This window comes from Heteronotia binoei, chromosome 12 (genome assembly GCF_032191835.1).
Source record: "Heteronotia binoei isolate CCM8104 ecotype False Entrance Well chromosome 12, APGP_CSIRO_Hbin_v1, whole genome shotgun sequence".
Taxonomy (NCBI): domain Eukaryota; kingdom Metazoa; phylum Chordata; class Lepidosauria; order Squamata; family Gekkonidae; genus Heteronotia; species Heteronotia binoei.
In genome coordinates this window covers 78,469,692-78,592,792 of record NC_083234.1, presented here as the reverse complement: position 1 = coordinate 78,592,792, position 123,101 = coordinate 78,469,692, and the positions used below count along the sequence as shown (strand labels likewise).

The following is a 123,101-nucleotide window of genomic DNA, read 5'->3' as shown; positions in this document are numbered from 1 at the left end:
GATCGTTATGCAGCTGCACCTACTATCCAATGGACAAGGAGGTGGAACTCTCAGGAGGAGGAGGAGGAACTCTCAGAAAGGTTCAGGAGCTGTGCTCCTGTGAGCTCCCACTGAATCTGAGGCCTGACTGTGGGTATTCCAGCCTGGCTCATTGGAGTCATACAGACCAAACTTGGGGAACTGGAAACAATGGGCAGCAGAATCCAAATACCTGCTGCCCGGGATCAATCACAGGGATCTGGTTTGAATGACCCAATATCGTGTCTGCGTGGGAACTCAGAGTTGTATATAGTTCAGGCCCCGTTGGCCACCAGCCAGTCTTATGCTTGTCCTTACTATGTTAAGAATAAAAGAGTTGACGTTTCGCTACCACCTTGCCTCATCGATGCATTGAACCCACTATATTATATCTTAATCAGGATAAAACTGACTGTTCAAAAGATGTCATGTGCTTGTTGTGGACGGGCTTTTGCCTCTTTGGGGAAGGGGGGCTGTCCTGCAGAGGGCAGGCTGATCCCCTCCCTCCCCATTCTAGGCTGAAGGCAGGAGGCCAACCTTGAAAAGCTAAGCCCTGCCTGAATGTTGTGAAGGAGGCGGAGCCTGTATATAGAAACTGCCCTTTCATCGCTTCTTCGGCACTAGCTTCAAACCCAGCTTGCCATCAGTCCTTCTCAGGTGTTCAATTTCAGTGTTCCAACCATACATAAGATGTGCCATCTCGCTAATACACACAGTCACTGTTTTGTGTGAATGGGGCAAAAGGAGGGTCCTTCCCATGTGCACGCTGCTTCAGTGTGCACAAGTGCATTCCATCAGAAAATGAGGGTTCCTTCACAGATGGAAAATATGCACATTTGCTCCACCCACACAAAATGATTGCCTTGCACATCCTGTTACACACTTCTGGAATGCCTAAAAATCAAGCATCTAAAAAGGATAATCTTGGCATGAAGGCTACAGAAACTTGAGTGTGTGTGTGTGTGTGTGTGTGGGGGGGGTGTACTTGCTTCATGAAGGTAAATCCTGTTGTCCCATTTTGGGGAACTGGTTTAGACTTTTTCTGAAATGCTACAAATACTTGCAAAAGCGGTTTGACTGGACACACACAACAAATTAAGTTCAGAAAAGCTGTAAAATCCTGCCTCTCAAAAGTGTCACAGATTAAAGTTTCAGTCTTTAACGTTCGCAAAGCTATGCTTGAAACTGTATGGGCCACGTCTGGAAAAATCTGAGCTACCTCCATGAAAATCTCCAGGTTTGCTTTCAGCCTGGCGTCCACAGAGGCTCCCCACAGGTATTGCCTGTACACAGCCCAAGCAGCATCTGATCTTGATCCATCACCGGAACTGTTCTGTTAACACCAATCTTGGTGATACCTCCCTTGAGCCAGCACTGATACTTCCTCCATCCCCAGCTGCCCCTCGCACATTCCTCGTGGGTGTCTGTCTGCAGTTCCAGGCAGGGTCACTGCCAGCTCGAGCATCCCTCCTCAGGCAAGCTTTGCAGAATGGCCTCCAGGTTGTATCGGTCACTTTGGATCTCCTCCAGGTCCTTCTCAAAGGCCTCGATCCGCTGCTGCTGCTGCTCGGCCTCCTGCTGCAAGGCCCTCAGCTTCTGCCCCAGGGCTCCTGGTTCAGCCAGGTGCAGCCGCAAACGCTCCAGTTGGAGCTCGCTTGCGTTCAGTACCGCTTCTGACTGGTAGGTGGGATCCAGGCTGCCTGCACCAAGCAGAATGACGGCGTTACAGTTTTCACACGGCTGCCTCTGAAAATGGCATCTCTGTGTTCAAGCTCCCCCCCCCCCCACCTGCACCTCTCCCCCTGAAAGGTTACCACTTCCCATTTTGTCCCATCTCCCTCCTGCTCTGCATTTTCTTGGCCCTGCTCTGGCTGTCACTGGTGGGGAAATGAAGGACTCTGGAAAACTAAGCCCAGCATCTCTGGAGAACTAAGCCAGTTTGGTGTAGTGGTTAAGTGCGCAGACTCTTGTCTGGGAGAACCGGGTTTGATTCCCCCCTCCTCCACATACACCTGCTGGAATGGCCTTAGGTCAGCCATAGCAGATTATAAACTACTCTGAGAGTATAGGGTGGGATATAAATTCAATATCATCTTCTTTTAGAAGAATGTGTTTGTTAAAGAAGAGGATGCTGCCTGCCACCTTGTGGGAATGCTAAGAATTCTGCAAGTGAGAAAAGTTGTTCATACTTGCTAGCTAATGGCTGAACTTCACATTATTGGTGCCGGTTTTTGCAAACATTAAGCAGCCATAAGGGGCTGGAAATTTGATCAGAGATGGCAGAAAAGATGCTTCGCTCCTAGCATTTTTGTATTCAAAATGTTCCCCAGCAGTCGCTGGAATGTTTGTTGGGGGGGATACTTAACAGCCTGCAATTAAACTGCTGGGCAGCTAGAAATCTTCCCGATGGACTCCTAGAATCCTCACTATTCGCTCTTTCAGACTGCTGCTGGGGACCTCCCTTTGGGCTCCCAGCCAATGGGAATGCAAGGGCCAGGATATCAATGGCTCACCGAGACTGAGGAGCAGGCTGTTCAGGGTGGCAATGTCCCTCTCCAAGGAGCTCTGGGCTTCTCTGAGGCTCTGGTCAAGATCATTCACCTCCCGGCCAACCTTGAAACAAGATGCACTTACTGCACTGAGGCTCCATTTCAGGAGTTTCCCTTCACCAAACCCAGAGAGATCAATCTCATGTTCTGTATCCATGCACAAGAACATCAGTGGTGGTGGGACCCATGACCTGAAACAATGCCTCTCTGAATCCCAAAAGATGCATATGCTATCATTAGGGAGAAGAGAATATTCTCTACAGTAGGGGTGGCCAAACTTGCTTAATGTAAGAGCCACACAAAATAAATGTCAGATGTTTGAGAGCCACGAGACAGCAAGGGAGGGAGAGAGGAAGGAGAGGGGGAGGGAAGTGAAAAGAAAGCAACTTTAACTTTAAATGCATTTTTCAAGCTGCCAGCTGGCTTGGCAAAATGATTGAAAGAGAGAAATGCCTTCTCCAAGCTGGTTGACAGGGTGAGGGAGAGCCACACAATATGTGTGAAAGAGCCACAGGCAGGGATTTTTTGGTAGGAAAAGTCCAGCAGGAACTCATTTGCATAGGAGGTCACACCCCATGGCAGCACCATTGTTTCACACAGGGCTTTTTTCATGTGGAAAAAGCCCAGGAGAAACTCATTTGCATATTAGGCCACACCCCTGATGCCAAGCCAGCTGGAACCGCGTTCCTGCGCAAAAAAAGCCCTGCACAGGTTGCTTCTGAGGCAGTCTGGCCACCTCTGCTCTGTACACTTCACTTACACGCTCATTTGTACTGGGCGATGGGGGTTTCTCAGTTTTTGACTTTATCTGCAGGGTTATTATGTATTATACACCTGTGATGTATAGATTTTATTAACAATTTCTATGTACAATGTACATTAATTGCATGCATGCTGATGTATGTTTATGTCAGTGTATAATGCAACTTTATTGACAAATGCCAAACGTGTGCATTTGCAGGGAGCCAACGTGCATCCCTTCACCTGCAGTCTTTGTGGAGCAGGACTTCCCTTCTCGCCCCTCGTGCTTCTTGCCCCAAGGGCTCATCCTTTAAGAAGTTTGAAAATGCGGAAGAGTTTTTTAGGGTCACAGACAGTTCTTTATTATTCATGCCTAAATTCCTAGCTGCTGTTTATTAGTTTGACCAGCACAAAACTGGTTAACTAATCTGTTGGACAATAATTCTAAAACTTAAAAGGGGAAGCATGGAGCACACAGCGCATACAAAACACAAAAAGCCTAAAAACAAACAAAATCCCCCCCCCCACTCACAAATGAGCAAATAAGTGCATAAGCTCCACAGGAGGACAAAATAGAGAGGAGAATGATGGAAGCTGCTATGGATTGCCACTGGGAGAAAGGTGGGGGTAGAAATGAATAAAATGAACATGAAGTTTCCTTATAAGAAGCCAGGCCATTGGCCCACCAAGGTCAGTATTGTCTACTCTACTCAGACTGGCAGAAGCACTCTAGGGTGTCTCAGGTAGAGGTCTTTCACCTCACCTACTGCCTGCTCCTTCTGACTGGAGATACCTGGGACTGAACCTGTAGCCACCTGTATGCAAAGCAAATGCTCTGCTACTGAGTCTCAGTCTCTCTCTCTCTCTCAAATCATCAGCCCATAGCTATGTTCAAGAGTTGTCCTGGCATCAGGCCCAGGCCCAGGCCCAGGCAGGCCTGCAGCCAGAAATTTTGGGTTAGGCTTCCCAACCCTCCCGCCCTGGCAGGGGACCCTAGGATTTACACCCTCTTCCCCCGCTCTCCAAAAAAACGGAAGCAGGGGAAGGGGGGGAAACGGCGCCAAGGAGCGTGGTGAGCCGCTCCATCTTGGAGGAGCAGCTACGGTGACCCGGAGAAGAGGCGGCAGCAGCGCAGCGGCATCGCCCGCTCCGCCTCTGAGGTAAAATCAGAGAAGGGGAGGGTGGAGGCAGGGCAGGAGCATGGCAGGCCGCGAATCTGGGTCCTTCTAGGACCCGGACTTGCGGCTCGCCACGCTCCTGGCCTGCCTCCACCATCCACTTCTCTGATTTCACCTCAGAGGTGGAGTGGAGCGGGCGATGTCGCTGCGCTGCTGCCACCTCTTCTCCGGGTCACCGTAGCTGCTCCTCGGAGATGGGCTTAGCCTGAGCCCATTTCGGAGGAGCAGTTACGGTGAAGCGGAGAAGAGGCGACAGCTGCGCAGCGGCGTCGCCCACTCCGCTCCTCCTCTGAGGTGAAATCAGAGAAGGGGAGGGTGGAGGGAAGGAAGGGGTTCAGTGATGCTTGTCGCACCCTTGCTCCTAGCTCCACCCCAGTGTCTCCTGGCTCCACCCCCAAAGTCTCCTGGCTCCACCCCCAAACTCCCCAGAGATTTCTTGAATTGGACTTGGCAACCCTATTTTGGGTGGAGGGGCCTGGGAGCGTAAGAAATTTTTTTTTTGGGGGGGGGGAGCACTGCTTCTTTCCTCCAGTGGCAAGCCTGCCCAGCCCAAGCTCTCTCGCTCCCCCTCGCTGCTGCTTGTTCACTCGCCCCCTCACTCTGTCTCTCTCTCCCCCCTCGTTCGCCCCTGGGGAGAGAGAGGGCGTGGCTCAGCCGCCTGAGTGGGGGAAGGGGAGGGGCCACTCTGAGCAAGGTGCTCCAGGCCAGAATCACAGCTGGAAGGGAAGATGTGGTGCAGGAAGCTCAGCTCGGGGGTGCAGAGGGCACCGGTTTTCAGGGCGGGGAGAAATGCGAGGGAAAGAGGCGTTTGTAGGGGCAGTAGAAAGGCAGAGGACTGGCAGAGAAGCCCCCTTGAGCCCAGGCCTCGATGCCACTCCAGCCACGGCCGTTTTCCAGTTTGCTGGTGCAGTGGCAGCCTCAGGGCATGGACAGAGCTCGGGGCTGCCTGGAGGCGCGCATTCCTGCATGGGTGAGCCCCGCCAGCCTGGCAGGGATGGGGCGAGTGCACTGTGGGGCCACAGGCGGCGGGTGCGTGCCCTTGGGTTGGCTCCTGCTCACGCCGATGCCGGACTTCTCCCTGGCTCTGCTGCCGCCCTTGCCTCCCCGTGGGCTGAGGGCATGGCCAGATGGCCTCGTTTGCACTGGCGCCTCATGAGGACCCCTAGTGCAAACTCCACCCCCGCTGAGCAGCAGCAGCCCTGGAGGCCCTCCAACTGAGGGGTCCTACAGGAGGAAGGGGGTTTTAAACAGAGGGGCCGTGTCTCCCCCCGCCCCCCCCCCCCCCCCCCCGCCGTGGCTACGGGCCTGGGCCCCAGAAGTGTGTGCAATCAGTGCTGGAAGGAAGCCAGAAGTAGAACTCAAGGGAAAGCGGGAGTGAATGGCCACCCAGGAATCCCTGCCCCAAGGTCTGCAAAGAGAACTCACCTGGCTGGATCCCTCTTGCTTGCTGCCCAGGGCTTCAGTCTCTTGCTCTTGCCGCGAGATTTCTGCCACAGTCAGATCAACTTGGGTCTGAAGTTTACTGGCACGCTTGGTCTCTCCCTTGGCATCTCTGAATGTGGCCTGGACTTTCTGCACAAAGGATCGGAACGAGCAGGTGAAGGGGTTTATATAGGTTATACTTGCTCACAGCATTGCCAAAGAGGTTGGGAATTCCAGGAAATCTTGACTCCCACTTTCTCCTGGGTCACCTCATTGCTGAGGCCAATGGCAAGGAGACATTGGTGCTGTGTGGTTGCCTGAACACAGGCCATTTTCCCGGTGATGCAGTGAATCGCTTCAGGGGCCATCAAGTGTGTCTTTTGACTGCTGGGGAGTAAGGTCACCCATCTGATCGGGGCAGCTTCGCCATTCCTTGCAGGCCCAGAGACTACAGCTCCTAATCCCTGGACTTGGAGGTACCCATTGAATATCTGGTCTTTATTGCCTTCAAGTCAGCTGTAGGTTAACAGAAGGAGGAGGAGGAGTTGGAGATTGGATTTCTACCCCATCCTTCACTTGGAGTCTCAGAGCAGCTTACAATCTCCTTTCCCTTCCTCTCCCCACAACAGGAACTCTGTGAGGTAGGTGGGGATGAGAAGGCTCTGAGGGAACTACTCTTGAGAGAATAACTCAGAGAGAACTTGTGACTGACTCAAGGTCACACCAGTTGGCTGCATGTGGAGGAGTGGGGAATCACACCTGGTTCTTCCAGATCAGAGTCTGCACTCCTAACCAGGACACCAAACTGGCTCTCAATGTCATGTTGGTAACAGGGCTGTTTGCTGCCCCTGGTCAATGACTGGCCCCTAGCCTGTAACTGGGCACAAAGAAAGGTGGATGTCTGGCCCTGCTGCTCGACCTCCTGAGGGCACCTGGGGTTTTGGCCACCACGTGACACAGAGTGGCATGGGCCATCGGCCTGCTCCAACATGGCTTCTCTTATGTTCTTAAATTGTTTCTGAACTACTTTTGTATCACCAAGGATACAGGAACTCCTTTGCATATTAGGCCCCACCCCCAATGTAGCCAAGTACAAGGCTTCCTGTAAGCTCCAGGGGGACTGGCTACACCAGAGGGGTGTGGCCTAATATGCAAAGGAGTTCCTGCTACAAAAAAGCCCTGTGTATCACTATCAAAAATCCACCACTATTGTCAATCAAAACGTTCATGCGGCCACAGCTGAGAAAATGTGGATGCCTCCTGTGGGATGGGACAGGCCTCATGTGGCCTTAAAGTGTATACCTGCTCTGTCCGTGGATCTTAAGTGGCAACATATTCAGCAAAGAAATTATGTTTGGGATCCACTGGACCCCACAGCAACTTTTTAGTGAAGTGTCTAATGTAGGGCCCCGTGGTGCAGAGTGGTCTGTATTACTGCATTACTGTAGTTCTGTGGTCTGAACTCTCTGCTCACGACCTGAGTTCGATTCCGGCAGAAGCTGGATTCAGGTAGCCAGCCCATGGTTGACTCAGCCTTCCATCCAAGGTCGGTAAAATGAGTCCCCAGCTTGCTGGGGGGAAAGTGTAGAGGATTGGGGAAGGCAATGGCAAACCACCCCGTAAAAAGTCTGCCATGAAAATGTTGTGAAAGCAACATCACCCCAAAGTTGGAAACGACTGGTGCTTGCACAGGGGACCTTTCCTTTCCTCATGTAGGGATGGGCATGACCTGCATTCTTGTGATTCGGTTTATGGCTCAATCACAAACCAAACCACAAACCCATACAAACTGCGAGGCTGGTTGGTGAACTGACCCGGTTAGTATCAGTTTGTGAGCCGTATAAAGTTTAGAAGGGAGGTTTTCCAAGGAAATGGCTCAGAGCCATTGCCAAATATATGGAATAAACAGCTCAGAGCTTGGTTTCTTCTCCTTATGAAAAGCCACAGGGAACAGAAAGCAGAGGTTCCCAAACAGCTTTCTGCTCTTCATGAACTATCACGAATCGAATCAAAATCTGTAGAAGTTTGTGGTAGTTCTTCAGTTTGTGAACATCACTTTTTGAACATGAACCCAGGGCTGGTGCATGAGAGTTGGTGAGGTAGGCGGGTGCCGCCTCCCCATCTGCACTGACCTTTCCTCATCCCTGCTGGCACCCCTTCCCTCCCCGTCCCCGCTTGCACCACTTCAGATACTCCTCTGAAGAGGGAGAGGGCTGGGCAAGGCTTTGCTGGCTGGGCAGCGGCCACCCGTGTCCTTCTTCCTTGGACCCAAATCGGGCTGAAGGAAGAAGGACGCAGGTGGCTGCTGCCCAGCCAGCGATGGCACTTTCAGGTGATGTCATTGTGCCATGGGGGGCAGTGGGGCAGGGAGAACCCTGCCTGGGGTGGCAGAACCAGCCAAAATTTGTGATGAACTTTTGTCTGTCAGCCTGCTCATGCCCATCCCTCGTCTAATTGTTCACATTGTAACTCACAGGACATGCCCCTTAAACATATGCTTTGGTTTTTCTGAGAGGAAGCTATTTACTGATATCCACTCTGTATTAGAATATTCACTGTTTAAAACCCATCTCTTGGAGGCTAAGCCATGGCCAACGAAAACGGACCCCCCCCCACCGTGCCCTTGCTTTCACTACAAGACTTGTATTATATCACTGGAGAGATAAATGCCCATCTTCTGTACACCAACAGATTGAGAGTCTTACAGGTTTCTCGATATTTGAACACATGGCTTAGTCAACAATTACATATGGACTTGTTTTAAATATTTGGAAACCTTTCATAGAAGCTTATGGGTATATCTGTACATGTGCTATGTTTGTATTTCTTCTCCCTATGTATCCTCCTTTCTCTATATCCTCTATATATGTATTAGTTACTGCATTTTAAGCAGGGTCATAGACAGGGTTTTAAAAGTTGGGGGGCTTTTTGAAAAGTCAAGGGGCCCCCTTTCCCATCCACTGTGGGGCTTGCTTTCTAGGGCAGGGGCAAAAACTGGAGGCTCTAAATGTGGCCAAGACGAGGCAGCCAACCTTAGAACTTGGGAGTCAAGAAGGGACTGCGCCTTACGTGCAAGCTGGGGGGTTTCCTACCACCCCCCTCTCCCCCATCCTGGCACTTTGCAGCCAGCAGCTTCACCTGCTCCCCCCCTCCCCCCCGGGCCCATCCCATGCTGCTCCTTCTGCCTCCCTCCTCTCCGCCTGCTGCTTTTGCTGCTGCAGTGCACTGTGCCCTGCTCAGCTCTCCTGGCTCAGGCTCAGTCACGGCAAAAAGGAAAAGGGAAAAGCAGGCTGCACCCCAGAGGGCCCCCGGAGAGTTGGGGGGGTCCTGCCTGGAAGTCAGGGGCAGTGCCCCCCCCCGGCTTCCCCTGTGGCTACAGTCCTGATTTTGAGTCCCCCTCCTTCTTGTACTTTTTTTTGGGGGGGGGAGGGGGAGGCAAATAAACAAACAAACAGGACCTGCTGCTCAAGACTAAAGCCACAGGTGAGGCTCCCACAACATGTCCCTGCGCACCTGAGTGTTCTCCTTGGTGAGCAACTCCACTTCTCCGGCAGTTTCCCAAGCCTTAGCAGAGACGGAGGCAGAATCTCCCAGAACCCTCTGAGCTTGCCTGGCCTTCTTCTGGGCATCTGCGATCCCCCTCTCCTGGACGGCTGCCATTCTCCTCTTCACAAGGGACGGGCTGCCCTTCTGCCTTTTCTTCATCCCTGCTGGGGGTGGAAAAAAGGAGGTTGGGCCATTCTTCTTTGGAGCCGGGAGCAGGAATTCCGATTTGCCCCTCAGTGAACAGATCCTGCAGGACAGCCAATCATCAGCAGAAGGTGGCACCCCTGAAGATCAGGGAAATGATGAACGCCTGAGTCAGACCAGGGTCCCTCCCAGCTCAGCCCTGTCTGCTCGGACTGGCAGCGGCTTTCCAAGGTCCCCGGAGGGATGGGGGGGGGGGGATTGAAGCAGAGACCTCCCACGTGCGAAGCGGGGGCTCTCCCACTGAGCCCCAGCCCATCGCTTGTTCCTTCCTCCTCCTGGGATTGTTGTTGTGATTCATGTAATAGAGCAAAGGTGCTTTACATGGCTAGGAAGACGTGGCTCTGCTCCAAAGAGCTGACAATCCAAAAATGGAAGTCACAGGAGGGAGGGGGAGATGGACAGGAGAAGACTCAAGCTAAATATTGTGACTGTTAATGAGACAAATATGGAGAAAGTGCTGCAGGGGTCGAATGCTGAAGGGAAGGTGGGGTCCTGACTCCCCCCTGTGCTGAAAAAGCCTTGAACTGTTCTGGGGCTTGAACTGTTCCGGGGCATGCCTTGAACTGTTCCGGGGCTTCATGTGCAGCCCCAGAATGGGGGGCATTTGGGGCTTGGGAAAATGGCCTTTTAAAAGGTAGTTCCCTGCAGGTCCTGTGTGACTGTGAGGATCAAGGGTTTGGTCCAAGTAACTTGTTCAAAGTCCTACTCTCTAATCTGAGCTGTATAGAGCTTAGCTTTCAGCACAGAAGAGGAAAAGGAACAAGAAGAGTCGGTTTTTATACCCTGCCCTTCACTATCCGAAGGAGTCTCAGAGTGGCTTACAATCTCCTTTCCCTTCCTCTCCCCACAACAGGACACCTTGTGAGGTAGGTGGGGCTGAGAGAGCTCTGACAGAACTACTCTTGAGAAATCTGTGACTGACTTAAGGTCACGCCAGAAGCTGCATGTGGAGGAGTGGGGAATCAAACCCGGTTCTCCCAGAGCAGTCAGCTGCTCTTAACCACTCCCCCAAGATGGCTCTCACAGAAGTGGGGCTATGGAGCTGCACCAAAGACTTCTTGGAAGAGGGTGAGTTTTGTGGAGGGACCTGAAGGTCCCGAGAGAAGGTGACACCATCTGGGTGGTCCAAGAGGCAGAAGAGACAGCAAGGGAGAGAAGAACAGAGACACTGGAGGGAGAAGGAGAAGGTGGGGGAGGGGGCAGCTGAAGGAGTGGTGGTCATGAGCACGGAGGCCTGGGGACATCAGCACAGGAAATGGCTCCAGGGAGGCTTTGGAACTCGAACTTGCCTCTCCTAAGATGCTACGACAAGGACAGCATCTTCGACTGTGCTCCTACCTTCCACTCTAGCTTCAGAGTTGGTGTACGTGCATGTGCGGAGGGGCCTGAAGGCTTAAACAACCTCTTCCTCCAACACCAGTCCCTCAGTCTTCAGAGCACTCACATGAAGTTGTTAATTGCAGCGGGAGCACACCCCCAAACACAGAGCCCCCCATCCCCAACTACTTTGAGCCCTAGAAGCAATGAGGAGTTGAGGAGAGTCTTCTGCGATTGGGAGGCTGGGAGATCTTTAGCCAGCACAGCTCTATCCACCCATCTGCCAGCCCACATTTTTCTACTCCAGATAGCACTCCTTTCCTTTCCTTTCCTTTCCTTTCCTTTCCTTTCCTTTCCTTTCCTTTCCTTTCCTTTCCTTTCCTTTCCTTTCCTTTCCTTTCCCCTTCCCCTTCCCCTCCTTCCCAGTTTTCATTACCGATAGAAAAAAAACTGAGTTCATACAAATCTGGACAGGTTTTGAGCTAAACTTTCCATTTTTGACAAGCCAAATACAGAATTTTGTTACTGAATCTGGGAAGTGTTCTAAACACCCCACCCCATGCCTCTTGGCTGACAAGTCTCACCACTAGGAGTTAAATTCATTTTTTTAAAAAGAAGCCGCAAGCCCTAGAGTTGAATGGGAGAGTTCTGCTTTGGGAGATTGACACAGGCTGTCTAGTGTTACCCTCCAGGCTGGACAGCAAAGTCTTGGCTTCCGAGAAGACGGCCTCTCCGTTGGAGAGCGATGAGGCGGCCAGCAGGTGAGCGCTGTTTGCTCTTTGCCGTAGCTGTGAACAAAGAGAAGCCAGGAGTGAGACCTCTGCATGCTTGTCGTCAGCAAGAGATCCCACCTATGACTTAGTCTGTGTTTCTTGGGGCCAGTTCTCATGTTAGAAAGTCCTTGTGTCCACCCTGGTCCTGTGCATACATTGGAAGTTCTCTGCTCCAGCTTAATTCCCTGACATGCAGACTGTCGTGGAAACGCAGACTGATTTCTCACTAGGCTTGTTCCGGTCTTGGAGCCCTTTCCCCCCAGAGCTTCTGTCTAATTTTGCACAAGATGCCGCAGGGCTGCGACTTGCCCCGCCTCTTTCCTGTGGCAAGCAAGATCCTCTGAAAAAGGGTTTCTTCCTGCAGTGGGAAAGAGGTGGGGGAAGTGGCAGCCCCACAGCAACTTGAGCGAAATCAGACAGAAGCTCTGGGGGGGGGGGGGGGAAGAGCTCCGAAACCGAAACAAGCCTAGTGAGAAATCACTCACAATTTTGGCAAGGGTCACCAGCCCTTGAAAGATCGATCTGAGGACCATAAGATCTTTTCGCTATTAGTTTCAAACAAGAGTGAAACCATTGAAGCTGTAGCAAAATACTTTTGCCCATGCTTCCAGAAGGAGATGTTCTTTTTGACCACAGACTCTATTGTTATCCATATGGTGTTGTCTTCAGGGCTGGCTCGCCCACTAGGCAAACCAGGTGCTTGCCTTGGGTCCCCGGAAAGGGGGTGCCGAATTGGGCTCTCCCCAGCGCCCATGACGAGCACCTAGTTTGCCTGCCTACTGCCTCCTCCCGCTGCCACCGCCTCCTTCCCTTGCATTCCGACCCCCTACCCGCGGCGCAATCAGAGTGCACCTTGGCTTGGCCTTACTGGCTTTGATGGGGCTGGCTTCTGATCAGTTTTTGAAGAGTGCGCTGGAGACTTTGCTCTGCCTCCCTTCCGGTTCCTCCTCCAGTGCGCTCGTCAAAGACTGATCAGGGGCCGTCCCGTTGAAGCTGGTAAGGCCAAGCCAAGGCACGCTCTGCCTTGGTTCTTCCCAGAGGCAAATGGCGACTGCAACCCCCCCACCCCGACTCAGGTCACAGCTGCAGTGCTAGGACATATGAACATATGAAGCTGCCTTATACTGAATCAGACCCTTGGTCCATCAAAGTCAGTCTTGTCTTCTCAGACTGGCAGCGGCTCTCCAAGGTCTCAAGCTGAGGTTTTTCACGCCTATTTGCCTGGACCCTTTTTTGGAGATGCCAGGGACTGAACCTGGGACCTTCTGCTTCCCAAGCAGATGCTCTACCACTGAGCCACCGTCCCTCCCTAAGGACAAAAGGAGGCTTAACCTCATGAGATTTCACCAATCAAAACTGACCTCTCAAGGCCACGGACAACTCTGGAAGATGTGAAAGATGGGGTGCTTGGCTTTTTCCTCTTTCAGTGCAGCTAGCAACATAGGGTAGGAAGTGGGTTTTGATTGATGAAAATGCTTGGTGAGGGAAGAAGGTTAAACTCCAACATAAGCACACACACACAGAACAAGCCAGTGCCAGTGGAGATTTGGTAAAAGAAAATACAGAGCAACTGACAATAAAACAAAAGATAGAGTTTCTAACTTGCTAAATACAACATCTGACTTATACCTGGTTTGCCTCTATGGAGTGGGAAAGGCCATCTTTCCATATGTTCAGGTTCCAACAACTGCATGTGACAGACAGACCAACCCCGGGTGGCTGGACCTACCTGGGGACTGTCTGATAATGTCTTCCTCCCTCTCATTCCCCACTTCCAGCTGGCTCTGAGAAGGTGGGGTCCTCCTTCCCGTCCAGCGCCAAAGAGGAGTTCTGATCCAAAATTCCCACCAACAGAAATTTGATCCAGGAACTATTTTCCAGGGTTGGGTGTTTTGGGAGCCAAGTGGAAGGCTCGATGGCTGTGAGCGAGGGGATTGTGTGTGGGGGGAGCAATTGGGCAAGACTCTCCTTTGACACCTGGAATGACACTTTCAAGCCCCCATGACAGATCTCTGGGGAAGCAACAAAAGCACCAGGAAACAAACTATGACGAAAACATTGGATTTATATTCTGCCTTCCACTCCAAATCTCAGAGTCTCAGAGTGGCTCACAATCTTTATCTTCCTCCCCCATGACAAACACCCTGTGAGGTGGGTGGGGCTGAGAGCTGTCTCCCAAAAGCTGCCCTTTCAAGGACAACTCCTGCGAGAACTATGGCTGACTCAAGGCTATTCCAACAGCTGTAAGTGGAGGAGTAGGGAATCAAACCTGGTTCTCCCAGATAAGAGTCCACACACTTATCCTCTACATCAAACTAGCTTACAATATAATGCATATGTTATAATAAAACAGTTTCATCCAACATGTTTTAAGTTAATTATTGGAAAGCAATCAATCTGATCAAGCATAATAGAATACATAATAATTCTTAAACATATAAAGTAGAAATTCTCAAGGCATATTTTACATGATCAGTCCAAAAAGCAATCGTATCAACAATTTAAAGACCACCTAATGTACAGTTTGGTGTAGTGGTTAAGTGTGTGGACTCTTATCTGGGAGAACCGGGTTTGAGTCCCCACTCCTCCACTTGCAGCTGCTGGCATGGCCTTGGGTTAGCCATAGCTATTGCAGGAGTTGTCCTTGAAAGGGCAGCTGCTGGGAGAGCCCTCTCAGCCCCACCCACCTCACAGGGTGTCTGTTGTGGGGGGAGAAGATATAGGAGATTGTAAGCCGCTCTGATTCAGAGAAAAGGGCGGGGTATAAATCTGCAGTTCTTCTTCTTCTACAATATACAGGCTGAAGTCCTCATATGAAATGTAGAATCACCGGGGAAATCTTTAGGATAAGGACTTCAAGCAAAAACTTGTCATTAGCTGAGTAAATCCTGACAGATATTCAATAAGACCCTTTTTCAAGAGCTGACCACCTTCTATAATTGTGGCCAGATACCACACATCAGAAGGGCATATTAAATAACGGGGCACCACTGCCTCCTTCCACTCCCGGATGATCAGCTTCGTATTTCAACTGGGCAGTGTTCCCACATGCCTATGTGACTCATCTGTCTCAGGAGAATTGAGGGGTTTGGATCAGCAAAGAGCCATGCTTTTTTGCCCTGTTGCTTTTGCCCTGTCCTGCATCCATAACAGAGAAACCCCCAAAGCCTGAAGCACTGAGAAGAGCCAGTGCTGGATCACATGTGGTGAGACAGGGATGTAGCTGGGAGTCCCAGAAGAGCCTGGCAGGTGTAGCAGTTTTGCTTCAAGGGGCTGAAGCAGGCTGAGAGGCACACACAGAGAGAAAGAGAATATGGAGAATAGGTAGGGATATTGGGCCATGCAGGTACTTGGGAAGCATCTGGAAGTGCCTTACAGGTAAAGGCCTGGATTTGACCTAGATCTGATCCAGAAGCATCCATAGCCAAGCCATGCAAGAGACAGCCAGTGGGCTGCCAGAATGGGTGGAATTATTCTGGATCCCAGAAAACAAACCTTACTATTTCCACCCTTTCTGTGTCCTGGTCCACAGGAGAGATCAGGAGGGTCCTGGTTGCTCCTAGTGAGAAAGAGGATAAGGGGAACCAGGCAACTGGATTGGAAGAGAAGAGAACTGCACAGCAGCAGGATTGGGCCTAAATAAAAGGGCACCATTTGTTTAACTTCAGGATCCCTGAAGGTTATAGATGGTTGCCAGCTCCTGCAAAAGGCTCTTCTTGAAATGGTCAACTTCAGGATCTGTTCCGTCAACGGTGCCAGCAGAAGGCACCCCCACTAGCAGAACGGAGGGCAACCCTAGCCCCCATTCTCACCATATTTGCAGCCCATTTCACAATGCCTTTTCTCATGCATTCTTTCTTGCTATCTTACGCAATGAAACATTTGCCCACATCCATCCAAATGGATGGAACAGTACTGAAAAACTCTAATTCAAGAGTTGACTCTAGCCCCTTCCTTTGTAACATTTGTTTCAGTTGATGACTGGATGACTCGTTTTATTTTATTTAGTGAACGGATATGCTCCCTCCGCCACTGGAGATGGCTGGCAATAAAAAACCCAAACAATTTAAAATGGTAATCAATTAAAACGACATATGAAAACTAACTCCCCAAGCAATAAAACCGTTCCCATTTACCAGCGACCAGCACAGCACTATTAATCTTAACAGCCTGGTCATAAAGACATCTGTATCAGCAACAGGAGACTGGCCACAAAATATGAAAGCAGAATAAACCTTCCGATGGAAGCCTGGGTCCTTCGGGTGCTCCTGCCTCCAGCCCTTGAGAGCTTTAAAAGTGAACTGGGTGCACACGACAGACCCTCCCCCAAACCTGCACCTCTCGATCTCAGCTCTCAAGGTTGTCGTCTGAGCTTAAATCTGCTGCTTGACAGGGCCTGGCTCTGATACACCACAGATGGAGCTTGGGAAATGTCAACTTCATCGCTTTTTAAAGCAAATTTGATCTCTAGCCAGCGAAGGAGAACGAGTCAATTTCAATTCCAAAAGGGTAGCCTTATTAACAGGAATCTTGTTGTGGCACCTAAAAAAAAAGGGTTCGAAGCTTTCATGGACTAGATCCTGCTGCTCACACTCAGTTCCTGAAAGTTTATACTGCAATAAAATTTTGCTAGTGTGTGCCACAAGACTCCGGATTATCAATTTTAAATTCCAGAATGACTGGACTTTCTTGCTGCACTAAATTCCAGGTTACATTGTAGTATTTCTAAAATTAAATGCTGAATTGCAGCAGGTGTATTTCTGTTCCCTTCGTTCACCTTGAATCGTTTCCCCGCTCCTATAGTGGTGGTTGTGGGGAGCAGGGGGAGGAAGTGCCATCAAGTCAGAGTTGAGTTATGGTGACCCTGTGAGGTTTTCAAAGCAAGGGAGGTAGTTGGCCATTGCTTGGCTCTGTGGAGCCACCCTGGACTTCTTGGGTGGTCTCCCTCCAGGGCTGGCCCTGCTGAGCTTCCGTGCCTGGATGAGATTGGGCTAGTCTGGGCCATCTGGGTCAGGACACTGCCTGCTCCTGGCTCTCCAAAATCTGGCCCTGTTTCGAGGACTTAGGCTGGCAACATGGGCTGTAACTGTATTGGGGCCTTCTCTCCCCAGCCATGAGGAGGCAGTAGCTTTGGTCGAGGATACTGTAAGGAGGGCCCTGGTTGTGCCCAATGCCAGCTACCTTCTTCTGCAGAGCATCTTGACAGACAACGCAACACTGGAATTCAGGAGGCAGATGGAAGAGAGGTCTGGAGACCAAGTCCTGTGAAGAAAGGCTGAAAATGCTAGAGATGTTCAGCCTGGAGAGGAGGCAGCTGAGAGGTGATATATGATCACCATCTTCAAGTACTTGAAGGGCTGTCATATACAGCAGGGTGGCCAACGGTAGCTCTCCAGATGTTTTTTGCCTTCAATTCCCATCAGCCCCAGCCAGCATGGCCAATGGCTGGGGATGATGGGAGTTGTAGGCAAAAAAACCCCAACATCTGGAGAGCTACCATTGGCCACCCCTGATATAGAGGATGGTGTGGAATTGTTTTCTGTGGCCCCAGAAGGTAGGACCTGAACCAATGGGTTGAAATTAAATCAGAAGAGTTTCTGGCTCAACCAATGTCGGGATTCTGGAGAAATCAGGTATGATGGTTAAGGTAGAAGGAGACAGGAGGTTAAGGTAGAAGGAGAGTTGGATCCTCAGATGAAAAAGGGGGAACAACAGGGTGATTCTAGTTTGGTGTAGTGGTGAAGTATGCGGACTCTTATCTGGGAGAACCAGGTTTGATTCCCCACTCCTCCACTTACAGCTGCTGGAATGGCCTTGGGTCAGCCATAGCTCTCACAGCAGTTGTCCTTGAAAGGGCAGCTGCTGGGAGAGCCCTCTCAGCCCCACCCACCTCACAGGGTGTCTGGTGTGGAGGGAGAAGATATAGGAGATTGTAAGCCGCTCTGAGTCTCTGACTCAGAGAGAAGGGCAAGGTATAAATCTGCAATTCTTCTTCTTCTTCTTCTTCTTCTTCTTCTTCTTCTTCTTCTTCTTCTTCTTCTTCTTCTTCTTCTTCTTCTTCTTCTTCTTCTTCTTCTTCTTCTTCTTCTTCTTCTTCTTCTTCTTCTTCTTCTTCTTCTTCTTCTTGTGAAGAGGAAAATGTGCATCAGGATACAAGAGATATACGGGATGAGACAATTGTCTCACAAACTAAAGATGGGCACCCCAAGTAACATCTTGGGGGAGAGCTTTCTTTTTGCCAGAAAGATATGTACCTGAATAACATACTCAAGTTTTTATCACTGGTTGCATTTTCCTTCTTATTAATGACTGTATATTTTTCTGTGTAAAGAAGATTTGCCTACTGTTTGTTCTGAGCAGGAAGATGTGATGTAATGTTTCTTTAAGCGTTGCTTCTGCTGTAATTAACACACCTGCAGCCTGTTAACCTTAGTATTAATTAGTATGCTTTGTGTGTGCGTCATTTATCTGTCTGTTTTCTTTGCTGTTGGATTCCATAATAAACTTTGTCTTTTGCCTATCTTCAGTTCCTGTCTAATTACCCTTTTGGACTCTTAAAGACACTACCTTCAATCACCATCTTCAAGTACTTAAAGAGCTATCATATGGTGCAGAATTGTTTTCTGTGGCCCCAGAAGACCCCAGTGGGTCGAAATTAAAGCAGAAGAGTTTCCGGCTCAACATTAGGAAGAACTTCCTGACCATTAGAGTGGTTCCTCAGTGGAACAGGCATCCATGGGAGGTGAGGAGCTCTGATGTTTTAATTTGTAATTGGTTGTTTTTTCTTGATGGTTTTAAATGTTGTTCCCCACCCTGAGCGCATTTTTGAGGAGGGCAGGTTATAAATAGAAAATAATCAATCAATCAATCTGTGATTGCTTTTTTGGTAGGGTTTGATGAGGGCCCATGAATAGTGCAGAGGAGGGGGATGGGGCCTATAAACTGCAGGAACAGCAAACTACACACACACAAGGCCCTGTGCAAAATCAGCAAAACAAAACGCAGAATAATACAGGACTCCTAGCACGTTGATTCCACTTCAGAAACAAGAGCAGATTAGTCAGATTCCAAAGCCCGGGAAGAAATTTGGAAGAGGGAAATGTCAGAAGGATTCCTAACCTGTTCCAGCTGCTGCATCCTCCTCTGTTCTCCCTCCAGGCCAGCCTGCGCAGCCAGGGACCCATTTGCCACCTGCTCTGCCTTTGACTCCACCAGCTGCTTCAGTTCCTTTGCATCTTGAGTAAGATTGTCCACTTGCTGCAGCAGGGGGCGCTGTAGGATCAAATGCCAAAGTATTTTAGCCTCTTGAAGCACAGCGTTCTAAGTGATTTTTGAAATGATGCATAAGGCTGCCTCAAGAATTTGACTGTAGAACATAACTTTTAATAAGCAAACAAGGATTTTCAAACTTTATGCTGGTCCAGGAGAAGCTCCAGGCAGAGTTAAGTGCTTTGAAGCTCCCTTGGCTTCTGTGCAAGAGGTATTCCAGGATGTAGCTGACACTCCTCTCCAAACTGCCAGGGCTTCAGATGGATAATGCATTTCAGTCCCTTTCTCTGGAACAATGGAAGACAGACTTGCGGGGGGGGGGGGCACATAATTCAGTCAATAGATACATTTCTCTGCAGGAATGAGGCTTCCTTCACCCAGGGTGGGGCTTAGACTGTCTGGCACCCTAGGTGAGGCTAAATTCTACCCCCTCCCCACTGATAACATCAACTAGTCACAAGGGAGGGGGACCCAATTCTGCACCCCAGAAGGCTGGTGCCCTGAGAGCCAGTTTGGTGTATTGGTTAAGTGCACAGACTCTTATCTGGGAGAACCAGGTTTGAATCCTCACTCCTCCACTTGCAGCTGCTGGAACGGCCTTGGGTCAGCCATTGCTCTCATAGGAGTTGTTCTTGAAAGGGCAGCTTCTATGAGAGCTCTCTCAGCCCCACCCACCTCACAAGGTGTCTGTTGTGGGGAGGAAGGGAAAGGAGATTGTAAGTCGCTCTGAGACTCTGACTGATTTCCCGCTAGCCTGACCTCGCTCTCACTCTCCTTTTCTCTGCAGGGCTTCTGTCGGATTTCGCACAAGCTGCTCCGAGGCTGCAACTGGCTCCGCCTCTTTTGCGCAGCAAACATGATTCTCTAAAAACCAGCTTCTGTTTGCCGCACGAAAAAGGCGAAGCTAGTTGCAGCCCCGGGGCAGATAGTGGGAAATCCGAGGGAAGCCTTGCGTAGAAGAGGAGTGTGAGATCAGCATAAGGATAGTGGGAAATCGGTCTCTGATTCAGAGAGAAGGGCAGGGGCATAAATCTACGGTCAGTTTGGTGTAGTGGTTAAGTGCGTGGACTCTTATCTGGGAGAACCGGGTTTGATTCCCCTCTCCTCCACTTGCAGCTGCTGGAATGGCCTTGGGTCAGCCATAGCTCTCATAGGAGTTGTCCTTGAAAGGGAGCTGCTATGAGAGCCCTCTCAGCCCCACCCACCTCACAGGGTGTCTGTTGTGGGGGAAGAAGATAAAGGAGATTGTAAGCCACTCCGAGTCTCTGATTCAGAGAGAAGGGCGGGGTATGAATCTGCAGTCTTCTTCTTCTTCTTAGTTTGCCTAGCGGCAGGGCTGGCCCAGCCTTCATCAGACTGTCTGGGCCACTGGCTCTCTGCTCCTTTCTTTTTTTCCTGGACTCCACTAACAGCTGAAGCATTTTGTAGAAGGCAAAGGGGCGAGAACGAGGCCCCTTTTATTGTGCAGATGAATCCATAGCCAAGACAGCAGGCAGACTGGGAAGCAGAACCACGTGGGCCCCGCAAAGGGTTGCCAAACTCCAGGTGGGGCCAAGAGATCTCCCAGAACTACCAATGGTCTCCAGACCACAGAGATCAGTTCCCCTGGAGAATGCGGCAGCTTCGGAAGGTGGACTCTGTGGCAGGAGGAGAATTCCCCCTATGGCTGCCAGAGCTCCAGAACGGCAGCCTCCAGCCTCTCACTAACATTTGAAATCCAGACTGGAATCTCTCTAGGAGGTTTGCACATCTCTAGGAAAACTCACCTGGGGGGAAACATCGATTCTCATTGGTTTTTCTACGTATCACAATGTTGGCATGTGTCAACCACTTAAAGTTCACTCAAGACCGACAGCGATCAATGAGGAGGGGGCATAGCTCAGTGTTAGGGAGCATCTGCTTGGCACGCAGAAGGTCCCAGGTTCAATCCTCAGCATCTCCAGTCAGAAGGAGCAGAAAGTCAGTGATGTGAAAGACCTCTGCCTTAGAACCTGGAGAGCTGCTGCTGGTTTGAGTAGACCATATTGACCTTGATGGACTAGTGGTCTGATTCTGTATAAGGCAGAACCATGTCAACCAGTTTTTAGCCACTTTGGGAAATGAGAAATACTATTGCATGATCCTGACCTGGATAGCCCGGCCAAGCCTGATCTTGTCAGATCTTGGAAGCTAAACAGGGTCAACTCTGGTTCGTACTTGGATGGGAGACCCCTTTGGAATACCAAGTCAGGAGGGCAGGGGCAGGCTTTATTCAGCCACCTCTGTGAATATCCTTCAGGCCCTCAGTAGGGGTCAGCCACCAGAGGTTGCCATGACTTCCAGGTGCAGACACACACACACACACACACACACACAACAAAATACCAAAAGGGAAAGAGAGAGGGAAATCCTATTGCCTGATCTTTCTGTTGCCTACCAGCTCTAAAGTGGTCATCTGCGACAGGTTCTTTGACATTTCCAAGCTGATTTGCTGGACTGAAGCAGAGGTCTTCTTGAATGTAGCCTTTTCCATCTCAGAGCTGAGCTCCTGCTGTGCCTTCTGGATTTCCTGATACCTGCAAGAAGTAGCCAGGAGTATCACAAGACAAGTAACAAGAGGAGAGGATCGTCTCAGCTGCAGAGCAAGGAATGCAGCAAAGAGGTGGGGCTTCCAGAGGAAACCAATGGGCACTTCCACTCTCTGGCAGTCGAGATGGGTGCTGTGACTCCCTAGGACTGGTGCCCAAAGCCAATGGTTCACCCCTCCAAAACTTGACCCAACTCCCGGGGACTGGCGGTTGTCGTCCTTCCAGACGCTTGCAAGGATCTCTGACTTGGTACTGAAATTTTCCTTCTGGATTCTTAGAAATCATCATGGCTTGGGCTATGCGATGCTGCTTTTTGCATCTTCCCTGCACTGATAGAATTTGCTCTGGCTTCCTGGGGAAATAGATTCCGTCTCTCATATTTTATTGGGATGCCTTCTATATTCTAATCTAAGATACCATTTTATTCTACTGCGGCTGGGGAATTTCAATTATTTTAATCCAAGCAGGGTAGTCCCCTTCCTTCTCGCAGATCAAAATCCTAATATAACCGTGGATGCTGCAACATTTTTTGTCTGTTTTGTCTCTTGGGAAATAAATTGAGATTATAAATGAAATAACCCAACACCCTGAGTTATAGAGCTTTTCGGACAAAGGAAAGGAAAGGAAAGTTCACCTCATGCAAAAATCTAAGCAAAATTTGGAGTTTCTCATTCAGTCAAAATGTCATCAGGAGAATGAAGATTTTCATCAGGAGCCAACAATTTCTTTAAAAAAACCCAGCAATTTTTCCCCAGGCAGATTTCATACAGTCTTCGGTTTTGCCTAACTCTGTGTGAATGTGGAGAGGTTTCTTCTAGGGCGAAGATCTGAGGGCAGGGGAAGATTTACCAGCTGCAGAGCAGAAGGTGCTGGCTTGGAAATGCCCTCACTGAGTTCAGTCTATGTGCCAGTTCCTCTTCAGAGTCAGCCTCTGAAGTCCTACAAATCTTGCAGCAAAAGCTGGCTATGGATAGCATCACCTGGTTAGCATCTGTGACATCACTAAGACACTCTCCTTCCCAATTCTTGGAGCAGATTTCACACTGTTTTAAACATTCTTTTTCTCCCCCCCTTTTAAAGAAAGAGACAGATGAATATGCAAACAAATAGCTATTCACATGAAACTTATAAAAATCCAGTAGAAGCAATGAAGTGAGAGAAAGTCAGACAGCTAACACAGCACACATCTTCTTAACGTGCACATATCTCGTTCTAATTGCAAAGCTGACAAAGCTGCTGTGTCTTCTCCTGAGATGTTCCGTCTTCCCCCTGAGGGTTTTTTGGAAAAGACGTTTCTCCAAGGGGATTCACACCTCCCTCAGGCTCACCTCTCTTCCATCTGCCTCCTGAATTCCAGTGTTGCGTTGTCCGTCAAGATGCTCTGCAGGAGATTGTAGCTGGCATTGGACATAACCAGGGCTCTCCTTGCAACATCCTCGACCAAAGCAGCTGCCTCCTCATGGCTGGGGAGAGAAGGCCCCAGTACAGTCACAGCCCATGTTGCCAGCCCCAAATCCTTGAAACAGGGCCAGTTCCAGCTTTCAGAGAGCTCTGAGAAGGCAGTGCCCAGGGCCCCCTTCTGCCCACCGTCAGGCACCCCTCATCTCTCCCTTTCCACCCCACACCCCCTGCCCGTGCATCCTTCTCCCGTTCGTTTGCCTGCAGCACTAGACACCCCGCAGGGGATGGAGCTGAGCGTGCTGCTGCAAGGGCTGCCAAGAGAGAGCCATGACGGACCGAGCACCACCCACGCAGCCCTCCTCAATGATGCTGCACAGCTGGGACAAGAAGGGGTGGTGGAGGAATGAAAGCAAGCAGGCGGGGAAGGGCATGCGGACAGGCAGCAGGAGAGGTGGGTGGGTGGGGGTCAGCAGCTGTGGGACCCTCTAGGAGCCCTGGCAACTGCCCCCTCTCAGGGTGTGCTGACACCAGGACTGCCTCAAAACAAAATGAGGATGCCCAAAAATCTGTAGGGCGTCTTCTAATCTACAGGGCGAGACAGTCGCAAAGCAGATATGGATTTGTGTCCAAAAAATAAATATCTGTGAATGTTGATGAGGAGAGAATCAGGAACGATCCTGCCCACACAATCCCACCCCTTCACTCGTACAGTCCCCATCTTTGATTTTGTTTGGGGGGTTGCGGTTGGGATTGGCTAAAAACAAAGATGTAGGGGAGGCAGATGGAGAGAGGGAGGTGGGCTGTCAACCCATTCAAGAACCTCTCCTGCCTCAGTTTTTTTTAAAAAACGATTAACTAAAAAAAGAGAAAAGGTCATCCCCTGTGCAAGCACCAGCCGTTTCTGACTCTGGGGTGACGTCGCATCATGACGTTTTCATGGCAGACTTTTTACGGGGTGATTTGCCATGGCCTTCCCCAGTCCTCTACACTTTCCTCCCAGCAAGCTGGGGGCTCATTTGACCGACCTCAGAAGGATGGAAGGCTGAGTCAACTTTGAGTTGGCTTCCTGAACCCAGCTTCTGCTGGGATTGAACTCAGGTCGCGAGCAGAGAGCTCGCACTGTAGTACTGCAGCTTTACCACTCTGCGCCACAGGGCTCTCACATTAACTAACTGCATTTAAAAACCTCCATACAGGTGTCAGTTTGAGTTATCACATGGAGTGTGAGAGAGCTTACAATTTAATAAACAAAAGATATCTATCATTGGTTGTGAAGAAAATATTATCATTCATACTGAGTTTAAAAAAAAAAATCCCTATCACCACCAATAAATAAGTGTACTTCTAACTCCCAGCCCCACCAATTAATTCACTATGGCTTTAGTTGATTAATTTGACACTTAAACAGACGTCATCAGCAAGGTCAGAGAGATAAGAGACTACAAACCAGATACTTCTTCCACTGTCTGGACACATCCAAATTATATTTGAATAGATATTGGCATTTACCGGTAATTGATATAAACCTGGTTTAAGAGCCATATTTGTGGGCTCAAAAGTGGGGTAAAAATAAAACAAGCAAATATGGGAAATTTCTCCAGTAGAACACGGCACTTGATCCCGAAAGATTCTACAAACCCTAATGATGTCACCAGCCGTGAAAACCTGAAATCTTTGATAAATATGGGAAAGTGTGCAGCACTGATCACAGCCTCAGAAACTCATTCTGAATGTACAGAATATACCTTCTGGCCAGCAATCTAGACTCCAGGGCCTGGCGACTCCAGTTCGTGGGCTGGTGTGAAATCTCAGGAGTAAATTCCTGGAAAGGAGACACAGAACAAAACATCAAAAAGTGTCTCCTGGGTTTAGATGCAGATTTTCCTCTTTGGGAGCTCCTTGACCAATTTCCCATTCACCTTACGCCGCTCTCACACGCCTCTTCTCAGTGGGACTTCTGTCCGATTTCACACTATCTGCCCCGGGGCTGCAACTCACTTTGGCTTTTTCGTGCAGCAAACAGAAATTGGTTTTTTATAGGTTTCTGTTTGCCGTGTGAAAAAGGCGAAGCGAGTTGCAGCCCCGGGGCAGATAGTGTGAAATCGGACAGAAGTCCCACTGAGAAGAGGAGCGTGAGAGCGGCGTAAGGCCAGTGGGAAATCGGTCCTGGAGTTGTGCTTCCCAGGAGCAAATGGCTACTTTGGACAGTGGACTCTATGGGAATATCTCTTGCTCTTGCCCCTTCTCTCCTCAAACCTTGCTTTCGCCACAACTCCCCCCTCCCCCCCACCCAGAGACCCCAGGCATCCCTCTCTTTTGAAGAGGAGGCTTCTCCTCTTTCACAACTCCAGTCACAGGAGCTTTGCCTGAATATTTTTTTATTGCCATTACTTATAGTCTACCTTTCTCACTGCCTTTCTCAAGGCATATTACAGAGAGTCAGTCAGTGTGGTTCAACGGCAGGGCTTTTTCTTTTTGCTGGGGAACATGGTGGAACAGAGTTCCGGAACCTCTTTGCGGAAACAAAATCCTCAAAAATGTTTAAAAAAACAGATTTAGCAGTACAAATAACGATGTAAGTAATATAAAATCCTGGGAAATAGCGTACGCAGGGGAGCTAATGTGCATAAAATGAGTAAAATATATGTAATTTCAAGTTTAACAAAATTACATGAATAAAACAAATAAGATATGGTCATTCCAGAGCCAGTCTCTGTCGGATTTCCATAGCCTGCAAAGTAGGATCCTGCGTACAGCAGACTATACAGAGTAATACAGACCAGAGTCCTGAATCATTTATCCAAGTAACTTTGTGAACCACTTTGTACAGTAGAATGAAATTTGAGACCACACAAAAGCTCATACCCACAAGAAAACTTTGTTGGCCTCAGAGGTATGACTGGACTCAGAATTTCTTCTATTGCTTCAGACCAACATGGCTGCCCACCTGGATCCATTTTGGACAGTGCAACCCTATTCCCTGCAGACCAAAACCCTCCTGAACAACTCAGTTCTGCACAGGGAAAAGGTCCCAGGATTCACATCTTCCAGATGCAAGGAAGGAGGCAACTGTGGGACTCTGCTTCACAAGGAGCCTGGCAGGACCCCCCTGCCCCCCCCCCCCAGCACCAAAGAGACTGCCCCTGGACATACCATTGCAGCCAGCGTTTGCGCAGCCAGCTGGATCTCCTGCCGGGTGGACTGCAGGGCAGAGAGGCTGTCAGAAAGGAGGATGCAAGCCTTGGTGCCCCTGCTGCCCGGGCAGCCCATCAGGCTGCTGGCATTCCTCAGGTGGCTCCACGCTCGAGACACGGAGCTCTCCAGCTCTGCAGCCTCCTCGAGGAACGTGGCCTTGGCACCTGCAAGCAAGACACTCGGGTCACTGGAGCTGGGCCAAAGTACAAACAAGCAGAAAATGTACCTCATGCTGGGTACCCTGAAGGGTTTGGCCCATTTCCTTTGTAACGGAGAGGGACCTTCTGCCTCTGCTGGGTCACGGGCATGAAATAAGCACCTGTAGCAAAAGAGAAACTCCTGCTGGGGACTTTGGGGGTGGAGCCAGGAGATATTAGGGGTGGAGCCAAGATCAAGACTGTGACAAGCATAATTGAACTCCAGTACAGAACAACATCAACAACCCCCTCTTCCATCTACATTCAACTAGCATGTCAGAATAGGAGCTACTGAATGGTGTGGTTTTTCTGGTTTGATTAGAAGGCTGGAGTTTCTTTTAGGGTTTCTTGGTACTCAGGAAAAAACTCTCCCTAGTCAAATGGGTTTTGCAGCGTTTTGTGTTGTTTCCAAACCTGTTAGATCAGGGAGATGGGGAAAATCTCTGTGTTATGCATTCTCTGTGTTATGTATTGCAGCGAATGGATTGTTATTCCTAAACTTGAGACAGATGCTCCTTGCAAACCAGGATCCTGAAGCCTGGAAGAACTGCCCAGTCAGGATGCTAGGCATGCAATAACTTGTAACAAAGAGATGCAAATGAAAGATTCTGGAGTGGGCCAATAGGAGTAACTGTTTCCTGCTAAAGGGGGTGTGTTTAACTCAGCCACAGTGTATATGAAGAGTGAAGTGCCTATGTAATGTTTCTTCTTGCAATAAAGTGTTCTTGGTTGATTCAGAGCTGGCTGAACTCACTTTATTTCATGTGTGCCCCAAGGTTCCTTCTCTCCAAGAGGCAGATCCTGAGAGGTTGAGCAGGAAGGGATGGGCCAGTGCTCCGCTCTCATGGCCCTTCCTGACATGTCCAGGGGAATGCCCATCACAGCTTTGAAGAATTAGATTTATACCTCGCTTTTCTCTACCTTAAAATTTAAGGCATCTCAAAGCAGCTTCCAATTGCCTTCCCTTCCTCTCCCCACAACAGGCACCTGGTGAGGCAGGTGGGGCTGAGGGAGTTCGGAGAGAACTGAGACAGGCCCAAGATCACTCAGCAGGTTTTATGTGAAGGAGGGGGGCATCAAACCTGGTTAGCTGAAGAAGTGCCCTGCCACGCCTTAGAGTCCACTGCTCTTAACCACTACACCCTGCTGGCTTTGGGGTCAGGAAGGAAGTTCCCTCCAAGCCAGATTGGCCCAGAGATCCTGGAGGATTTTGGCCTTCTTCTGGGTGTCAAGAGTTATCCTCTCTGTATCCTTCTTGCCATATTTTCTGTGCTGTAACATTATCATTTAGCTTGGGTGCATTCCTGCTTAGCTCATCTTTCTCTCTGCATGCTTATCTGAGGAACTTATAATTGAAGCTGTTTCTACTGACCAAGGTCAGTCGCTAAAGAGGTACAGATAAACACCTGGACCCTAAGACTTGGGTGGGAGTGGGTCCCGCCAAAAGTTGCAATTGCTTTGCCACGCTTTGCACTTGAATTATAACGGTTAGGGCGAGGGGTTAAATAGAGAGTCACTGAGCTAAGATGTCAGTCTTAGCAAAGATGGTGTACTGCCATATGGTGTATGGAATAAACTGCTGAATTATTGGACTGTGTTATTCCTTGACTCGAATTCTTGACACTAGGCATGGAGCAGGGGTCACAGGAGGAGTGGGCTGGGGGTGGGGGAGGTAGGGGTGAATTTCCTGCAATGTATAGGTGGTTGGACTAGAGCGGGGTGGCCAAACTGCAGCTCAGGAGCCACATGTGGCTCTTTCACAAATATTATGTGGTTCTCAAAGCCCCCACCATCCCATCAGCTGGCTTGGAGAAGGCATTTCTCTCTTTAAATCACTTCTCCAAGCCAAAGAAGCTGTTCAGTTTGGAGAATGCATTTAATATTAAAGTTGCTTTCTTTCCACCTCTCCCTCCTTCCATTTATTTGTCTGCCTCCCTCCCTCCCAAACTCCTGATGTTCATGTCTTGTGGCTCTCAAACATCTGACATTTATTCTATGTGGCTCTTATGTTAAGCAAGTTTAGCCACTCCTGGGCTGGAGGACCCCTGAGATCCCGTTCAGTTCTATGTTTTGATGTTCTATATTCACCTATCTTTTTTTAAAAAAAAACCCTGTCCATCAGTTTGTAAATGCAGCATTCTGTAGGACCACACCCAGTGGACCTTGGGGGACCCTGTGGTAGCATCCAAAGTCCCCCAGATCCCTTCTTGGTCCAGGTAGTCCATCCTGCTCTGTACCTTTCCTCAAGGAGCGGCTGTGGATGCTGCCTTCCCACGGTGCCTCTCCCAGCATGCCGTAATGGGCCTTGTGCCAGCTGCAGTCTGGTTTCTGCAGCCACAACTCCATGGTGGTCAGCTGGTCCTTCAGCTTGCCTGCCTGCAGGAGGAAGGGGCAGAGGTGAGGCAGTTCTGGAGGCAGACAGGAGTTACAGGAAAAGACAGAATGGCAAACAGTGAGTAAGAGGGTGGTTCCACACCAAGCACAGCCAGGCTTTTCTTCTAACTGTAATGCTATTAAGCTGGATCATCTTGATACTTGTATGTGATTTCATGCTGGTATATGGCACAGAATTTTGATTTTCTAAATTTTACTTTTAAAAAAATAATTGTAATATTTAGCTGATAGGTTAAGGGTAGTTTTAATTGTAATATCAGTCTGGTATAGGGTTGCCAAGTCCAATTCAAGAAATATCTGGGGACTTTGGGGGTGGAGCCAGGAGACTTTGGGGGTGGAGCCAGGAGATGTTAGGGGTGGAGCCAAGATCAAGACTGTGACAAGCATAATTGAACTCCAAAGGGAGTTCTGGCCATCACATTTAAAGGGACAGCACACCTTTTCAATTCCTTTCTTCCATAGGAAATAATGAAGGATAGGGGCACCTTCTTTTGGGGCTCATAGAATTGGACCCCCCTGGCCCAATCTTTTTGAAACTTGGGGGGTATTTTGGGGAGAGGTACTAGATGCTATACTGAAAATTTGGTGCCTCTACCCAAAAAAAACAGCCCCCCCCCCAGAGCCCCAGATACCTGCAGATCAATTCTCCAAGATTTTCTATGGGAATAAATCTCCATAGGTAATAATAGAGTTCCCAGCAGACATTTCCCTCCCCTCCCCCTGCTTTCTGATGACCCTGAAGTGGGGGGAGTGTCTCCAAACTGGGGGATCCCCTGCCCGCACCTGGGGTTTGGCAACCCTACCGGTAGAGCACCAACCCCAAATCAGACTTTTCCCTGCAGCCACTGTGGCCGGATCTGCCTGTCCCGCATTGGTCTTGTCAGCCACCAGCGAGCCTGCAGCAGACGTGGACTACTGCACCCTTCTTAAATCTTCATTCGCGAAGTCAAGCCGAGAGAGAGAGAGAGAGAAAGCAAGCGAAATAGGCCAGACCAGCCCAATCGTGTCAGAGCCTGGAAGCTGAGCAGGGTTAGTGCTTGGAGGGAGACAGGGGGAGGGGGCAGCTGCCCTGCAGAGGGAGGCAACAGCAAACCACCTCTGCTTACAGCTTGCCTTGAAAACTCCAGGAAGTGTTTGCAACATGACAGCATGCTTTATCTTCAGCTTGCAGCACATATGAACGTATTAAGCAGAAAAACAGCTAACTGGTTTTTTTATCCTGAACTTGACCTCGACAAGGAGTCAGTACATTTAAACAGACCAGAGAGAGCGCGCGTTTTTACAGCAGCCCCTCTTCTCTGCAGATATTATGTCTGCCTTTGCCTGGAGGGAGGGAGCTTGTTAACATTGGGATTTCCCCACATTTCCCACATGATTTACTCCCCTAAGTGAACAAAGAAGGAGTCAAGGAGCACCTTTAAGAGCAACAAAGTTTTATTCAGTATGGAAGCCTTTGTGTGCATGCACACTTCATCAGCTATATGTAGCTCTGCTAGGCTTCCCAACCCTCCCGCCCAGGCGGGGGACCCCAGGATTTCCACCCTCTTCCCTCGCTCCCCCAAAAAAATGGAAGCGGGGGGAGGGGGAGAAAACGGTGCCGGGGAGCATGGCGAGCCGCCCCATCCCGGAGCGGGCGAGGCCACCGCGCCACCGCCGCCCCCTTCCTGCCCACCGCAGCTGCTCCTCCGAGATGGGCCCAGGCTGAGCCCATCTCGGAGGAGCAGCCAAGAGGCGGCAGCAGTGCAGGCAAAGCCAGGGGAGGGCGGAGGCAGGCCAGGAGTATGGCGAGCCGCAAATCCGGGCCCTTCTAGGACCCGGACTCGCGGCTCGCCACGCCCCCCTGGTCCGCCTCCACCCTCCCCCTCCGATTCCACCACAGAGGCGGAGCGGAGCTGGCGAGGCCGCCACGCCGCTGCCGCCCCACCCCACCGCAGCTGCTCCTCCGAGATGGGCTCAGCCTGAGCCCATCTTGGAGGAGCAGCCACGGCGAGCGGAGAAGAGGCGGCAGCTGCGCAGCGGCGTCGCCCGCTCCTAGATGGGGCGGCTCACCACGCTCCCCGGTGCCGTTTCCCCCCTTCCCCCCTAGCTCCACCCCAGTGTCTCCTGGCTCCACCCCCAAAGTCTCCTGGCTCCACCCCCAAAGTCCCCAGATATTTCTGGGATTGGACTTGGCAACCCTAAGCTCTGCTCACTGTACCCCATTTCACTGTCGGGAGAAGTGTGCATGCACACAAAAGCTCACATCCTGAATAAAACCTTGTTGGTCTTAAAGGTGCTGCTGGACTCCAGATTCGTTCTATCACTTCAGACCGACATGGCTGCCCACCTGACTCTATCTACTCCCCCATGTGGTCAGTTTGATATCACACCAGTTTATATCTGGCATATCTCCTTGCAAATTTAAACTGCAGGTTTTTATTCAGGATGCAAATTGGTGTAATATTGAATCAACCACTAGAACAGGGGTGGGGAACGTCCAGCCCGAGGGCTGTAAATGGTCCTTGAGATCACTTGGTCAGGCCTTCGGGGATTGCTGGGCTGAGCCAAGGAATGTGGTGGCCTCTACAAAAAAAGCCCTACACCTAGGCATTTGCCTAGGGTGGTGGGCTATGTGTGTGTGTGCCAAATTAGGCTCTCCCCGCATGACTTCAAATAGAAAAAAAATTATTTGTATTAATTTTGCTGGCCTGAATCGTTCTCCCTCGGTGGAGCACTGTTTTTTAAGCTGAAAATTTTGTATGGCCCGCAAATGATGTTATAAATATCCAAGTGGCCCTTGGCAGAAAAAGGTTCCCCACCCCTGCACTAGAAGGAGAAAAACGTGCAGAACAGAACCCTCCCCTCACAAAGAAACAGGAACTACCAAGTGAGGAAAATGAGAATGTGGGAAAGCTGAGAGAGGAGAGATATTTTTCCTCTGGGGAAAGGGTGAAGGGAGAGATGCCAGTGAGAGGCACCTGGGTGGAGATGTGCAAATGCTTTTTTTCAAAACTGATCATAGCAGATGGTTCAGACTGGGGCTGCATGAACATGGCACTTTAGACCAACACAGTTTGCCAATTGGCCATGATCAAGTCTCTCTCTCTCGTCCCCTCAGCCTCAGATCTGCAGTGTACAGATAACCCTGTTGCCAACTATCCCTGCAGTGGTGTATGCTGAAGTGCTCCAAACCTTTGGAAGCACAAGATATTATTATGGTTGTCAGCCAGAAAACCGTGAGCATTTTAGGATGTTAAATGTTCCCTTAGCATGTAGGAGAAGATGAATGGAACTTAGCTGCCTAAGAGACTGATTGGCTAACTGGCTGGCAGACTGATTGGCTGGTGAAAGCCAGCAATGGAAGAAGGCAGGGCAGGATCTCACCTCCTCCTTCACAAGACCGTAGCAGAGTGGGCACTCTTTGCATTGAGAGCTCTCAGGGTCAAAGAAGTAGTTCTCTTCACACTGGTCACACTTGTAGCCCACGAAGCCCCTCTTGCACACACACGTGCTGTTCTCACGGCACTGGAGGGAGACAGAACCTACACGGGAGCAGTTGCAGGCTGGAAGAAGGGAAGAACGGGCTTGTCAAAAGGTGACCAGACATTTCTCAGTGACAACTGAATGAATGAATTTATTTATAATGGTCATAGACCAGCAAACAATTCACAAAAGTCCAGTTCATAACCAATAAAAGGCAATATAATTATAATATACGATACCATCTAAAATATACACAAAATGTTAATACAAAATTTAAAACTCAGAAGATCTAAAATTAGTGTTACAACCAAGGATAAACTAAAAACCCTATCTGGACCTCTTCAGTTCTTCCCTATTTCGATAAGCCATCCAGCCAAATTTAAGAACCCTCCTACTCAAATTTTGACTATTGCCTACAAACATAATTGACATAAGTATCATTCTATTGCGACCAGGATAGGCACTGACAATTGGCATGACCAGGACTTTCCTTCTCAGTAATATATTCCTGTAGAATGCCGAATAGTATCTTATTCTAAGTGATGAGAATGTAAGAAGAGTTCTGCAGGATTAGACTAGGACCGATTTCCCACTAACCTTATGCCGCTCTCACCCTTCTCTTCTCTGCCGGGCTGCTGCTGGATTTTGTATAAACTGCCTCGGAACAGTGAGTTGCCCCGCCTCTCTTCGAGCTTTTTCCCATACAGCTTACCGCAGAGTGAAGTCCCTCCTCACTGCACAGCGTCTGCTCGGATTTCCCACCAACTGCTCCGCAGAAGCAGGAAGATCTGCTTTTGCGTCGCTAACGTAAACTGGGTTTTAGCGATTTACATTTGCGACGCAAAAGGCCCGGCACTTCCTGCTTCCGCAGAGCAGTTGGTGGGAAATCCGAGCAGACACTGCGCGGTGAGGAGGGACTTTGCTCTGCGGTAAGCCGTGTGGGGAAAAGCTCCTCAAGTTCCCTCCGCAGCAGGCAGGATCCTCTGAAAACCGGTTTCTGTCCGCTGTGGAGGGAACTTGAAAAGGGGAGGGGCAACTCTCCGGCTCAGGGCAGCTTGTGCAAAATCCAGCAGCAGTCCCACAGGGATAAAGAGCAACGAGACCGAAACAAGACAAGTGGGAAATCGGTCCAAGAGTCCATGGAGTTTAGCTTTCTGTTTCCAAGAGGGGCCGGCCAGATACTTCTGGGAAGTCAACAGCCCCTTGCTTGTTTATTTGTCCCCAGAACCTGAGGTTTTAAGGTAGACTGCACCTGACCGTGGATGAGCCGTTTGGGACTGAGGGCCCATAGCTACTGATACCCTAGCATCTGTGAATTAGTTTAATTCCTTTATTAAAGAAATTTAAACTAGCAGCTATCACCACATTTTGTGGAAGTGAATGACCCACAAGTTAATTCCACATTAGCTGAAGAGCTATCTCCTGTATTTGTAATTAACTTCTGGAATTCACAGCCACAAGAGCCACCTGCTAATTAACTTCACTGAATGTAGGAAGGGCCTCTATGTCATTTCCCCCATTGCAGCTGATTCTGACATCCCCTCCAGACTTAGCTTCCCTGCCTCACCAAGATCAGTTACGAAGGTTAAATAATACAGATCCTGGGAGAACACCACAGCCTGATCCTCCCTACAATGAAAATGGCCCACTGAAACCTGCTCTTAGGCTCCTATCCATTACGTCGTTTATGATTACAGCTTTTTTTGGAAGCAGGAACTCCTTTGCATATTAGGCCACACCACCCTGATGGAGCCAATTCTCCAAGAGTTGACAGGGCTCTTTTTTTCAGGGTCTACTATAAGCTTCAGGAGGATTGGCTACATCAGGAGGGTGTGGCCTAATATGCAAAGCAGTTCCTGCTACAAAAAAAAAAGCCCTGCATTGTGATCCATAAAAGGAGCTTAGCCCCTGGCTGCTCAGATTACTACAAAGATTTGCAGATGGAACAGCCAGATTTGAGTCCACAAGATTAGAGACCCACAAGAATGATCAGAGTATGAGCCTTCATGGGTCAAAACTCCCGTCTTCACAGCTTTGACTCTCAAAAGCTCATATCCCGAAATTCTCGTTGGCCTCCAAGGGGCTCCTGGGTTCAAATCTGGCTGCTCTACAGCTGACCAACATGGCTGCCCTCTGGAACTCTCGCCTTCGGAGAGAGGCTTTTTCAAAAACCTTTTGGAAGTCCAACTCTGTAATGTTTCCTGGCTCACTCTTACCCACATGTTTGCTGATGTTCTCAAAGAATTCTACAAGTTGGAGAGGCAGGACTTGCCACATGCTGACTCATCTTTCTCTATGCCTCATCAGCCTAGCATGAATAACGCCCCCACCAACTGACCAGCGACAGGTGAGCTCTGAATTTTCCTGCATCCTCTGCCCCCATCAGGAAATGGACCGCAGAGTCAGCCCCACTGGGCATGGCGGGTGGCATCTTTGGGGGTATCCCAGAAATGCAGAAAATTGCTCGCCAATTATGTCTACCTCCATGGAGTGCAACATTTGAATTTTACTCCTCAAGTGCTAAAATACCTTGGGATTTGGGGAGAGAAGTGTCTGTGGGCCATGGGGGTTCTGTAGCGTGCAAGGGAGTCTCTAGCTCTCCATTTTTCTGGATGGGTTGAACAAGCCTAGATTGGTCCCTTGAAGACTGCATCTGGGTGAGGGTTCCCTAAACGTCACGGCAGGATTCCCTGGCTGAACTGGAGTCGAATTCTGAGTCTACCTATGCCCCATTTTTGTTAGATGTTCTGATTCAGTAGCACTACAGAGAAAGCCATCCGAAGGTGGACCATGTGTGAAGGCAACTGTCCTGGCACTGACATTACCTGGGCAGCCCTGGAAGGAGAAACCAAAGAATCCTGCCTGGCAGCGGTCACATGACAGCCCTTCCACACCTGGTCGGCAGGCACATTGCCCCGTGAGTGGGTGACAGCGGCCATGCTGGGACCCCACTGGGTGGCATTTGCAACTAGAAGAGAGACAGAAAGGGAGCATGACACGATTAGATTAACTTTTTTTGAGGAGGGGGGGAACAACCGAACTCTGCTGCGACATTGCTTCCCCTTCTCTTCCAGCAAAGGGAAGATCAACCTTGGTTCATAAGAGGGGGACTTGCTTGCTGGATCTGACCCAGGATCCATCAACTTCAGCATCTTCCTCCTAACAGCTCTTCCTTCCAGCCAGCTCTTTCCAGGAACCTCAGAAGCAGGACCTGGGGGCTACAACCCGTCCTTGTTCTTGTGTCCTCCAAGAATTGGCATTCCTGCCTCTGGGCTTGGAGGCTCCGTTTATCATAGGTAACACCTAAACTTCGCCCAGAAGCTAAAAGGAATAAATGGAGTCTGTTGTATTGGTCACATTATGAGAAGGCAAGACTCACTGGGGAAAACATTAAGGTGAGGGAAAATGAAAGGCAGCAGAAAGAGAGGAAGACCCAACATGAGATGGATGGACTCCGTCAAGGACATCCGGCCCTCGGTCTGCAAGACCTGAGCAATTAATGAGAGGATGTACTAGAGGGCATTAATTAATAAGACTGCCTTAAATTGGAAGTGACTTGATGGCACTTAACTTACTACCACCACCCCACATGCACTACCAATTCCGGATCAATCTTTCAGGAATGTATCCCTGCATTAATTAACAGAAAAGGAAGGATACTGAAACTTCTCAAAGAACAAAGTTTGAGTCCATGTATAAGGTTTTGTGTATCTGAAGATGTGTGCATGCACACAAAAGCTTTTACCTTGTCAGACTAACTTTCTCTCTCTCTTTTTTGCAAAAGTTACTACCTGCTGGATCAGGGAGCTGCTGTACACACAGTTTACCTTGATTTCACTAAAGCTTTTGATAAAGGCTCCGCATCATATTCTAGTTGACAAATTGTTAAGATGTGGTTTAGATCCTATTATTGTGGATCTGTAAATGGTTGACAGATCGCACCCATGGAGTGCTTGTGAATGGTTCCTCATCCTCTTCGAGAGGAGTGACAAGTGGAGTGCCTCAAGGATCTGTCCTGGGACCTGTTTTTTTCAATATAAATGATTTAAGTGAAGGAACAGAGGAAATGCTTATTAAATTTGCAGATGATACTAAATTGGGAAGGGTTGAAAATACAGTAGAAGACAGAGACAAGATACAGAATGATCTTGTCAAGCATGCATATTTCTGTATGCCATGATGGTACCTTAGACAAAGAGCAGGTCACCAGTCTCTACCACCACCACCCTCCTTTACAACCTTTGGGCAAGTAATAAATTCATCTAGTCCAAGGATGTTTACGCTGCAGGCTGGCTGGGAAAGCTGTGAGGTGCCTCTCCCCCAAATTCACACAGACAGTCCTTATCTGGTCCCAGAGAAGTGTGAGAAAGGGAGATGTTTTTAAATAGCCTAAATTCCTTAGTAATAAAATAGATACTGTGTAGTAACCTTTGAACCCATGACTCAAGCTGTATCTGCATAATACCCTTTGAAGTTATCCTATATAGTAACTATGTAACACTGTATATGTCATTACTTCCAAGGATTCTGTCCTTGGTAAAGTTTCTGAGTTCCTACAATAAAGCAACTTTTGATTCAATAACAAAAGACTATTTATTGAGAAATAGCGATGCTTGACAGATCTTGACAGGCTGGAAAACTGGACTAAAACAAATAAAATTAATTTTAGCAGGGATAAATGTAATGTTCTGTATTTAGATATGAAAAATCAAATGCATAATTATAGGATGGGGGAGACTTGTCTTGGCAGTAGTATGTGCAAAAAGACTCTAGGGGTCTTAGTGGACCTCATGCTGAACATTACCGTTTTCGCACACAGCTTACCTCGCAGTCACAATCCTGTTCCCTCTGCAGCGTCCGGTCGGATTTCTCACCATCTGTGCTGAAGTTACAGGAAGTGCCACGGCTTCTGCGTAGCAAACGTAAACTGCTAAAACCCAGTTTACGTTTGCTACGTGAAAGCCGCGGCACTTCCTGTAACTCCGGTACAGATGGTGGGAAATCCGACAGATGCTGCAGAGGGAACAGGATTGTGACTGCGAGGTAAGCTGTGTGTGAAAACGGTCCATGAGTCAGCAGTGTGATGTGGTGACTAAAAAGGCAAATACAATTTTGGGCTGTATCAACAGAAATATATGGACAGATCCTGAGAAGGAGGGCAGGAAGGATTGCATCAGTGCTTAGTTCTTTTGGTCCTTTCTTATACACCCAGGGAAATGCTGATTGCCACTTTGGGGTCAGGCAGCCATTTTTCTCCAGGCCAGTTTTGCCAGGGATCCTGGAGGCTTTTTGCCATCTTCTGGGCATGGAGCCTGCAGGGGTCACTAGGGATGTATGTGTGGGGGGAGGTATTTGTGAAGTTCCCACATTGTGCAGGGGGTTGGACTAGATGACCCTGGAGGTCCCTTCCAACTCTATGATTCTAAAACCTAGTTGGTCCTAAAGGTGCCGCTGGACTCAAACTTTGTTCTGCTGCTTCAGACCAACATGGCTGCCCACCTGAACGAAACTTCTCAAAGTACAATTGGTGTTGTTAAATTCGTGATTTGTGCTGTTAAATTGTTAGATTTGTTGTGCAATAAAGGGGTGGCCTCAACCCTCTTGAGTCAGCAGAAGGGTCCTTGCACCAGAAAAAACATGTCACTGTTAGTGGAATAGATCTGTGGGATGCAACTAAGGAAGTTTATCATGAGGACCAATCAGTCCCCATAGAAAAGTAAATAAAACATTCCACTTTCTTCTCCCAAGGCCAGCCAGTACTAGACGCGGGTTCAAAATACACAATAAACACAATTTGCCTCCTTGATCCTTTCAAAACATTCCAGACAAGGACAGTAAAGCATCATCTTTATTAGGAACCTAAAATCTCAGGGTAGTATGTAACCTTTCAACTGCATCAGAGGGAGGGTGAAAATGACCAGTGCAGGGGGGGGGGATGGGAGGGAGGATGAAATGAAAGCCATCAGTGGCTAAAATGGGAGGACCACTCTTGAATTTGCAACTAGCTGAAGCTGCAAAAGAGGAAGCATTCCACAGACCTAATTAGATTAGGCTGCGTCTGGCCTGCAGAACTTATTAAATCTGCAAAGAACGTCTCCTGCATTCCAATCAAGGACAGATTGTTGCTTCCATCATGTTCAGAAACATGTTGTCGTCCCCCCCCCCCCCCCCCCACCGCCCAATTTTGCTTAATATCTAACAACCAGGCTGGAAAAGAGTTTCTAGTGAACTCTCCACGCTTGGTAGTGATATTTGATTGGCTCAGAGACTTTATTTTGCTTCCCTCACACGGAACAGTTTAGACTTGCATTTCTTCTGACGTTTGTGTATGTTGCATAACCCGCGCTGGCAGCTTTCAAGTAGGACACCAGTCCATGCGGGGGCACGAGAGCTCCCTGCCCTGGCCAAGTGGGACACAGTTCTAAAGCCTCAGAGGCTGAGCACAGATACGCAATGCTCTTCTTCCTCTGGGGGGTTATGCCACAAAAAGAGCTTTTTCTCTTCTAAAGCAGTGGCCCCCAACCTTTTTGGCACCAGGGACCAGTTTTGTGGAAGACAATTTTACCATGGACGGGGGGTGGGGCATGGTTTTGGGATGATACAACTGTGCACTTTATTTTGGTGTGATGGTTAAGTGTGCGGACTCTTATCTGGGAGAACCAGGTTTGATTCCCCACTCCTCCACTTGCACCTGCTGGGATGGCCTTGGGTCAGCCATAGCTCTTGCAGGGGTTGTCCTTGAAAGGGCAGCTGCTGTGAGAGCCCTCTCAGCCCCACCCACCTCAAGGGGTGTCTGTTGTGGAGGAGGAAGATAAAGGAGATTGTGAGCCACTCTGAGATTTGGAGTGGAGGGCAGGATATAAATCCATCTTCTTCTTATTATTATTATTACTACATTGTAATATATAATGAAATAATTTTACAACTCACAACCCGGCTGCTAACAGGCCATGGCCTGGTACTGGTCCACAGCCCAGGGTTTGGGACCCCTGTTCTAAAGAATACCCACCAATGAGGTCCCAAGCTCAAAAGGACAGTATTTGTGTTGAAGTTCTGCATGTGTTGCTATGAGATGAGAAGATTAACCCCACACATCATCAGTCAGCTTGACTGTAAAAGCTACAGAACTGTTAAGGCTAAGCAGCAGATTGTATGGGGAAGTGGCAAGAGAGAGTCAGACCAGGACAAGGGAGACTCCATTTCAAGCACAATTTAAGTATTCGGCATAACTTTTGTCCTTTTCTGTCTTTATAGCCTTGGGCAGTGGAACATGTAAAATGATAATTAAGAAAGAATGGGCCTCTGAGAAGTCCAAATTGCTTTCCTTCAATATTAATTCGCTTAGAAAAAAAATTGTGCTGCATTTCCAGGGAATCTTCCTGAGGCAGTTTACAAAATAAAACATAACAACATAAAACATACAAGAGTTAGAAATTAAAATCCAGCATTAAAGGCCCATCCTTTAAAACACATAGATCAATTTTGCGCTCACCCTTACGCCGCTCTCACGTCTGTCTTCTCAGCACAGCGTCCTTCCGATTTCCCACTATTTGCACCGGGGCTGCAGCAAACATCGTGGTTTTCGCACAGCAAATGGAAACAGCTAAAAACAGTTTCCGTTTGCTGTGCGAAAACCGCGATGTTTGCTGCAGCCCTGGCGCAAATAGTGGGAAATGGGGAGGACGCTGCACTGAGAAGATGGACGTGAGAGCGGAGTAAGGTGAAATCGGCCTGAGCAGTTTACAATGAATTTAACATTGTCCAGGCTACAGGCACTATGCAGATGGTGCTTTTTAAAAGGCAAGCAATAATTAGCAGCCTGAGTAAGTGGAAACATTTTGTCCTGGTGCCTAAAAGTGAGCAAGCTCCAAAAGGAAGAGTATTCCATGAGATAAAGTGGGGTGCCATTCCTGAAAAAGTCAGGTCTCTGGTCACCACCAGCCATTTCTGCAGACAGGGACACAGAGAGCAGGGCAGGAGAGGCAGATCTTAAACAGCAGGCTGGACAATGTGGGAGGAGGAAATCCTGCCACTTCCACACCCTTAGCGCCTGATTTTCTAGATGCCTTTTCTGCAGAGGTTCCTCTCCCCCTGCCCCTCTTCCATTACCTCTTGCAGCCAATCCCCGTCTGCAGAGCATAATAGCCCTCTTGGCACTGGCTGCAGCTCCTCCCCGTCACGTGGGGGAGGCAGGGGCACTGGCCTGTGATGTTGTGGCAAGCCTCCGGTCCACCAGTGGAGCCTCCGGGGTTACAGGCGCAGGCTAGGAAGCAAGACAAAAACCAGCAGATTATGACCATGTGGCAACCGAGGGTGGCTGAAAATAGCCGCAGAGGCCCAGGCTTCTGATGCTGCAGTCATTGCTGGCCAACTGGCCCAGAGGAAACGTGAACTCTTGCAGCAATTTCTAAAATACTGCTTCTAAAATAACGTCAGTGGTCACAGGATGGACCCTTGGCCACATCACATTTTGTTTGGCTCTAAGTCTCTAGCCTCTTTTGTAGAGGACATCTGCCTTTCCCCTTATATCTCTGCCATGGAAAGGACTAGAGACTTACTTTTAAAAAATGAAACCTAAGAATTCAGAGAACTTGTAACGCATAAAGGTACCCTGTGCAAGCACTGAGTTGTTACCGACCCATGAGGTGACATCACATCATGACGTTTTCTTGGCAGACTTTTTATGGGGTGGTTTGCCGTTGCCTTCCCAGTCATCTACACTCTACCCCCAGCAAGCTGGGGACTCCTTTGACCGACCTCGGAAGGATGGAAGGCTGAGTGTTACACATACTGTGATGCAATTATATCAGTATAGTGATATTCTATTGCCTGTTAAGGCAAAAAAAAAAAAGTCTCCTGGTGGTGGCGGTGGGAGGAATCTCTGCCATGGGGACAGTTGGGGGAAACGGCTGCTTTGTTGGCAGGGGAAAGTCCAAAATTCCCCACCTGCAGGGCAACCATCCAGGTTTTATTGTAATCTTTCCCAGAACTTTGTAGCAAAACCAGAGAACAGTTGGAGAAAGCCTGAGAGATGCCTGAATGCACCCTACTGGACATCCCCCCCCCCCCCCCCGCTGCTCCCCAACAATGATGAACCTGGGAAAGATAATTTGTGTGGGAATAGCTTTTGTATTTCTTTGTGTTCTAGAATTATACTGGAACTGCAGTTATACGAGATGATACTTGAACATTGCCGATTTGCATTTCAATTTCAAGATAAGGTAAATAGTGTGTTTTTTTTAAAAAAACAACCAAGTGTCTTCAAGCATGTGCAGAGTGCTTTTTTCTTTCTCACAAAAAGCTCACCCCTTCCTAGGGTTGTCAAGTCCAATTCAAGAAGTATCTGGGGACTTTGGGGGTGGAGCCTGGAGACTTTGGGGGTGGAGCCAGAAGACATTGGGGGTGGAGTCAGGAGCAAGGGTGTGACAAGCATAATTGAACTCCAAAGGGCATTCTGGCCATCACATTGAAAGGGACTGTGCACCTTTTTAAATGCCTTCCTTCCATAGGAAATAATTAAGGATAGGGGGGCACCTTCTTTGGGGGCTCATAGAATTGGACCTCCTGGTCCAAACCTTTTGAAACTTTGGAGGTATTTTGGGAAGAGGGACTGGATGCTATGCTGAAATTTTGGTGCCTCTACCTCAAAAAATAGTTCCCCCAGAGCCCCAGATACCTGTGGATCTATCCTCCACTGTACTCTCTAGGAATCAGTCTCCATAGGGAATAATGGAGTGCCCAGCAGACATTTCCCTCCCCTCCCCCCGCTTTCAGATGACCCTGAAGCAGGGAGAGGGCCTCCAAACCGGGGGATCCCCTGCCCCCACCTGGGGACTGACAACCCTACCCCTGTCTTGGCTCAAGTGGGAGCTTCTAGATCAGTAGGCGCATTCAACAGGGCCAGCACCAGCCTACCCTAAGTTGGGGCAGCCACCAGTCCCACAGCCACTCACCTTGCAGCCACACAGCTTCCCCCACCTGCGCACAAGTGCTCCATGGCCTGTGCTGCTGGCTAAACAAGCTGGAGAACAGCATGGGGGTTACAGGATCTCACCCATGTGCATGTCGAGAGCTGTCAGGCAAAGGGCAAAGTCAGGCAAAGCAGTCTGGGGAGCTGGGAGTGAAGGGGGTGAGAGAAAGTTTGCAACTGCAAACAATTGATTCTGAGGCAGCCAGCAGAGATAGGACACACAGGTGAGGGGGCATGGGGGGAGCAGAAAGGGAGGTGCAACCAGCGGGATCTGGTGGTAAGCAGACAATGGAAGTTCTCTGCCCAGGGCCTCCCAAAGCATGGAATCACCCCTGACATCCATTCTAGAAACATGAAAAGCAGAAAATGAAACACCGTCCGAACCACGGGTCAAATGTTTCCAGGGTGGCTCCCGGGCAGAGCTGAGAGTCTGTACTCACCAGCACACTTCCGGGCAGGGCTGGCTGCTAGTGGATCCCCATAGAAGCCCTCTTGGCACCTCTCACAGTGCTCCCCTGCCGTGTTGTACAGGCAGCGCAGACAGCGGCCTGAGATGGGGTTGCAATTGCCGACAGCATTGGGGTCCACGTTGTCATTGCAAGCGCAGGGACTGCAAGGGTGGAGTAGGCCGTTCCTTCCTAGGGGGTCTCCAAAAAAGCCGTCATCACACAGCTCACAGAGCCTCCCTGGGGAAAAAAGCAGAAGAAGTTGGGCTTTGGCCAAGGCCGAGACTACATGCGACTGGAACTCCAGATCAGTGTTATTATTTGAGCCTAAAGCACATCTTTAAGTGGAGGAGCTTGATGTGGAGTGGGGCAAGGGAAGGAGAGCAGAATTCTTTCCACACATGCCTTTCTCTTTCTCAGAAATGCGCCTGTCAAAATTTTTTTCCCTCCCCAAGCTTAACGTATTTTGCAATGGGACGGGTCATTTTTTAATCAGAAAAACAGCCTGGGCAGAAGAGTTAACCCCCCCCCCTTTCCCTAGGATCCTGAGCCCTGAGATAGATTGCCCCCCCTCCCATGCCTGCAGTCTCAGCCACAGAACTTCAGCATCACATGATCAGAATGCCAGACTGCCATCTGGAACTGGTATAGCCAGGCGTGAGTCCTGACTTGGCCCTGGAAACTCACTGGATCAGCCAATTCCTCTCTCTCTCAGCCTAGTTTACAAGGCTGTTGCTGTGAGGATAAAATAGAGAGGGGAGGATCATGCTCCCCGTGGGGAGAGAAGTGGGGTATTTGTATAAACATAAAAATAAATAAAACATGGATTGTAAGGCTGTCTAGGGGCCTGCTGCTTACACTGTCCAGTGAAATTTTGCTGGACTCTTGGCCGCACTCCAAGACAACCAGAATCCCTGCACACTTCGTCCTCCTCAGGAGTCCAGAGGCAAAGAGGAGCCGGAAATGGAACAGCCAGAGTCTGGCACATGGAGTGTAGCACATGATTTGCCACAGACACCAGTGCGTCAAAACCAGAGCTCAAAGCACATTGTGACCCTCCCAATGAATGTGTGTACAAAGCTGAAAGTGGTCTGCAAAAGGCTGCGACCTGCTTTTACGCCATTATCGCTGCTACTCAAAGAGGCAATGGAGATTTTTTTAAAAAACATCCCAAAGCCTGACAAACTTGTTTACCGAAAGGAGAAAGCAAGATGAGTGAACACACCATGAGCTGAACTTTTTATTCAAAGTACCTCCAGGTTAGTCACTGAAAGATACTGTTCTGTCTTCTGTCGAATATATCAGCATGCCCTTTGGCCACGAGGACTTCAATACAGAGAGCCACTTTCCTGTGTTTTAATGTTTGCAATTATTAAAATTGTTTTAGAACTTCCATTCCACCCATGAAGGGAGCATGGTGTCTTTTCCCTTCCACCCTAAAAAAACTTACCCATTCTCCAAATCCTACAATTAAAACATTTTGAAAATTCAATCCGGGTGCCTAAATTTTACCATCTGCTCCCTGGAATTTCTGGTGGCCTTGGAAAGAGAGGCAGAGAGGAGAATGGTGAAAGAGGAAAGGCACGGGCAGGTTCCCAAGCTTTGCTTTACAACACAGAGGACTAGGAACTTAAAAAAGTCACTTGATTCCAAAGGATTCTGGCTCCGGTGCAGCATGGCAGACTTCACATCTGTCCCTCAAGGTCACATCCACAAGCGACCCCTAACAGAAATGTCACGAGCATGCTTGAAAACACCGCTGATGGACAGGCCATTTCTGTCCTTTTTCTTGGCAGTTTAACCCACCTCTCTGTCCTGGCGGGCAATGGGTACAGACCAGCTCTCCGCTGACTGGAAGGGCAGTGCAGGGAGTCTGGGCTGGGCAAGGGCAAGGCTTGCAGTCCTCAGGATGGCCTAGGAAGGGGTTGCCATGGAAACCAGGACTGCAGCGCTCACAGGAAGGCCCCTCCGTGTGGTGCAGGCATCGGCACAGTCCTGGGGGAGGGAGGAACAAGGAGGAAAGTCAGTTCAAGGCTCTTCTGGCCCCAGCTAATGTTTACAGAAAAGATGTTGCCAACAGTGGACATTTTAGAGCCGACCAATGGTCCTAGCACGGTTGTTGTGTCCAGAGGTCTGTTTCCCTCTTCCTTTCCTTCCACTCTGCTTCATAGTTTTGTCCTCTCGGCTAGATTGTCCCAATTTGGCTGAAAATAAAACAATCTTTCCTCTCCTGCCCAACATCACAGAAATGAAATCAGCAACGTCTGCTGTGAAATTAGCAAGTTTGTTTGATGCCTTCAGAAAGGCTCAACTGCTGATAACCTCTGTGCTTCTCTGAATTCTCATCTTCCTTGTTGTAAATTCCTGAGGTGCGGGGTGGGGGTGGGGGGGCAGTCCGTTCCACACATGTTTTGCTCCCTCTAGAGGTCAATTAGATACCACACAGGTTTATTTCCGGCATAAAAACCCACAATTTAAAACTGCAGAGAGATATGCTGGACATGAACCAATGTAATATTAAATCAACCACTAGAGGGAGCAAAACACATGTGGAACCGACTGGAGAAACAGGAAAATGAGAATGCAAAAAAAGCACATTATTGATGCAAAGTTTCTGTGCCATTCAAGTTTCTGCAAATCATCAGTTGCTTCACACTGTAAAACCAATGAAAAGAGTAAAAAAAAGAGAAAGAGACGATGCCCTTTTCAAAACGGATGCAGCCTATGAACGTCTCAGATGTCAAGGCCCTGCTTTGGTTTGCAGCTTCACAACTCAGGCCTGGCTCCAGACAGAAGGAAGCTGTTTTCAATATGAAACCCAAACTACATCAGAAATAATCAACACCACATTTTCTGCAGGCCGACAGCAGTGGTGTGTCGCCCAGACATAGATTTAGGAAAGAGTTAGAGGAATATTTATATTTTAAAAAGTTAAAAAAAAACCCAACAAGAATAAAACAGGAAGGTCACCAACAAACCCCTCAGACGTTTATATATTTAAAAGTCCATTGCTGCTCCTTAGCTCCTGAGAGGTCAGTCTGCCTTAAGACAGACTTGGGAGACAGTTTTCCTGTACCAGGGCTGGCGAATGCCTGGAAATGAGCGGGGGGGGGGGGCAGAGTAGGCTTCCCAATTCCCAGGTCCCAGCAGGGGAGCCCCCCAGTTTTACAGGCTTCCCCCGGCCAGCTGGCAGGGGAAGCCCTGCCCCACAGCCACAGTGCAGCTGTAGATCTTGGGCAGGTTTAAGTGAGTGTGTGTGAGAGAGAGAGTGAGAGAGAGAGAGAGAGCAATGTAGCCCCTGTTTTTTTCAGATGTCCTTGTGGAGGAACCAGACCCAGTAAGTGTGTGTGTGTGTGTGTGTGTGAGAGAGAGAGAGGGTTACCAATCCCCAGGTTTGGAGGCCCCCCCTCTGCTTTAGGGTCATCAGAAAGCAGCAGCAGGGGGGGGGGGGGAGGGAAATGTCTATTGGGCAATTATTCCCTATGGATAACGATTCCCATAGGGAATAATGGGGAATTGATCCGCGGGTATTGGGGGCTCTGTGGGGGCTGTTTTTTTTAGGTAGAGGCACCAAATGTTCAGTATAGCATCTAGTGCCTCTCCCCAAAATACCTCCCAAGTTTCAAAACGATTGGACCAGGGGGTCCAATTCTATGAGCCCCAAAAGAAGGTGCCCCTATTCCTCATTAGTTCCTATGGAAGGAAGGCATTTAAAAAGGTGCGCTGTCCCTTTAAATGTGATGGCCAGAACTCCCTTGGACTTCAGTGATGCTTGTCACACCCTTGCTCCTGGCTCCGCCCCAATGTCTCTTGGCTCCAGCCCCAAAGTCCCCAGATATTTCTTGAACTGGACTTGGCAACCGTAGGGCAGAGCCTAGTAGACAGGGTGGGGTTAGGGGAGGGGAGGGACCTCGATGGGGTGTATTTCCACTCTCAAAAGCATCCATTTTCTCCACAGGGGACTGATCTGCAGTTTGGAGAGATCAGTCATAATTCCAGGAGATTTCTGGGTCCCACCTGGAGGAAGGCAGCCCCGCCCTCTGCCATAGGAGCAGGGCTGAACTTGGGACGGGGCCCCTTGTCCATCCCGGCAGCCACTGGAGAGACTGCTTGGGGTTGCAGGAGGAGGGAATGGCTGGAGCACAGGGGCTCAGCTCTGTTGCTGCCACCAACCGCGTGGGAAGAGCATTCCCTCCTGAGCGCACATCAAACCTGCAATCATCGTCATCATTATCTGGATAAAAACCCATGCTTGACAGTCTCCAGGTGGGGGCTGGAGATCTCCTGGGATTACAACTGATCTCCAGACTACAGCGCCCAATTCCCCTGGAGAAAAGGGCTGCTTTGGAGGGTGGGCTCTTGGGCATCACATCTCTGCTGAGGTCCTCTCCAGGCTCTGCCCTGAAATCTCCAAGAATTTCCCAGACTGGAGTTGGCAACCCTACCGCAAGCTGAGTCCTAAAGGCAACACTTGAGTTGCAAACCAGAGCCAGCCTGGCATAGGGGTTAAAGTGTTGGACTGGGAGACCCAAGTTCAAATCCCCGTCAGATCTGCTGCGGGGGCTTGCAGGGTGACCCTGGGCCAGCCAAACACTCTCAGCCTGACCTACCTCACAGGGCTGTGGGAGGATCGAATAGGAAGAGAGCTGCTTGGGGGACCCAGTAGGGGGTAAATTCAGTAAGAAATTATGTCTGAGCCATAAATGCATGTTGGCTCTCATTAAGCCACAGGTTGGAATGCTGCTCTGGAGGGTGGAGTGCAAACCACAGTTTGGGCATGACAAACTTGATGGAAGTCTTTCATTTGGGGGCCCCATGCTGAGGTGTGTGTGTGTGTGAGAGCTTGAGGATCCCCCGCAGATTTGTTCCTGTAGCCATGATTTGTAGTTCTCTGTGATGCATGTTACTTCAGCCTCACTTTCTTCCTCCCCATGTGAGTGTTTCTCCTACGGGAGAGAATTCAAATCCGTGCCACCCCACCCCCAAGACGGGAAAAGAGGAGATGGGGAAGCAATGAAGAGAGAGAGAGAGAGAGAAAATCAGACATCTGATGGATGTTCGGTTGCAATGGCAGCCCTAGAACTGGGAGATCAAAGCCCCAGACTTGCATCCGGTAATTACGTGAAACTAGAAAAAGAAACCAGGCATGGTGGAGTTCCGTAATACTAAAATATGCTGGGGTGGATGGCTGGGGAGACTGTGCACAACATTGTGCTGTTCCCTTTTGGCAAAGCTCAGGAACTTGTTAAAACCTTCCCTTTGAACTAGCCTTTGCCATCTCAGCTGCTCCTGGCAAGCCATCCAGACGCTGCAGCTGTGGAGCTGAAGAAGAAGCCGGATGTTGGCGGCCTCCGGAGGGAACAGAGCAGACACTCTGCCCACGCAAATCACCCCTGCTTGGGCCCTTGGAACTGCGACTTCTTCAAGAACCCACAGCCAGTCTTCTACACAGGCCTCTCTTTTGAGAAATTAAACACTGGCCCTGCTCCCTTGATAGCACGCTGAGAAACCCTGCCCATTTTTTATCATCAGACTGGAGCTGCTAAAGAGGAGCATTTATTGGACTTCCGGGGTTGGAAAATGCTGAGCTGAACTGCTTCTCAGAAGGGGAGCAGGCTGGAACTTCTGTTCGGGGTAGTGAAAGGCAATCTAATGCCTACTGCTTACTTTTCTCAGTCAGAGATTAGTACAAGATATGCACAGGAAACTTTGAGGAGATTTACTTTGGCTAAAAGGGAGTTCCGGGAGGGGGGCTTTTTTGAGACTTTGAAGAGTCTCTGGAGACGAGTTGCATTTTCATCATCTGCAGAGGTTTCCAGAGTCATTTACTTGACTTAAGCTCGACAGGATCCTAATCTTTGATTCTACTAAACATCTAAAGCTATGCAAGACCAGTGTTGATCTGGATAACTACAGAAAAGGTACAGATCGCTATCTTTCATTCTGGGACTAATTAAAATTAAACAAAATAAAATCAGAAGGTGGGAAATTGGAATCTAGAAAGCTTGGAAGAAGAAAGGAAGGGGCGAAATTTGGACTGTGTAAATTTAAAGGATAGTGCTAAAAAGTGAGAAGGAATTTATTGTTTGGTCTACTTGCGGTTTCTGAGAAAAAGCCCCATCATCATAGAATTGCAGCTTCCACAGTCAACACAGGAAATTTGTCAAGTATCGTGAGATCTCTCTACCAGCGAAAACAGGATTTGGAGGCAAGTAAAGCAGGAAGTATTTGATGAAAAAGGGAAATCATTGAAGCAGCCAACCTACTCTAGGACTATAATACTCTAGGACTACTCTAGGACTATAATACCATAGAAAAACATCGGCAGCCATTACAAGGAGGTCAAAGTTTTAATAAAATTTTTTAAAGTGTTTGGGACATTAAAAATTGGGGGAGCCGACAGAGGTGACAACTATAAGGTAAAGGCTATTGGACAATATTGCTAATAATCATTTAAGCAGCCTCTAGAGGAAAAAGGAAAAAAATTTTTTTAAGTGAGGCAGAAAGTCGTGACCGCCATTTTGGAGAAGATAAAAACTTTAAAAATAAATATCTGAGCCCAGGAGGCTCTGAGGATGGCGAAATTAGGCTTATTGAAGAAAGCAAGCTTTATTCTTTTAAACCTGATAGCTGAAATTTAATTTGGTGAGGTCAAATTTTTCAGTGTTTTTACATGTCAGACCAGAAGCAAACCCGTGCAAGGGCTGCTTCATTGGAGAAAATGCAGGAGCAATTGGATGCAATGGAAGCCAGGATGATGAAAGGGATGAAGGAAGAAGAAGATGAAGAAGATATTGGATTTATATCCCACCCTCCACTCCGAAGAGTCTCAGAGCGGCTCACAATCTCCTTTACCTTCCTCCCCCACAACAGACACCCTGTGAGGTGGGTGGGGCTGGAGAGGGCTCTCACAGCAGCTGCCCTTTCAAGGACAACCTCTGCCAGAGCTATGGCTGACCCAAGGCCATGCTAGCAGGTGCAAGTGGAGGAGTGGGGAATCAAACCTGGTTCTCCCAGATAAGAGTCCGCACACTTAACCACTACACCAAACTGACTGGAGATGATAACTGCTTCCAAAAAAGAAATTAGAAAAGATATTGAAGAGCTAAAAAAAGATATAGAGGATCTTAGAAATGAGACTGTGGTAACATCAAAGCAAGTGCAAGAGGTGGAAGGGAGAGTGAAAGTACATGATTCCACCTTGCTAAAAATACAAGAAAAAGTGGCAATTCATGACTGCAAATTGTTGGAGACCCAGATACGCCTGAGAGGAGTACCTGAGGAGGAAGAAACTGACTTGAAAGAATACATAATAAAAATAATTGCAGAATTTCTGGAGGAAGATCCTGAAGGGACTAGAAACATGTATGACTATATGTATAGAGTGAACTCACTTTATGCCAAAAAAAAGAATCTACCAAAAGATGTGGTTATAAGATATATGACAAAAGAAATGGTGGGAAAGATTATGAATAAAAATTTTGAAAAAACACTGATAGTGGGAGGCAGCAGAGTAAGAATTAAGAAGGAGTTGCCAAGACAAGTGATAAATGACAGAAGGGCATATAAGAAACTGATAGAAAAATTATGGGACAATGAAATGAGGTATAGATGGATAATACCTGAAGGTTTGAGCTTTGAACTTCAAGGAAGAAGGGTTACAATTACAAATACACAGGAACTGCGTAGATTTTGTGAAGAACATAAAGAATTTGCACCATGATGGATTACAAATTATTATCTTGGAATGTAAATGGACTAAATTCACCACAAAAAAGAAAGGCAATATTTCATTGGATTAAAAAGCAAAATTGTAATATAGTTTGTTTACAAGAAGTACATATTAAACAAAGGGATTACAAATTTTTATGGAATAAGCAATTGGGACTAGAATTTTGTTCATTGGCTGAACAGAAGAAAAGAGGAGTGATTTTTTTATATTAAACAAGAATTGGATCCGAAATTAGTGTTTAAAGATAAAGATGGAAGATTTGTAGCAGTAGAAATAATATTAAATGCAAAAAAAAGTTGTTATTGGAATTGTATGCACCAAATGGAGCAAAGGATGCTTTTAAAAAAGACATTATACAACGACTTGATGAAGTGACATATGATCAAGTTTTGATAATGGGAGATTTTAATGGAACAATTAAGAATACACTGGATAGGTCTAGGGAAAAAAAAATAATAAGGAAGGGAAATTGCCAAAGTCTTTTTTTGAACTGGTTAAACAAGAAAACCTGGAAGATATATGGAGAAAATTTAACCCTGAAGTGCGGGATTATACCTTTTTTTTCAGCAAGACATAATACTTTTTCCAGAATTGACATGTTGTGGGGCACTGAGGACTTAGGCCTTATAACAAAGAAAATAGAGATTTTACCTAAAATAGGAGCTGATCATAACCCAATAATGTGGATTACAAAATTGTTTAAAAAGTCAAGAAGATGGAGATTAAATGAAGATTTACTACAGAATAAAGAAATAGTGCCAGCAGAAGTAATAAAAATAACAGCTGAGACGGGTGAAGAAAAGTGGTTGTCATATAATCAACTATTAAAAATACGAAGTGGCAAAATAGAATTGAAAACTGCTGAAGAGCTAAATAATAAATATGACTGGTTCCAAATGCAACAAATAAAGAGCCTGGTGGAAAAGGATATTAAAACTGAAGAAATAAGAAAAGAGCAAACAGAAATGGAAAAAGTTCTGCTTGGAGACAGTGAAAAATTAATTTCAAAACTATATAAATTACTTTTGAAATGGTCTACGGAAGATGAAGTAGTAAAATCTCAAATGATTAAATGTAAATAAAGAAATACAGATGGAAATTTGGGAATATTTGTGGAAGAACTCTATAAAACTTTCGACATGTCATAGTATTAAAGATAACTGTTTTAAAATGATGTCTAGATAGTATATGACTCCTAAAAAGTTGGCAAAGATGAACAATAAGATGCCAGATAGAAGGTTCTTTCTACCATATGCGGTGGACTTGTGAAAGAGCAAAAAAGTATTGGCAGATGATTCAACAAGAAATTTCTAGGATCTTGGGATATGAGTTTAAGAAAGTTGCAGAGACTTTTCTGTTGGGATTACAAATGGAAAAATTTCCAAAAGAAGATAGAACTATAATTTGGTACTTGCTTTCAGCTGCTAGGACATTGTATGCGCAGTTGTGGAAGCAAGAAAAAATACCAGAGAAATGGGATTGGATTGTAAAAGTTATAACATGGAGTGAAATGGACAAATTAACAAGAATTTTAAGAGACTATGATCTAGAAGTTTTTAAGATGGAGTGGAAAAAGTTTAGAAGATATGTAGAAAAAAATGGAAAATAAAAGGACATTGGACAATTTTTGATAATGATTAATTATTAGAAGGAAGAAAGATATTAATTTTTGTTTTTATTAGTTAAGGGTACCTTTAAATATCAGTATTTTAAGTAAATAACACCGGCGGGGGTCAAGTAACGGGGGGAGGGGTGGTTAAAAAGTAATATATGGGATAGATAAAAAGAAGTTATTAATGATGCAAGAAACAGATATTGTTACCATATGTTACTAAATAAAATTGTTTTAAACGGAAGAGGAGCATTTATTTATTTATTAGATTAGATCCCACCCCTCCCTCGGAATAGGGCTCGGGGTGCCTAACGACATAACAGAACGATACCCAGGCACAGCTTGCTGCAAGAGAAGCCCAAAGAAAATGACAACAGAAGAAGAAGATTATACCCTTCTCTCTGAATCAGAGTCTCAGAGTGGCTCACAATCTCCTTTGCCTTCCTCCTCCACAACAGAGGTGGGTGGGGCTGTGAGGTGGGTGGGGCTGAGAGAGCTCTTACAGCAACTGCCCTTTCAAGGACAACTCTGTGAGAGCTATGGCTGACCCAAGGCCATTCCAGCAGCTGCAAGTGGAGTGGAGAATCAAACCTGGTTCTTCCAGATAAGAGTCCGTGCACTTAGCCACTACACCAAACTGGGAGTGATTCCTCACTGGCATTTGCTCCGCCCCCGCTCTTCTCCCTGTGCCAGCTCAAGCGATGGATTCCCCACTGGTTGCTCCGTGGGCGCCTCTTACGTCACGGCTCCTTCCTATTACTGTCACAGCAACAGGATGCTGGTTTTTTGGAGTTCCAGTTGCTGTGACAGAAATGGGAAGGAGCCCCGGAGCAAGAGGCTCTGCAGAGCAACAGGTGAGGGATCGATGGCTTGTGCCGACGAAGGAGAAGCGCGGGGAAAGAGCAAATGCCGGTGAGGAATCACTCTGGCTCTCACCACTGCTGGTGGTCACCTGCAGCTCCCAACTCAAGCCAGTTCAACGCATTATTAACAACTTATTAACGTGCTGGAGAGTGACTCTTCCCTCATGCAGGCACTGCGGGGGAGGGGGCTGACGTTTTGTTGCTCACAGACAGTCCACGAACCTCAAACAACTCAGCTGCAGTGATAAACTACTGAACAGCGCCATGGACTCTGGTACTAAGAGCTGCCACAAACAAAGATGCCCACTTTGCTCTCATACAGATCCCAGCAACATCAGGCAGACCAACTCAGGGCCAGACTCCTGCTTTATCCTCTTAATACTCCTGTCTACATAACAGTACAATAATGTGTTTTAACAATTTATTAATAACACATGGTTACAATATTTAATTAACGCTTTCTTATACTAAATCATATGATATTTCACCCCCCCTCCTTCCAATGTTGACTTCCCCGAAGTTATAAATTTCCAGTTAATTCTAAAGGTACCACTAATCTATCAAAATGTAATACTTTTGATTAATACTAAAAAATTGTCCAATGTCTTTTTACTTTCCACTCTTTCTCCATATATCCTTTGAATTTCTTCCACTCCTTTTTGAATAAGTCTAAGTCATAGTCTCTTAAAGTTTTAGTTAATTTGTCCATCTCACTCCACGATAAAACTTTCACAATCCAGTCCCATTTCTCTGGTATTGTTCCTTGTTTCCAAAGCTGCGCATACAATGTCCTAGCAGCTGAGAGAACATAACAGTACAATAATGAACCCACAATAGCAAGAGAATCCAATGGAAAACTCAGCAAAACTTTTCCCATAAAGACCAACAGCACTAATGGTAGAGCCCACAAAATCACTTTAGTGAAATGCCTGGAGGAATCACCTCAGTCTTACATGCCCTGTGGAACACAGACAGGTCCCTCAGAGCAAGTCTTCTCATACAAAGCATCCAGAGCCAGTTTGGTGTAGTGGTGAAGTGTGCGGACTCTTATCTGGGAGAACTGAGTTTGATTCCCCACTCCTCCACTTGCAGCTGCTGGAATGGCCTTGGGGCCATAGCTCTCACAATGGTTGTCTTTGAATGGGCAGCTTCTGTGAAAGCCCTCTCAGCCCCACCTACCTCACAGGGTGTCTGTTGTGGGGGAGGAAGATAAAGGAGATTGTGAGCCGCTCTGAGATTCGGAGTGGGTGGTGGGATATAAACCCAATATCTTCATTTTTATCTTCTTCATTCCCTCAGGTCAGTGCCAGGATGGAAAAGGCCCTTTTCACTCTCAAATGGGCAAATGGAGGGCCTGACACCACTAAATGCCCACATGTGGCAGAACAAAGTCACAGCAGGGGGTCATAAGAGGAGAGGCGGTCCTTTAGGTATGAGGGTCCTGGACCATTTAGGGCTTTAAAGGTTAATACTAGCACCTTGAATTTGACCTGGGAACAAACCTGGAAGCCTGTGTAGTTGCCACAGAGTGAGCTGGGCGTGTGCAAGCCACAGTGAGCCAGTCAACAGCCAGGCAGCCAAAACTACCTGAAGTTTGCTGAAGTGCCTTCAAGGACTGCCCTGCATAGAATGAATTGTAGTAATCTAATCTGGAGGAGACTGTAGCATGAATCACTGTGGCAAGGTCAGACCCAGAGAATGAGGGGGACAGCTGATGGGCCTGGAGGAGATAGGGAAAAGGCCTCGTCAGCCAATGTTAATCCAAGGTGCAGGAAGCATCCTGTCAGACCCCCCCCCCCCCCCACTCTTCATGGAGTCCATTGGAATAAATTGGACCATCCAGAGCAGGCAACCACAGATGACACCCCCCACACACACAACTAGCCCAGCCCTCCCCAGCCACGTGACTGTAGCTGTGGAAATCAGTGCCAGCAAAAACAAACAAGAGGCTTGGGACACCTCGAACATTCACACTTTTTTATTGTGGCAGAAGCTTTCATGGATTGAAGCGAATACCATCAGATGTATGAAGCACAGACACACATACACACACACACAGATGGTTATGGAAAGAAACATGGCAAACAATAGGCTCAAAAGTCGATGAAATGCATGAAGGACAGAGTGTGGTGATATTATGACAAATACAAATGTAACTGAGAAAAGAGCCCATTCATGATAACAATAATTGGTGGCAACATAATTTCCCTAGGAGATTGATTTAGCCATGTTGGTCTGAAGCAACAGAACCAAGTTGGAGTCCAGTGGCACCTCTAAGTCCAACAAAGTTTAATTTTGAACATAAGCTTTTGTGTACATGCAGAATAAAATCAGATGAGGAATCAGTGGCAGCCCGAGTGGAGAACGGATGCTCGGTCTGTCAATGCTGCCTGGGTCTCCCTGCTGGGTGCCAAATCTGTTAGCGGGGCTTGCAATACAAGGGTTTTGCTGGGTTCTCTAGGGCACCCAAATCAATCTACAACCCTTCATAAGATTAAGCTGTGGTGTCAAGAGTGCCTCTTGCCATTATTTCAGACACTGCGTTGTAATTGACTTCATGTAACCTTTCAGGGTCCTGCTTAGCTGCTTATTGGCTGCTTTGCCTGTTGTTGTCTGTACCTTACTAAGTAACTATTTCAACCCTGGGAAAGGGAACCCAACAGCACCAAGGCCGACTTGTGTGATCTGACTCCTAGAGAAGGTATACTTTCGTTTCTTCATGCTGAGGGGCTTGGAAGGTTGGTGGGAAATGGGAGGAAAGGAAAGGTCCCCTGTGCAAGCACCAGTCATTTCCGACTCTGGGGTGACGTTGCTTTCACGTTTTCACAGCAGACTTTTTACGGGGTGGTTTGCCATTGCCTTCCCCAGTGGTGGGGGATGGAGGGGAATGTAACTGGTAGATTTTAGTGCTTTGCATTTGAATGTATAATGGATGGACCCAAATCTATGGCTATGATCACACACGCTAAATAAAGTACTTTCAATCCACTTTCAGTGCACTTTCCAAATGGATTTTACTGTGAGAACCTGCAAAATCCAGTTGGAAAGTGCACTGAACGTGGATTGAAAGTGCATTATTTAGTGTGTGTGATCACAGCCTATATCTAAGGCGACTGAGGCCTGAGGCCTTACTAAGTAACTAAGTACTAAGCGACACTAGGGTTGCCAAGTCCAATTCAAGAAATATCTGGGGACTTTGGGGTGGAGCCAGGAGACTTTGGGGGTGGAGCCAGGAGCAAGGTTGTGACAAGAACAATTGAACTCCAAAGGGAGTTCTGGCCATCATATCTAAAGGGACTGCACACCTTTTAAATGCCTTCCTTCCATAGGAAATAATGAAGGATAGGGGCACCTTCTTTTGGGGCATATAGAATTGGACCCCCTGGTCCAATCTTTTTGAAACTTGGAGGGTATTTTGAGGAGAGGCACCAGATGCTGCGCTGCAAATCTGGGGCCTCTACCTCAAAAAACAGCACCCGTAGAGCCCCAGATACTCACGGATCCATTCTCCATTATTTCCTATGGGAATAGCTCTCCATAGGGAATAATAAAGTTCCCAGCAGATATTTCCCTCCCCTCCCCCCGCTTTCTGATGACCCTGAAGCGGGGGGAGGGCCTCCAAACCGGGGGATCCCTGCCCCCACCTGGGGATTGGCAACCCTAAGCGACACCTCAGTTTCAGCACGAAGTATCATGCATCCTGTACCTGTTTAATCACTTAATAAACTACCCTTATCCGTCCAATGAGGGAGTGGTTATTGGTGAGAACTGTGCAGAACTTGACCTGGGGGAGCAATCCTGGGTCGGGACGCCTATGGTTTTGCAACCTCTGCTGTGTTTGAGGGCTCCAGTGTGGCTGGCCAGAGGGCAGTGTTGCAGTAACTGACTCAGTGGGGAGCAGGCAGCAGAATGGGCTGATTAGGTTACAGCTGTTCCTATCTGGCTCTTGAGTCTGGCTCTTCGGCCTGATCAACTCGTACAGAGTTGGGAGTAAACAAACTACTCCTGGGCTGCCTGACCTCTTGCTACTCGCCTTCGGAGCCCGACCCCGAACCTCCTTCTCTCTTTAGAGGCCTGTAAAGCTCACTTCCACTGCTATAATAATCATGAATTATGCTCAGCTATTGTTGCCATGATTATAGCTCTGTGAGAATTCATCCCTGTGGAAAAAAGAGTGTCATCTCTCCTTCTGTCTCTTTCACATACACACATCCCCTGCTGCCATTTCCATCCCCTGTGTCTGTTTTGCATGCCAGGCCTTGTAGCTTCAAGTGCTATTCCTAACGTCCTCCACAAAGATAAAATTATGCAGACACATTATGTGCAATTTACAGTGTAATTGCACAGTGATTAGACAGCAAATCAGGCTTCCAGAGATGAACTGATGCTTCCTTGCTTGTTTCAGGCAGGAAGAGCTACGCATGGATCAATCTGTGTTGAAATAATCCCGTAGGACACAGACTGGAGGAGGACTGGATTCAAATCCCTGCTTGGTTAGCACATAGACCGGTTGTCCCTAGAGCAAGCCACTTCCTTGTTGGTCTGAACTCCTGGCCCCACAGAGGATGGGGCTGTTTACAGAAGGAAAAAGAACATGATGAAGAAGATGAAGACTGCAGATTTATAGCCCGCCCTTCTCTCTGAATCAGAGACTCAGAGCAGCTTACAATCTCCTATATCTCCTCACCCCACAACAGACACCTTGTGAGGTGGGTGGGACTGAGAGGGCTCTCACAGCAGCTGCTCTTTCAAGGACAACCTCTGCCAGAGTTATGGCTGACCCAAGGCCATTCCAGCAGCTTAGGGTGACCATAATGTCTGAAGGCCAGCCAGGGACACGGGGGGGGGGGGGGGTGTGCGCCGCCGGAAACAGGAAGTGACGTCACTTCCTGTGCGCCGCCGGAAACAGGAAGTGACGTCGCTTCCGGTGACGTCACTTCCGGTGATGTCATGCCACCACCGGAAACAGGAAGTGGCATCACTTCCTGTGACATCATTTCCCCCGCGTCACCTGCCGGAAACAGGAAGTGACTTCACAGCACTTCCTGTGACGTCCCCAAAAATCCCCCAAATATCACCGCCGGAAACAATTTTGCTCTCAAATCCTGTATATACTTCATCAGTATATGGGATAAGGCACTTTCTCAACTGTGCTGCATAATGCAGCCTATTTATTTTGTCCTGTTGGCTCTGTTGGCTCTATCTGCGCCACCTTCATCACTTTCGGGGTGTGGATCCCCCAGTGGGGTGGTCTCCCGACTCCCTCCGCTGACTGTTTCTGATAGCCCTGCGCCCCCTCTTTCATTTGATATGTGTCCCGTGCGGGTGCCACCCTCCCGCCGGGAGATGCCGCAAAATGAGCCCCCTTGAGGCTTATGGCGGCAGGGCTCGGGGGAAGCGAGCTAGACTGCTGTTCTTTTGAGGGGTTATAGAGTGTTTCGAGCCCGTCCCTGTGGCATCGGTCCCATCGTTGTGGGACCCAGGGGGCCGGCGCAGCGGCACGCCGAAGCAGCCTGTCACTAATAACACCGGTCAAGATGCAGGACAGGAACCTGGAAGTGACCGACAGGCTGCTTCAGCGTGCTGCTGCGCCGGCCCCCTGGGCCCCACAACGATGGGACCGATGCCACAGGGACGGGCTCGAAACACTCTATAACCCCTCAAAAGAACAGCAGTCTAGCTCGCTTCCCCCGAGCCCTGCCGCCATAAGCCTCAAGGGGGCTCATTTTGCGGCATCTCCCGGCGGGAGGGTGGCACCCGCACGGGACACATATCAAATGAAAGAGGGGGCGCAGGGCTCTCAGAAACAGCCGGCGGAGGGAGTCGGGAGACCACTCCACTGGGGGATCCACACCCCGAAAGTGATGAAGGTGGCGCAGATAGAGCCAACAGAGCCAACAGGACAAAATAAATAGGCTGCATTATGCAGCACAGTTGAGAAAGTGCCTTATCCCATATACTGATGAAGTAAATACAGGATCTGAGAACAAAATTGCACTAGAAGACACAAACACAAAGCTCCCTTACACTGAATCAGTGCTTGGGTCCACCAAAGTCAGTATTGTCACATAAGAGAAGCCCTGTTGGATCAGGCCAGTGGCCCCTCCAGTCCAACACTCTGCGTCACATAATAACATAAGAGAAGCCCTGTTGGATCAGGCCAGTGGCCCATCCAGTCCAACACTCTGCGTCACATAACAACATAAGAGAAGCCCTGTTGGATCAGGCCAGTGGCCCATCCAGTCCAACACTCTGCGTCACATAACAACATAAGAGAAGCCCTGTTGGATCAGGCCAGTGGCCAATCCAGTCCAACACTCTGCATCACATAACAACATAAGAGAAGCCCTGTTGGATCAGGCCAGTGGCCCATCCAGTCCAACACTCTGCGTCACATAACAACATAAGAGAAGCCCTGTTGGATCAGGCCAGTGGCCCATCCAGTCCAACACTCTGCATCACATAACAACATGAGAGAAGCCCTGTTGGATCAGGCCAGTGGCCCATCCAGTCCAACACTCTGCGTCACATAAGAACATAAGAGAAGCCCTGTTGGATCAGGCCAGTGGCCCATCCAGTCCAACACTCTGTGTCACATAAGAACATAAGAGAAGCCCTGTTGGATCAGGCCAGTGGCCCATCCAGTCCAACACTCTGCATCACATAACAACATAAGAGAAGCCCTGTTGGATCAGGCCAGTGGCCCATCCAGTCCAACACTCTGCATCACATAACAACATAAGGAGGGAGGGAGGGAAGGAAGGAAGGAAGGGAGAAAGGGAGGGAGGGAAGAAGGGAAGAAAGGAAGAAGGGAGGGAGGGAAGGAAGGAAGGGAGGGAGGGAAGGGAGGGAGGGAGGGAGGAAGGAAGGGAGGAGGGAAGGAAGGAAGGAAGGAAGGAAGGAAGGAAGGAAGGAAGGAAGGAAGGAAGGAAGGAAGGAAGGAAGGAAGGAAGGAAGGAAGGAAGGAAGGAAGGAAGGAGGGAAGGAGGGAAGGAAGGAAGGAGGGAAGGAAGGAAGGAAGGAAGGAAGGAAGGAAGGAAGGAAGGAAGGAAGGAAGGAAGGAAGGAAGGAAGGGGAGGGAGGGAGGGAAGGAAGGGGGGGAGGGAAGGAAGGAAGGAAGGAAGGAAGGAAGGAAGGAAGGGGGAGGGAGGGAAGGAAGGAAGGAAGGAAGGAAGGCAAGGGAGGGAGGGAAGGAAGGAAGAAAGGAAGGGAGGGAGGAGGGAGGGAAGGAAGGAAGGCCGCCCCCCGCCCCCCCCCCCCGCTTTCGGCCCCCTTACCTTATTCCAGGGCGGCGGAGTCCAGCGGCGGCGGCGGGGAGTCCTCCGGCGGCGGCGTCGCGGCGAGGGAGGGAGGGAGCTGCCGGCGCTGGCCTCCAGGGACCAGCGCCGGCTTCTCCGCGGCTTCCCCGCGGCCTCCGCTGCTCCTGGAGGCCCTCCAGAGACTCTGGAGGGCCTGCAGGGACCAGCGGAGGCCGCGGGGAAGCCTTCGCTGGCCGGCGCTGGTCCCCGAAGGCCTTCCAGAGCCTCTGGAAGGCCTTCCGGGACCAGCGCCGGGTGCCCCGCGGCTTCCCCGCGGCCTCCGCTGGTCCCTGCAGGCCCTCCAGAGACTCTGGAGGGCCTGCAGGGACCAGCGGAGGCCGCGGGGAAGCCTTCGCTGGCCGGCGCTGGTCCCGGAAGGCCTTCCAGAGGCTCTGGAAGGCCTTCCGGGACCAGCGCCGGGTGCCCCGCGGCTTCCCCGCGGCCTCCGCTGGTCCCTGCAGGCCCTCCAGAGACTCTGGAGGGCCTACAGGGACCAGCGGAGGCCGCGGGAAGCCTTCGCTGGCCGGCGCTGGTCCCCGAAGGCCTTCCAGAGCCTCTGGAAGGCCTTCCGGGACCAGCGCCGGGTGCCCCGCGGCTTCCCCCGCGGCCTCCGCTGGTCCCTGCAGGCCCTCCAGAGACTCTGAGGGCCTACAGGGACCAGCGGAGGCCGCGGGGAAGCCTTCGCTGGCCGGCGCTGGTCCCCGAAGGCCTTCCAGAGCCTCTGGAAGGCCTTCCGGGACCAGCGCCGGGTGCCCCGCGGCTTCCCCGCGGCCTCCGCTGGGTCCCTGCAGGCCCTCCAGAGACTCTGGAGGGCCTGCAGGGACCAGCGGAGGCCGCGGGGAAGCCTTCGCTGGCCGGCGCTGGTCCCGGAAGGCCTTCCAGAGGCTCTGGAAAGGCCTTCCGGGACCAGCGCCGGGTGCCCCGCGGCTTCCCCGCGGCCTCCAATGGTCCCTGAAGGCCCTCCAGAGAGTCTGGAGGGCCTACAGGGACCAGCCTTCCAGCGACCAGCGACCAGCGGAGGCCACGGAGAGGCCTCCACCACTGCCGCCGGGCCCCGCGCGCGGGCGGGGAAGGCGGGAAGTGAGGGAGGGAGCGTCCCTGCGCGTGCGCAGGGGCCCTGCGCAGGCGCAGGGACGCTCCCTCCCTCACTCCCCGCCTTCCCCGCCCGCGCCCGCGGCCCACCGGCTCCTGGGCTGCCTAAACCGGGACCTTTAATGGTCCCGGTATAGGCAGCCCGGGATCCGGGATTGGGTGGCCAGATCCGGGAATGTCCCGGGAGACCGGGACGGTCTGGCCACCCTACAGCAGCTGCAAGTGGAGGAGGGGGGAATCAAACCCAGTTCTCCCAGATAAGAGAGCTCTGGCTGACCCAAGGCCATTCCAGCAGCTGCAAGTGGAGGAGGGGGGAATCAAACCTGGTTCTCCCAGATAAGAGTCTGCACACTTAACCACTACACCAAACTGGCTCTCTGCTGCACAGGGCAGAACCTTCAACAATGAGGCTGCAGGGAGGGAAAGGAGCTCACAAGTGAAAGACCTTTGGCATGAGCATTGGGGTGACACAAGCACATTTTCATTGGAGCCCCCTGGGAAAGCACAGGGCATAGAGGAAGAGAAAGTAAGATCACCTCAGGTCCTGAAAACCTTGGAAGGAAAGGCAGGTACAAACATGAAAGGCAGGCAGAGAGAGGAATTCTGACCTGTGTTAGGATCGCAGCTGCCATGCTGGTTACATGAACAAGGGATGCAGCTGGTCAATGGGCCGGCAAAGGGCACCTCCCGCTTGAAGTCTGGAGCGCAGGATTCACAGAACCGACCCACATACCCTGGAGGGCAGGTACATTCTTCCACCCACGAAGCCGGCTGGGAGAGACCTGGGTGAGCAGAGGTTAGCCGGACCTCCTTCAAGGAAAATCTACCTGTGGAAATGCCAAGGGATAAGCAGAGAGAAAACAGGCCATGTTCACCTCTGTAAAAGTGCCTGTCTATCTTTTTCAAAGGGTACAAGTTTTGTCTGTTCCAGAGGTGTTGAACTCATTAGTTATGAGGGCTGGATCAGACATAAATGGGACTTTGTCGGGCCAGGCCATGTGTTTCATAAAATGGTAGTGGAGATATAAATTTTATAAAGGACACAGACTAGCAAAATTAAAGTTATTTTGAAAAACCTAAAATACAAATATTTTATTCATTTATTTTATCAAATTTATATCCCGCCCTCCCCTGGTGGGTGGGATATAAACTCTGCATAACTGTTGGGTGGCTAACAACAGTTAAAAACAATATAAAATATTAAAAAAACAGAATATGCAATAAAATCATTTCTAAACGTTTTGCAGTCATTAAAAGTGCACGTTGAAATTCTGATTATTCTGATGTTTCTGGTTTCAGTTATATTAGTTCAGTGAGATTGTCAGTGCTGTGGAATAATAGCCTAAAACAGTAACACCCTTGCAGTGTTTTATTTGTCTTTGATGTCTGGCACCTCCCAAACCTCCCTCCACCTTAAAAGATTACTGGACAAAAGGTAGAGTTGGGGGAATAGTGGGATTTGGCAATGCATTTTTTAAAAAAATAAATGCTATTTTTAAAATAAAAAATCAAGAAAAAGCACAAGGATCACAGCAGAAACTAAACTAATATATATATAAAATGCTCGGAGCCTAGGAAAACATGAATTGGCTGGGCATTGCAAGCTTTCTCCACCCCCCCCCCTCCCACAACCCCAATTCCTGGCGGTGACTCTCCAGGCAGGAGCTCAGGTTTTTTTACAGGGTAGTTTGAAATGGAAGAGTCCTGAAGACTCTTTGTAGATAATGGGAGTCAAGAATGCCAATTGACTTGTATGGATTCCACTGAAATACATTGCAGTACAAAAAAAGTTGCAAAGAAAATGCCAAATGAATTTTCCATTAAAGTCTCTGGGAATGGAAATTCCATTCTGCATTTTTTTTTTGCGACTTTTGGAGTTGCAATGTCTTTCAAATGAACCCAGAGGAGCTTCTGCTGGTGAAGAGGAGCTGGGAAGTTCAGCAGCCCTGCCCTCTGCTTCCTGTGATTGAGCTGGGAAGGGTAAGGACAGACAGGGGAAGGGGGCAGGGGGGAGAAGAGAGCCGTAGGGTGGATTAAAGCCCTGAGCAGGCTGGTTGTTGCTCATGGGCTGTAGGTTTGACACCCCTGGTCTACTGTGTCAAGAGCCACCTGCCCCCCCCCCCCCCATCCACTCTGATCCCATACCTGGCCTGTTGCTGCTTTCAACATGGATGCGAAGCTTTGTCAGGTTGGAAAGGAGGCGCTGGAACTGGAAAGACGACATCTCAGGTTGCATCTTTCCCTCAGTCTCATGAAGCCTGTGGAAGACCAGTCATAGAATGGAAATGCAGAGTTCTTTATGCACAGGATAAAAGGCTCACTTCAGATAAGGAAACCTTCTTGGGTCTCTGCTCACTTCTATTCCATGTCTCAGTAGCTGACCTTTTTATAACCGCTTACATCCCTGAGTACTATTAAGGCATTGCTAGTCCAACCTTTCTGGTATTACCCAATGTTTATTAGGTTAACTGAACTGCACCAAAGCGCATAGCACATCCCTGTCTTGTAACTGCTTTAACTCTCCACAAAAAGACAGTCAAACCTATAGACAGATGGACAGCCGTGTTGGTCTGAAGCAAGAGAACAAAGTTGGAGTCCAGTGGCACCTTCAAGACCAACAAAGTTTTATTGAGAGTGTAAGGGTAGTCGTTAAGCATACTATTTTGCATGCTTAACCACTACTTACAAGTAATATGTAGCGCTGCTAGGGTTGCCAAATCCAATTCAAGAAATATCTGGGGACTTTGGGGGTGGAGCCAGGAGACATTGGGGTGGAGCCAAGATCAAGGCTGTGACAAGCATCATTGAACTCCAAAGGGAGTTCTGGCCATCACATTTAAAGGGACGGCACACCTTTTCAATTCCTTCCTTCTATAGGAAATAATGAAGGATAGGGGCATCTTCTTTTGGGGCTCATAGAATTGGACCCCCTGGTCCAATCTTTTTGAAACGTGGGGGGTATTTTGAGGAGAGGCACTAGATGCTATACTGAAAATTTGGCGCCTCTGTCCCAAAAAGCAGGCCCCCCCAGAGCTCAGATACCCGTGGATCAATTCTCCATGATTTTCTATGGGAATAAATCTCCATAGGGAATAACAGAGTTCCCAGCAGACATTTTCCTCCCCTCCCCCCGCTTTCTGATGACCCTGAAGTGGGGGGAGGGTCTCCAAATCGGGGGATCCCCTGCCCCCACCTGGGGATTGGCAACCCTAAGCGCTGCTTAACTGTACCCCATTTCATTATCTGATGAAGTGTGCATGCACATGAAAGCTTACATTCTGAATAAAATGTTGTTGGTCTTAAAGGTGCCCCTGGACTCCAACCTTAGTAATACCTATAGTTCGTTCTCTCTCTCTCTCTCTCTCTCTCTGCATCGTTGCAGCTGACTGAGGGGGACCCTCTGGTTTTTTCTAGGCAATATACATTCAGAGGTGGTTTGCCATTGCCTGCCTCCGCATAGCATCCCTGAACTTCCTTAATGGTCTCCCACCCAAACTTAGACCAGGGCTGACCCTGCTTCGCTTCTGAGATCTGATGGGATTGGGCTACTGTGGGCTATCCAGGTCAGGGTAAGTATACATACGCAGATTATTATTTTTAAAATCCTCCATTTTGTTTTGGTGTTTCGTGTTTTAAGCTGACTCTAGTTTATTCTGTTTTTACCTTTCAGCTAATAGCTGTGATGCTGCTGTTTCAAATCTGCATTCTTCTGAATTTTAAATGGTTGTAAAGAAACAATGCTTTCAATTGACACAGGAGAGGGGAAGGAGAGAGGTGGGAAGATAAATACCTGAATGTCACTGTATATTCTTCGTGGAGTGGGCTGCTCATGTGCTTTTCCACACTGGAGTGCCTTGCTGACACCACAATGCCATCGCTCTCTAAAACCAGCCAGAGGGGAAAAGGAGAAGCACTGGAGGTGTTGTCCGGGGTGCAAAACAGCACTGAGACCTGCTGGCCGTAGCTGAGACGCTGGTCACGCAGGAACTTTTCTAGGAATTGAGAGGAAGATAAAAACAATTGGCAAAGTGGACACTATGGGGAAAGCCTGTTGTGCCATTTCATCCAGGAGACTGCAAAAACAGGCATTTCCCTTCCCTGAGGGTCCACATCTCAGCAGCCTGAGTCAGAATCTTTCCAGAATCTTTAAAAGACATGGACCGATTTCCCACTAGCCTTATGCTGGTCTCATGCTCCTCTTCTCTGTGGGGCTTCTGTTGGATTTCCCACTATCTGCCCCAGGGCTGCAACTAGCTTTGCCTTTTTCACGTGCTAAACAGAAACTGGTTTTTAGAGGATCTTGTTTGCTGCACGAAAGAGCCGGAGCGAGTTGCAGCCTCGGGGCAGCTTGTGCGAAATCTGACAGAAGCCCCGCGGAGAAGAGGAGAGTGAGAGCGAGGTCAGGCTAGCGGGAAATCGGTCATGGTTTGGAACACCAAATGCTAGGCTGTTAACTAGGGTGGCCAGATCGTCCCGGTTGCCCGGGAAAGTCCCAATTCTGGCCCCCAATTCCCGCCTCCCGGGCTGGCTATACCGGGACTATTAGAGGTCCCAGTTTAGCCAGCGGGGAGCCGGCGGGCCACGCGCGCCGTCGGGGAAGGCGGCGAGTGAGGGACAGAGCGTCCCTGCGCGTGCGCACGGCAGTGTGGTGGGCTCTACGCATGCGCGGGGCCAGGAGAGTGGGCGGCGTAGGGCCCGCCACACCGCCGTGCGCACGCGCAGGGACGCTCGGCCCCTCACTCGCCACCTTCCCCGACCGCACGCGCGGCCCGCCGGCTCCTCTCGCTGGCGGCGGCAGAGGGGGAGGCGGCGGCAGAGGGGGAGGCGGCGGAGGCGGCGGCGGAGGCGGGCCGGCGGCGGCGGAGGCGTGGCGGGAGGCCCCGGGTCGGTGGGCTCGGCCGCCTCCTCCTCAGCCGCCGCCAGCCCCGCCAGCAGCGCCGCCAGCAGCACCAGCCGCCGCTGCGCCTCCTGGCCAGCCCGCCCGCCCGGAGGGGAGGCCGCGCCCTGGAAGAAGGTAAGGGGGCCGAAAGCAGGGGGGGGGACGGCTGGCGGGAGGGGGCGGCCGGCCTTCCTTCCTTCCCTCCTCCCTTCCCTCCCTCCTCCCTTCCTCCCTCCCTCCTTCCTCCCTCCCTCCTTCCTTCCTTCCTCCCTCCCTCCTTCCCTCCCTCCTTCTTCCCTCCCTCCTTCCTTCCTCCTTCCTCCCTTTCTTCCTTCCTCCCTCCTTCCCTCCCTCCCTCCTTTCCTCCTCCCTTCCTTCCCTCCCTCCCTCCTCCCTTCCCTCCTCCCTTCCTTCCCTCCTTCCTTCCTCCCTTTCTTCCTTCCTCCCTCCTTCCTTCCTTCCTTTCCTCCCTCCCTCCTTCCTTTCCTCCCTCCTTCCTTCCTCCCTTTCTTCCTTCCTCCTTCCTCCCTTTCTTCCTCCTTCCTTCCTTCCTTCCTTCCTTCCTTCCTTCCTTCCTTCCTTCCTTCCTTCCTTCCTTCCTTCCTTCCCTCCCTCCTTCCTTTCCTCCCTCCTTCCTTCCTCCCTTTCCTCCTCCCTTCCTCCCTTCCTTCCTTCCTTCCTTCCTTCCTTCCTTCCTTCCTTCCTTCCTTCCTTCCTTCCTTCCTTCCCTCCCTTCCTTCCTTCCTTCCGTGGCTCTCAAATATCCGATGTTCATGTCTTGCGGCTCTCAAACATCTGACCTTTATTCTGTGTTGCTCTTTTGTTAAGCAACTCTGGCCACCCCTGGAGTAGACAATACTGACTTTGGTGGACCCAAGCACTGATTCAGTGTAAGGGAGCTTTGTGTTTGTGTCTTCTGGTGCAATTTTGTTCTCAAATCCTGTATTTACTTCATCAGTATATGGGATAAGGCACTTTCTCAACTGTGCTGCATAATGCAGCCTATTTATTTTGTCCTGTTTGCTCTGTTGGCTCTATCTGCGCCACCTTCATCACTTTCGGGGTGCGGATCCCCCAGTGGGGTGGTCTCCCGACTCCCTCCGCCGGCTGTTTCTGATAGCCCTGCGCCCCCTCTTTCATTTGATATGTGTCCCGTGCGGGTGCCACCCTCCCGCCGGGAGATGCCGCAAAATGAGCCCCCTTGAGGCTTATGGCGGCAGGGCTCGGGGGAAGCGAGCTAGACTGCTGTTCTTTTGAGGGGTTATAGAGTGTTTCGAGCCCGTCCCTGTGGCATCGGTCCCATCGTTGTGGGACCCAGGGGGCCGGCGCAGTGGCCCGCTGAAGCAGCCTGTCGGTCACTTCCGGGTTCCTGTCCTGCATCTCGACCTGTGTTATTAGTGACAGGCTGCTTCGGCGGGCCGACCGGAAGTGACGTCACTTCCTGTTTCCTGTTTCCTGTTTCCGGTGGCGCGCGCACACACATTCCTTCCCCCCTCAAGGTGTCCCTGGCTGGCCTGCAGATATTATGGCTACCCTACGTGTTAACTTTCCTCGATTAACTGGTTAATCACTTGAAGACTTGTGGTTGACTGAAAAAGCACTCCTAATTAATTTGGCAACACTTTTTTGTTCTTAAAGATAATGCTCATTATTTTAAAGATGTCCTTATCACAACTGCAGCGGGCCGGCTTCAGGCTCTCTGTACAAGAGGAAATGTGTCTTTGAAGTTGGGATCCGATGTGGAACATGGGTGCATCATGCAAACCCAAAAGAAGTATCTTTTTTCTCATCATGGAAACTTTTGCTCCAGATGTATGCAAATACAAGCAAATGGGTTTGGTTAACTAGTGTGATTCATCCATCATTTATGTGGTTCATCCACAAAGCTGGCCTCAGAGGTCTTGTTTCTACCGTGCAAGGTAGCCCCTGAACAGCAAGGAACTCATTCAGCTGTCCCATGTGGAGACAGGAAAAAAATGGAAAAATTCCAGGAAAATAACTGTTTCCCCGCACACACTTTTTTCTCCCTCCCCCATTTTCCTGACAGAAAAATGGATACTTTGTTGCAGAGGTGGCCAAACTGTGGCTCGGGAACCACATGTGGCTCTTTCACACATATTGTGTGGCTCTTGAAGCCCTCGCTGCCCTGTCAGCTGGTTTGGAGAAGGCATTTGTCTCTTTAAATCACTTCTCTGGGCCAAGCCAGCTGGCGGCTTGGAGAATGCATTTAAAGGTAAAGATGTTTCCTTTCTATCTCCACCTCCCTCATCTATTTGCCTTCCTTCCTTCCTCATCTGATGTTCATGACTTGCAGCTCTCAAAGATCTGACGTTTATTCTATGTGGCTCTTCCATTAAGCAAGTTTGGCCATCCCTGCTTTGCAGGATTACCGGGGCGGGGGGACCCTATGAAATCTTTTCTCTTTTAGAAAGAGTGCAAAACTTTCAAAGACAGGATGCACATGCTGCTCTTAAATCCAAGACCATTTTCGCATACAGCTTGCCTCGCTGTCACAATCCTGTTCCCTCTGCAGTGTCTGTCGGATTTCCCACCATCTGCGCCGGAGTTACAGGAAGTGCCGTGGCTTTTGCATAGCAAATGTAAACTGGGTTTTAGCGGTTTACGTTTGCTACGCAAAAGCTGCAGCACTTCCTGTTATTTCGGTGCAGATGGTGAGAAATCCGACCGGATGCTGCGGAGGGAACAGGATTGTGACTGCGAGGTAAGCTGTGTGTGAAAACGGTCTAGGACTGCTCTTAAATCCAAGACCTAGAATTCCGCACCTAGAAGGACACCTAATCTCCATGAGCGGAGCCTGCAGGACTTCCATTGTTTTTTCAACAGCTGCATGCCTTCTGTGGCCCTTTTGACTTGACTTGGGCCTCTCCCTCAAACCATCGTGACACATCTACTCCCCAGCCTGGGTAAATAGCAGCTTATTGCTCAACTTGCAGGAGGGAGAAAAAAGATCATACAGAAGTGGGGGAGAAACTGCATCAAAGTCTCAGAATAAAACCGAAAGCTTCGCTAGCAAAAATTAAGGTTCATGTGCTAAGACAGGCTTGCAGTTTTCTCTCAAGCAGGGGATATAGTTGCAGTTTTGCTTGGCCAAAACTAAGGCATTGTAATTTCTACGCTATAAATATGTAAAATATTGCAATTTTATATGTTATAAATGAAGCATTTACGTTGTTAAAGCAGAAAAATTAGTTTAGGTTTGAGAGGACATTAAGTATTGTGCATATTTTAATTCTTCCCCAAATTGCTGGGCTTTTTCTAGGAAAAAAGGGGGAAAACACACAAACACACACACTCTTGCCCCCTGTGGCTTCAGTATTTCTGGAAACTTTACATCTCTAGTTTCTGTCTGGCTGTTAACCCAGCCTCTCCAATCCCAAGGCCTTGTTCTCTTATTATGAACCTCAGCTATTTTACGCCACATGAGCCTAGCTAGAGGCAAAAGGCTCTTTAACCCCTTCCTCTCCAGGCTGAAACAGCAACAAAGGCTTTGGCAGAACCTTCCCTTTACGATGCACCTTAGCTGGTCCCTCCCACTTGCCTTTGCCTCGGCTCACACAGGGTCCTGCAGTCAACAGGCATCATAAGGGAAGGCCTATGGTGCTCTCCTGGAGGGTTGGAGCCCTTTGCTCATTTCTGGCTCTGGGCAAGTAGAAGTGAGTGATCAGGCCACTATTGCTGGACTGCTATCCCTCAAAAATTAGGATGGGACAATTAGGAAAGCCATGCAAATGTAAGGAATGTAGTTGCCTGAAGGAGAACACCCCCCCAATCCACTTCCTCTTTGCAGAGGCCATACCTGGTGCCAAGAAATCAGCTGCTTCCTGTTTGCCTTGCTCTAGGAAGACTTCTCCTTCTGCCCAGTTCAAGGGAACCTCCTGGCCCCCCAGAGTTTCTGCTCTCCAGCCCTCCAGCTCTGGTTGCACAAGAAAGAAAAGACGTCTCCATGTAGATCTTTTGAGGTTGTGCAGAAAAGGAATTAAGTCCACTCTGTATTTTGCTGCACACAAGTCAACACTACAGAAGTACCCCCTTGGGCTGCAAGCCAATAAACTCACTGGTTTTGTTCCCCACCCCCCCACTGCCAGCCATTTAAACCTTCCCCGCCACCTTTCTCCTGGAGAAAGAGGGAACTGAACTCACAAGACCAGCTCGGCTTGGGTGGGGGCTGAACCAGGTTTTTTAGGTTCATGCCCAACCCTAAAATATGCATATGCACATTTTAACACCACAGGGGGCGGGGGGAATGCCTGTAAACTGAAGGACAGCACCCAACTGTTCACACACATTGCTCTGTACAAAAATTTGGAGGGGGGAATGGGATAATTTAGAATTTCAAATACATTGGTTTCATTTTGAAAAAGAATGCTGGGGTATTTGGAACTGAGCAGAACTGTCGATAGTTGGTGGGAGGGGCATCCGAGCAGTATTAGTTTAGCTTTAGATTGGGGGTGGCCATCTGTTCTGTAATTCCATTCTCCAGGTAATGAGCTAGGCCATAATAAGACTGGTTTGTTTCGCGGAAAGGACTTTCTGCTTAAATTACCTTGAACATTTTTGCTGTTTTCATTGCCATAGGAATTATGCTCTTCACTACCTTCTTGCTTCACGGTTGTACAGGTTTCTTCTATCTGGGGTCTTCTCCAGTGTTCCCTCTAAGCTGAGTTAGCATGAGATAGCTCACAGATGTTTACCTCCAGCTCACACATTTTTGTCATAACTCGGGAATGATGACCCCTGAGCACACTAATTCATGCAGTAGCTCGCAACCTTAATGCCAGGAGCTCACAAAGTAGAATTTTTGCTCACAAGACTCTGCAGCTTAGAGGGAACATTGGTCTTCCATGAGTAAGGAGTGCTAAAAAAAAGAATTTGCAACACCTCCTCCCTGAAACAATTCTCAAGATTTTTAATTGGAAGCCATGACTGGCAAATACCACATTTAAGCTTTTAATGTAGATAATACCTAGAGAAAAAACATTTCCTAATTACCTTGGCTAAAGTCTGAGATGACATGGTGAACTTCATACCCAGGAGCTACTGTGCATGCCCTTGAGTGCCCAAAACAGAAGCAGCTGGTGCAGCCAGCGGGGTTGTGGGGCTGAAGGTTGAAGTACCCAGGCTGGCACCTAGACAAAGAGAAAGCATATGCAAGAGGGTCAGTGACCATTCTTTAATCCATCCTCTTCAGAATGACCCAGAGCAGGGAGCATCAGTGTTGGGGGCACCCATAAAGACTAGAAGCTTGCTTGACACTGAAAATTAATATCCTCAGCGATCTGTATTGTGAGAAGAAGAAGAAGAAGAAGAAGAAGAAGAAGAAGAAGAAGAAGAAGAAGAAGAAGAAGAAGAAGAAGAAGAAGAAGATATTGGATTTATATCCCGCCCTCCAGTCCGAAGAGTCTCAGAGCGGCTCACAATCTCCTTTACCTTCCTCCCCCACAACAGTCACCCTGTGAGGTGGGTGGGGCTGGAGGTGGTGGCGGCCACAAGTATAGCCACCTTCAAGAGGGGTTTAGATAAAAATATGGAGCACAGGTCCATCAGTGGCTATTAGCCACAGTGTATGTGTGTATATAAAAATTTTTTTGCCACTGTGTGACACAGAGTGTTGGACTTGATGGGCCGTTGGCCTGATCCAACATGGCTTCTCTTATGTTCTTATGGAGAGGGCTCTCACAGCAGCTGCCCTTTCAAGGACAACCTCTGCCAGAGCTATGGCTGACCCAAGGCCATTCCAGCAGGTGCAAGTGGAGGAGTGGGGAATCAAACCCGGTTCTCCCAGATAAGAGTCCGCACACTTAACCACTACAGCAAACTGGCTCTGAGAACACCACATCCCTATTATTTGCATCCAGCAACACCTACTTCACTTAATAAGCCTATAAGAAAATAGATACTGCCCCAGACTTGCAACAATCATTACTCCACCACCCAATTTTGCTGTCTCGGGCCCAACTAGATGGGCAGGAAATCAGATCTCACAGTCCCGCCCCCTCCTCCGTCAGTTGTTAATAACAGCCACACAGTCCCTCAGTCCAGACCTGGCTTGTGATAAGTAGTCATTAAAAAAGCAGTCTTCGCCAACGGCCAACAGAGGCAGATGGTCCATGCTGGTGGGTGAGGTGTGTCATAGGATCATAGAGCTGGAAGGGGCCCTACAGACCATCAAGTTCAACCCCCTGTTGCATGCAGGATCAGCCTAAAGCATCTCCGGCAAATAATCATTGAAGACTGCCAATGAAGGGGAGCTTTGTCAATCATGTCTCTTTTGAGTCAGGCTTGCCTTTTGGACAGAGACACCTTTGGGAGATGATTTCTGTTGACAGTCATTGCCATTAGATCTATCAGTTGTTCTTCAATCAATCAGCACACAGAAATCAGGGAGGGTCCGGGGGAGGTTCACCTGCTCTGCCTCAGATCCTATCAGCTCCGTCTTCAGCCATGGAGCACCTGAAGCCTTGCGCACACATTCACTCAGGGGCTAACTCACCTGTTGCACAAGTACCCTTCTACTTTCTCTTTACAGGTGCAGTGCCCTGTGTTTGGGTCACACGTCCCTATGCTGCCGGCAGCATCACAGGCACAAGGTCTGCAAAAGAGGACATAAAATGAAGCCAATTGACTGCTTATGGCTATCTTGGTATACTTTGTGCTCCAGAAAGGTAGTGTTGGAGGTTCAGGTAGCTGGGCATTTTTTGCGCACTGTACTAGTTCCCCCTTTGTAGGTGTGTGAGAGAAGCTTTGAGTTGTGTGCATGTTCAGGGGGCCCATTTGGGGCTGCTTTGCCCAAAGACCACACCCCTCTGAATCCTGGGGCTGAACATGGCCTTAACATCAAGGCCCTGATCCCTCCTCCCTGCAGAATCCCTCCCCACCAATGTCCTTCCTTCTCACCTGCAGCCACCTTCACTGAGGGAATGAAACCCTTCTCGGCAACGCTCACATTTCCAGCCAGTCACGGTTGCTTTGCACTGGCATGCCCCTGAACTGTCACACTGGAGACTTAAGGAGCCTGGGAAGAAGAAGAGCAAGAGGCAAACGGAGAAGAGAGAGGGCGGCCAAGACAATCCTCTCTTGGGCCCTGCAGATGGATTCAGAGAATGGGCTGAAAGGAAGACCAACAAGGCTCCAAGGAAGGGGACCAGTGGATGCAGGGATGGTCGTGAGTGTGGATGGCTTTCAAAGGGGGTGAAGTCGGATTCATGGAGGAGAGGTACATCACTGGCTACTTGCCATGGCAACTAAAGAGAACCTCTGTATTCAGCAGCAGCAAACCTGTGAACACTAGAGCAAGGAGGCAGCATTGGAGAAAGGCCTTGGCTTCTATTCTCTTTGGGGGAACTGGCTGGCCACTGCGTGAGACAGGATGCTGGCCTAGATGGACCTCTGGTCTGAGCCACCATGGCTCTTTTTATGTTCTTCTGAAGGCCTCTATCCCCTATTGCTGGCTGTCCAAAAAAGCTGGTTGGCCATTGCATGAGACAGGATGCTGGCCTAGAGAGACCTCTGGTCTGATCCAGCAGGGTTCTTCTGGTGTTCTTTTGAATGAACCATTGCTCACAGCAGTGACCTAGGAAAGGCTGCATCCACACGTCTTTGGACATTGCACAATTGCTATGCTTTAGCACTCTTTCACAGCTGAATTTTTCTGTGTGGACAAGAAAAATCCAGGAGGTCCAGAGTTATTGCAATGGCAGAGCAGGGCAATGTCCAGAAAGGTCCAGGTCACAGATCTTCTAGAGCATCATCTGGTTTGGAACTCTCATGTCAGGTGCCCTGGGATGCAGAGCCAGAACCTGAGACCAACAGCACCAACATCTCACTCCACAGGCCAGCTGAATTGTTCACCTTCAGAGAGAATGGCTGGCCCAATGTCCTCTGCACGCTGCCTGGAGGGAGCCAATGAAAGCAGAGAGGGGAATGAAAGGTCCAATCAGGCTCAATTTGGAGGTCTAAAGCTGCTAACTCCAGGCAGTTTGAGCCTTACATATATACAGCGCAGTAGCCTGGGGTGGGGGGGAAGGCTCGCAAGGGGCAGTTTAGCACAGTGGAACTTACTTCTGAGGAATCCTGCTAAGCGGAACAGGCTGTGCGAAGGAATGGAGAAGCTACTCTTGTTTTGTTTTGACTGCGCAACCAAAGTTTTTCCAGGTCAGGGCTAACCTTTTAGAAATGCTAGTGACCTCCCTAGCCAGAGACCATGTCATGGTCAGTTCACACCTTCACCTGCTCAAGTACTACTCAGTCCAGCAACACTTCAGAAAAGCTAATGACCTCCCTGGCAATTGTCAGTTTTCACACCTCCAGCTATAAGCTGTCAGCTAACAGGGAAATGAAAACAGCTTTTACCTTCAAAAGGGTTTTTCTCCCTCAGTATCTTCTACCACAGCAGATATGCACAATCAATCTTCTGGCCAGGCTGGACAAATTAGGGAGGGTGCTTTGCCTGGTGAGAGTCCCCTCGTAGTTATGGGCCTGCATCCATGATGTATTACTGTGTAAACCCTACATCCAATGAAGACAGCTGACTCTATTCAGTCCCCTCACTTTTGGAAGTTCTGGCTACCTTCATCCAAGGTTGGAAACATATTGTCCTGAAACTGAGGACTCCTCAGTGGATTTAACTGTTAACAAGAACTCAGGGATAAAATACTAGTATTTATTCAGGGCTGGCCCTGCCAGTAAGCAAACTAGGCAATTGCCTAGGGCACTGGCCTTCTGGGGGTGGTGAATTGGGCTCCCCCATGTGACTTGGTGACATTATCAGTGTGCGGTGTATGTGTGTGTGTTAGGGTTGCCAAGTCCCCAGCGGCCTCCGGCGGGGTTAGGGTTGCTTGCAGAATGCAATGACGTCACCCGGAAGTGATGTCATCATGCCAGCAATGCCGCTCGCCAGCTGCTCTAGGCGTTTCTGTTGTACCTGTCAAGCGCGCTTATTTCTATAGCATATTTTTCTCCTAGAGAAAAAGCAGGTCACCAGCTCCATTCTGTTCCCCCCTTATTTACAACCATTGAGCAAGTAATAAATCCATCTGGCCCAAGGATGTTTACGCTACAGCCTGGCTGGTGTACTTTCAAGTCGCCTCTCCCACAGGTTCACACAGACAACTCTTATCTTCTCCCAGAATAGTGTGAGAATGAGAGATGTTTCCAATAGCCCAAATTCCTTAGTAATAAAATAGATAGTTGTTTAGCAACCTTTGAACCCGTGTCTCAAGTATGCATCTGTATGATAACCTTTAATGATATCCTACATAGCAACTGTGTAACTGTGTGTACGTCATTACTCCCAAGGCTTGTGTCCTTGGTACAACTCCTGAGTTTCTAACAATAAAACAGCTTTGATTTAAAACAAAAGACTGCTTATTGAGAAGTACCGGCGCTTGACAGTACCATAGAGTTTTACCTCCCAAATTGCTAGAGCATCCGGGAAAACCATAGAGTTTCCCTGGAAACACCTAGAGCAGCCGACGTGTGTTGTCGCCAGCGTGATGACATCACTTCCAGATGACGTCACCATGCCAGCGACATTGGGGGAGGTTCCCCTCGCTGGCCCAATGTGGGCCAGTGGGTTGGGAACCTCCAGGGCAGGAGTAACACCGCCCGGCCCGGGGACTTGGCAGCCCTAGTTTGGCCAGAAGTTAGCTTTGCCTAGGGTGCCAGACAGCCCTGCATTTATTCATTTCTAATCTCCACGCAATACCAATGGTGGGATCAGGTCTGGTTGGCCCACCTGGCCATTTCTCCCCTCCTCTCTCCAACTCCTCTGTGTACCTGCTGGGTTGCAGTTACAGGGCTGACATGCCATCCGGGTGTTCCAGCGGTAGAAATTCTGGCGGCAGCGTTCACAGTGTGGCCCGTCCGTGTGGTCCTGGCAATTCTGGCAATGGCCGCCATGCCCGGTGCGCCGGTAAAGCTCCCAGTCATAGAAGCACTCTTCTGACCTGCCACTGCAGTTGCATGCTGGGTAAAAAGTGTCATGGGGGCAGCTCAGAGAAGGCAAGAGCCAGCCATCGTAGGGTTTGTTATCATGCAGGCCTGAGCCCCAGCACCTCTTTTTAAAAAAACCAAGTGCTGCTTCCGTTATCCAATTTCAGTTTCGGAGTAATTTTACAGTTGCCAACATCCAGGTAGTTGGCAACCCTAAGTAAGTTCCAAGATGGGACTCAGCAAATAGAAATAGCTTTTATTTAAATAGCTACAATTTGTCTGAGGTCCCTCCGGAGGAGTGGGAACCCAAACTGAGACACAGAGAAATGCTTGTTTTCTGTCCATGTTATTAATCTGTCTGGACTTTGTCAATCATTAATCTCAGATGTGTCTCTCATGCTTCTTTTCACTACACAGAAGCCCCCTCCCCCTTTGAAAAGTTTCCGAGAGCAGAGGCCAAAAACTGTTTTGGAAACATTTGGAACAGGGGTCTCCAACCTTTTCCAGTCTGTGGTCGTATTTGGAATTCTGACACAGGGCAGTGGGTACAATCACAACATGGCTACTACTGGAGGTGGAGCCAGCTACAAAATGGCTGCTATGGGAGGCAGGAAAGGAAAAGGAAAGGTCCCCTGTGCAAGCACGGGTCGTTTCTGACTCTGGGGTGATGTTGCTTTCACGTTTTCACAGCAGACTTTTTACGGGGTAGTTTGCCATTGCCTTCCCCAGTCATCTACACTTTCCCCCCAGCAAGCTAGGTACTCATTTGACCGACCTTGGAAGGCTAAGTCAACCTCGAGCTGGCTACCTGAAAACCCAGCTTCCACCGGGGATTGAACTCAGGTCATGAGCAGAGTTTAGGACTGCAGTACTGCCGCTTTAACACTCTGCGCCACGCAAAATGTCAGGGACTGAGGGTATGCATAACTCTAACAGTAATTCTTTGATTTCCCAGGCAGAAGCTCTGTTTAAAATGAATATATTGTTTTAAAGTATTTCCCTGCATACACACACCTTCAGTCATGTGATGAAGATGCTTGTGTTGTGGCAGTTGTGACCAAAACCAATTGGATCTCCAGTAGCCAACCAGAATCCCTGTTGGGCAAAAGCCCTTTCTAACTGTGCCTACTTTCAAAAAACATTTGGTAGGATCTAGGAAAAGAGCCCCACGTTGGGGACCCCTGTTTTAGAGCTTATGATGGTACTGCTAGTTTTTCTGCTGATAATACACCCTGACTGTACCCAATCCCTTCCCCATGAGAGACATCAACGTATTACTCACGGAGACATTCATTGGCGGAGTCAGCTGTGGCCCGTGCCCACAGGCGGTCCTGGTAGAAGGGCTGGCAGGAGTCACAGTCCACCCCAGTAGTGTTGTGTTCACAGAGACAAACCAGCTCATCTTCTTCATTTGGGATACATTTGTTAGCATGACCGTTACACTTGCACCTACAAGGGAGGCAAGCAGGGGAGAGAAACCCTCCTAAAATTCGGGTGCCCCCCTCATTCAGACATTCTGTAAAGCAGCAATAGACTTGGTTCAATCAACTGATTGTTCAAACATTGTAGCCTTAATCTGAAAAATTCTAAACCTGTTAAATAAATTCTGTGAGGGGAGTATTTGAGGAAGGAGAGAACATGAGAAAACAGACATCACAAACAGCCTTTGATGTGTTCATGGCAAGAAACAGCCTGCTTTTTTCTCATGTTCTCTCCTTCCTTCCCCCCTTCCTCCTCCTCTTATGTGAGAAGTCAAGACCAAAGACTAGTAGGTTTAAGAAATCTTCGATGTAACCAAGAGTTGCCAACCTTCAATCTCCCACTGTTCCAAATGAGCTCCAGACAACCAAGATCAGTTCCTCTGCAGAAAATGGCTGCTTTGGAGGGTGGGCAGTATGGCCTGCAGAGGACCCCTGCCTTCCCTGGGTTCCCTCCCCCAAATCTCCAGATATTTCTCCAGCCAGACTTCCTTGCTGTATCCAAATTCAGGCCTATTAATGAAGTGAGTTTGTTTTTAACCCACAAAACTGGCATTCCAAACTGGAAACCATAGTTCAGAAACCTATTTTGTGGTCAAAAAATAAACTCCATTTTACTGAAGTGCACATCTTTGGATGACAAGAAGTTATGTTTAGATTGAAGATTCCTAAATCTGAAAGACATCCATTTAATGTGGGGCAGGGGGGAGAAGCTTACTGGCTGGAGAATAAACTATTTCCCACCCCACCATGTTTGTATACACCCTTTATTTTAGGAGGATACATTCAGCCCATCTTGCAACCAACTCGGCGAGATTGTTTGAGGCTCGATAGTTTGCTGTAGTAACTCTGCCATCTTCAGTCACCCCATGAGCCAAAAGTTAGAGGCCACAAGGTCTGTGTTGCCAAAGATCCTGCCTATAAAATGAAGCAAGTCACGTGGCCATGATGCTTGATACTTTTGGCTTCCCAAACCAGTCATTTTGGGCTATGACTCACTGGCTGACATTAGTTCAGTTCTAAGCCACCTGGAACTTTTCAAACAAGGTGGGGTTGTAATTGCCAGATAAATAAGCAAACAAGCATTCTCTGGGGATGGAGGTAAAGGGGCAGGTGTTTCCCATTTGTCCAGACCTCTTACTTCCTCCCCTCTGCTCTCCCCTTTGCGGATTTTGGTTCTCCCCATTTAAGCCACAGCATTGAAAGAAAACACCACCCTGCAGTGGGGGAAGCAAGGATGACTTTATATGAGCACACAACCCGGACCACACTGCTTTTCTCTGTCCCAGGCAGCTGGGAGATGTTATCTTGTGAGCAGACCACCCACAGAGGCAGTGACCCAGCCCTGGCTGACATGTAACATGGTATCAGGGGATTAGTGGTCAGGGTTAGACCTGAGCAAGGAAGGGGAAAGTTGGTTTCTGTCTTCTGCATGGTTTATTGTTTCTTCCTCTCCAGAAGATATTTTATTGGTTCATAATCTCTCCTTTCCACAAAGTCTCAGGAGGGGCAGGATGTGGGGACTTTTAAAGGGCAGAATGTTACAAGGATATGAGCTATTAGGGCACTCCTCAGAACACTAGTCCGGCTAGCACAGTATTTAACTGGCAGCAGATCCCCAAGGTTGTCTTGGAGCCGAACTTGACATTACATGGACATGGGTGTCTGGACACGGATGCCTAACTCCACCGGCTGTCACATGGAAGAACCAGGGAACTTACTAGAAAGCTCTCTGTTGCACCATTTAGCTCCGGAGCACTGTGGGAGTGTGGCTTCTGGCTTCTCTGCTGTGCTGTTTTCACCAGTGGAAATGGCCTGGAGGGCAATTTCCGCTTTCTCGGACTCCACATATATTAAGAAGGATATGTGGAGCCAGAGAAAGGGGTAAATGGCACAGTAGGAAAGCTGGAAGACCCTCCTCCCCTCTTGTAGCCAAATGGCGCAACAAAAGAATTTCAAGGTAAGTTCTCCACTTCTGTGGTGATGACCAGTTGGGTCAGACCCTCGTGTTCCAATTTGTGTCACATGTAACAACTAGTTTGGCTCTCAGCCCTCTTCTTTGAGGTCCATGGAACCAGAGATGGTTGCGATTGAATCTGCAACCTTCTACCTAGCAAAGTAGGTGCTCTTTTACAGAACTATGGGTTTTTCTTATAATTAAGGCACATACAACCTTACACACTGAGTCAAGGAATTGGTCCATCTGGATTGTGGAAATTGGCACCACAACAAGCCAGTCTTTGCGGTGCCCTCAAGACTACTTCTTGGTTTGCTGTAGCAGGCTAACATGGTTACCACTCTACAATTTAATAATATGAGTTCTTACACACCATCTACTATTATCTTCTTCTCTCTTTCCTCATCTTCTCCCACAAAGACCCACCTGCTATCCTGGCCAATGTTGTAGTGAGAGCAGTTTGGAGACAGTGATGTTTGCACTGAACATTGCGTTAAATCCTAACTAAGCTAGACAGACTTGATTCCATAGTTGCAGATTCTGGTTTGATATATTCTGAATAACTATAGTTAGTGGAGTTCCCACATTCAAATGAACATGCTAAATACTTTAGTTTAACTGAGCCAGCCAGTAAGCTTCTTCCCCCCCATTAAATGGATGTCTTTCAGATTTAGGAATCTTCAATCTAAACTTAATTTGTTGTCATCCAAAGATGTGCACTTCAGTAAACTGGAGTTTATTTCTTGACCACAAAATAGGTTTCTGAACTGTGGTTTCCAGTTTGGAATGCCAGTTTTGTGAGTTAAAAACAAACTCACTTTGTTAATAGGCCTGAATTTGGATACAGCAAGGAACTGTGGTGAGATTAGGATTGCCAGCTCTGGCTGGAGAAATATCTGGAGATTTGGGGGAGGGAACCCAGGGAAGGCAGGGCTTAGGGAGGTGAGGGTCCTCTGCAGGCCATACTGCCCACCCTCCAAAGCAGCCATTTTCTGCAGAGGAACTGATCTTGGTTGTCTGGAGATCATTTGGAACAGTGGGAGATTGAAGGTTGGCAACCCTTGGTTACATCGAAGATTTCTTAAACCTACTAGTCTTTGGTCTTGACTTCTCACATAAGAGGAGGAGGAAGGGGAGAGGGAAGGAGAGAACATGAGAAAAAAGCAGGCTGTTTCTTGTCATGAACAAATCAAAGGCTGGTTGTGATGTCCTAACACAGCCGTCTTCTTCAAATACTCCCCTCACATCATTTATTTAACAGGTTTAGAATTTTTCAGATTAAGTTAACAATGTTTGAACAATTAATTGATTGAAAACCTTTTGACTAAAGTGGTGCTCCTGACTAACTGAGGTGGGAGATGTTTTTTCCATAAGAAGTACTACCGACCAAGCTGCCATCTTGGAAAAGGCCTTCCCTTTTCTCTTGCATGCAAGAAGGCTGTTGGATTACTCAGACAATGTCTGTCTGAATATATATCTTTCACAGACATTGTCTGAGCAATCCAATAACCTTCTTGTATGTAAGAGAAAAGGGAAGGCCTTTTCCAAGATGGCAGCTTGGTCAGTAGTACTTTTTGTGAAAAAAACAACTCCCACCTCAGTGGATATATATATATATATATATATGCTCTAAAGTTCTCTATATAAATGCTATTTTTATCATCCCTGTGAGGACCCTGCCCCCTCCTCCAGCTGAGACCCCTTTGATTAGTGGGGTCCCCTCTTATTTTGGACTTAGTTGTTTTACAGCCTAAATGCCAAGGGGATCTGAAACTTCGAGAGCCTCATAAAGGCATCTGGTACAGCCATGACATTGGAAAATCCCAGGGAAGAGTGTGATGAGCCAGAAATTGATTAAATGCAATCTCCCCCAGCTCAGTGACATATCATTCTCAATAACAAAAGGACCACAGGAGACATCTCCCAATATCCCAGAGGCATCTGTCAAGCACTATTTCATCAACCAACACCTGGTTCCTTTTCCCTTTCTTATTCAATCAAGAAGGGCACTCAAGTTATTAGTCCATGCTTCATCCTGTCCTGTTTTAGGAGCTATCTTGGCTCACGTTGTGTCAATGCAGATCTGGCTCACTTCAGCCTAAACTATGTTAATCATGTTCCCTCACCCAGGCTTTTTGGGCTCACGCAGACTTGGCTCACAATAGCCTAATCAAGTTATTTCCTCCACTTTTCCCAGCCAAAGTCTGACAGCAGTTAACTTTAAACTGGCCAGTGAGATTCAAACATTTTATTTTGACTCATCCCAAAGTCAGAATGGCCCAGGCCCCCATCACCCAGCCCATCAGCCCACAAAAGAAGGACCCCATGTGATAGCAAATGGTTTCTCGGATCCCTGGTCCAGATCTCTGCTGGTTTTCTGCTCCCTGGAACTCGCCAGACCTCTGGCTCAGGATTTCAGGCCCGTTTTCCCCCTCCTACCTTCTAAAAGCATGTCATCTTGTTGGGGTATGTGTGTGTGTGGTTACGTAGGGAATTAGTTCGCAGGTGCCTTGTGTAGGTTCTTTACTTTTTTATAATTTTATTCTTGCTTCATTATTTTATTTTGGGGCAGCCCACTGAGATCCACCCTGATATAAACAAACTTACAAGGTCCTGCATTACTCCCCTTCTTTGGGTCCAGTTTGGGTAACAATCCCCACCACGAAAGACAGCTAGAGGCATGCTATGGTAGGGGCCATGTCACTGGATGTTCTGCTTTTGTAACTATTCACCTCCTGGATTCTCCTGTCTAGAAAGAAAATACAGGAGATGAATGATTACAGTAGTGAAATATTCATCCACGTGTGGCTCAAGCTCATATTACATATGTGGGCATTCTTGACATACGCTTAGCTCTTCCATGCTTAAAATCTAGGAGAGTTTACTTCCCACAACAAACTACCATGTTCCCTTGCTCCTCCCCTAAGTCATCAATGGCCTATGATGCGGGGCGTGGGGTAAGGAAATGCAAAACATTGTAATCATGTCCAGGTTGGTTCTGCTCAGACATCAGCAGCAGCCATTTTGCATTTAGTGTAACTTCTCTTTCTTTTCTGACAGAGCCACGGTCTCTCATTCCCCAGCTCAAAGCAACCACCTCCTTCCTAAACCATCCTGTAGCACACCTTCATTCCGCCGCCTTACCTGCCCCCTACAGAAAAATCTGAAATGGCATAATAGTAGGACTGCAGCACTCTGGGGTCCTTGAAGATGTCATCCCCAAAGGTATTGAGCCGGTCCAAAGAGATTAGCAGGTCTGTGGCGGTCACCCATTCCTGCGAAGTTAAAAAGGCAGTGTTGACAAAAGGCTAGGATGGAAACGCAATTTCACAAAGAGGGGCTTGCAGTTCCCCTGAGGTTCAGAGAGGATTCATATATTGTAAAGTCCTTGAGATGGCCAGACATGTCTCTCTCTGGCATGTATTGAGAGTTTCCTAATGGGGATGCTGTTCCCAGGCATGCCCTTGTCTGATTCAGCTGAGCACAGGAGGGAGAACAGACTTCAGCCCCTCCCCTGACAATTTCTTCAAACTTGGGTAAATTTAACAGGTACTGATGGCTTCCCATAATTTCCCCTGCAGAATATATGCCCTCCCCCAGGGCCATTTCTGGTTGGGAAAACAGGGCAAGAGGAAGGTGTCAACCTGTCTGTGCTGAATCGCACTGACCTGTGCTGAATCAGGCCCCACATGGCTAGGGACCGAATGCCCAGTCGAGAACACAAGGGGAACAATTGATAGACAAAAAGTCCTTATGGATGAGCAGGAGATGGTCTGGCTGATGTTGCTGGGTCCAGTGATGGTGTTGCTGGGATCTACATGAGTATGCTGGGAAAGGTTAACAACAGGGGTCGTTTTGTAGAAAAACAGGTGGTGGAGCTCATCCAGGGATTGTTATGCAGCTGCACCTACTATTCAATGGAGAAGGTGGGGAGGAGGAGGGGGAACCCTCAGAAAGGCTCAGGAGCTGTGCTCCTGTGAGCTGCTGCTGAATTCAAGGCTTGGCTAACAATATTGCTGGTAGGACTGTTGTTGTGACTAGCTGTGGCTTGTAAAAGGTTGGGAAGTTTTTTGACCTTCTGCTTTTGTAGAGGTTAGCTGCGTATTGTAGATGCAGTGTCTTCTTTTATGAAATTCTGCTGAAAATGGTTTGATAGGTTCAGGTGGGCAGCTGTGTTGGTCTGAAGCAATAGAACAAAGTTGGAGTCCAATAGCACCTTTAAGACCAACTAAGTGTCAGCCAGTGTTCCACTGAAGCTAACCATGCTGTTTGAAATGTTTACTTTACTGCTAACTAACCACGTAAATCTCTGCCTACTAACACTAGTGTCATTGTAGAATGTGAAGGGGGGAAGGAGGAGGTAATTTAGGGGCCAAAGGCTCAAGGGGTCTTTGAAGTGCAAAAATGCTCGGCCGCTGCCCAGGCGCCTGCTAAAGCAAGGACGCCAGCGGGAGGAAGACACAGTTTACATATGTAAGAGATAAGGGCTATGTGAACCGGGTACTTCCAGAGACAAACTGCAGCTTTATTATGAGAAGTGATTTAAACCCCCCTGTGCTTTGATGTGTGTCCATAAATGCCAATACCTGCTTTGACTTGTTATCACTTTCAAAGAACCTGTGTAGAGAGTAGCATTGTTGTAATCAATAAATGAAGCTTAGTTTTTAAACAAAGACAAGTCTGATCATTTTGAAACTTCAATGAACCCTTTGCTGACACTAAGTTTTATTGAGAATGTAAGCTTTCGTGTGCTAAAAGCACACTTCATCAGACAATACGCACAGCTTTTTTTGTAGCAGGAACTCATTTGCATATTAGGTCACACCCCTCTCATGTAGCCAATTGTCCAAGAGCTGATAGGGCTCTTATTACAGGGCCTACTGTAAGCTCCAGGAGGATTGGCTACATCAGGGGATGTGGCCTAATATGCAAATGAGTCCCTGCTACAAAAAAAGCCTTGGACAATAGTATGGGACAGAATTAGCAGACCTCGCTTGAAAAGGTTCCAGTTGCAGAAAGGAGAAGTTACATCAAATAAGGGAGGGGGTTTGAGTCGAAATGGTGGGGCTGCAGAATGGGTGAGCAGACCTAACTCCAACATAGCTCCGTCTACCCAAGTCTGCTCACTGGTATTCTTTTTTTAAAAAACCACTACCACAGAGCAGATAAGTGCATGGCCACTAAAAATGTCAGGGAAAAAAACCCAAAAGGGGATGGCACACAACAACTCTGCGAATGTGGCCCATGCAGTATACAGGCAGCTTGCATGGGAATGTCTGATCAGGGTTTGTCTGCTCCGTTTTGGGATGGCACGATTTGTGACGCCTCCCACGCACATGGAGCTGCCCGTCTGTGTCCAGCCTTGCTCTTTCAGACCTGTGTGGTTTATTTTCATGCTGTTATATTTCCTCATGCTTAATGTTTTTTCACCATTAAGCGTACGCAACATTTACCATTATTTTTGCTGTGTAAATGACACAATGGTAAATTAATTGGGAAGGAACACCAGCAACGGAAACAGGCAAATTGGAAAAAAGGTTCACAGTGACAACAAAATAACACAAGATAGGACAATGCATAGACTGATTTCCCACTAGCCTGACACTCCTCTTCTCAGTGGGGCTTCCCTCCGATTTCACACTATCTGCCCCAGGGCTGCAGCTAGCGTTGGCTTTTTTGCACAGCAAACAGAAACTGGTTTTTAGAGGTTTCTGTCTGCTGCGTGGAAAAGCCAATGCTAGTTGAAGCCCCGGGGCAGATAGTGTGAAATCGGAGGGAAGCCCCACTGAGAAGAGGAGTGTCAGAGCGGTGTAAGGAAAATGGGAAATTTGTCATAGAGTTCTGCCTTCCCTTTTGAGTCAAGTGGTTCATTTCAAAATGAAATGGCTCTTTTCCAAAAGCATAAAGCAGAGGGCCCCCTGGTTCACACTCAAGTGGGTCACAGCCTTCCAAGGACGGATCCAACCATCCCAAAACCTGTACCTGGAGAATGGGGCTCTGGTCAAAACTGTAGGCACTTGGGCGTCCTTCCAAGGTGGAGAAGGCCACATTGCCCCCGTTCAGTGGGGAGATGTCACTGAATTCTGCTGTGCAGAAGGCCACTTGCTCGTCTTCTCCGGGCCGCAAAAAGTGGCGTTCTGGTTTCCCATACGTCTTTTCACAAGAGGCACTGTAATACTGATATGGGATCCAGGGTCCCTCAGGCCGACTCCGCTTGTAGATGGCAAAGCTTTCTGGGCGGCTGGTGTGGAACTTCAGCCTCACATAGGTGATTTCATAGGACTTTCCTAAAGGAGAAGACAGAGGCTCAGAGAGATCTGCCAACATGAAGAGTATGAAAGAAGGGCTGGCACTTGAATGCTCAAGGAAGCTGGCCAGTTAACTAATTAAGATTAAAGTTAACTAATTAAGATATGTATATGTATATATGTACACACACACATATATTGGCCACTGTGTGACATAGAGTGTTGGATGGGCCATTGGCCTGATCCAACATGGCTTCTGTTATGTTCTTAAAGGATTTAAAGCACTTATTAATTAAAGGCCTTGTCCTGGATACCCCAGGCTTGCCTGATATCATCAGATCTCAGAAGCTAAGCAGGGTTGGTCCTAGCTAGTATTTGGATGAGAGATGTCCAAGGAATACCAGGGTCATGATGTGGGGTCAGGCAACAGCAAACCACCTCTCAATATCTCTTGCCTTGAAAACCCTATTGGGTCACTATAAATTAGTTTTGACAATTTTTTAAAGAAAAGTTCCAGCCCGCATACAAATGGCAAAACTTACTGTTTTCCAGAAGACGGCACAGTTCACCCAAACAAATTCGTCATAGATTACAAGCCTGTAAAAAACTATTATCCCACTTCCCCACACATATCTTTATGAGCCATTTATGGGACAGCGATGACCTTGGCTTCAGCTGTGCAGCAGGATGCCAGATCCTGGAGTCATGTTGAATTGATTCCTTGGAAAAGCAGTTCCGGGCCCCTTCCTGACATTTGCAACACAATTTTTACCCAAAGCACAAGAGGAGGGAGGGAGGCATCTCCACAGCTAGCGAGAGGGCTTATTTAATCCAAGACAGCTAGCTGGTCCACCATGTGGCTTACCAGTGAGATGAGGCCAGCTCAAGAGTCTAGAGTGGTACCAGAAGTTGAGGCTCTGGAAGCTGAGCTGCTTCACCTTCTGGCACCACAAGTAACAGGGAACCACTCTCTCCCTGACAGGACAAAAACAGAGGACTGTGCCTCAAATTGGAGTCAGCCACACTGAGGAAAGTCACCCTGGGCTGGAGACAGCTTTCTGGTGTAAAGACTTCCCCAGCCACAGAGGCTGCTGAAATGGCTGGTGTCATGTCAGAAAATGTAAGATTTTGTGGTAAAATGCTACTAACAGAGAACTCTTCCATGATACAAAATCTGACAGGTAGAATTTTCTGACACAACGCTGGAGGCAGCCATGTCAGGCTGGAATAATGTGAAGTCCAGCTGCTGAATCCCGCAAACCGCTTTCCAGGGAGTGTGCCCCACAGCTCCTCATTGTCCTTTGAAAGAACTTGGGGTGGGTGGGGGGAGGGAATCCAACACAAAATGACTGACTCAGAAACCAACAATAAATATATTATCCCCACCCCACTCCACCCCACCACTAGCTTGAACGATTTACTGACTTTCAAATGGTGTTAATTTCTCAGCATTACTGATAATTAACCAACATTACAAATGTTAATTCATTCAGCTATATCTTTATATGCTTCCAGAACTGCCCCAACTAAATTTGCTCAACAAATTGCACACTTTATTTTCCACAATTAGGATTTACGTTAATTCTGCCCTGTCTATTTATGAACAGTTGGATTCATCTCACCCATTCTAAATGGACTGATAACTGTGTTGACTCAAATGAAAGGTTAGTCCCCCCCTGCCCCCCACCCCCCCGCCAATGCAGGTCATAAAAAGAGCCCAGTAGCACCTTCAAGATTTATAAAAAGTTCCAGGAGCACCTTAAAGATAAACAAAAATTGTGGCTGGGTATGAGCTTTTGTGAGTCCCAGCTCAGTTCTGCAGAGATTTCAGATTCTTCAGGTGTCTGAAGAACTGAGCAGTGACTCATGTGAGCTCCTGCGCTGCTACAAATTCTGTGAGTCGTTAAGGTGCTACCGGACTGTTACTCTTTTCTACTTAGGGTTGCCAAGTCCAATTCAAGAAATATCTGGGGACTTTGAGGGTGGAGCCAGGAGACTTTTGGGGTGGGGCCAGGAGACATTAGGGGTGGAACCAAGATCAAGACCACGTGCCCCGTCCTGAACCCATGTTAGAGCTCCCTTCCTCCCGCCTCCTCTGCCCGGGAGACTCACTTGAGGTTGTTGAGGGAGCGGATGTTGTGGGCGGCACTGCCGTGTCCGCCGCCCCAGCTGCGCGACCGCCCAAACATGCCGGCGGCTGCCTCGCCTCCGCTCTCCGGCTACGGAGACGCCACCCAGCAGCCGGAGAGGACGCAAGGACTACGAGTCCCAGCATGCACCTCGCGAAGGGAGGCCGGACTGGAGCGAATAGCAGGCCAGCAGTGGGCGAGTCTTTGTGACCTGGAGGAAGGGAGGAGCCTGAAGCCTGAGAGGGAGGCAGGCAGGGAAAGAGTGTCTGTGTTTGAGAGAGTGGCACCAAAATTGGCGCCATCCCCCCCCCCCTGCTTCCTGATTTTTGGAGAGCGGAGGAGGAGGCTGCTAATTCAGGGGTCCCCTGCCAGGGCGGGGGGGTTGGGAAGCCTATTTCTACTGCTACAGACAGGCCAAGACAGCTACCCACCTTGATCTATTTCCATACAAATTACAGTTATATTCAGGTGAGTTGCCATGTTGGTCTTATGCAGCAGAACAAAGTCTGAGTCCAGTGGCATCTTTTAAGGCCAACAAAGTATCTGTCTGTCTGTCTGTCTGTCTGTCTGTCTGTCTGTCTCTATCGATATGTTGTATGTGTAACTGATGGGGAGAGGTCATCTTACATTCTGGGTTGTCTTCATTTTGTGCAAATATGGTACCCTTTGACTGGTTTGTGTTCTATACTGGCTTCTCCTTTTATCTCATCTTCATTCCCTTCCCCCCTCCACTTAAACTCTAAATACAGATAAACTATATGTAACTGCTTTGGATAGTCACTCCAACGCATCTGATGAGCTCTCTGACTCATTAAGATTTTATACTGGAATACTGTAATAACTCTTTTAGTCTTATAAGGGCTGGATAGTGGTCCCAGTAGAGTCTCCAGCTCTGGATTGGGAAGTACCTGGAGATTTTTTTGGGAGGGGGCACAGTTTGGGAAGGGGAAGGGCTTCAGCATGGTATGATGCCACAGAGTCCACTCTCCAAAGCAGCCATTTTCTCCAGGGGAACTGATCATGGTCATCTGAAGGTCAACTGTAATAGCTGGGGGTCTGCCCTGTCCCCTGTGCCAGAAAGCATCCAGTCCTGAGTTTAAAAACCTTCATTTCTAATCGCCTAGAGGCCATTTTGCTTTGCCACAAGGAAGAAAATGTTTTGAAACCTACTGAATTTTTCTACTATCTGACCCCCATCTCCATGAGTGCAACGATTTTACTCATTTGTGACCTAAAGGAAGATGGAAGTCAACATTTTGAAGTTGAGCTTGGTGGACATATGGACATATGAAGCTGCCTTCTACTGAATCAGACTCTCCTTGGTCCATCAAAGTCAGTATTGTCTTCTCAGACTGGCAGCGGCTCTCCAGGGTCTCAAGCTGAGGTTTTTCACGCCTATTTGCCTGGCCCTTTTTTGGAGATGCCAGGGATTGAACCTGGGACCTTCTGCTTCCCAAGCAGATGCTCTACCACTGAGCCACCGTCCCTCCCCCGATGGTGGTGGTGGTGGTGACCCTTGCTTACCGTAGGCAACCAGGTTTCCCTCCCCCACATGAATGGGGAAGCAGGAGGAGAAAAGAGCCTCGAAGGGTGCATTCACACACACTAAATAACATGCTTTGCAATTGGATACAGCGAAGTCCACTTGCAAACAGTCATTGCATGAAAACACCCAAACTGTCCCTTGTTCACAGATGTCCCCACTCGTTCCGTTCCCAGACGGTGTCAGCAAGCCCATCAAACGTGCTTGAAACCAGAGCATGTTCTCCCTGGCTATCTTTTAGATCTAAAATTTAAATGCTCATTTCCTCTGTTCCATCTTTCCCCCTGGACAAATAAACAAACATATTTCATCCAAAGAAAGCACCTCAGTGGCTGCTCCATGCTAGTCAAACAATAAAAATGAAGCCAAGGGATTAAAACAGAAACTTTCCTAAACAAGATAGATTCAGGTGGGTAGTCATGTTGGTCTGAAGCAACAGACCAAAGTTTGAATCCAGTGGCACCTTTGGGACCAACAAAGTTTAATTCTGGGTCATAGAATCATAGAGTTGGAAAAGAACCCAAGGATCATCTAATCCAACCCCCTGCACAATGCAGGAACTTCTCAAATACTGCCCCCCCTGAGTTCACAGAGTCAGCATTGCTGTCAGATGGCCATCTAGCCATTTAAAAACCTCCAAGGAAGGAGAGCCCACTACCTCCCAAGGAAGCCTTTTCTGCTGAGAAACCGCTGTATAAGTTTCCGTGTCCACACATACTTCTGAAGACTCAGAAACCCCATTTGCAGCCACTCACCTGCTGAAGAACCACAGCACATTCCAGATTCTACAGTGTTCCAACAAATTTATTTCAAGTACCAGCCAATCCCCCTCCCTTCCCCTTTATTGTCTCACTTTGCTTTGTCTGAACAGGGAAAGGGCTTCAGGGTGCATTCAATATGCTTCCTTGCCATGGATGCAAATTGCCATGGAAGTTAGAAGTCAGGACTGGTCATCTGTCAGTCAGGGCATCTTATCTGCCACTACATTTGAAGATGATTGCCGCATCCCAGCCATAGAATCATAGAGTTGGAAGGAATCTCCACAGTCATCTAGTCCAACCCTCTGCACAATGCACATTGCTGCCAGATGTGCCATCCTTGCCAGAGGCAGAAGTGTCTCAGCTGCAGTAGAAGAAGGTGCTTGGATCTAGAACAGAGCTGCTGGTAAGGTGAGTGAGACTTGATTTGCTTTTCTAAAACTGCTGGGGAGCATTACCTAGGGTTGCTGTGCTTGGTGCCTGCTGGAGAGGGGTTTCTGATTGCTTTTGTGTGTCTTTTGTGTAGCTGTTGCTGAGTGAGGAGAGCTTGTTTGCCTGGGGGTAATGGCTGGCCCCACCCTCTGCTGTTGCTCTGGCTGTTGAGTCAGAGGTGGGTGGGGCTTGAGCCTTTAATTTGCAAGGCTCATCCTTGCCAGAGGCAGGAGCCGAAGGGCTCTTGGCCTGGGGGTTCTGTGGAAAGGTGGGTAGTTACTCAAAAGTAGTTTCAAGTGGCAGTTGGTAGTGAGATTTAAAGAGAAGTGAAGATAAAAGAAAATTTTGAAATGGATTGCAGCAGTATGGCTGGTGAGGGAGCAGAGGCAGTGATGTGTAAAGACTGTGGGATGTTTGTATTTCTACCTGAGAGTAGCACAAATTACACTTGAAGCAAATGTAAGTTAGTGGCCCTGCTGGAGGAAAAGATACAGGAACTGGAGGCACAATTGTCCACATTGCAGTGTATAAAGGAAGATGAGGCTTTCCTTGACAAAATATATGAGGCGCTCTTGAAAGGACAAGAGGAGAGAGAGGAAATGGTATCTCAGCAATTAGAAGAGGACCCAACCCAAAGGAGAAAGAAAATCAGGAGATGTTCTGAGCCCCTGCTGCTCAGCAATAGGTTCCAGGATCTCCCCACAGTAACTGATTCTGAGCCATTGGAACAAGGGCTACTTCCCCAGCCGCCATGAAGCTTGAAGAAAGTTTCTCAGGATCCTGTGGATAAGAAGCCTGGAGCTTCTGCTCCCCAATATAGGAAGAGGAAGGTAGTGATGATTGGAGACTCCTTGCTCAGAGGGGTGGAGCCCAAAGTGTGCCGACCGGACTTGTCATCCCGAGAGGTCTGCTGTCTGCTGGGTGCACGCATCCAGCACGTGACAGAAAGGATTGGAAGACTTATCAAGCCCATGGATTACTATCCTTTTGTGCTGATCCACGTGGGAATGAACGATACTGCACGTTACAGCTCTGAACGTATTAGAAAGGACTACGTGGCTCTTGGTCAGAAGGTGAAGGACCTAGGTGCACAGGTTGTGTTCTCATCAGTGCTTTCTGTTGAAGGCCGTGGCTTAGGATGAGAAAGAAGAATACTTCAAATAAACTACTGGCTACGTTGATGGTGTTGTCAGGAAAGATTCGGATTTCTGGACCCTTTCAAGATGGTGGTCTTCTATTGGGAGATGGTTTACACCTTACGGCGGTAGGGAAAAGGGTGTTTGGTAACAGCCTTGCTAGCCTAATAAGGAGGACTTTAAACTAAATTGTATGGGGGGGGGGTGAGACAATAATTCAAAGCCTCATAGGATGCCAGAAACTGGGGATAAGAATATTAAAGATTTGCAAAGAGTGGTGCATATGCTAGGTAATGTTAACTTGCAGGCTTGTACGGAAACCAAACCCTTGGGATGCATAAAACGTGGATTCCGATGTCTCTACACTAATGCACAGAGTATATGAATCTGAGCGTGACAGCTCAGTTGAGAGTCTCTGAGTAAAAATAAAAGGAGTAAGAAATAACAGTGATATTATTGTGGGGGCCTGCTATAGACCTCCAAGTCAGTCAGAGGACTTGTATGAGATACTTCTACAGCAGATTGCAAAGTTCTCCAAGAGAAGGGATACAGTGATCATGGGAGATTTCAGTTACCCAGACATCTGTTGGAAGTCCAATTCTGCTAAAAATGAAAAGTCAAATAGATTCCTGACTTGTCTTGCTGACAACTTCCTTTTCCAGAAAGTGAAGAAGGAAACAAGGGGATCTGCTATCTTGGATTTGATTCTCACCAACAAGGAAGAATTGATTGAAGAAGTGGAAATAGTGGGCACCCTGGGCAGTAGTGACCATGTGATTTTGGAATTTACAGTCTTAGGGAAGGGAAAAGCTATACGTAGTCAGACGATTTCTATGAGAAGAAAAAATGGAAAAAGCCTAAAGAAGCCAAAGTGGCTCCATAAACAGCTCTCTAAAGACTTGAGAAATAAAAAAGACTCCTTTAGGAATTGGAAGGAGGCCTTATCACCAAGAATGAATGTAAACAAATCACCAGTGCTTGTAGAGAAAAAGTTCGGAAAGCTAAAGCTCAGTATGAGCTTAGGCTGGCCAAAGATGCTAAAAACAACAAAAAAGGGTTCTTTTCAGAGTAAGAAAAAGAGCAAGGATATGATAGGCCCATTGCGAGGGCAAGAAAGTGAAACTGTAACAGGTAATGAAGAGAGGGTGGCACTGCTCAATTCCTACTTTTCCTCAGTCTTCTCTTCTGAGGGAAACAGTGCTCAACATGGCAAAAACAGAACTTATAAGAAAGGTATGAAGTTCCAACCCAGGATCAGCATAGGGGTAGTACATAAACACCTAGTTTCTTTAAATGAAACTAAGTCCTCAGGGCCAGATGAACTGCATCCAAGGGTTCTAAAAGAGCTTGCGGATGTAATTTCTGAGTCTCTGGCTATTATTTTTGAGAATTCTTGGAGAACAGGAGAGGTGCCGGAAGATTGGAGGTGGGTGAATGTTGTCCCCATCTTCAAGAAGGGGAAAAAAGAGGATCCGGGTAACTACCGACCCGTCAGCTTGACATCTATACCTGGAAAAGTTTTAGAACAAATTATCAAACAGTCAGTCCTGAAACATTTAGAAAGAAAGAATGGATGTGATTACTAAGAGCCAGCATGGTTTTCTCAAGAACGAGTCATGTCAGACTAACCTGATCTCTTTTTTTTTTGGAAAATAACTATCATGCTTGATCAGGGGAATGCTGTAGATGTTGTTTATCTTGATTTCAGTAAGGCTTTTGATAAGGTTCCACATACTATTCTTGTTGACAAGTTGGTAAAATGTGGTTTGGATCCTGTTACCGTTAGGTGGCTCTGTAACTGGTTGACAGATCGCACCCAAAGAGTGCTTGTGAATGGTTCCTCATCCTCTTGGAGAGGAGTGACAAGTAGAGTGCCTCAAGGATCTGTCCTGGGACCTGTTTTGTTCCACATTTTTATCAGTGATTTGGATGAAGGAATAGAGGGAATGCTTATTAAATTTGCAGATGATACTAAATTGGGAGGGGTTGCAAACACAGAAGAAGACAGAAACAGGATACAGGATGACCTTGACAGGCTGGAAAACTGGGCTAAAATCAATAAAATGAATTTTAACAAGGATAAATGTAAAGTTCTGCATTTAGGTAGGAAAAATCCAATGCATGGTTATAAGTTTGGGGAGACTTGTCTAAGCAGTAGTATGTGCGAAAAGGATCTAGGGGGTCTTAGTGGAACATGAGTCAACAGTGTGATGCGGTGGCTAAAAAGGCAAATGCAATTTTGGGCTGTCCTCTAGATAGATAGATAGATAGATAGATAGATAGATAGATAGATAGATAGACAGACAGACAGACAGACAGACAGACAGACAGACAGACAGACAGACAGACAGACAGACAGACAGACAGACAGACAGACAGACAGACAGACAGACAGACAGACAGATAGATAGATAGATAGATAGATAGATAGATAAATTTATTGTCATTGTTCTCAACAAAAAGAGAGCAACGAAATGAGGTGCTCTTCCACAAAACACACCAACACATCAAACACACATATTCATATTCATACCATTTAAATACATCTAAAACCATTTAAACCATTAAAACCATTTAAATACATCTAAAACAGATAAACATTCATAAAACCATTTAAACCATTTAAATATATCTAAAACAGATAATCCTTCATAACCCTGCATTTAGCCTAACCACAGCACTTGGATAGAAACTGTCCTTAAATCTGTTTGTCCTCTATAGCCTGTCCTCATAGGGCTGCCAGGTCCGACTCAAGAAATATTTGGGGACTTTGGGGGTGGAGCCAGGAGACTGTAGGGGTGGAGCCAGGAGTAAGGTTGTGACGAGCATGATTGAACTCCAAAGGAGTTCTGGCCATCACATTCAGAGGGACCACATGCTTTTTAAATGCCTTCATTTCATTGGAAATAATGGAGGATAGGAGCACTTTCTTTGGGGGCTCATAGAATTGGATCCCCTGGTCCAATCGTTGTGAAACTTGGGAGGTGTTTTGAGGAGAAGCACTGGATGTTTTGCTGAATATTTGGTGCCTCTACCTCAAAAAACAGCCCCCCAAAACCCTAGATACCCATAGATAAATTCTCCATTATACCCTATCGGTCTCCATGGGGTATAATGGAGTGCCCAGCAGACATTCCCCCCCTGCACACCCCACTTTCTGATAACCATAAGCAGAGAGAGGGCCTCCAAACCGGGGGATCCCCTGCCCCCAACTGGGGATTAGTCAAAACAAAGGACTGCAGCATGGGGAATGCAAATCCAAAATGCCCTGCTCCAGGCATGACAAGAGACAACTGTAAACACCCAACTGGAGACTGGCACCCCTAGGCTGTTGCCAAAGCCATGTTTTTACAATCTGCACAGTCAATCAACCCTCCAGTGGGCAATCAGAGGCCTTGCTGGGCAAAAACTCTACCTGACCCCCTCCCACTTTCTAAAAACGGTTTGCAGGCACCATGAAAGGCATCGATGTGCACCATTTTGGGGACCCCTGTTTTGCAGACTGTAAAAGTCTGCACCAAAGAGCTTACCAGCCACACTCTGGCATACGGAAGGCAATAGGAAGGACAGATAAAATGGGAGTATCAGCATTCATTTCAGTTGCATCCATGTACTTGGGCTTAGGGGTAGGGGAAAGGGGCCATTCTGTGGGAAAGGTGGGCTTTGAGGAAGGCTTTGAAGGAGGTGAGAGAGAGCCCAGCAGGCAGGTGTTCTAGGAGACAGTTCCAACCACAAGGGAGAGGCTGCAAGTGGGAAAGGGAGAGGCTGCAAGTGGGAAAGGGAGAGGCTGCAAGTGGGAAAGGACAGAGCATTGTTGAAGCCAACCTTCAAACAAACTCAACAACAGTGCATCTTGCCCAGAAACAGTCCTGAAATCTAGGACACAAATTCACTGCAGGTCACTGGGGGTGGCAATGGGTGGAAGCAAAGTTTGACCAAGTCTTCTACGGCCATTAGAGGAAAAATACTCCTCCTGTTCCAGGGCCAGGCAATCTGGCCTTAGTACATCTTACAAGTGCCTCTGTGGCAAAATTAACAATGACAAACCTCACTGGAGAGAGTTGTTTGAGACTATGATGAATCCAAGATGTTGGAATAATTATTCTGGTACTTGGCAGGCGGGGGTGGGGAAACACCACAAGAATTGCAGCCACATGAATAATGTCTGTGATGAAGCTCTGAGCCCAAGAGCCCATGGTGGGGGTTGCCGCGCGCACGTGTGTGTTTTGAGTTATCCAAAGCTACTGAAGGGTCAGTGTTAACATCTGTGCTGTTGGATGAGCAGGAAAGACAGACACTACATCCTACAAGACATCCATAGGCCATTTCCCATCTCACGCTAGAAGAGAGATTGGAAGTAGGGGTGTGCATTCGGTTCGGCCGAATCAAAGAAACCCTCAAATCACCCCTGATTTGGAAGTATACGGCGCCTTATACTTCTGAATCCATTTTGAGGCCATTATATGGGAGCCATATACGGCTCCTTGTATACTTCCTAAGAGATATTCGGAAGTATACGGAAGTCCATGGAAAAGGTGGGAAAGGCGCTTCTGCAGCCTTAAGGGAGCTGCTTGCCTCCTTTCCCGCCTTTGGAAGCCTTTTCCTGCCTCTCCCATAGCCTCCCTGGGATCAGGGAGGGAGGGGCAGGGGGAGAGGAGCCCAAGCAGCTAATCCAAAGCATGCATTTGCAAAATGCATTGCAAATGCATGCTTTGTATGGCTGTTGTGTAGCTGATGGCTGTGCTAATCCCCCAGCCATCAGCAACATTGCTGTTCTTTTGTTTACTTGAGTATCCAAGTAAACAGTGTTCTCTGGCCAATCACAGAGCAGTGGTATTTTTTGAAACTGCTCTGTGTAGGGCCAGAGAACCTTTTTAAGGCGTCTGCCTGGCTGGACTCCATTCCATTAGATTGTGCTGCGCTGGCCCTTGGCCTCAGCTGCTGCTGCTCTCTCTCAGCCTTGCCTGACCTGCCTGGAGAAGAGAAGACATCTAAGGTAAGACAGTCTTGGGGTTCTTGTTTTTATTTTATTTAGTAAAAGGACTTTTTAAGACTCAGAGTCCCTTATCCAGATTTGGGTGGGTGAGTACTGGGTAGTTTATTTGGGGTTAGGGTTAGAGGGTTCTGCCTGGGGGTGGGGGCCTGGGGTGGGGGGTTGCCAATTTATCCATATCTTACTTTAGTGAGAGGCAGGGCTGGAGAGCTGGCATCTGTAGATTGTGTGTTCTGTGGCAGGGAAGCTGGCACCTGGGTGAGAGACCCAGAACCAGCAGGCTTGTTATGGTTGGCCAGCTCTCCCTGTGTTGTTTGGGGCAGGGCTGGAGAGCTGGCATCTGCAGATTGTGTGTTCTGTGGCAGGGAAGCTGGCACCTGGGTGAGAGACCCAGAACCAGCAGGCTTGTTGTGGTTGGCCAGCTCTCCCTGTGTTGTTTGGGGCAGGGCTGGAGAGCTGGCATCTGCAGATTGTGTGTTCTGTGGCAGGGAAGCTGGCACCTGGGTGAGAGACCCAGAACCAGCAGGCTTGTTGTGCTTGGCCAGCTCTCCCCATGTTGTTTGAGGCAGGGCTAGAGAGCTGGCATCTGGGTTTGCTGCAGCCAGGTCTGCAGATCAGACCTTGATCAGGTTGTGTTTTGTGTGGCAGTGACGTTGGCAACTGGGTTTATATTGGTTCCAGGCCAGCATGGCTCATAGAGTAGATAGATGGATGTAGTGCATTTGGTAGAGATTTTGTGGTGTGAAGTTAGGTTTGGCTTTGGGTGCCCCAGGAATTGGACCCCCTGGCCCAAACTTTTTGGGACTTGGGGGTTTTGTAGGGGAGAGTCCCCTGCAGGACCCCTGAAAATTTGGGGGCTCTCCCTCAAACCCCCTCCCCTCCAGGCGGCTTCCAATATATGCTATTTTGCCATTGATTTCAATGGCCATAGGGTATAACGGGGCCGTATATTTGGAAATAGCCGCACATCTACCGTATATACGGCTATTCCGAGTACCAGTAATTGAAAATATATGGTATTCCGAATGTTTTGGCCCCATATATTTCCGAATTCGATTTTTTCCCAAATTTTTTTTTTGCACACCCCTAATTGGAAGCACAGCTGGAGAGAGTCTTGAAACTGTCTGGCAGGGCTTCCAACTTGGAACTGAACCTAAAGGTAGGGCTGCGAGCATCCACAAACGATCTCCAGACGACAGTGACCCATTCATCTGGAGGAAAATGGCTGCTTTGGCAGGTCCCTCCCCTCCTCAAACCCTGCCCTCCCTAGGCCCCACCCCCAAACCCTGCCCTCCCTAGGCCCCGCCCCCAAATCTCCAGGAATTTCCTAAGATGGAATTGGCAACTCTGCCTAAGGGGATCAAGCAAGGAGCCCTCGTGCCATCTGTTCAGCTCCAGCCAAAGGAGGGAACAGGCCTGGCTGAGGAAGGGCTGCAAGCTCCACAGAGACCTGGACATTTGGGGGGTGGTAGAGTCTGAGGAAGACAGAGAAGGAAGGAACTTCAGTGGGTATAATGCCATACAGCCTGTCTTCCAAAGTGGCCATTTTTCCAGGGGAACTGGTCTCTGTTACCTAGGGATCAGCTGTAATCCGAGGGAATCCCTGTCAATTACCCTTGCCATGTAATAACCTTTGCCATGAATTAGTGTTTTGTTATGCTGGCTTGCTGTAGTTGACTGTCTATTCTGTAACAGAAACAAGAATGCTGCACCCCACACTCTGAGCCAGCACAGACTGCCTCTCAGGGTCTTCACTATCTCACTGCGGAGACAAAGTAATCACATAACGTTGGTGTCAAACCTTTATGTGAGAACGAGTCGATTTTGCCAAGGTGCGCTTTTAGAGACTTGAATTTGAGTGGGACACTGTAATGGTCCCAGATAAGGTATATAATCTGTAACATGCACTGAGATCCTTAGTTCTGACTTCCTTGTGTAGTGTCCCAATACAACTTCCTCGGGATGCCATTCCCCAGTTGGGTGGGGGTTCTGCCCGCCAGTGGGAAACCACCCTCAAATGCGATGTGATGACATCACACAGAGGTTACATCAGCATGAGGTTTTGAGGGTGATTTTACCATAGTTTTGCCCAAAAATCAGAGCATCACCATGCAATGTCACCAATATGAAACCTTCTGCATGATGTCAGCATGTCACAGCACCCCCACTCCCAGAAAGTCCCTCCCCCACTGGCGTGATCATCAGACTGGCCACCCTACGGCTTCCAGTATGCAAATGTCATAGCATACCCACCAAGATCCATAGTTTCTCTTGCCTTGGGTATACTAGGTCCAACCTGTCAATCATAATGATTTGCAGTTATTTGTTGTTCTGTGCAAAGCTCTCTGCCACTTGGAAAGTTATTTATTTCATTTATTATTTTTTTGATGTTGCTAGCACAACTGCCACCTGCAAATGCCCCCAAACGCAGCACAAGTATGCCACATGGAAGTGCTGTCCTTGTGCTGTGACATTGTGCAGTGATGCTCTAGTTTTTGTGCAAAACTTTATGGTAAAATTGGGCTCAAACCATAGAGGTTTGCTCAAAAGCTAGAGCGTTGCCAGAGCAATGACATCACTTCCAGGTGATTTCATTGCACCGTGTGTGCTTTGTGCACGGCGGAAGCTCCTGGAAAGGCTCATTGATCCCCCTGATGGCAGAGAGGTAGAAAAGGACAGACAAAATTGCTTTGAGCCTCTTGGCTTATGACAGGGGCCCGCAACCTTCTTGAGCCAGTGGGCAGTACTGGAATTTTGAGAACAGGCAGAGGTATGGTTGCCAGGGGTGGGGGATCGATGGGCCTTTTCAGGAACTTCTGCCATGCACAAAGTGTGCACAATGAGCTTTCATGACTCACTGCTTACTTCTTCAGATGCAGCTAGAATTTCAGTACATCTGTTCTTATAATTCAATTGTAGTGATGTCAGATGCTGCATGACAATAGGTTAATGGCAATAGCAGACATGGCTAGAATCATAGACTCATAGAGTTGGAAGGGACCTCCAGGTTCATCTATTCCAACTGCCTGCACAATGCAGGAAATACCTCCCCCCCAAATGCACAGGATTAGATTAGGTGTGATACACAGAGGGGTGGTAGGCGTGGAGAAACCATCATTGGCAATGAGGGAGGAAAATGAGGTCTTGATTCAGTCCAGGAGGATGCCTTGTCTTGACTTCATTATCAGTTGCAGTTCAGCAACCTCTCCTAACAGGTGTCTGTTTCTGAATGACAGCTTTGGGCAGACGCAAAGGTGCTCCATCGTGGTGGATGAAAGCAAGGGTTGACTCCCTGCTTTATGAGAGCATGTTTTAGGTAAGAAGCAAGAGCCCCGTGGCGCAGAGTGTTAAAGCTGAGTTCGATCCCCGGTGGAAGCTGGGTTTTCAGGTAGCCGGCTGGAGGCTGACTCAGCCTTCCATCTTTCCGAGGTCGGTCAAATGAGTAGCCAGCTTTCTGGGGGGGAAGTGTAGATGACTGGGGAAGGCAATGGCAAACCACCCCGTTAAAAGTCTGCCGTGAAAACGTGAAAGCAGCATCACCCCAGAGTCGGAAATGACTGGTGCTTGCACAGGGGACCTTTCCTTTCCTTTAGGTAAGAAACACATTGGTAGGCCCCATGGCACCCTTCAATACCATACAGAAGTCACTGGCTAAGGGCATACCTACACAACAAGCCTTAGCTAGTTTATCATTAAATTCTTCTCTCTAAGGAATCCAGGGAACTGTTTTTCTCAGAATTCTCAGAGCCCTTGACAAACTTGCTTCAACTCCCAGCACTCTCCTGATGAGACAAAAGAAACTATGAAAGGCTAGTTTGCTCATTGTCCTGGGCTTGCCAGCCTCCAGGTGGGACCTGGAAATCTCCCTCTATTCCAACTGGTCTAGATCAGTTCCACTGCGGCTACTGCGGTAGCCGCAGTAGATCTAGATGATGACGATGGTGTCTACATCCGCTATCGCACCGATGGCAGCCTGTTCAACCTGAGGCGACTAAAGGCCCACTCCAAGACAATGGAAAAACTCATCCGAGAGCTACTGTTTGCTGATGATGCTGCACTCGTCTCCCACTCGGTATCAGCTCTGCAGCATATGACGTCCTGCTTTGCAGAGGCTGCCAAGCTATTCGGCCTAGAAGTTAGTCTGAAGAAGACAGAAGTTCTCCACCAGCCTGCACCCCAGGAAGATTATCACCCTCCCTGCATCACTGTGGGTGAATCAGTTCTGAAGACAGTCCAGCAGTTCAGCTACCTGGGGTGCATCATCTCCTCAGATGCTAAGATCGACAAGGAGATCGACAACAGGCTGGCAAAGGCAAACCGTGCCTTTGGCCGACTGCACAAAAGAGTGTGGAGCAACAAGCATCTGAAAAAAGGCACAAAGATCAATGTTTACAAAGCGGTTGTGATGACAACCCTCATCTACGGCTCTGAATCGTGGGTTTTATACCGTCATCACCTGCGACTTCTTGAGCGCTTTCATCAGCGCTGCCTTCGCACCATCCTCAACATCCACTGGAGTGACTTTGTGACCAACACTGAAGTTCTCAAGCGGGCGGAGGTTACCAGCATCGAGGCACTGCTGTTGAAGACGCAGCTGCGCTGGGCAGGGCATATTTCTAGGATGGAAAACCACCGCCTTCCCAAGATTGCCCTGTATGGCGAACTCTCCACCGGCCATCGAAATAGAGGGGCACCAAAGAAGAGGTACAAGGACTCCTTGAAGAAATCCCTTGGCACCTGTCGCATCAACCATCACCAGTGGTCTGACCTAGCCTCAGATCGCAAAGCATGGAGGCACACCATCCACCAGGCTGTCTCTTCTTTTGAGAACGCACGCATAGCTGGTCTTGAGGACAAAAGGAGATTGAGGAAGAATCGCACTGCTACAGCACCAACCCTAAATCAGACTTTTCCCTGCAGCCACTGTGGCCGGACCTGCCTGTCCCGCATTGGTCTTGTCAGCCACCAGCGAGCCTGCAGCAGACGTGGACTATTGCACCCTTCTTAAATCTTCGTTCGCGAAGCCAAGCCGAGAGAGAGATCAGTTCCCCTGGCTGCTTTGGTACTGGGGGCCCTGCTGAAGTACCTCCCCAAGCTCCACCATTTCCAGACTCCACCCCTAAAATCTCCAGGTATTTCCCAACCCAGAAGTGGCAACCCTACCTGTGACAGATCAACGTTCCCTCCAAGGGACTAGGAACCTTGACCAGGAAAATTGGTTTGGGCCACAGTAACATAATTTTAGATGGGTGAGTAAATGTTCTTATAGGCTAGCACCCTGTGGACATTGAGAGGCTGGCCACATGGCATAAAACTGAGTTAAACCTATAGAGTAGACATGGCCTCATAACATTTTCAAAGGAGCAAAAACAACTGCCACGTTTTGCTTTCACCTCATTCCCTGAAATGCCAGAAAGACATTGCTGCCCTTGGATGTCTTGGCTAAAGGCTTTCAGAGAGGCTGGCTGAAGGGATGCGCTGGCACTCCGTCCTTCTCTTGAGACACAGGACAATGTCAGCGGAATGAAGCCTGGTGTGAGAGAAGTGTCGGAATCTGGGATGAGGCAGGCTCCACTCTCTCCACGCCGCCTTTCATCCTAGGCAGGAAGCCCAGTCAAAACTTCCTGTCAATTGGGAACAGATGTCGCCATATTCACAGGGGGGCTGGGAAAGAGGTGACCTCTCTCTGAAAACGACATTCCAACTTCTCTTGGCCTGAAGGACCCTTTTCTCCTTTGGGACTTGATGGCCATCACTTGAACCTTCTATTCTCCTCTCAGACGTCTTGGCCAGATGGACCTACTGGGGGTGAGGAGCAGCCGTGGAGGCCCCAGAAGCATGGCCCACGCGCGCGCGAGAGAGAGAGAGAGCATTCCAACTTTGGAGCAGCTGGGGAAGCTAGCACAATTGCCGGTTATTTGTTGAGTGCCCACTGGAGGTTATCTCATAATCCCTCGGAGGCAATGATTGCGAGGGCAGCAGGATGCAAAAAATAATAAAGTCGCTTAGGGCTGGCCAGGTGCCAGGATCTTTTCTAATGTGCAGGGGAAACAAATCCCACTTTGAAGATGCTGCAAACTCAGACCACGACAAGGTCCAATTTAACCGTTGCAACAGGAATCTGTTCATACAAGGTAAGAGAAATCCGGAAAAAATCTTAGCAACTGGGATTTTTGCCAGCAGAGGAAATCAAGCTGTTGGACTCAACTGGGTCTGCTCCTGTGTTCTGTCCTTTAGGGAAGAAGGGGGCAACCAGACTCCCTCCCTGTTTGGCAGACCATATGTGAGTATTCCACAGGAATACCAGGATGGCTAATTTATTCCACTCATTGTCTATTGTTATAAAAGCATCCAGCATGCTAAATGAGAAGACTGAAGGCCGAGTGGAGAAACCGAAATTCACGAAGGAAGGAAGGAAGGAAGGAAGGAAGGAAGGAAGGAAGGAAGGAAGGAAGGAAGGAAGGAAGGAAGGAAGGAGCAGGCTGCAACCCTGGAAGTCGGGGGCAGTGCCCAGAGGACCTCCCTTATGGCTATGGGCCTGGCTTTGACTCTCAACTGCTTGTGTCCCCTGAAAGTCTTGTTGCTGGACTCAAATCTAACTGTTCCCCTTCTTGAGCAGACCTTCAGTTTTCCCCTCATGCTGTTCTGTTAAGTTCCCAAAGGAGACCAAGTCCTATGAGGAAAGGCTGAAGTTGCTGGGGATGTTTAGCCTGGAGAGGAGGCGGCTGAGAGGTGATATGATCACCATCTTCAAGTACTTGAAGGGCTGTCCTATACAGGATGGGGTGGAATTGTTTTCTGTGGCCCCAGAAGGCAGGACCAAAACCAATGGGTTGAAATTAAATCAAAAGAGTTTCTGGCTCAACATTAGGAAGAACTTTCTGACCGTTAGAGCGGTTCCTCAGTGGAAGAGGCTTCCTCCTTGGGAGGTGGTGGTGGGCTCTCCTTCCTTGGAGGTTTTTAAACAGAGGCTAGATGGCCATCTGACAGCAATGAAGATCCTGTGAATTAAGGGGGAGGTGTTTGTGAGTTTCCTGCATTGTGCGGGGGGTTGGACTAGATGACCCTAGAGGTCCCTTCCAACTCTATGATTCTATGAAATTTTGGGCTACAGCATGAGGGAAGCTGCCAAATCTGGGTTGGGAAATTCTTGGACATTTGGGTGAGGAGCTTGGGGAGGGGGGTGGAGGGATACCAGAGAGCCTGTCCTCTACAGTTTGTTTGTTTTTTTACAGGGGAAGTGACCCCTGCAGTCTGGAGATTATCTCCTGTAATTATGGGAGATTTCCAGGCCCCACCTGGAAGTTAGGCAACCAAAAAAAGAGCCTCACGGGATGTAGAGCTGGAGAACAAGCAAAGAGCACTGTGTGCAGCAGACTCCTGAAGCAAAATGAACACTTAAAGATGCACAACTCAATAAATATTTCAGCTATGAAATGTCTCAAGTGTCTTCATTTATATAATCAATGTGACTTGTGTCGAAGATCATTACAGCACTTGACACGGTTTGGTTTTTATGTTTTTATGTTATCTTAAATGTGGTTTTATGTCCCATGTATTAATAATAATAATAATACTTTTTATTTATATCCCGCCCTCCCCGCCGAAGCAGGCTCAGGGCGGCTCACAACGTATTAATTCAATACAATACAATACAATACAATAAAATCATATAATTCAATAAATACTACATTATAAAACCATCATTTAAATCGACATTCCAATTAACAGTTATGGTGCTAAATTACAGGTTTTTAATAAATCAATGGCGGAATACAACAGTAGCGAATCTATTGACACGAGTATGTAAGCTGCCCTGAGCCTGCTTTCGCAGGGCAGCCGGGGTGTAAATTGGATGAAACAAAAAACAACAATCCCAAAGAGGTGTGAAAATTCAGTCCATAATAAACATCATGAATTCACAAAGGATGGACGTAAGTGGAACCAGTTCACCACATGACAGCACCCACAAAACCCCAAAGCGACAGGCAAAAGCGGCCTACTTCCCTGTTTCACTGTAAGCTTTCTCTAAGCCACAGCTTGTTCAATCATTACAATTTTCCTTCCACTCTCATACAACGCTTCCCTCTTACACTTTCAAGAATCAATTTTCTAAGCAGGAGGTAGGAGGTGAAAAAGTCCCATTCCAACTGGAAACCTCTTCTGTTAATAGAAATTACTGTGTGAGATTTAACCTCTACATTGGGTTGGATTCAGCCAGCTTCCTCATTCAGTCATGCCCATCTCCCCTCATTATTACAGCCCCTGTCACACCAAGGTTTTGCATGCAGATCCCACAGCTCCCAGCATAGAGGGTTTTGTAGTCAACATGGGCTAGGGTTGCCAAGTCCAATTTAAGAAATATCTGGGGACTTTGGGGGTGGAGCCAGGAGACTTTGGGGGTGGAGCCAGGAGCAAGGAAGTGACATCACTTCCAAGTCAAAGGTCAAGTGATGTCACTTCCTGAACTTCACTCCTCTATATCACTTCCAGCACACTGCATCAAACCCCACCTCTAAAACCCTTCATGGGGGTTTAGGAATCCTAATTTCTACATCACTTAAATTGAATGTGTCCATCTAAAAAATTCAAACCCATGGGCAATGGCTATCCTCCTACACTTCAAAATGGGGTCTCTTCTAATACTAAATGTATATATCCCTCCCCAGCAAAAATGATCAGATATAGCAAGGTGCTGTAATTAATCTGAATTTTTTATTGAAGAACTTTTATTAGATACTCCAGCACACCTGATTCTAAAGGGGGGGGGGGGGAGAGACTTTAGTGCTAGACTCAATTCAAATGATAAGATTCTAATTGACAAATTTGGATGAAAGCTTGCTAAATAATGTCACTTAATTCAAAACAGATATGGGCTTCCCTCTTAAACAGTGGAGGCCATTCCCAACCTAGTAAGACTTAGTTACTGCTGTCTTCTCAGGTCAAACACAATTACAAGCCTAAGTAGCTCTATCATACCTCTGGTAATTCTGTGGTCAGGTATTTCTCAGTTGCATTCTCTTTGCCACAAAAAAGAATTTGTAGCTCTTTATGCTTGGCAATTTGGAAGCTTAAGATAATTCACACCAGAGAAAATTCTTATATGCACACTAGAGCATATTATGTCCTCCTCTATGTCTAGCAATTGGGAGTGGAGGTTTGCATATATCACCCCTACCAAAAATCCTAATAAGCAGCTCTGGTTACCATCATGTAATAGAATAGCTCTAGGGTTGCCAGGACCTGTCACTGACCAGAGGCAGGAGTAGGGTTGCCAGCTCCAGGTTGGGGTATTCCTGGAGACTTGGAGGTGGAGCCTGGGGAGGACACGGAACTCAGTGGATTACAATGCTCCCAAAGTCCACCCTCCAAAGCATCCATTTTCTCCAGCAGAAATTGACTTTGTAATCTGGAGATATGCCATAATTCCAGGAAATACTTTCAAGTATCAGTTATTCATCTTTTCATTTAGTGGGATTAGAAAAGAACACAATATCAAAACAATATCTGCAGTACTGCATTTAGAACACCTGAGACTCAGAAGCAATGTTCCCTCTAAACTGTGGGGTCATGTGAGCAAAAAATCTACTTTGTGAGCTATTGGCATTGAAGTCATGAGCTCCTGCATAAATTAGTTTCATGTGGGGCCATTTTTCCTGAGCTAAGACCAAAATGTGTGAGCTGGAGACTAAAAACTGAACTAGCTCACACTAACTCAGCTTAGAGGAAACATTGCTCAAAAATATGTTTAAAAGTCATCTAGAACCAACATATTCATAATGCAATAAACTATATTGCTTCCTTTTCACAAAAAATACAATTCCTGTCAAACTATCTGATCTTTACCTGGAAAATCCCTCCCCCCAGTCGTTATAGGATTGGTTTGTTTGGTGTGTTTGTTGTGATAAAAAACCTGCTATATCTTAAGGGGGGGGAAGGAGAGCAGGATAATTAACTCAGCAAAACAATGCTAGCAAATAAAAATAGGTTAGTTTTAACACCCATTTTCTCAAGTGAAAATGACTTCTGTAAACTGCAAATCAGTTGAATAAATATGCTTGCATATGAAAAAATATACCTTGAATTAAACTTTGTTGGTCTTAAAGGTGCCACTTGGTTCAAAGTTTTAGCAAGGTTTTAAAAATTAAGACAAATTTCTTCAGAATGTTCCAGACACCCGGGCCAGCATATACCAAAGTTAAGCTGAACATGGGGTAGCCAAAGGCAATAAAAGCAGAGGAGGCAATAAATCAGATAAGACAATGAAAAAATAAACAGTCTCCACAAGAACACAAGGCTGGGACTGCGCTTAGCCCAGCCCGGCTGAGAAGCACATAAAACGAAAACTTAAGCACTCTAAACGGATACCTTAAATCATTTAAAATCAAGCTTTAGAAAGCACCTTAGTCGCAGAGCAAAACAGCATCAGAAGACTACTCCTTGCCTGCACTTCCTGTTCTGGAAGAGAGGCTTTTCTTCTTAAAGGCAAAACAACCCCAAAAGTTCTCAATAAGTATTCTAATGCAAAGTTCTGCAGAAGTTGCTGCTGACAGGTTGAGGGCAAGGCAGTTTATCAGTTCATGCATCATTCAAAATCTCATCAAGAGCACCTCATGCCTTTCTGTTCTGCAGTGAAGGCACAGAGCAGGTTTGTGTGACGAGAAAATGTTTGCTAGATCTCCCTCTCTCTGTGCCTGGAAGGAATGTTTATTTACACACCAACCACCTCTACAAATCTTCTTTACTAACAGGACAGGACACACACACACACACCCTCCCTTCCCTTCTTTTTCGGCTCTTGCTTAGCATGCCTGGGTGAGGACTGGACTCCAGTGCTGAGCCTTCGGTGGGTGCAGGGAATCAGGCAGGCTCTCTCCGGAGAGTGACATGAAGTTCCCCCCCTCCCCCCCCCCCCCCCCCCCGCTTCTGGACTTTTGGAGACCGGGGGAGGAGGCTATAAATTCTGGAGTCCCCCGCCAGGGCGGGGGGGTTGGCAAGCCTAACATGGGCCTCTCTTCCTTTTTTCACCCATTAGGGTTGCCAAGTCCAATTCAAGAAATATCTGGGGGCTTTGGGGGTGGAGCCAGCAGACTTTGGGGGTGGAGCCAGGATATGTTAGGGGTGGAGCCAAGATCAAGGCTGAGACAAGCATAATTGAACTCCAAAGGGAGTTCTGGCCATCACATTGAAAGGGACCTTTTCAAAGCCTTCCTTCCATAGAAATAATGAAGGATAGGGGCACCTTCTTTTGGGGCTCATAGAATTGGGCCCCCTAGTCCAATCTTTTTGAAACTTTGGGGGTATTTTGGGGAGAGGCACTAGATGCTATACTGAAAATTTGGTGCCTCTACCCCAAAAAACAGCCGCCCCAGATACTCGCGGATCAATTCTCCATGATTTTCTATGGGAATAAATCTCCATAGGGAATAATAGAGTTCCCAGCAGTCATTTCCTTCCCCTCCCCCGGCTTTCTGATGACCCTGAAGCGGGGGGAGGGCCTCCAAACCGGGGGATCCCCTGCCCCCACCTGGGGATTGGCAACCCTATCACCCATGGAAAATCTAGTTGCAGTCAATACATTCTAGGTTTAACGATAAGATTAAATGTTGTACAATACGCATGCAATACAAATATTTTTTGAAACATCTACAGTCTCAAGAAATGGGAGATCAAGACGATTGACAAAAAAATTAAAAACTGGGTCCCCCATTTCTTGACAATGTAGATAAATTATATGTCTTACATGAATAATGTATATAAAATATAAAAATAAATAAAATGTAGAACATTTGCTCATTCCGCTCAGATATTGTCAGGCACTGAAGACCCCCCCTACATGTTTTCTTCAAATGCCGGCAGATGATAAATATCAATACTAAAACCAATTCTATGCCAACCAGCATGCAAATATTGAAAGCCAGTATCCTCAGATGTCAAATATAAATATCACTTATTTGGCAAATATTCAGTCATTCAGGTATATATATTCAGAAAACAAACATCCGGCATCAACATTTATAAAGGAGGATTTCTGAGAGTAAATACAATTTGGTGTACATGAGCCTTTGCTGGTATTTTTTTTCTCTAGATATAATCTATAAATAACAGCTACACAACAGAATATTACATTTATACTGCTTCTTTGCAATTGAACCACAATCTAGCAAAGAGCCAGCTTTTGAGGTGTTGCAATCAAGCCTTTCTTTGTAGAAAAAGCCCAGCAGGAACTCATTTGCATATTAGCCCATACCTCTAATGTCACCATTGTTTCACACAGGGCTTTTTTTTGGTAGAAAAAGCCCAGCAGGAACTCATCTATATATTAGACCACACCCCCTGATGCCCAAGCAGCCAGAACTGTGTTCCTGTGGGTTTCTGCTCAAAAAGTGTCCTGGTTGCAATGAACCAAAACACCCTCCATCCTGCCCATCTCATGAAATCTCAAACCACACTCTTTCCCAAAAGTCTTTTAAATTTGACCCTCCCCCTTTGTCCAGGGACAGGCAAAGCAGACCCTCAGAGATTTCCCAGCAGCCCTCAGAGCTGATGGTGGAAACTGTCATCAAGTTGAAGCCAAGACATTTGGAGGCGGTTTTCCCACGGCCTGCCTCTGGGTGGTGACCCTGGACTTTCTTGGTGGTCTCCCATTCAAGGACTAGCTAGGGCTGACTCTGCTTAGCTTCTTAAAATCTGATGAGATTAAACTAGCCTGGGTCATCCAGAGCTTGGATCAGAACCCCACAAATACTGTGGTAAACAATCAACCACAAATAGATTCAACCACAACCACCCCCTACTTCCAGGCCCAGCAGGTGGGGTGATGTTGTGACATGATGACATCACACTGAAGTGCCACCACCAGGCAGCATCACTCTAGTGCAGGGGTGGCCAACGGTAGCTCTCCAGATGTTTTTTGCCTACAACTCCCATCAGCCCCAGCCTGGCTGGGGCTGATGGGAGTTGTAGGCAAAAAAACATCTGGAGAGCTACCGTTGGCCACCCCTGCTCTAGTGTTTTGGGTAAAAGAGAGTTTTGCCCCAAATGCTAGAGCACTGCTGCGTGACACCCCCCCATGTGATGACATCACTTCCACGTGATGTCATCGCATCAGCAATGTTGCCACACAAGGAGGCTGTTTGGGGTGGGACTTTCCCTGCTGGTCAGCTGGACAGTGGTGGGCTGAAGCTCCAAAAATTGGGGAAAACCCCATCTGGACTGGGGGGTCTGGGAACCCCAACTGGTTGCTCTCTCTCTCTCTTCTTCAGATGCTCATTTGGGGCATTTATCTCTCACCTACTGGAGTGTGCATCACACACACCCCGTCTGAGCGGCATGTTCAGTAAACTTCGCCACCTGAGTCCTGAGCAGCAGAGAGGTGAGCTGGAGCAAAGGGTGCCAAGAGATTTCTGACCGGCAGAAGTCACTTTTAAAACATGGAGAAGCTGTGCTCCTTTCACAGAGAAACTAGCACTGCCCACTTATTTCCCACCAACTCAACCTGTACTGTGGAAAATAAACAGTTTATTAGAAAAGGCATTTGAAACCTCTGGCACTTTTTGCCTTGGAAGGAAGCCGGCTTTGTTACTCTACCCTTAGGATTTCCTCCCAATTGTCAAAATAAGAGATTAGTACTCCTCACGACCACCCCAGAGATGGAACCGCTGAAGCCAGCCCAAATGCAGCTGCCCAGACTTACCCAGATGGAGGGTGATGTTGACGGAGCTGGGGTGCTGGACTCCAAAGGCCATCGACTGACTCTGCCACCAGGTGGGCTCCTCCTGGCTGTGGAAGTCTGTCAGGTGTGTGGCATTGTGGTGGAGCGAAGGGTCGCCAGCATCGCAGCGGTGGCACAACTTGCTGGAGTCCCGGGTGCCCATCTGGAGACAATAATCCTCCAGCGGGGTGCCGCATGTGTTCGACACCTCTACTGGCTTCCCAAACGCTGCATTCTCAAAGATGGGCATGCAGCGGTGAGCAAGCCCCTGAGGGTTGTAGCAGGAATCCATGGCTCCCGAGGCCAGCTGCAGCTCCAAGAAGAGGATGGAGAGGAGGCGGAGGACCTCAGCCATGATCAGTCTCCAAGGATCCTTTGGAGGGCTTCTGCCAGAGTCCCAGCCTCTGGAGACACTCGTAGGTCTCCCCCCTCCTCCTTCTCCAGTGGAGTGCAGAAGCCACAGCTGATCTTTTCTCTCCAGTTCCATCTTGTGGAGAGCGATGGGCAATGCCTGCCTTATTACTTGTCAAGGTTCAGACTCAGCTTTCAGCACAGGCCTCCGGAAGCCCATTTTAAACAGCTAGCTTGGCTTCTGCTCCTGGGGGGAGAGACGGAGGGGAAGGAACCTCGTAAAGCCAAACACCTCGCTCAAGTGTGCAATGCCCGGTCCATTAATCCTAAGACCGCAACACTGTAACATTATTTTGCAAAGCAAAAATTGGACCTGGCTTGTGTGAGCAAGACTTGGGTATGGGATGGCGAGACGTTCACCCTGAGAGAACTAACCCCCCTTCCCCCATTTTTTTGGTCCTTCATCAGTCCTGGACAAACGGTCAGGAGGGGTGGCAATTCTCATTCAGGAGTCTTCCTCCTTCAGATGCCCATGCCAAAGATCTCCAGTATAGACTGAGCTGGGCTGGTGTGGGACAGTGAGGGGAGTCTGGCTATCTGGCTGACGTGCCAACTGCCTCTCAAAGCAGCAGATGCCCTGCCAAGCCTGCTGGAGGGGGCAAATTATGCCACCCATTCTCTTCAGGGTTCTTTCCCCTGCCCATTCTGCAACCAGATATAAGCCACCACTTGACAACAACTCGTCTAGTCTCTGTGCAACAGAACTGCTGGGGGAAAGGGCAACTTTTAATAGCTGGAGGTTGGGGGAGGGTTTATTTATTTATTTAGCAGGCTTATATCCCACCCTTTCCTGTAAACAGGCTCAGGGAGGATCGCAACATAGAGTAATAACAATAAAAAGCTACGATTCAGAGTTAAAACAGTACATTAAAATTAAGCAAGGTAAGAACAGTAAAACAATAATAAAGTGCAATAATAGAACAATAATAAAGTTTGGTTTCCCAGGACATTCTGCTGCAAATCTTGAAGTCACATTGCTTAAGCACAAACTGCTTCAAAGGGGGGCTTCAGCATAAAGCTGGGGTTGGAATTCATCAATAAAGCTGATATGGGTACCCTCGCACCTGCAAACACTCCCCATGCCACTAGCCAAGCTTTTTAGAGAATGGATGCAGCCATTGTAAGGCAGGGCATGGGGTCCCCTCATTCAAAGGAAGGGCATTCCCATGGCTGCAGAGTGGCGAGGGAGGTATTGCATTTGGCTGTGTCCTGTGGCAGCCATTTTGGTAGTCTCTGCTCCCTCTCAAAATTGGTGCTCACAGAATCATAAAGATTGCTGTAGATCAAGATTGGCCCTATATATATATCTGTGTGTATGTATATATATGTGTGTGTGTGTGCGTGTATCCTGAGTTCGATCTCAGCGGAAGCTGGTTCAGGTAGCCGGCTCGAGGTTGACTCAGCCTTCCATCCTTAGTCCCTGGTTCTTAGAATATATTTTTTGCATATATTGATCAAAATCAGGCTGCAAAGCTTTAAAGACTAAAATAAGAATAAAACGATAAAGTCCAAAAGGATTAAGAGACAGAACTGAGTAGCATACGTTCAAAATGTTTGTGCTTACAATGACCTAACATCAGAAACATCAGGAATGTAAATGTGTTTGTGTGTAGACTGGACCAAAATTAAAAGTAGTTAAGTAATTTGCACTTAACAATGTAAGATCTGTTTGGCAATTTTATAATAGAAAAATGTTATTGGTTACAGTTTATAAGATAAGATAGACAGCTTCTTCTCTGTATTGATTTTTATGCTCTTGTTGGCCAAAACATGATTGTTTATGTATAAATGAGCCACTGTGGTATTTCTATCTCATTCTACCTTTTTCTATGCTTGTTTATATCTGATATGTATATCAGAGGAGTCCCTGGTCCTCAGGTGAGAACACAGCTGCTGTCCTCCTGGAACCAAGCTTATCCCTTCTCCTCTGGCTTCGCATCTGTTTATGCTGGGGTCGGGCCAGGCAGATGAAAATCTGTAACCCTTGGGAAACGGCACATCTCCTTTGATGAGCCTCTGAAAGACTGAGACAGATGAGACACCAGCGTTAGGCTTGCTTTGGAGTTTCAAAAGGGTCCACACCAATGCCAGAGAAAAGAGAATCCTTCATCTCTTTTGCACCGCTATTCCAGAGAGCCTAGACCTTGCACCACCACTGGGCTTACTTGCAGGTCAAAATGGTCTTTGCCCTCCTCACTAGAACCCATCACCGAGACCAAAAGCTCATGTGCCAGGTGAGTGCCATGGGCACCTGCCAGAAAGGTAACACCTGCCCTTTCTTTCTCCACCTTGCACTGTCTGCTACACAGGCCAGCAGGGGGCTGAGTCCCACCCGATTTCTCTCGGATAGAAACGGTAGGTGGTGTACCCTGGCACAAAGTCCCCCCTCTTGCTCAAAAGAGAAGCCTCTGGGACTCTCACAAAAGCTTTTCTGGCAGGACAGAATTGGTGGCCTGTGACAAATTCCTCCAGTAGATGGCAGAAGCAGATCATGGTTGAGCAAAGCTGACAAGCAAGGCAGGCTCAGAAAAGCGATCCTGAGTGAATGGGGGATTTGTTTCCCAAGAGGAAAAGTTAGGTTGGAGCAGAATTCTCCAGAGCTAGGAGGAAGCAGAAGGCAGCTGCTGGGGAATTGGCTGCCTTTAACCACCTCTTGTACTACATGGCGGGGGGGGGGGGGGAGCATGGCTGACTTTAAACTACCACCACTTAGGGAGGCAGCCTTAAAGAAATTTATTTATTTGCTTCACTTATACCCAGGCCTCTGATTCAGTGGGAGCTCACAGGAGCACAGTTGCTGAACCTTTCTGAGGGTTCTGTTAGGGAAACTGCTCTCAAAATGAGATTGGGGAATTAGATTGAGAGACAGTTAGCCCCAAAAAGGAATCTTTGTTATCAATTGTATACCAGGTTCAACCATTCAGATAGTCAATGCTCAATAAGAGACTCTAATTTAGTAAAATCAATTGTGGTTTATTTGAAACAATAGTTCGTTCACACAAGGTACAAAATCAATCACACATTCACACAGGTCTAGGAAATATAGAGAGATCGATAGGGGAACATAAAGGAATGGACATACAGGGTAATACTACCTCTCGCAGACTCCAATGGAAGGCTCCGATGGCGACGAATGAGGAAACGGGGGAAAGGTCCCGAAACTGATCAGGAATCGGGGGTGTTACTACCCAGCGGGAATGGGGGTTTACTGGGTAGAGGGCACACCTGTGGGTAGCTAGTCCACAGGTTATATAGAGTCACCTTAGTCCTGAGGGGATGGGAGGTGACTGGGAGTGGTAATGGGAGGTTCTGCTGATGACCAAGAAGGCTGGACATCGGCTGGACCAATGGCGAGTCAATGGCGACACCTGATTGGGTGTGTGCTTCAACCAATGAACATCACCTTCATCCTGGGCATCCTGGAAACTTCCAGGTTGCAACAGGGCCTGAGGCGGCTCCGTTGGTATCAATGTGGGAATGGTTGGGTGATTGGGAGGAGATGGGATTAACTGGGAAAGGGACAATAGAGAATCAGATATGCACCTAGGTATTCCGGTGTAGACAAAAAGGGCTTGGCTGTATCAGGAGAGATCCTTCCTCTTTCTCAACTCTCTGGGGTGAAGACAGTTGTTTAGGAAATCACTGGGCAATCAGGATTAATAGTGGAGCCATTAATCCATTCATAGACTAGGTGGGTTGCTTGCGGGCTAGGAATGACTCAAAGTGTGTACGTGAGGTTCCCACATAGAAGGAATGAAACCCAGCCAGGCAGGAAGATGGCTACATGTGGTGTTAGCGAAACACAGTGGTTTCCATGCTTAGCGCTTCAACACCGTTCGCCTGGACAGCTCCGTGGCGGCGTAGCCTCCTCCTCGCCATGGCGGGTTCCACGCGATGACGGGGAAACGTCAGAGCGCGGCTGCAGACACTCGGTGCCTGACTCAAGCGCTTATGTTCTTGTTAATAGGTACACGGGAGTCTTATGTAGTTCCTGGGTAGCATCACTCGCATTCACTGGCCAGGCGGATGCAAGCTTACTTCTCCAGGCGCCCTGGCAACCATGTTTGTGACAGAGGGGTCATTTTCTCACAGTTCCACTTCCTTGTCCATCCCTGGATGGGCTCCACCACCTATTTTTCTACAAAATGACCCATGCTTATACCCCTCCTTTCTCCCGAGTGGGGATCCCAGCAGTTTATCTCATTCTCCGCTCCTCCATTTTATCCTCATAACTCCGTGAGGGAGCTGAGGATAGATTATTGGCCCCCACTCATTCAGGGAGCTTCCATAGCAAAGTAAAATTCAGACATGAGTCTTTAGGGTCCTCGTCTGACACTCCAAGCCCTAGACTTCTCTGACTCCTGTGACATGAATTGGGGGGGATGTACATGACAGAGGCCACCAAGAAGAAGAGAAGAGATTGGATTTCTACCCCACCCTTCACTCAGAGTCTCAGAGCAGTTTACAATCTCCTAACCCTTCCTCTCCCCACAAAATCCTGTGAGGTAGATGGGGCTGAGAGAGCTCTTTCAAGAAAACTGCTCTTGAGAGAACAGCTCTGAGAAAACTGTGACTGACCCAAGGTCACATAGCTGGCTGCATGTGGAGGAATGGGGAATCAAACCCAGTTCTACCAGATTAGAGTCCATGAACCTAACCACTACACCAAACTGGCCTGGAGAGCTTCTGGAATTACAGATGAGAAAACAGCTGCTTTGGAGGGTGGATTTCATGGCTTTATACCTTTCTGAGGCCCCTCCCACCCCCACCCCCACCCCCTCATCCTGGGTCCAGCCCCAGTTCTCCAGGGATTTCCCAACATGGGGCTGAGCTGGCAAACCTAACTGACAGCAGTTCCATGTGTTGGAATATGAGTCACCCCCCAACCTAAATATAACAATGAAGCGGGGGGTGGGGAGAGAAAATTCGTATTAACTTGAGGATAAGGAATGATTTGAAGGATCAGGTGGGGGGAGACTGAAGCCTTCCCTTGCCTACCTGCCAATCCCCATTTGCTTTGCTTTTGGTGGGCTCCAAAACTGAAAGTCACCCACCCTGGCAGAGAAATGGGTGGGGCAGGCGGTACGGGGAGCAGGGCTGATTCAGGACTTAAGGGAGTCTGTGGCTCAGTGGCAGAGCATCTGCGGGGCATGCAGACGGTTCCAGGTTCAACCCCCAACGTCTCTGTTTAAAAGCATCCTGGGGTAAATGATGGGAATGACTTTGACCTAGAAGCTGGCAGTCGCTGACCTTTGCAAACCAGGGGCCTGAGAAGGCAGGAGGCAAGACTGGCTTTGACGGGTCTAAACCACATGCAGAAGATCATGTTCCAAGAGTTGCAGCCCTTTCCCCAAGCTGACGTTCAGAGTTTCTTGTTCATAAGCATCTGCCATCACAGTACAGGGCTAATTACACAACTCAGGCATGTGCAGATTAAAAGGCAGCATTGGTTTTTTTGTTTTTTTTTTGGGGGGGGGGGAGGACTTCAAATTAGGGGAGAGCAAGAAGGGTCTCCATAGCAGTCAGACGGGATGATCATTCCTCCAAGACGCAGCAATCGATGGTGCGGTTTTGTGTCGGCTTTTATAAGCTGCAACTCTAACACAGATGTTCTATGGGCGACATGAAGCTTCTCTTGGGAAGACAGCAGGAAGCAAACCTGGGCGACATCTGAGTCCCTCCAGTCTTTCCACTCTAAATGATCTCAGGAACCCAGCTCATTTTGATGAAATTAATGAGGATCAGAGCTGTGCTCGATGGAGAACTGGCTTGCAGCCTTAACAGAACTGCATCAAAATGCAAAACTATTATTCGCTATCAACTCCAGGGGGAAAGTCACTTGCAGGCCCATCCTAAGTCCCAGGCCAAAAGGCTTTGGGATGTGGACTGAGCAGCATATGCCAGTTAGATGGCCATCTGACAGCCATGTGGATCCTGTGAATTTAGGGGGAGGTGTTTGTGAATTTCCTGCATTGTGCAGGGGGTTGGACTAGATGACCCTGGAGGTCCCTTCTAACTCTCTGATTCTATGATTCTATGTCTCGGAGTTGTGCTGCCACAGGAATGGTTTGGATGGGGCTGCCCATCCCCAAATAACACATAAGAGCATTAGAAGAGCCCTGCTGGATCAGACCAGTGCTCCATCTGGTCCAGCCTCCTGTCTCACACTGTGGCCAGCCAGTTCCTCTGGAGGGCCAACAACAGGGCTGAGAGTCCGAGGTCTTTCCCTCATAAGAACCTCAGAAGAGGCCTGCTGGATCAGACCAGAGAGGGTCCATCTAGTCCAGCCTCCTGTATCACACTGTGGCCAGCCAGTTCCAGAGAGGCTGAGGCCTTCCCCTGAGAAGAACCTCAGAACAGCCCTGCTGGGTCAGACCAGGGAGGGTCCATCTGGTCCAGCCTCCTGTCTCACACTGTGGCCAGCCAGTTCCTCTGGAGGGCCAACAACAGGGCAGAGAGGCCGAGGCCTTCCCCTGAGAAGAACATCAGAACAGCCCTGCTGGGTCAGACCAGGGAGGGTCCATCTAGTCCAGCCTCCTGTCTCACACAGTGGCCAGCCAGTTCCTCTGGAGGGCCAACAACAGGCCAGAGAGGCCGAGGCCTTCCCCTGAAAAGAACATCAGAAGAGCCCTGCTGGATCAGACCAGGGAGGGTCCATCTGGTCCAGCCTCCTGTCTCACACTGTGGCCAGCCAGTTCCTCTGGAGGGCCAACAACAGGCCAGAGAGGCCGAGGCCTTCCCCTGAGAAGAACATCAGAACAGCCCTGCTGGGTCAGACCAGGGAGGGTCCATCTAGTCCAGCCTCCTGTCTCACACAGTGGCCAGCCAGTTCCTCTGGAGGGCCAACAACAGGCCAGAGAGGCCGAGGCCTTCCCCTGAAAAGAACATCAGAAGAGCCCTGCTGGATCAGACCAGGGAGGGTCCATCTACTCCAGCCTCCTGTCTCACACAGTGGCCAACCAGTTCCTCTGGACGGCCAACAACAGGCCAGAGAGGCTGAGGCCTTCCCCTGATGCTGCCTCCTCCTGGCACTGGGATTCAGAGGATTTGTGCCTCTGAATGGGGAGGTTCTCCTCAGTAGCCAATGACAGACTGCTCCTCCATGAATCTAACTGATCCTTTTCAAGCTGTTTATTCCAGCAGCCATCACTACATCCTCTGGCAGCGAGTCCCACATTTTAATCACTCTCTGTGATTAAATCTGTGTCCATCCTGGATACCCTCAAGTTCTACTATTTGGGGAGAGAGAGAAAATGTTCTCTTTGTCAGGTCTTTCCACCCTGTGCATAATTTATAAACCTCTGTCATGTCCAACGTTCCCTCTAAGCTGTGGAGTCTTGTGAGCAAAAATTCTACTTTGTGAGCTACTGGCATTAAAGTTGTGAGCCACTGCAGAAATTGGTTTGCTCTGGGGCCATTTTTTCCTCAGCTGAGACAAAGATGGAGACTAAAAAATTGTGAGCTAGCTCACACTAACTCATCTTAGAGGGAACACTGGTCATGCCCCCCCTTAAATCTTCCCTTTTCTAAACAGAAAAGTCCCAGACTCTTCAGCCTTTATCATGCCCCAGCCCCTTTGCCATCTTGGTCACCTCCCTCTATATTTTTTCCAACTTTGTGATGTCTTTTTTGAGATACAGCAACCAGAACTGTACACGGTATTCCAAATGAGGCTGCACCATAGATTTATACAGGAAAAAAAGGAAAGGTCCCCTGTGCAAGCACCAGTTGTTTCCGACTCTGGGGTGACGTTGCTTTCACAACGTTTTCACGGCAGACTTTTCACGGGGTGGTTTGCCATTGCCTTCCCCAGTCATCTACACTTTCCCCCCAGCAAGCTGGGCACTCATTTGACTGACCTTGGAAGGATGGAAGGCTGAGTCAACCTGGAGCTGGCTACCTGAAAACCCACCAGGGATCGAACTGAGGTTGTGAGCAGAGCTTAGAACTGCAGTACTGCAGCTTTAACACTCTACGCCACGGGACTCGTCCAGATTTATACGGAGACATTACAATATTGATCATTTTATTTTTCATCCCTTTTCTAGTAATCACTAGCATAGAGTTTGCCTTCTGCACTGCTGCAGCACACTGAGGTGGCCACTGTGACCCCAAGGTCTTTCCCCCTCTCAGCCCCAGCAAGTTCGGACCCCATCAACCTATTCTTGAAGCTAGGATTTTTTTTTGTCTCAGTATGCATCACCTTCAAACTCCTTACATCTCCTGCAAGATGGTGCCCTGGAATAATCCAAATGTTCTGTCTTTCCAGTAAGTTTTTGAAGCTGTTGTCTAGCCGGCCCTCCTTCCTTCCTGTTGTGTTCTCCTGAGTTTTTCCCACCAGGGCTGCTTGGTGGAGGAAGGCAGCTGAACTGACCAATGGCTCTGACATGGCCTCCCCAAGGACTCCCAGCCCCTTCCATGGAGTGGCCACCTTTTGGCCTCCTTTCAAGGCTCACTGATTCACCTCCAGCACCAGCCCGGAAAGCAGGTCTGTTTGTGCAGGCGGCAGAAAACAGAAACTGACAGCGAGGCTAGGGAGGTGGACGGTAGACCAGCTCTGGCTTTGCTCAACTTCCCTTGTCCTTTCTGTTTCTTTAGTGAAAACCTCGCAGCACTTCCGCCCTTCCTCGAGGGTTGGGGCCTGGAGATCTCCCAGAATAGCAACTGTTCACCACCTGGGTTGGTTGTAAGAAGCAACAACTTCTGCGTTGTTTGCATTGGGCTGTGCTTCCAGACCTGCCTCTCTCTCTCTCTCTCTCGACCATCAATGGGCTTGCCAACCTCCAGGTGGTGGCTGGAGGTCTCCTGGGATTACAAATGATCTCAAAGCAATGGAGAACAGTTCCCCTGGAGAAAACAGCTGCTTTGGAAGGTGGGCTCTCTGGCACTGTCCCCCACTGAGGCCCCTCCCTTCCCCAAACTCTACCCTCCTCAGGCTTCCCCCCCCAAATCCCCAGGTATTTCCCAGCCTAGAGCTGCAAGCCTGGCCACCAGGCCCTGCCCGGGGATTGGGGCTTTGGCTTTCTAATGTTGGTGACCCTTTGGGAACACAACTGTCCAGATGTGGCTGTGCAGTCAGACCACCAAATGCCTCCCTCCTCCTCTGCCCAGCCACCAACATTTCACTGAGAAAAAGAGGGACACGTTTCATGGGAAATGTGGAAGACAACCTCCGCCCCACCCCCAATTCTGAGTTTTAAAAGTGCAGGGGTTTCTCTCTGTCTCTCTTGCTCTGGAAGTGGCAGGGAACAGGTGGTGGCAGTGAATTCCTCTAGCGGAGGAAAGAAGTAACCAGGAGTTGGCAATGCTGGGGGCAGGGGCGTGTAAAGCAGGCCTGCTCTGTCACAGGAAACATCCCTGGCCAAGGCCTACCACCATGCCGAGGGTTGCCAGCCTCCAAATGAGGCCTGAAGTTCTCCCAGCATTGCAACCAATCTCTAGACAATGGAGATCAGTTTCCCTAGAGAAAATAGCAACTTTGGAGGGTGGACTCTGTGGCATCCACTGTAGCCGAATGCGCTTTCCGGTGTGCCAGAGAAGATTCAATTGCATTGTATTGCCTGACCTGCTGCCCTCACTAAGCAAGCTGGGAGCTGACAACATGCTGAAGTATTTCCTACTGAAATGAAAGGGCTGAAAGTCAGGATACCTGCTTTGTATAAAGAAAGTCACAAAGACCCCTAATGAAGTGTTTTTAAGTGTATTCTGTACTTTTGAAAATCTGGAACGTTTAACTAGCGTCCTGCTAAAATCAGGGGCAAAAGTTATTTTTTGGAATACGATTTTTGAAGCCAGCATAAAGACTGGTTGCATGTCTTCAAAGGACCTCTGTGTGGGTGTCTGGAGGGCTAGAGGCCAGGCACTGGCGTTGCCAGATCCCCCTGGCCATGGTGGAGGATGGGGAGGGTGGGTTGCTGGGAAGCTCCTGGAGACTTGGGGGTGGAGCCTGAGGACCTCAATGGCAGAGACTCCACCCTCCCAAGAAGCCATTGTCTCCAGGGGAACTGATCTCTGTAGTCTGGAAATTAACTGTAATTCTGGGAGATCCCCAGGTCCTACCTGGAGGCTGGCATCCCTATGACAGGCACTGTAAAGTATAGACTGACCTTGAAATTTGATCATGGATTTTTAAAAAGTACGTTGGAGCAACTACAGTTTTTCTGATTGACACCAAACACTTCAAAACAGTGAAAAGGCAATCTTGTGGTATTACTTGAACATGTGCTGAAAGATTCTGTTGGTGTTTTTGTTGGTTGCTGTGGCAGTTCAGAAAGAAACCTTTCTTTCCATAGATCCAGGTGGGCAGCCGTGTTGGTCTGAAGCGGTAGAACAAAGTAGGAGTCAAGTGCATCTTTAAGACCAACAAAGTTTTATTCAGAATGTAAGCTTCTGTGTGCTCTAAGCACAACTCATCAGACCTGATGAACATTCTGAATAAAACTTTGTTGGTCTTAAAGGTGAGATTTGACTCCTACTTTGTTCTGCTTTCTTTTCATAGGAACCAATGTGTCTTGTATAGGTTCCTAGCTGATTTCTGGGCCCAGTTCAAAACACCAGAGCTGGGTTGTGGGAGTATCACAGCAATACATTTATGTGCATAGCTGAAAATATTTCCAAAGCTATCTGGAAGATCCGGCAGATATAGATGGTACAAACTGACTACAAGAACACCAGCTGTCCTTTTCCAACTGAACTCTTCCTACATCCTTTTAAATGTAATATCAACTGGCTGCAGTTTGAAAAGCAGTGTATCTCCTGCTGAAGCAATGCTGCAAAGCTGCCATACAGTATACAACTGGAAAATGAAAGACGCAGACTTTAGGAGTCCTTAATAATCTGGATCTAAAGTACCTAAAGGATTACTTCTTCTCATACAAGCCTTCCTACGCACTCAAATTATCCTTCTAAATTAATGTTAAAACATGAATTTGGTTTTCTGAAATTGGTTTTCTGAAAACATGAAACAACACCCAAATTATCCTGAAAGATCTTTGTTATGTACTGGACTTTATGTTCGCACGACCAGACAGCAGTGGGAATGCTAGAGACTCTCTGATACATCTATAGATCTGGATGCTAAGCAGTAACCAATGAGCTGTCTTGGGATGATTCCGCAATCATCTTGGTCCGGGGCAGGCTTCCGTTTCCGTGTGGAGCAAGCTGGTGATTTCGCACCAGTTGCTCTGCGCCGCCATTTTGCCCGGGGCAAACCCGCAATTTGCTGTGCCGCAATGTAAACCTGTTTTTTTACATTGTTTACATTGTGGCACAGCAAATTGCGGGTTTGCCCTGCGCAAAATGGCGGCACAGAGCAACTGGTGCGAAATCGCCAGCTTGCTCCGCACGGAAACGGAAGCCTGCCCCGGACCAAGATGACTGCGGAATCAGCTTTGGTGCAAAACTTGACTGCCGTGATTTACTATGGGGAGCTGCAGGGTGGTTCTTTTGCATGCATAGCAGCAGGGTCGTGGCCCCACTATTTTGTCTTAGTACGTTGCTACCAATAAAGCATGTTCCTGTTTGAACTCCAATGCATCTAACCCAGTATTTAACATTCCTGCTTCGTGAGTAGGGTTGCCAGCCTGCAGGTGGCAGATGGACATCTCCTGCTACTACTACAATTGATCTCCAGACTACAGAGATCAATTCCTCTGAAGAGAATGGCTGCCTGGGAGGGCGGAGCTTGTGGCAATCCACCCCGCTGAGCTTCCTCCCCTCTCCAAACTCCACCCTCCCCAGGCTCCACTTCCAAATCCTCCAGGTATTTCCCAACCTGGAGCTGGCAACCCCATCTCCGGCATCAGAAATAACAGCAGGCCTTTTCTTGGGGGTGCCCTTGCCCCATCCCTCTTGCCGGCGAATTCTGCCCACTCTGTCCCGGCTAGTGGGTAGGCAGCAGGCAAAGACCTCGCTTTGGGACTGCTCCAATTTACTGCCATGTAATCCCTTGAGTGTCGGCCTGCCTGTGCTGCGTTCCTGGTGCATTTTGGGTCTGGCAGTGTCTCTTTATCACCTCTTGTTCTGGTTTGGTTTGTAGTGTCCTTAGTTGATCAAAGGGCAGCAGGCAAACATTTCAATAAATATATATTTCCTTTGAAAATCAATAAATATTGTTTAATTCTGGGAAGACGCACATGCGCCAACATTTAGTAGCAGTGCTTGAACAATCTGGGCGTTTAATGCTCGCAGGCAATATTTCAAAACTTTTTAAAGTGAGGAAAAGAAC

At 48.4% G+C, this 123,101-nt stretch overlaps 1 protein-coding gene across 1 annotated transcript; it reads right to left on the bottom strand.

Moving 5' to 3' along the window:
* Positions 1 to 1,464: 1,464 nt before the first annotated feature.
* LAMC3 (laminin subunit gamma 3) lies at positions 1,465 to 110,835 on the bottom strand. Its single transcript, XM_060251396.1, has 28 exons — positions 110,447 to 110,835; positions 85,494 to 85,798; positions 82,656 to 82,786; positions 77,359 to 77,525; positions 75,921 to 76,109; positions 73,041 to 73,158; positions 72,637 to 72,735; positions 71,136 to 71,272; positions 69,943 to 70,059; positions 65,037 to 65,238; positions 63,392 to 63,504; positions 61,855 to 62,073; positions 44,456 to 44,644; positions 42,644 to 42,889; positions 40,343 to 40,496; positions 35,059 to 35,201; positions 32,135 to 32,313; positions 28,615 to 28,753; positions 26,139 to 26,344; positions 24,731 to 24,807; positions 22,913 to 23,047; positions 21,434 to 21,572; positions 18,868 to 19,020; positions 11,644 to 11,763; positions 9,422 to 9,595; positions 5,912 to 6,058; positions 2,532 to 2,631; positions 1,465 to 1,718 (listed from the first exon to the last, which is right to left on the bottom strand). Exons 1-28 carry the CDS (start codon positions 110,817 to 110,819, stop codon positions 1,465 to 1,467), a joined length of 4,725 nt encoding a protein of 1,574 aa, XP_060107379.1. The 5' UTR covers positions 110,820 to 110,835.
* Positions 110,836 to 123,101: the final 12,266 nt, after the last annotated feature.

Excerpts from the sequence above, each read along its gene's own strand:
- LAMC3 (XM_060251396.1), bottom strand. The coding sequence starts at position 110,819 with ATGGCTGAGGTCCTCCGCCTCCTCTCCATCCTCTTCTTGGAGCTGCAG. Across the intron at positions 62,074-63,391 it reads TGAAAGCAGCAACAGGCCAG|GTAGATTTTCCTTGAAGGAG; the intron begins GTATGGGATCAG and ends GCATTTCCACAG. Across the intron at positions 19,021-21,433 it reads AGATGACCACTTTAGAGCTG|CGCCCCCTGCTGCAGCAAGT; the intron begins GTAGGCAACAGA and ends TTGATCCTACAG.